This window comes from Drosophila ananassae, chromosome XR (genome assembly GCF_017639315.1).
Source record: "Drosophila ananassae strain 14024-0371.13 chromosome XR, ASM1763931v2, whole genome shotgun sequence".
NCBI lineage: Eukaryota > Metazoa > Arthropoda > Insecta > Diptera > Drosophilidae > Drosophila > Drosophila ananassae.
The window spans coordinates 21,682,136-21,815,374 of record NC_057932.1 but is presented as its reverse complement, the minus strand read 5'-3'; the positions used below and the strand labels follow the sequence as shown (position 1 = coordinate 21,815,374).

At 51.9% G+C, this 133,239-nt stretch overlaps 16 protein-coding genes across 27 annotated transcripts in view; 8 read left to right on the top strand and 8 right to left on the bottom strand.

Moving 5' to 3' along the window:
• The window catches only part of LOC6501926, a 2,089-nt gene extending 704 nt beyond the window's left edge, over positions 1–1,385 (top strand). Inside the window, exons 1-2 of the mRNA XM_001966670.3 lie at positions 1–1,078; positions 1,155–1,385. The exon at positions 1–1,078 is cut by the window's left edge and continues 704 nt beyond it. Of these exons, the coding sequence (XP_001966706.1) occupies positions 94–1,078; positions 1,155–1,219 (1,050 nt within the window). The 5' untranslated portion in view covers positions 1–93 and the 3' untranslated portion in view covers positions 1,220–1,385. The remainder of the gene's footprint in view (positions 1,079–1,154) is intronic.
• A 134-nt stretch (positions 1,386–1,519) lies between these two features.
• On the top strand, positions 1,520–2,160 carry LOC6501927. The gene is made up of 2 exons (XM_001966671.4): positions 1,520–1,938; positions 2,006–2,160. Exons 1-2 carry the CDS (start codon positions 1,726–1,728, stop codon positions 2,015–2,017), a joined length of 225 nt encoding a protein of 74 aa, XP_001966707.1. The 5' UTR covers positions 1,520–1,725; the 3' UTR covers positions 2,018–2,160.
• Positions 2,161–2,820: 660 nt separating this feature from the next.
• On the top strand, positions 2,821–4,051 carry LOC6501929. Its single transcript, XM_001966672.4, has 2 exons — positions 2,821–3,714; positions 3,867–4,051. Exons 1-2 carry the CDS (start codon positions 3,492–3,494, stop codon positions 3,881–3,883), a joined length of 240 nt encoding a protein of 79 aa, XP_001966708.1. The 5' UTR covers positions 2,821–3,491; the 3' UTR covers positions 3,884–4,051.
• Positions 4,052–5,399: 1,348 nt separating this feature from the next.
• On the top strand, positions 5,400–5,966 carry LOC116655116. Its single transcript, XM_032452313.2, has one exon. The coding sequence runs from the start codon at positions 5,556–5,558 to the stop codon at positions 5,772–5,774; it is 219 nt and encodes a 72-aa protein (XP_032308204.1). The 5' UTR covers positions 5,400–5,555; the 3' UTR covers positions 5,775–5,966.
• Positions 5,967–13,599: 7,633 nt separating this feature from the next.
• On the top strand, positions 13,600–15,290 carry LOC6501931 (serine protease easter). The gene is made up of 3 exons (XM_001966674.4): positions 13,600–13,898; positions 13,959–14,107; positions 14,187–15,290. Exons 1-3 carry the CDS (start codon positions 13,841–13,843, stop codon positions 15,207–15,209), a joined length of 1,230 nt encoding a protein of 409 aa, XP_001966710.1. The 5' UTR covers positions 13,600–13,840; the 3' UTR covers positions 15,210–15,290.
• Positions 15,291–21,231: 5,941 nt separating this feature from the next.
• Positions 21,232–64,040, bottom strand: LOC6501898 (carbonic anhydrase-related protein 10). The gene is made up of 9 exons (XM_001966675.3): positions 63,727–64,040; positions 56,724–57,041; positions 38,285–38,335; positions 34,854–34,990; positions 32,432–32,644; positions 24,897–24,992; positions 24,613–24,834; positions 22,511–22,694; positions 21,232–22,438 (listed from the first exon to the last, which is right to left on the bottom strand). Exons 2-9 carry the CDS (start codon positions 56,779–56,781, stop codon positions 22,416–22,418), a joined length of 984 nt encoding a protein of 327 aa, XP_001966711.2. The 5' UTR covers positions 56,782–57,041; positions 63,727–64,040; the 3' UTR covers positions 21,232–22,415.
• An 11,023-nt stretch (positions 64,041–75,063) lies between these two features.
• LOC6501896 lies at positions 75,064–89,991 on the bottom strand. Of its 5 annotated transcripts, none has more exons than XM_014904163.3 (10): positions 89,429–89,991; positions 85,013–85,179; positions 83,985–84,949; positions 82,912–83,924; positions 81,721–82,242; positions 81,352–81,459; positions 80,238–80,492; positions 80,027–80,164; positions 78,858–79,964; positions 75,064–78,746 (listed from the first exon to the last, which is right to left on the bottom strand). In XM_014904163.3, exons 3-10 carry the CDS (start codon positions 84,624–84,626, stop codon positions 78,686–78,688), a joined length of 3,846 nt encoding a protein of 1,281 aa, XP_014759649.1. In that variant the 5' UTR covers positions 84,627–84,949; positions 85,013–85,179; positions 89,429–89,991; the 3' UTR covers positions 75,064–78,685. The 5 variants fall into 5 exon arrangements, with proteins under 5 accessions (XP_014759649.1, XP_014759648.1, XP_001966712.2 ...); XM_014904162.3 differs by having other exon boundaries at positions 76,798–78,746; positions 80,027–80,179; positions 89,429–89,990; XM_001966676.4 differs by lacking the exon at positions 89,429–89,991 and adding an exon at positions 89,202–89,401 and having other exon boundaries at positions 76,798–78,746; positions 80,027–80,179.
• Positions 89,992–90,574: 583 nt separating this feature from the next.
• Positions 90,575–95,914, bottom strand: LOC6501895. The gene is made up of 12 exons (XM_001966678.4): positions 95,384–95,914; positions 95,263–95,312; positions 95,000–95,195; positions 93,912–94,938; positions 93,489–93,835; positions 93,357–93,428; positions 93,021–93,304; positions 92,792–92,972; positions 92,472–92,732; positions 91,958–92,416; positions 91,721–91,897; positions 90,575–91,654 (listed from the first exon to the last, which is right to left on the bottom strand). Exons 1-12 carry the CDS (start codon positions 95,417–95,419, stop codon positions 91,502–91,504), a joined length of 3,243 nt encoding a protein of 1,080 aa, XP_001966714.1. The 5' UTR covers positions 95,420–95,914; the 3' UTR covers positions 90,575–91,501.
• Positions 95,915–96,068: 154 nt separating this feature from the next.
• LOC6501894 (serine/threonine-protein kinase S6KL) lies at positions 96,069–110,212 on the bottom strand. 4 transcript variants are annotated; one of them, XM_001966679.4, is made up of 8 exons: positions 109,671–110,212; positions 108,668–108,792; positions 108,265–108,605; positions 108,110–108,208; positions 107,889–108,047; positions 105,859–105,947; positions 96,351–96,656; positions 96,069–96,288 (listed from the first exon to the last, which is right to left on the bottom strand). In XM_001966679.4, exons 1-8 carry the CDS (start codon positions 109,869–109,871, stop codon positions 96,181–96,183), a joined length of 1,428 nt encoding a protein of 475 aa, XP_001966715.1. In that variant the 5' UTR covers positions 109,872–110,212; the 3' UTR covers positions 96,069–96,180. The 4 variants fall into 4 exon arrangements, with proteins under 4 accessions (XP_001966715.1, XP_032308305.1, XP_014759647.1 ...); XM_032452414.2 differs by having other exon boundaries at positions 96,351–96,626; XM_014904161.3 differs by having other exon boundaries at positions 108,668–108,789.
• On the top strand, positions 102,469–105,551 carry LOC6501932 (protein bangles and beads). Its single transcript, XM_001966680.4, has 2 exons — positions 102,469–102,820; positions 103,732–105,551. The coding sequence occupies exon 2, from the start codon at positions 103,733–103,735 to the stop codon at positions 105,023–105,025; it is 1,293 nt and encodes a 430-aa protein (XP_001966716.2). The 5' UTR covers positions 102,469–102,820; position 103,732; the 3' UTR covers positions 105,026–105,551.
• LOC26514226 (autophagy-related protein 101) lies at positions 106,136–107,890 on the bottom strand. Its single transcript, XM_014904217.2, has one exon. It carries the CDS (start codon positions 107,593–107,595, stop codon positions 106,939–106,941), a length of 657 nt encoding a protein of 218 aa, XP_014759703.1. The 5' UTR covers positions 107,596–107,890; the 3' UTR covers positions 106,136–106,938.
• Positions 110,213–110,401: 189 nt separating the features above from the next.
• Positions 110,402–113,648, top strand: LOC6501933 (histone H3.3A). 3 transcript variants are annotated; one of them, XM_001966681.4, is made up of 3 exons: positions 110,402–110,569; positions 112,332–112,624; positions 112,687–113,648. In XM_001966681.4, the coding sequence occupies exons 2-3, from the start codon at positions 112,343–112,345 to the stop codon at positions 112,813–112,815; spliced, it is 411 nt and encodes a 136-aa protein (XP_001966717.1). In that variant the 5' UTR covers positions 110,402–110,569; positions 112,332–112,342; the 3' UTR covers positions 112,816–113,648. The 3 variants fall into 3 exon arrangements, with proteins under 3 accessions (XP_001966717.1, XP_032308306.1, XP_032308307.1); XM_032452415.2 differs by having other exon boundaries at positions 110,411–110,512; XM_032452416.2 differs by lacking the exon at positions 110,402–110,569 and adding an exon at positions 112,108–112,236.
• A 969-nt stretch (positions 113,649–114,617) lies between these two features.
• LOC6501893 (basic proline-rich protein) lies at positions 114,618–117,207 on the bottom strand. The gene has a single exon (XM_001966682.4). The coding sequence runs from the start codon at positions 117,082–117,084 to the stop codon at positions 114,850–114,852; it is 2,235 nt and encodes a 744-aa protein (XP_001966718.1). The 5' UTR covers positions 117,085–117,207; the 3' UTR covers positions 114,618–114,849.
• Positions 117,208–117,277: 70 nt separating this feature from the next.
• On the top strand, positions 117,278–123,096 carry LOC6501934 (uncharacterized protein CG7065). Of its 3 annotated transcripts, XR_006507733.1 has the most exons (4): positions 117,278–117,558; positions 117,615–119,736; positions 120,859–122,554; positions 122,617–123,096. XR_006507733.1 is itself a non-coding variant. In XM_001966683.4 (3 exons), exons 2-3 carry the CDS (start codon positions 117,687–117,689, stop codon positions 122,454–122,456), a joined length of 3,648 nt encoding a protein of 1,215 aa, XP_001966719.1. In that variant the 5' UTR covers positions 117,278–117,558; positions 117,615–117,686; the 3' UTR covers positions 122,457–123,096. The 3 variants fall into 3 exon arrangements, 2 of the variants coding, with proteins under 2 accessions (XP_001966719.1, XP_044573278.1); XM_001966683.4 differs by having other exon boundaries at positions 120,859–123,096; XM_044717343.1 differs by lacking the exons at positions 120,859–122,554; positions 122,617–123,096 and adding an exon at positions 120,104–120,852.
• On the bottom strand, positions 122,899–124,241 carry LOC6501892 (frataxin homolog, mitochondrial). The gene is made up of 2 exons (XM_001966684.4): positions 123,607–124,241; positions 122,899–123,529 (listed from the first exon to the last, which is right to left on the bottom strand). Exons 1-2 carry the CDS (start codon positions 123,919–123,921, stop codon positions 123,275–123,277), a joined length of 570 nt encoding a protein of 189 aa, XP_001966720.1. The 5' UTR covers positions 123,922–124,241; the 3' UTR covers positions 122,899–123,274.
• Positions 124,242–124,931: 690 nt separating this feature from the next.
• LOC6501891 (chitooligosaccharidolytic beta-N-acetylglucosaminidase) lies at positions 124,932–128,803 on the bottom strand. The gene is made up of 3 exons (XM_001966685.4): positions 127,289–128,803; positions 125,397–126,934; positions 124,932–125,335 (listed from the first exon to the last, which is right to left on the bottom strand). Exons 1-3 carry the CDS (start codon positions 127,417–127,419, stop codon positions 125,154–125,156), a joined length of 1,851 nt encoding a protein of 616 aa, XP_001966721.1. The 5' UTR covers positions 127,420–128,803; the 3' UTR covers positions 124,932–125,153.
• Between the last annotated feature and the right edge of the window lie 4,436 nt (positions 128,804–133,239).

The window sequence follows — 133,239 nt, the reverse complement described above, 5'->3', positions numbered from 1 at the left end:
CAGATCAGAAGAAGGCAGCGGACAGAAGAGCAACAGGTGGAGGGAAGCCGAGACCCAGAATCCTTGCGACTTGCCCCAAAAGATCAGCCCCCAATGTCCCAGTCGGCGGGGGAAGAGGATCAGGAGGACCTCGAGGAGGATCCCCTGGCCAATCTGCTCAGCCTGAAGCTGAGGAAGCCGGCCAGCTGGAACTGGGAGCTGAGCACCTCGAGGAGCTGCAGCAACATCGCCCTGCCTCGCATCCTGCTCTACGACCACGCCGGAAACCTCCTGGTGGACGCCACTGGGCAGCAGGAGGGCACCTACCGCTCTGGGGACTCCCAGCGGCGCCGCAAGCGCTCCGCCACCTCCAACCTGAGTCTGGAGAGTAACTTCCACGGGCTGCGAATAGCGGAGGCCACGCCCACGCCCACCACCACACGCACAGCTACGCCCACGGCCGCACACACGCCGAGTTCGAGTGGCAGAAGTGGGGAGGGGAGAAAGAAGACCCACGGAAGCTGCATCGACTTCAGCACGCATGAGTTGCCCAACTGGGAGCCTTCCTCGAGGAGGTCGAGCTCCTTGCGGAGCGTGCGCTTTCAGGCGGCGGAGGAGCTACCCGCCTACCCCACTCCGCCCTCCACTTCCACGCTCAACTCGTCCAGCTCGGGGCCGAGGGAGAAGAGGCGCTACCGGCGCTCGCACAGCTCCATCCTGGAACGGTTCAGCCTCTCCAAGGGGCGCCAATCCTCTCCGGAGTTCGCCCAGGAGTTGGAGGTGGAGAAGGCTCCGCGATACTTCCTGCGCACCAGCAAGGCCGGCACGCTGGTCATTCGCGAGGAGAGCTTCAGCTCCCAGCGGATGCGCCACCGACGTCGGCGTCCGCCCAAGCACTCCTCCAGCGAGAACATCCTCCAGGAGCGGCAGGACGAGCAGGAGGCTCCAGAGGCGCCGGTTGTGCAGGCCACACTGCGCCAAAGGGGAGTGGAAAGGACGGTGTCCACCTCGGAGGAGGAGGCGGAACAGCAGCCCAGAAGGTCCAGGACAAGACCCAGAAACCAGAGCCATCGCAGTTGCGGCAAGGACGCAGCTCAGGGTAAGTGCCAGGGCCTTCGAGCTCCGTAAACTATCTCCGTATGGACGCCCTTTCTAAACTTTATCGATTCTTCCAGACCTTATAACCGTGGATCCGGATAATTGTGTGTACCGTGCAGCGCCGGGCGCCACAGCACGCTAGAAGAACGCCCAGGAGAGGGTCCTCCCAGGAGACTGGGCACCTTGGCGGAAAGAGAGAGGAGAAGAGGGAATGCGAGCAGTACGAAAAGAGACAGACCAAGAGTTCCTCCCTGTGATGTAAGACGATAGAACCGACACAAATAAAACAAAGAATATAGAAACCATTAGTCTGGGGAAATGTGTACCATGGGTTCGGGGCATACTGATGGGACTTGTCACCATTATGGGTCTTCCATTAGACCCCATTAGATAGGCCAGGAGACAGCAGAATCAATCAGAATACGTACTTCAGAAGGGCAGCCAGAGGTGAGACGTATTCGTCAGCCTGAAGGTAGGCTTTCCGCCCCTCGTCTCTGTTATGGAAGCCAGAGACTGGCGTGGCGTGGCGAGTCCGGAGGCGCGTGGCGGAGTAAACAAGCTAATCTCTTGCGCCCGCTGATAAGCCGAGTCAAAAGACAATCACGAAAGTTTGGGGGCTCAGTGCGATCGAGAGAGCCTTGGAACGAGATGCGGATGCTGTGGCTCCTGCTCCTCCTGCTTCTGGGACCGTCCTGCCGCGGGGCGGGCAAGGTTATCTACTTCAACCAGCTAAACAGGACCCAGTCCACCGAGATGGCTAAGAACCAGACCGACCTGCTGGGGAAGGGGATGCTCTTCGACGTGCGAGGGAATCGGTGCCACCGGGGATTCACGAGGGACCACCACGGGCGCTGCAGAAGGGTGAGTATCTGCCTCTAGTATCTGCCATTGGGACGTCTGTTCATCCCGGATTCTGTTTTCCTTGCAGATTGTTAGATAGCGGCGTTAACTTATTTTAGGATTCGGGTTTATTTTGAGTCTGTGCCGAAAGATTAAAGTGAAAGCCGCCGACGGCTTATGAAGAGAGATAAGACAGCTGATTCCGATTATACAGAAATATAATAAAAAACAAGTTCCCAAGCAGTCGATTTTGCAATTGCGTCTTAATCCGGTGAAGTGACTTTCCGATCCAGACTTGGAACTAGCGGGGAGAACCCCCTGGAAGGTGCGACCTGGAGTTTGGACTTGGGCCTTGCGCTTCGTCACGAAATCGGAGATACGTCACATCACGTGTAGGGGCCCACGTAATTATGATGAAATTTCCGAGTTTCGTGGCGTTGCAGATACTTAGATACCCGGGTACCCAGATACCCAGATACAAGATACAATTCGCAAGACACCAGAGATAAGGGCGGATCGGTGAGTAAGTTGGCTAAAAATACCCACGATCGATGGAGGCTCCTCCCACGAAGCCCCCAACCCTTATGCGATCACATTTTCGGGAAATTTCAGTCGCCGGGCCGATAAGGTCTGCAAATAAATCCGTGACGTCCACTAATTAGAATCAAACGCTCAATGGGGAGTCGCGTGGTAGCCCCGGGAGTCGGTCGCCAGTGATTTGCCAAAAAACACACTCTTTTACTCAGAATTTTGAATGGCTCACTAGCATTATGAAGCTAAAAAGTCCTAGTAGTCGCGGCTCTATCTCCCCGATCGGCTCCAAGTCACCAGATACAAGGGGCGAAAGTGGGCATTATACGTTTCCAGATAAGATAGAAGTATTCGGATACTCGATTCATTCTTGACGACCCATTCGGAGTTTCCACCTATTAATTATGCTTTTGGAATAAGTACTTTGGATTAGGTCGGGTCTCTTGACTCATAGTCCCTGGCATAGATAAACGATCCATTCAATACCTTTTCTCCAGTTCCAGTTCAGTGTTTGTCCAAGGATCAAAAGCTTTCCCAGAATGGTTCAGTGCAGTGGGTTGGGCCACGTCCTACGATAGTGTTTGGGGGGTGCTCTCGTGATGACGCTGTATCCGATGGTCTCAGGAGGTCCGTGCTCAGATATAGATACAAGATACGGGGGAGTCGTGCTCGGCAACTCGGCAACTCGTCAACTCGGTAAATCAGTGCTGGGGAAGACGGAGCACTCAATTACACAGATTGCGAACGGCATGGAGGACAAGGCGGGCAGATAAGATTTCCCCCGGGGCTGGCCGAACAGGGTGCCGTGTGTGGGCTGCCAGGGGGCCGCACAAGGGGCCCCTGGAAAGGGACACCCTGTCGCGCTCTCTTCCCAGAGGTTTATCAGCCGAACGGAAAGACAAGAGGGCGGAGAACACTTAAGAAGTGCTACCCCAAAATCGTATAAAACCAGTTAACTGCCGGCACCGTAGCAAGCCACTTGGTTAGCTCAACTCTCTTTTTTTTGGACGCATATTCGGACGCATATCGTAGATATCGGAGACATGTCGTCGATGCACCAGCTGCTCCTGTACTCGCTCTGCCTCTGGGCCGTGATCGTGTTCTGCGCCCCCGCGCCGGTCGAGACGCGCAGGGTGATCTTCCTCAAGCCGAACGGCATCCACCGCGGCCAGATCCTGGCCACCCACGGGATGGAGAAGCCCTGCCCCCAGTGCCACATGCACGACCACCGGGGCAACTGTCGCCGCATCATCTCCTACAATGCAGGTGGGTCGGGCACCTATGCCACCAGACGCATATCACGTATGCGCATTACGTATACGCCCAGTGCGTCACCGCAATCGCAAGACTACATAGTGTCCGCTTGTGTACCGCTCGAGTCCCCTCTAACGAGTCTCCTCCTCCCCTCTCTATTGCAGATGGCGTCCGCTGCTAGCCCGTGCAGCGAACCGACCTGAAGTGAACGACCCATCATCATCGCCACGAATCTCCTCCCAGCCAACTATTTATTTATGCCATCTATCCGTCTCGCACGCCGCACTATTTAATTAATCGTAATCCGTAATAAAACATCAAATAGCCGCAAGAGCGGCAATTAAGTAAATATTTTTATTTTATTTGATTAACGGCCTGGAATAGCCTGTCCTGGAATTCCATTTAATCTGAATGGAATGGCTCATACGAGCATCGAAAATATTCATCGCAGAGGGATTTTTTCCTTTCGAGTGGATTCGGAAATATTTTATTTATAAATTATAACACTGACTTGACGTAAATACCCATTGCCAGAAACTAATCAGAGTCGTCGACACTGGCAGGTGCTATTTTTTGTATTGTATGTGGCTTGTATTGTTTTGGCCCGGTTATCAGTCCTAATTGGCCTCCACTCTGACTCCACTTTTTTCCCAATAATACAAAAAAAGATACAAACTAATCCGATCCCCGATCTGATATCCAGTCTAGACCCTTCTCTCCGAGCTCCACATGCGTCAGAGCCTCCTCCGAGGCGGTTGCTCCGCCAGACGAGCTGAAAACTTTGGACCTCTACGTCAGCCCATCAGTCAGGGGGCGTGGCCCTTAATCAGGTGGGCGGGCAGCAGGTGATTCGGATTCAATTCGGATTCATCAAACCCCCTTATCGACATGTCAACGGGACCGGCAACGGGAGATAAATGCTGAATGAAATTCAAATTTCGCAACCAGGAGAAAGTATATATAATACCCGATACTACCACTGCATAGTTGGGGGTATAGTGTAGTATTCTAGCAGTTACTCGAGTAGTTACAACATAATGTAGCAATAGTTACAGTATCGTGGCTGTAGCTATAGTTATAACTAGGTGCAGATACAATTGTATAGAACTTATGGAATAAACCTTGTACTGTTATTCATTCACTCTTTTTTTTAACTGCTTGCGGAACCCTTGGAAACCCGGGGCCTGATCGATTTATGGTTCCTCACTGCTTGATTAAGTCTGTGGGTAAACTATATGCTACACCGATTTCTAGAAGCCCAAGTGCCGTAGCATATTTTCGGGCTGCAGTGGGGGATCCAGAAGTGTGAGTCGCGGCAGGTGCGACCCGGAACACCGGATGTTGAAGCGTCATCGGTACGCGGAATGGTAATGGTCAGGGATCCACTCGAACTCGATGAGTGGATCCCGGCCCCACCTCGCCGGGCTAACTCACGGCAGTGGAATTTTACTATAGCCCCCATTTGCGACACAGCACTCTGTGGCTATGGAATGGCACAAAAATAGCTTCCCGCTCTATATCTGTGGCCGATATCTGGAGAGCCCGGGGGAGCAAGACCGCAGACAATATACACATGGGTCTGTAATTATTCGCTTGCGAGTGGCCGAGGGCTATGGCTTTGGGGACACTATCTTATCGGCTGGCAGCGGAATGCCTTTGGGCTTATCTTATCGATTGGCGTCTTGGAATATCGGCGGGCGGCACACCGAGAGCGGGCTCAGTCATAAAAGCCACCCGCAAGCGAAGCCATCGTGCCCGCAATCCGCAGACCGCAATCCGCTCTTAAAAATCCGTACGGAAAAGTTTCCAGCCTGCTTACTGGAGTTTAGTGAACGCCAAAGGAACCCGACAACATGCAAATAAGCCATCTGCTGCTAGCCACCCTCCTGGTCTTCGGCCTGATCCTGGCCCAGACCGAGTCCCGCCGCCTGATCTTCTACAGCCCCCGCAGCCGTCCCCTCACCAGCCAGCTGCTCGTCTCCCGGAAGATGCCCCGGCCCTGTCCGGCCGGCAAGATGCGGGACCACCGGGATCGGTGTCGCCGGGCCGTGATCTTCGGCCGCAGCAACTGAGCCACCACTGGGAACCATTCGCCCCACAATCTCCGCCTACAATTACACACTTTTTTTTGTTAGTCGTAAGCTAATTTATTTTAACACTAGTGCGTCACAATGTGACGGCCCAGTATTTATTACACTATTTATTTTTAACCGCTAACAATGATAAGTAATAAACTAATGTGTCCGTAAAGTTCGAAACCGAAAGAAACCTTACATGTTTGCTTGGTAACGGCAGAAGAATACGACTGTTTGCGAAAGATACACACGGGTTCTCGTACTATCGCGGAAGAATGGCTTCAATCCCAATACTACCCTTTGAAACTCAAGTAGATCGTCTCCATGTGGGTCATAATCGGATGAAGATCTGTTCTGGTGATGATGTCACAGCATCGAGTATAATTACCGTATAGTACTATAACATCAGCGTTACTATTACTACCCGAACCTTTTCTGTGTCATGACCGAACTGCTCTAATCTCCAAAATCCAGATGGGGTGCGATTGGTTCCGCGGACATGCTTGGAAATTGCCGCCGGAAATCAGTGACGTCAGGCAGATATGACGCCTTCGTCTGAGACCTCAAGCGTCAAGCGTCAAGAATGCGAAAGGGAAAACCTTGGCGGGGAAATCCCTCAGGTAGCCCCCGTTTCCAGGTTATCGGATGTCAGGAATTCTGTTTATTTAATGGCGAACCGAGTGGTAGAAAGTGGCTTACCACGTCATTTTCTGGGTGATAATTAGTCCGGGGCTCCTCCTCGATCTCCCCAGGCCCCGTTTCCGACGCCCAGTTTCGAAAACTCCCAGAACTCCCCAAACCTTCCAAACCCCCCAAACCACAAATCAAATGGAACTTCAGCCGGCCTGGCTGGAGGCTGTCAGGCGCGTGACCCGCAAATTGGAAATATGAAAACGGCAAGTGGCAAGGTGGCAAGGACCCTGGTACTCCGGAGCCAGGACAGGTGGAGGTCCTGCTTCGGAAGCCGGATGTTAACGGCCAGTGGCTGCAGTGCAGCAGGATGTGGTATCAACCGGGGTGTCCAGGGCAGAGGAGTTCGGGGCAAAAGCCAAACAAAAGAGGAAATTAAAATATGCAGACCGAAAACCGCGCGTTTTGAATTTTCGCGCGTTTTTTGGGCCACGCTTTTGCATAAATTGCCAGCACCCACACCCACACCCACGCCCACACTCACCTCCTCCCGCCACCCGGCCACGCCCCCCAGATTTTTTAGCATCAACCATCAGCGAAGCAAGGCGAGAGGGTCATGTATCATCAAAATATGCAAATCTCGATTCGGACACTCGCACTCGTCCTGGGGATTCGCATTCGGACTCGGATTCTTGATTCAAAATGTGGTTTATGGATTGTGGCATGGGGGGTGGAGAGGGTAGGGGCTTACGGTTACGGGTTACGGTTGTTTCCTGTGTTTTGCAACAGACCGGTGGCAACAGCAACAGTAAATAAGCTGGGAGGACACTTGCAACACGGCCGAAAGTAGCTGCCCCTGGCCGGCAGGAATTTATGCTTGTGGACTCTGCCGCCCCACTCCGCCCCATTTCACCTCGTCAATCGGCTAATCAGTGGCCTGCCCGGGCGGTAGGGAGTTTCTGCCCGGAACATCCGCAGATCCTGCACCTCGCCCTGAAACAGCCACTACAATTAACCTCTAGGGGTGTCAAGTAACTTTATGTTTCACCAACCCAGTAGTTCGAATTGAATTCGGGCCCTGCTCCCACATATTCTTGTGCATATTTTCGAGAATCCTTCAGGGTCCTTTTGGCTCGGCGGGGTCACCTAGGGTTAAAGCACCAGCGACCAGGGGCATGTGGCAAAACGATTTATGCGCTGCCAGATAGGAATCGATTGAACTGTGTCGGCGGGAGGCAGGACGAGCCGAAGGACATGGGCCGAGGACGAGGGCGAGGACGAGGGCGAGGGCGAGTGGCAGAGGCGCGGAGCCAGTGGGCGGCGAGTGTTTAGATTGAATGTAAACTGCACTTATGACAATGAACAAGTGACCCCGGGTACCCGGATACCCGGGCACCCCAGCCCGAACCCGACCTGCCACGCCCTGCTGTAAGTGCCGTGGGGCAGAAGGCAAGCACGGAAATGCTGAGACCAGGATTCCAGAACAGTGAGTGTCCTGGCCAAGGACTCTCTCATAAAGGGCTGAAAGTACGCATCTTTTGGATATTTGGAATATCTAAATTCCATCTGTGAACTGGAAAGTGTTTCGCGGAAAGCCAGAAGTGGACTTTTGTGGCAATGTTGCCCACTGTAGTGCAGCTCCATCCTACCATGCCCACGGGGATCCTGATCCTAGCGAGAATCGAGGGGCATTCAGTGGCGGGAGTGTGCAGTCCATGGCCGAGGCAATTTCTATTCCTTTTTATGATTTATGGCGTTGAAATATTAGTTTTGCTTATTTCCCACAGACCCCCCTTGACCTGCCTGCTTGCCACATGCCACCTCCCTGGTTCACTGGTTCCCTGGTTCCCTGGGGCAGGTGGCAAGGAGCAGGAGCAGTTGCAACGTCTGAGGTGCATAGCTCATTTTGTGAGCTGCAGCAGGTGAGCGTTTATAATAATCGATGGGGGTCTGAGGGGGGCTTGTCTTGAGGCAGCTGAACTTGCCACATACCCCTCCTGAAGCCGCCCCACCCCCTGCCCTGCCCCGCCCGCAGTGAGAGATAAAATTGTTTCGATCAGACTGCGTTGCCATCTCCCGCAATTGATGCAGAAATCCTTTGTGTCTGTGTGGGTATCCTGCCGTGTCCTGGCAGGATGTGTGTGTGCTGGGAGGGTGCTGGGTGCTCGGGTTGAATGTGTTAATAAATTGCCACTTGCAGCTATTTTGCAGCCATGGCAAATTGGCTTTTATGCAATTGGCAAACGCCTCGATGCCACAAAGTATTCAAAAGCCAAGTACCCTGTGTCTTTTCTCCCTCTCCTGGTCTCCTCGTCTCCTCCTGTCTCTCTCGCAGGATGCCTGGCATTCGATTATCGCTTTTAAGGGGCTAGTCATCCTTATCCTCGTCCTTGTCTCGTCTGCAGTGGAGTTATGGGAGAAGTCCTCGTATTTGGTCTAAAGTCGGCCAATTAGCAAGAGCCGCTTTCTGGGCTTTCTTTCCGGGGGGTTCCTGGTTGTTATGCAGCTAACATATTCGTTTCCTCGCACCTCGCAATACGAGGTCCTTAAGGATGAGCTCCTGCGTGTCAAGTGCCAATGGGCTGATGTGTTTATTTGCCCTTCCAAGTACCGAACGACGGCGATAATCGATGCGTGTGACAATTAGGTCCTGGCACAAAGACCTCCGCCTCCCACCTTCCGCCTGCCGCCACCTGCCCACACCCTCCTCCTCGGGTAAGCAGGAGAAGATCTCTCCTCTCCGCAACACCCACACCCCTCGTGGGAGAAAGCTCAAAAGTCCCCTGAGGGCGAAAATCGAACAATGCCTTTCGCCTGATCGCGTTGAAAATGAAATTTAATTTTATGACTCATTATTTTACGCACGCACCTCGCACATAATTCTTGCTACAGCCCAACCCCTTCCACCTGCCCCCTTCCACCTACGCCCCTGACATACGCACTCGAAGAAAAAACTGGGGCATAAATATCGTTTTTTTTTCGGCCAGGGAAGGGAGGAGGTCCTTAAATGAGCTCCGTGAGACATTTTCCGTTCCGCCTCGATTGTCAACAACCCGACGGGCTCGAAGAAAGGAAAACACCTTCCCCCCTCTGAGGACCTCCCAAGGACCTTGCCCCAACCACCCCGAACGCTTTTTTCTCCTTGTTTATTCGGCTTATTTATTTCGCTTTGGCTGCTGCCGTTTTATGCACACTTTCACTTTTACTTTCGCCGACAATTGTCCTTTTCGAGCTGGTATTTGTGGCTCCTTTGTGCGTCATGCAGGTGGAGTCCTTACGCCCCATGCCCCATGCCTCATACCCGGCCCCCCTCGGAATCAGCGGGGAGCCGTGTCTATTTAAATCGAAGCGAAATCAATTTCGGGACTTGCGTTTTATGCACAAGGCACACATAAAATTCGCGCATGAGGAGCGGGTGAGCCCCTTTCCGCACCCCCGCCCACAGAAAGCCCCCTTCGCCCCTCTCATGTGTGCAGACAAGGCCCGGAGTGGTTTCAGTGGCGGATGCATTCACATCCGAGCACATTGTTGACAATTGAAATGTTTTCCATCGTGTGGCAGGGGCAGGCTCCTGTTTGGGGAGGCAGAGGCGTGCCTTCACAGGGGTGCTCACAGGGGGACTTCCAAGACTCCAGATGGGGGAAACAGCCCCCGTTCGGGACGCCCTTCTCCGGTCCCTTCGAATGTGAAAAAATAATCGCATTTCCGATTTGTGATTAGCGTGCGATAAACATTCGCCGTCGTCGTCCTTTGTGCGTTTTGGGCTTTATGTGCCGCCGATTTCCCCGCGAACGGCTATATCCCTGGCGACCTTTGCCCCATTTAGCCCCCCTCCAGCCGTTCCACCATGCAACTGCTTATTCTCATGCTCATTCGAACATAAATATTACACGCTGATTTCCAGTGAATTGAAAACTTTTATTTATTTACTTTTCGCGCACTTCTTAATGCCCGTATGCCCTCGCAAGGGGCGTTCGAACATTCTGAGCCACAATACCTCTTCCCAAATCCTCTTTTTCCACAGAAATTTGAATTTGCAACTTTTCGCGCCCAAAGGGACTTTAAGCCCGGACTGTATGACCGTCCAGTCGGAAAACTCCCCACGCTCGGCCGAACTCTCCACTCTCAGCGGCGCTCTCCACTCTCAGCTGCGCTCTCCGCTCTCGGCCACTCTCCACCTGCCGCTCGCCAAGATCAGTTCCTTCGTTCGCTCGTCTGCAGTTTTCCTTAAATCGCTCCTAAAATCCTTTTAAAATCGCTTCCAAATCAGCTTGAAGTAAGATATCCCAAGGCTACAGCCGGATATTCGCGAGTGAGTGTTCGTGTGTGTGGTGCTTTTCAAAGTAAAGTGAGGAAAGGACAAAATTCCAATAAGAATAGTCAGTGCGGGTGAAAGTGCTAGCTAAGAAGTGATTTAAAAGATATCTATCTGAGATATTATCTATCTAAGATAGTTCTTGAAGTTTTCGCGTCTTTCTCTCCTGTCCGCGTAAGCGCGTCACTTTTTCCGTCCTCTTTTCGTCCTTCTTCCGCGTACTCGCGTTCGTGGTCGCGGTCGCGGTCGCGTTCGCGTGTGTGAGGGTGTGTGTGTGAGCTGGAGGATGGAGGATCCCCAGTACAGTTGGACCGGACAGTAACTGTGACATTAGTAGCGGTGAATGCGTGTAAATATGGATGAGGAAGGATGGCCGAGGATCGTGGTACAGTTGCACGTGAGTTGCTTTTCGTCTCTCTTGTCCTTCGAACTTGTTGCTTAACCCTCTTGTGACTCCTCTTGTAATGTTTGATCTTATTTTCGATTTGTTTATCGCTTAACCCTTGGGTGTCCTTGAATGGGTAAGAAGTTGGCCTTTTTTGCCCGTACATCCACACTGATCGGTGAAAGCCTTTAGACTATTAGCAATAAGACTTACAATCCTCTTAATTGAATATTAAAATAATGTCATATTAAATCATTTCTGATTTGTTTTAAGTGGGCAGTTTATTTAGAATAAGATCTCACAATCGGAGGCAAGAGCATGTGAGCCTCGCCGTCCTGATAGCCTTGACTTCCTCGCTGGCTTTATTCGTTCTTGCTTTTTGTTTGATTTCTTTTTTGTTTATGCGGCGATAAAAGTGCTTCCTCCTTGCGCCACCACCCTACCCCCCAAAATGACGACTTGAATTTTCAATAAAACTTTTCTAGGTGGAGTTCCGGGGCAGTGGGCTGCGCTGGCGGAGGCGGAGGCGCCCCAGCCGGGAAGTGGGGCATTTTTGAATGGTTATTCATAAGCACGCCGCCCGGTCATGAATCAATGCAGAAAGTGCGAAGTCCAAGTGCGAAGGGGTACCGGGCGGGCGGTAGGGGGCCCAGGGTGTCCCCGACAAGTGACAGTCATTGTAGCAGAAATTATTCCAACGAAATGTTATCAGTTCTCTCTTGAACTTTGGCCCTAGTAACTAACTAACTAGTCGTGGGTGCGTGAGCGTGGGGAGAATTGTGGGAGAGCTCTTACCACTTTCGAATAAGCAAACAAATAAATAAATAATTCAGTTGTTCGAGGGATATGGTACTTCTTGGGGATTGGTTGGGCAGATTTTACAAGGTTTTCAGGAGCAGAGGCCCATTATCCTTCGACTTGTGCCCCGAAAGGAAGTCCGCGTGTCACGCTGCCATCGCTGCTCCGCCCCGGGACAGTTCGTGTTGCTGACGGAGGCGGCAACATTATCGCTGGCAACATTATTCATTATCGTTGGCCAGAAGCCCCTCCGACACCGCCCCCGCCCCGCCCCGCCCCGCCCCGCCCCAGCCCCCGGCCATTTCAAGTCGGTGACATTGCAACAGATACTTCTGCTCTGCCTCAAGTTTGGACTGTGGCACCCCGCCCTGCTGCAGCAGCAGCACCCGTCCCGCGTCCTAGCGGCCCCCTTTTGAAGTCACAGCTCTGGACAAAGTTTGCGTGCGGTGGACAAAAAAAGGAATAATAAAGGGCCAGGAACACAGGACAGTGAACAGGAAAGAAAAGCCAACCCGCACAGGCGCATGTCAGCTGCGGTCGACGTCGCAGCCGCCGTCGCAGTCGCAGTCGCAGTCGGCGCGGGCGTTGCAGTTAGGGCAGAAAAACTTCCGTTCCGAGTTGTGCCCTGGAAATTGGCAACTCCACTCAAGCGGAAGGATTTCTGGACCCTCGGAGGCCAATGAAACGATTCTCTAAACAACCAGGACCATAAATATGAATGATACAGTCGATGAGCCCGGCCCGCCCCCAGCTCCGCTGGCCAGGAGCCCGACTGCCGAATCCCAATCCCAAAAAACGAAATCCCCGCAGCCGCATCCTTTTTAGAAGGTATCAGAAATCAGTTTCATATTTTTAAGTGACCGGTGCAGCTGCAACATTTCGAGTTTTCGCATTTCGTGTGCGGACATATCGCCGCCCCCTGCCTGCCACCCCTCTCCGCCCCCTGGCAGGACCTAAGGGCAAGACGGATTTTCGAAGCTGGCCCAGTTGAGCCTTGAATATTTTACATTTATGCAAAGGCAGCACCAAAAACTGTGCTCTAAACGGCCAGGAACAAGCGGGGCAAGAGGGGCGCCGCCACGCCCCCCGGGCGAAGTGTTGCAACTTTGTGCTGCCTGCTGGCTTGCTGTGACAGCCTCAGCCCCTTTAAGAGCCACCGCCTCTTCAGTTTGAATTTCTGTGGTGGAGACTGCAGAGACTAGCAACCACAACATCGACACGTCGCAGGCCGGGCTGGGTATTCTGTTGATTGGCGACGGGTTTTGCATCGGCACCGGGGTTTCTCCGGCCCTTCTGGGGCACGTCACACCTGGAAAAGCCTCAGAAGGTTCTGCCCAGCGCCACCTGGCGTGCTTCGACCCGCTCTGGAGCTCCGTTCCCTGCCTTCCCCCAGAGACTGGCGCCGCTCTGGAAGTGACTTTCTCGATCCGATGCAATCTCACATCTGATAACTGCAGCAGTGCGAGCTGGGGAGATTAAATGGCAAGCCAGTCGAGGCGCTAGTTAGTTGGAGCTGCTAGGCGCAGTCACGTCACGGCTTCTGGTTTATTTTCGTTTTCAACTGGAAGAACGACTGGAAGCGCAACGGGTTTTCCCTCGGCGCTCAATTCATCCAATCGATCGATACTCGCCGGCTAATCAATGCAAGTGCCAGTGCCAGTGCAAAAATCAGAAAACAGAAAACAAAAACGCATCGAAATATAAAAACACACAACAGAATCAAGTGGAAAAGCCAAGCTCCACGCTCGAGACTCGATCCGAGATCTGAGATCTGAGATCTGAGGGTCGCGTTCTGAGGCCGACGATCGGCAGCGATCAGTTGATTGCAGCCATCGGGGAAGACAGCCTCGCCGGAGTCTATCGCTTCTGATCCGCGGGTCCACACAGAGCACAAACAGAGAAGAATCGGAGAAACGGACAACGGAGAACCGGAGAATGCTGGTAGTGCTCTTTCATCTTCTCCTGGCCCTTCTGGGGGCCCAGGCCCAGCTGAGTAGGTTGCCTCGCTAATATTCATAGACAAATCTCATTTCAACGGCCCGACACCCCACAGAGGCCCTGATGCACTTCGGCAACTGCAATTCGGCGGAGTACGGCCGGGGGACCTGCATCGAGAAGGCCGACTGCGACTTCTATGCCGTGGACAAGCTCACTGACTTCGCCAGCAAGCGCCAGTGCTTCTCCCGCCAGCGTCCCGACCTGGTAAGTGTTCGGGGAGCTCCCGGAAGCTAGAAGCCGGAAGTGGAAACTCTCTAACCTGAAACCCCTTTCTACGGACCAGGTCTGCTGTCCCCGCGAGACGAACTTGATCCCCATTCTCGGCGCACGAATCTTCAACGAGACCAGCTCCGGCGTAAACACCACAGCGACGCTCGCAACCCCCACCCCGCGCACCCTGCTGAAGCTGCTGCCCCGGACCCCGCCCCCGCCGCCATCGGGAGCGGATACGCTGCCGACACATCCGTACTGCGGCACCTCGTTCGCGTCCCGCGTCATTGGAGGCAACAACACGGAGTTGTTCGAGTTCCCCTGGACCACGCTGCTGGAGTACACGCTGCCGGGCGGTGTGAAGGAATTCTCCTGCGGAGCGGCCTTCATCGCGCAGCGCTGGCTGGTGACGGCCGCCCACTGCGTCCACCCCAAGTACACGGGCGGCCAGAAGATCCTCACGGCAGCCCGGCTGGGGGAATGGGACAAGGACACGGACCCGGACTGCGTCACCCACTTGAGCGGGAAGCGCGAGTGCGCTCCGCCCCACATCCGCGTGCCCATAGACCTCATCCGGCCGCACGCCGACTTCTCGACAGAGACCCTGGCCAACGACATCGCCCTGCTCCGCCTCTCCAGGCCCGTGGACTGGCTGCGCCACGTGGATCGCCACGTGGAGCCCGTGTGCCTGCCCCCGAGGAACCTGCAGCAGGAGCCTCCGGTGGGCGCCGCCGCCGACGTCTCCGGCTGGGGCAAGACGGAGAAGAGCGACTCTAGCTCGATCAAGCGCAAGGCCATGCTGTTCATACAGGCGCAGGCCCAGTGCCGCGAGGCCTTCGAGAAGGAGGGGTTCCTGGTGGGCGACAGGCAGATCTGCGCCGGCGGCGCCATCGGGGTGGACTCGTGCAGCGGTGACTCGGGCGGACCGCTGACCGTCGAGGCGGACACCCCCCAAGGCCACCGCTTCGTCTACCTGGCCGGGGTGGTATCCTTTGGACGCAGCAGGTGCGGCGAGTCGGAGTTCTCCGGGGTGTACACCCGGGTCAGCAGATATGTGTCCTGGATCCAGGACACCATCAACGCGAACCGCGGATAGTCGCCCGCCGGACGGGGCATAATTTTTTTTTCTATTTTATTGAAATGTAACTGAACCACATAATTATAGTTCTTGAAAGGATACCTGATGGCGCCTGGGGCCGAAGGACACCTGGTCGCGGGAGAAGTGGGGGCTGGGAGGCACTGAATTATTACCGAATGGTACCGAAGAGGAGCGCCCAGCTGGCGCTTCCCAGGAACCCCTCCGCCATTATATAAGTGCAGACAGACTTGGTAAGCCGATCCAAGTGCATCCGTGAGTTTGGCTTTTCCGGAAAGTTTTCCGGCTTGCAACTCGCGCCATTCGATTCGATTCGATTCTGTGGCGCCTTTTTTGCGAATCGGAATTGAAAATGCAGCAGTCCTGGATCCGTGCGGGGCTCGGTTTGTTTTCGATGCAAACTAGGCGGCTAGATGGATGGGTGGGGTCCTGTTCCCACCCCTCCCCCTCTTTTTTCCACGTGTAATCCGATTGGGGGCGAGGAAAGTGAAACGTCTGGGAACGTCATCATCAAGCGGGGATTGCCGATTCTTTCGACTTTGTGTTTGCCCATGAAATTGAAAACAGCCGCAAATTAGAGGACGAGGCCGAGGAGGGAGAGAAATAATCGATAGTTCGGCGAGCGGAGGCCGATGACCGGACAGGAGCCGGCGTGTCCGGCGAGTCCTGCCGGGATTTCCATTAAAGCCAAGACTTAGGTCTCCAGGACTCTCGCAGGAGGCTTCGCAATCCCAGGACACGGCGTTTGTTTAACAAATTTGCTGCCGCTGTTGCTGGCCATTAACACTGCCTGCCGGAGATATATCCGCCGTATACGTGTCCGTGTTTGTGCCCGTGGCCAGGGGCGGGGCGGAGGCGGGGCGGTGGCGGGGGCGGGGGCTGGAAGCTGCGCACCAGAGGCAGGATATCCGGAATTTATTTCGCTCCCCCCCCCCCAACCCGGCCCGACTCAGTCCTCGGCCTCGCTTTTTTATGCAGCGGCCTCCGCACCCCCCCCTCCGCAACATATGCCGGCAAATTCAAATGGGAAATGAGAGAGATTTTTATCGCATCGCCCCATAACGCATAAACTCGGCCAACACGAAAATCCATTTTATCATCTTATTATTATATTTATTTATTTTTCGCTCGCTGCTCTCTTTGTCATCGCTTTTGTATTCGTTTTGTTAAGGGGGAGGGGTTCAGAGGGAGGAGGATGAGGAGGGGGAGGAGGAGGAGGAGTGGGCGGGCGACAAAGCAAACTATTAAATAAAATGCTGTTTGGCCTGCTCGTCGCTTTTGATTACAGGACACGGCCCATTAGAGGTCCTGGCCGCGCGGGTGGATGCATTCCGCGTTCAGCGGATCTGGCACCTGGAGATCCTGGATCCTGGCAGTACAGTGGACACTTCTCGAAGGAAAACTCCTCCAGGGTATCGAGGGACTCATCATCTTCTCCGGGCGGGCTTTAATTTGTTCCCCTTGCGACGGCGGCGCAGGTTATTGTTGCTCGGTGGGCGTGGCGGAAATTAGTTTTTTTCGCTCCGCTCTCAAGGACCCACATCCTTGGGCTTTTGTCATTAAAGCGGCGAGGTGAGAGCTTTCGGAAATAAGTAATTGTTGTGCTGTTACAGGTAATTTCCTCCAGGGCCCGGATTACCCCCATTGACGGAGAGGAAACGCGACGACACCTCGTCCCACACCCAGATATATATTTTTATATTTTCGTATATTTGTTGTCCTCATATACATACATATATTATTATTAGTTTCGGGTTCGGTTTAGTGTAGTTATGTATATATAGTGGGGCCTGCAATCTTTATACACATGTCTGTCCATATAATCGGGGAGGGGCTTCCAGCTGACATCGCGGCCCAGAAGGACCTGCCAGGGGCCAGGGGCCAGTGGCCAGGGGCACCCCCTTCTACACTACACACTTGGTGTTGCTTCTGCTTCCTTTCGCTACTTAACCTTTAAACATACAAAGCATTTAGTTGGGCTCACTATGTGATGGATAATAATCGTATATACCGCAGTACGCTATATGGGTTCGTATGTCACTATATATAGGGTTATTTTATTCTGTTTCTCGGTGGAGTTCCTCGAAGTCTAGAGCTCGAGAAGGCTGCTCCAAAAAAAATACTTAACGCTCATACCATGCTGTGTAACGATGTCTACGCCGCTAAACGAACTCTATAACTATATATACTTTAATGGGTTTAAACCGTATGTAGTTGCAGTGGATACCTCCTAGCTTGATGGAGTGGTTGACCCAATATTTATTTGTTTTGTCCGGCCCGGGTCCGGGGCTGGCGGTGTGTATGTCTCGATGCGATTCGGGTTTAGTTTCGGTTTTGGCTCTGGTTTATTTCTGGGCTTATGTGCAAACAAGAAATCAGCGCAATTTGCCGAACAATCAGCGAATTGTGAGCACCGAGGCTCCAGCTCCAGCTCCAGCTAGGGCTCCGGCTCCGGCTCTCGGCCAAATGTGTTTGTGCGAATTAAACAATTTCTGGCAAATTGAAATCCAAAAATTTGCGGCCCAGCTCCTTCCTACCTTTGCCTTTGCTACTCCATTATTTATTTATGTGTGAAATGGAAGCCAAGCCGCTCTGACCATTTTTGATCCAGCGCGAGGGCGGCGCACACTGAGGAAAACTCTGGGAAATCTATTCTGGGAAAGCAAGAGAACTGGTTCCAAACAGTAGGTATGGTAGGTTTTGAGGCAACTGTCCCTTCCACGCCTGGCCTGTTTTTCAGCAGTGCTGGGCAAATATTTGATTTGGCAATCAGTCGCAAATACAACATATTTGCCGCAAAGGGGGCGGGCGGGGGGCGTGGCAGGACCTGTGTCAAATGCACGTCACACACACGAGCATTTCAAAGTGCGAAATGAAAACACGGCGGCGACCGAAACGCGTTACAAAATGTTAATTTGCAGCGACACTGGCGCGGGTCATGGGTTAAGGGGCAGGAAGCAGGGGGCAGGGGCAGGGGCAGAGGCAGGCGTTGGAGGTGGGGGTGCAGGTGAAGCTGTGGCAGGTGCCTCACTTGACCACATGCAGCAGCTTTGTGCTCCACAGGCATTAACAAACAGCAGCGGAGGCAGGGGCAGAAACAACATTTGCAATCAGTCGCCGACCTACAACAGCAACAGCAACGGCATCGCCAGCAGCGGCAATAACTTGATGATGACGATGATGAGAAACCGCTAACACCGACCGAGCTGCAACCAAATGACCAATGAGCCAACCACTGCCCACACACGGAGGGAGCGGCGGGGCGGGCACATTCCATGTGTCAGAGCAGCTTGTGGCTCGTTATGCCGCTTGCCAGTGTTCCGGAGGAGGCCATGCCCGACTGGGAGTGAGCTGGAACTCTGAGGCTGCATGCATTTCGGATAACAGATTCGCATTCCAGAGGCGCCATCCGTGATAATCAGGACTGGGCTATAGAAGAGGCAGGACGATGGTATAGGATCATCAAAAGTGCTTTCGAAAGTGTTTCAAACCATAAACTTGTGTTCTAAAGGCGCCCCTCGAGCCATCCTATGCCACAGAGAGGCCCTTTCAGCTGCACCTCCAGAGGCAGCACAGTTCCAGGGTATCTCCAGTGCCGCAGGAGCTGCCGCGCGCCCAACTGGGCAGTGGCTGCTGTCGGTCGGTCAATGTTGATGCTGATAAGTAGCAAAACATGGGGTCGCCTGTAATTATGCGAGTGTTGCAAGTTAATTGCAATTGTGTGCAACTGACGGTAGCGAGATTAATTAAATTCATCCCATGCACGCCTTCCCCTCGCCCTCGGCTTCCCCCTCTCGCATTCGAACTCCTTCTCCACAGGAATTCCCAGCTGCAGGACACTCTCGTCCTGGCTGCCATCACTCAATGCCAGGACAAGGCAATGGGGACAGTCAATCTGTTTATTTGCTTATCCCCCCAGCCCCCAGCCTCCAGACCAAAGCCACCCCGCCTGTCAGCCCGGTTGGCTGCCATGGACACGCCCACAGACAAGCGGAGGGGGCGGCGCGGTTTAAAGTTCACTAATTTCATGCACACACACATGCCACACTCCATACTCCATACTCCACACTCCACACTCCACAGGACGCGCCGGTCCTGTGTTAGTTAAGTGATTTATTGTCGCAAAATTGTCATTATTAAAAATTAATGATGTCATAATTAAGTGTGTGCGCTGCTGCTTTTATTGTAAAATGATTTACACGGCGGAGCATTAGCTGCTCTGGACATTTAGCTGCGCAAATTTATGAACTGCAAACTGCAAACTGCAAACTGCAAACTGCGGACTGCGAACAGCAAATATGCTCGATTCAATTTCCATAATTTCCATAATTTAATTAGTCGAGTCTGCAGGGCGGGGGCTGGCGCCCAGCCCGAGTGATTTGCATAACCAGTTGCTGGGAGCTGGCTCATCTGCCGGCCGGCCGGACAAGAACGGGATATGGTAATACTTCCAGGAGGGCGGCTGGGCCGAGATCCGAGAAGACGCTATTCCAGCGGAGGTGTGGGGGCAGACAGACCCCCCGGCCCATAAAAAATGAATGGCTCCGAATTTGTCACTCTGCCGAATTGCGAAATTTGCGGAGTGGACGGCCCTGCGGAGCAGCCTCCCTGCCCCAAAAGCCACCAAATGTATTGAAAATAATCACCGAAATGGCCAATAGCCGAAATGGCCGAATGACTGCATGAGCGGGGAAATGAAATGATGTAAAAAGACCGCTCCCCGGACACACTATATGCCATGTGCATAAATCTTGCAGCCTAGCGTTGCACACTTTTTATGGCGGCGATAAAACGCTGCACCCAATGGGGTAAGGAGGGGGTGGAGAGTGGTCAGGGGAAAAGTGCTGAGGCCATCACGATACCCTGTTGCGGGGGAGGGTCGCTTCGGCCCGCAAATAATAAATGAATTAAAAGGCTTAACCCACGCGCTGCTCTCGGCTGGGGTTTTATGGGGTTAATTCCGAGTCCGAATGAGTTGGAAGTCTGCGGTTTTCTGCCATCCTGCCATCGTGACTGCTCCTGCCTTCCCGCTGTCCCGCCGTCCCGCCGTCCCGCCTGCCTGCCAATATGTGTCAGGTTAGCCCTCGTCTGGACCAGTGCAGTGGTCAGTCCGCCCCCTTTCCGGCTGGGAGCCACAAGTGCAGCATAACTTCGTGCACAACTCACCGCAAATCAGTTTGGCCAGAGTTGCCAGCCCGACTGCCCGACTGCCCGCCTGCCCGACTGCCCGCCTGTCCGCCTGCCGGACTTCCCTACTCCGGGCGGGGGCCCAAGCCATTTGATTGATTGAAAGTCAGCCGGAGTTGTTGCCGAGTTTTGTTGCGAAATGCTGATTGACTTTGCCATGCCCCGGTCGGGCTAATTAGGTCGTAAAAGAGCCATCGAGACTGTGAATGGGCCGCTGCTTCATGGCCCCATGGGTTGGAGGAAGAAAAATGGGCTGCCCCGAATTACGGCTGTGGAATAGCTGAGCCATCGAATAGCATCGAATCGAGATGTCTTCTAATCTCGGCCCCCGCCGTTGCAGGGTATCTCCTGGCAGCAGCTGCCGCCAGCCAGCGCCCGCCCCCACAAATAACCAATGCAATGTATTAATTCACGTCATAATTTCCCATTGGCCGACGGCAAATCCCCCGATGCTCAGCCCGGAATACCCGGAAAACAAAACAAAGTGAGCCAGAGCCAGAAACAAAGCCGGCAACAACGCGAAAGCTGGACTGCCACAAAACGAAACAAAGAACACAAAACGAAAAGTTTCCCCTGAATGCGAATGCGAAAATATGCACTGAATAGAGGCAACTGCGGAATGTCAACTTGTGCAAATAATGCAAAAATATTTATACAAATTATTATGTGATTTCCAGGAGGGGGCTTAGCTAGCGGGTCTCGAGCTGGGGCGCCCGTCCAGCCCCAAAAAGTTATGCGGCGCTGGGCCGCGTGGCGTATACGTAATCATTTTCCTTTCGGCCATTAAAAAGTTGATTTTTATGCAGCTCCCCCGCCCTTATTCCCGCCCTTGTGCCCGCCCCCCGAACGCCCAAACCGAAGCTGCACTTTCGTATTTAAACGTGATTTTAAATAACCACAACAGATTTTGTGGTTTCATGTTGCATTTGCGTTCGATAAGGGACAGCCTGACGGTCCCGGGTGGGTTGCCACTCGCCCCGCCTGTCCTGGCTATCCTGGCTGTCCCGGCTGTCCTGGCTGCCCTGCTTGTCCTGCTTGTCTGGGCTGTCCTGGTTGAGCCGGCTTGATAAGGTCCTCCCCGGGAGGATGTGGCCGGGGGCGTGGCTCACTGCGATGGCAACTGCGGTCAAGTGCATTTAAAATGCAAAATGCACGCATTTGCGGCAGCCCTGCCTCGCTGTATCTACATCGGGATTATGTGTTAAAAACGCCCGAAATTCATAATTTTGAAATTGCATTTAAATGCTCGGGAGTGCTAAGCCCCGAAGCCTTTTTTTGAGCCAGAAGTCCTTAAAAAGAGCCAGAAACAAGCCATCAATGGTTCATATATCCTCCTCAACACACGCACACCCCAAGCCCCAGCCCAAGCCGTTCTATACACACGATGGGGGGGAATACAAGTAGGTCCTACTCGAAGTCCTGTGTCCCCCGATCCTAGTCCTAGTCTGACTAGGTCGTCGGGTGGGCTCTGCAGCACGGAGTGACTGCAACATCTTTTGATCTTCTTTGTAGCCTAGCTCTCTAACTTTACAGTACTCTAGGTAGTGGGGTTGCGCAATAGATATGCCGGTAGATACTAACTCGCTATGTTCTCGGCACTTACGCTATGCATACACTTAAAAAAACCTTTGACTACAATCAAGGTGTGATTGGATTTGTTTCTAGAGCGTCAGAGGGCTTGACAAAAAAATGCACATTTAATGCTAATTATCGTAATTGTAGTCGCTATAAATACTTTCCTCCTCCTGATCCTCCTCCTCTCTTTGCCTACGAATGGGTGTGTGTGTGTGTACGTGTGAGTGTGTGTCTGTGTCTGTGTCTGTGTTTCCGGTCGCCATGATGGCCACGTCCTCTCCTTCCGCCAGCGACCATTGCCCTTCGTGTCCTTCTCCTCCGTCTTTTATATGTATGGTTAGTGGAAGCTCCTGTTGCACGCCTTACGTCGCTCGCTGCTTACGTCATACGCCCACGGTACATTACGCTGCGTAACGTCACGTCGCGCAGTTACGTAGCTGACTTTTAGTTTTGTTTCCAACTGGTGGCTGCTCGGAGAAAGTAAAGAGAGAAGTTCGCATTTCGGATTATTCAGAGAAAGAGGGTCAGACTCTACGAACCTTTGTAGTACACCTCGCGGTACATGGTGGGGCAGGCGGCCTTGCCGTTCGCCTTCGACGTCTTGAAGTCAATGTTCGTGCGGATGGGCCGGTGCAGCAGCGGCTGGGGCGGCCGGTAGTTGTTGCCCAGGGGCGCCTTAGGGTGGTCGGGGCTGCCCTGCATCAGGCGGCGCAGGGCGTGTAGCTGCAACGAGAGATTTCGGAACTATAGTCCAAGTCCAAGTGACGTCCAAGTCCGCGGGGGCTGTTCGCTCTTCCTCAGTCCACTTCCCTCTCTCTCCCTAGGACCCGCCAAGGACCCGCATCCTTCAGACGCGGAAGTAGATCAACTGCGGCCCAACAATGAGCCAGCAGAGGGATAATCTCAACAGCCCCTCCGAAGGACCTGACGAGCATAATTATAAACCCTCTGCTGCCGAGCATCGATTTCCCGCCGGCTAAAAAATCACGATTGACACAAATCGCAAAACCTAAAAATAAGAGCTCCGGAGCCGGGCCAGAAGTTGCGAAAGGACCTTCCCGGGCTCACGTTCGTGTCTGTATGCAAGGACCACAACAAAAACAAGGACGTCGACACCGACAACGACAACAGCGAGTCAATAACACTTAATCTACTCAATCTGTTTATCAATTGACTTCCGTCAAAATCGCTTTTCACGACAACATGGCCGGGTTGAAGTTGATTGAGGACGGCCGGGGCGGGCCGGGGCGAGAGGAGGCTGCGGGGGAGGACTGGGTGTGCCCGCTCAAGTGTAAATTAATCCCCCCATGTGTGTGTCCTGTCCCGACGGCCCGAAAGTATGCAACACTAAATGGCACTCAAGGCATTAAAGCCCTTCTCGGAATGGATTGTGGTCGCTCGCTTATTGAGAGGTCCTTTAAAGTTACAGTTACAGTTGGGGGGAGAATTATTTAATCCCATAACCCAGGGTCGCCCATAATCTAGCCACTAATCTTAATCCCTCAGTCCTGCCTACTAGACTGTAATTTAATTCGGCAGCCGTGACTTTGCAGCAGTGCATTATCCTCGCCTTTAACCCCTTCCGACGTACGTTAATGGGTTAATTGCAATTTCTGCTCGCACAGCTTCCTTCCAGCTCTTCCTTTTGCCTTTTTGACCGCGCCCCCCTCCCCCTCACTCTCCCCCGCCCACTCCGATGGTGTTACTTTAATTTGGGAAATTATGTTTTGCCAGCAAGGTGCAGTGTCTGTCTGTCCCTGTCCCTGTCCCCGTCCCTGTCAGTGTCCTTTTCGCTTGCTCCTGCTCCAGCTCCTCTTCCTGCTGCTGCTCCTTCTCTGTCTCTTTCTCTTTCTCTTTCTCCGTGTGCAGCCACTAAATTACATCGCAGGAGCACGAGCAGCGGCCGAAGCAGGAGCAGGAGCGTGGAGAAAAGTGGAGTCCTCCACGGCTGCCACAAGTTGTAATCATGTGCCCATGGGTGCCATTGAGCTTGTTGAAGTTTTTATGAGTCTGGCGACTGCAGTGTGTGCTTTTGCTTGTGTCTTTCTCTTTCTGCCACTGCCGCTGCCACTGCACCGCTCCCTCTCGTGTGCCACGTTTACATTGTTTACACGTATGCCGCTGGCCACCATTCAGCCCTGCCACTGCTAGTGCCACTGCCCCCGCCCCTTATGGCGTCTTTATTACAGCGCTGCACTTAATAAACATTTGTGTTAAATTTTTTCCCTCCATTGCTAGCTCTCTTGCCCCAGCCCCCGCCCCCGCCCCAGCCCCTCGTCCGCATCCTTTCGGCCCGCCCCATCTGTATGTGCGCTCCTTTGAGTTATGGACACTATCCACTTTGTTGCTCCTCCAGCAGCGCAACTTAATTTAAAACTTAAATGAAATTAGCTAATAAAACAGACAGGACAACAGACAGTGCGTTTGCGAAGGACGACGACGCTGTCCAGAGGCAGGAGCAGGACAGCGGAGTACTGTATACTAATTAACAAACATTAAGGTGGTCATCACTCAAAAGCTTGTCCTTTTTTGGGAAGCGGGCACTTTGGGAATTTGGCTTCAAGAGAAAGTCGTCCCCAAAGTTTTTCCTTCTCGTCCGCACTTCCATCTCAAGAACAGGAGGGATGGCTTTGGAACTCACCTGTTGCTTGGTGATGTAGATGGGCTTGTTCAGGACCACCCAGGTGACTGTCTCGTGGCAGGCCGGGGCCGTGGTGGAGCCGTCGTAGGTCATGTAGTGGTCCGTGTCCGGGAGCAGGCCCCGGATGGAGAGCCGTTTCACGAAGGCCTCGTCGCCCCCGTACCGGATCCGCTCCAGCTGATCGGTGAGCATGCGCAGCTCCGGGTTGGAGAGGTCGCCCAGCTGTAACGGTGAGAGGGTAGGTTAAAGGTCACCTCAGACGGCGATCTCTTCGAGGGACTCACCTGCAGGAGAATGGAGACGCCGACGATGCCCTGGGCGCGATTAAGGGCATCTGAGAAGTTGGCGTACAGCTGGGAGTTGTAGCCGAATATTTGTATCTGCCGGAAAAATAGGAGGGAGAGGTGCTCAGTGAAAGGATGACATCGTCCTGCCCTTTGTGTGTGTGTGTGTTTTGTGGACAAACTTTATTGTTGCTCAATTTAAGCCGAAACGCATACAAAGTGCGGTGACAGGCCACCCACGGAGGGCGGACGGTGGAGGGTTGAGGGAGGAGGGTGGAGGGCGAGCCGGCCGCCTTGTTTCGCATAAATTGCCCCAAAAATAATCCCAACTATCAACAAAGTGCACACACAAATGCAAATACGAGTGCAGCCACACAGACACTAATGCACGTGGGCAGGACCGGCAGGACTGGCTGGGACAGGAGGAGCGAGGGCCGGGAAGATCGGCCAGCAGAAACAGCAAATATTTTGCTTTTAGCCAAGACTCCACCGGGGCCAAGACGGGGACGGTGCGGCTAAGCCCTTCCGATGTCCATCTCTCCCCCGTCCCGCCCCGACGCCCCTCCACACCCACATGTGCCTTGCCACTTGTGTTGCACGTCAACACAGCAAAACGCCTACAGGAAGCCGGAGGAAGGGGCGCTGGAGGGCGGAAAGGAGAGAGCAGAACGGAGAAAGGAGAAAGGAGCAGGCGACACCACAAAATGAATCCATAAACAAAGGCGCCTGGCGAGGGTCGCTCTCAGAGTTATCGTTGGTGGCTATCGGATCTGGGAACTCGATAAAGTACTCCCAGGTGGTTTTCGATCAGGCTTCCGGTTTAAACACCATAGCCTAATCATTCCTTTTTCCCAAATACTTAAATATTTAAGCAGCTTAACCCCTTTGTTTATTTCTGGTTTTAGGCCAGGTACTTCGCTCTATTTATCGAATATTCATGGCGAATTTATCGAGCGGCCTCCCTGCAAATATTTGTGAGCTGGTGTAACATGTGTACACGGATTTCGGGGGGATTGCGGCCAGGGATATGTTTGTTTCTCCGTGCGACTATGGTGTGGGTGAGTGTGGGTGTGCGAGGGCGAGTGTGAGTGTGAGTGTGAGTGTGAGTGTGTCGGTTTGAGTGCGTGAGTGTACTCACACCACTGCGAGTGCACTCGCCGGCCGACCAGGCTCAGACGCACGGAGCGGAAGGAAATGCTGCAGACAGCAGTGAAAATAATAATAATAAGAGCAGAGAGTACACAGCACACAGATGCAGTGTGTGAAGGGGGCGTGGCCGTAGGCACTGGCCAGTTAATAGCTGTCCATGGCCAGCCCCCACTTCCCACTCGCCCTCCCACCCGGGAAAGAGGGATGCCGTGCATTTAAATATTAAAAACTACGTTCTGCAATTTTAATGTGTGCGCAGAATGGCAAATAAAAATTAAATTAAATTAAAATTTTCCCAAAAACACCCTTGCCAGCCGCTTGGCGAAATTTCAATTGCCGAGGGCGGGGCTGGGGGCTGGGGGCTGTGGCAGCCACTCGGCAACTCGGCAAATATAACTAAAAACTTTCGATGCACAAATGAAGAACTCACACAAGATACAGTCGGAGGCAGAGGCGAACGTGTTCGGGGGAGGACTCCCCGATCTTGCCGAGGTGCTGTGCTTTCGGAACGCACTGTTTCCGGTATCTCTTCTGGAATTTCTGGATGGAAATAAAATTTTGACGAGACTGTGTGGCAGCGAAGACTGTGGCCGAAGGGAGAAAGCGATTTCGGGGCGTTAACTGCCTGGCCGAAATGTAAATGGGAAAACTGGGAAAACTACTAGGGAGGCGGGAAAGCGGGAAAGCGGGTAACTGGGGGAGCAGCTAGAGCCACACAGCTACGCCACTTGAGCAGCAGATGGCGCCACTGAGCTGCCAGTTTCCGGTAGTTTTTGTTGGGTAATTAAAAATTTGTTTGGGCGGAGAAACAAAACACACAAAACTTGGATGGCTGGGATAGAAGTTCGGCTCAGCTATTGATTCAAAACGAACTGCTCTGGGAGGCTCTGGGGCTTATGCGCAAATTAAAGTGGCAAGTCGGGGGCGGAGTGCTAGCTGCAATATTATACTCCGAGTGACGGATGGCTCACGTCGGACAAGTCTCTTTAATGCCCGTCGCCTTGCGTCCTCGCCGCTCGCACCTGAGGTGTTTGCTGTGCAAATACGACAACAGCATTTTACAATATTCGACCGCAAACTAAAATGTCGTACTTCCGTTTCATTAAACAGCCAAAGCCCCTCTGGCGAAGCAAGCAAACACACGACAGCAACAATAACGACAGCAGCAACCACTCCCGATACAAGGAGAGCACAACAACACGTAGTGTAAGTACCAGCAAATAGCCGGACAACAGGCCGCCTGATACGTAAAGAGCCCGGGCCTAAGCGGTTTCGCTCCCCACTGCCGCTTCTTTCTGTCCTCATTCCCACTCCCCCGGTCTGTTTGTTTGAACAAAGCAAGCTCCTGGCATATTTCTTGCCCCACACACACACTCTGCCGCAAACGCGAGCAAACAAACACACACGCAGAGCAAAGGCAACTTAATCAGATCAATTACACATGTTTTCACTGCATGGATTCCACATCCACATCCACATGCACAGACATAGAGCCCGGACTCAGGCCTAGAAGAGGTCCGGACTCCGTACTCCGTAGTCCGTAGTACGATGTCCGTAGAACACTCCTCCAAGCCCGCACTCTGCTGTCCGCAAGCCCACCACCCCACCCAACACAGTCTACACTGGGAAAGTGCGGAATTTCTGCTTCAGCAGTCGAGAGGAGAAACAGGTCAAGGGTCGGCCTTTCTCCCGACTTGATGCATTCCGCCGTTAATCAGCCCACTGATTCCGATCGCACTCCCCCTTTCTCCCAGTGCACTGGAGTGCTGAGCCCAACGAGCTGACAACGGGAGACAGAAGCAGCAAACACACCAGCTGCTGAAACTTTGCCTGGCCAGCAGTCCGGGATAGGATAGTGTTCCCTGCCCGCACAGTCCTGCCACCAGCAGGCGCCCCTGCCCAGTCAACAAGCCGAGCGGAACAGTGGGCCGAATCAGCAGAATACAGGCTAGAGTTCTACGACCAGTAAGTCTACAGAGATACTCATTCAACTAGATCCTTAGAAACGACTTTCTTGGGTCCCTCTTCCAACACTGCCCACTGTGCCCTTAGAGTGTAGCGATTTGCTGTGGAGTCGGTTTCTGCTCGGGCGGGAGGACGGAGCGGAAGGAGTGGTGTATCCTTCTTGGCCCTTCAGCCGGTTGACTTGGCTTTCGTGCTCTGCTGGCCAGCCACGATAATATTGGCCATGGCCAGAAGCCGGTTTAGGCTGGGAACACGGCCTCATGTCAACACTTTGCCGCCTGTGTCTGCCTCCTGCTCCTGCTCCGGCTCCGGCTACTGCTACTGCTACTGCCGCTCCTGCTGTTCCGTATCCTTTGGTCTGTGTCAATTTTCTAGACAAATGAAGCAAATTAGCCTAACAACGCACTGGGGACGATGTCCAACACGCACACACATCCATCCAGTTGCCCAGCCAGGCTGCCAGCCGGCCAGGCAGGACTATGCAAAGGCGTAGGAAGCTTAGATCGCTCCATTTCTGGCCACAGTTTGTCATTGTCCTTTTACAGCCACGTCCCCACTTGTGCACTTCTCCCGGCAGCACTCTCGGCTAATTATCCGCAACACTATTTGCATCAGCAAACCGAAAGATGGCCAGCTCCGAAGATTGAAAAGTGCGTGGCTGTGGAAAGGGATACCGTGCTATTCCGGCTATTGAGCTTTAATCCAGAAATCGGGCAACTTTAAGCATCAGCCAGTCAGTGGCTTCGGCACCTGGCGACCTCCTGACTCGCCCTAATCCAATGAGCAACTTCGCCAAACTCATTACCCGCCCACCGAAATTCACTTAGCCCTTTAACGACTTAGTGGCGTTTAAAAACGCCAGCGGATGGGAGGATGCCGGGCGGAATTAACGCGCTTTAATCGCTGGTTGGTCTTTAAACGGATTTAACCAGGGGGACAGGCACAGGGAGTGGGACGGAGACTGGGACTGGGACTGGGACTGGAACTGGGACAGGACAAAGGGGTTGCGAAGGCCTAAGGGGGTGGCCGGGACGAGGCTGTTTTGAGGGGTTGCTGAAATTACAGCACGACCTCATTAGCAGCAAATATTTTGGCGTTGTGCTCGTTTGTGTTCAGTCACTCGATGTCGCCCACCCATCCCCCATCCCCCACCCCCTTTCCACTCTCACGCCTCTCCCTCGCCCCCCCCTACCTATCCGTCTCCTTTGTTTGTGTTTGTGTGCAGCGCGCAGATAGAGATATAGATACATTTGTATATTTAAGTACTCGATGGTTGGAGCGCAAATTAATGGTTAAGCCATCGCTTCGCCATTGCGATGGCTGGTTGGGTCGGTCGTTTGGGTTGTCCGTGGTTGGCAACCGCAAAATGAGGTGGCCAGGCGGGTGGGATTGGGGCAACCAGTGGCGGACAGGTGAAAGCAGGGGAGCAGTCAGAGGTGGGCGCCCAGCGCAGTCACAAGTCGGCGAAGCAGCACCGCTCGATAGTTCGGATCACGACCCCATCCCCGATTCATCGCCGCAAGCAACGGTGATTAAATTCTCGCCACAAGGCAAGTGCTAAACTACCGCGGCCCAAAACAAATCAAACTCAAAACCAGACAGCCGTGCATTGGAAATAGAAACAACGCACTTGCAGCGCCACGCCACGTCTCTGGCTCCAGTCCGGAAAGGCCCACCAATTTGCCACCTGCCACTGACTGCGGCGGCGACAGCCTCTGTGGCATCCAATGACAACGGGGCTGCCGAAATCCAAGACTGTGCTGCAATCTTGTGCGGATTTCAAGGGGATTAATTAAAATTGCCAATTACGAATTCATTAAGGCAGATCAAATTCTGGGGCGCGGCCATTAGGGCGGCTTCTGTTACGGCCGGAATGGGTGCGGAATGTGCTTAACATTGTCCGGACTCTCGACTGCGGCCTCCGGACTTCGTACTCCGGACTCCAGAGACCGTGCTCAGTTCATCCGTGAAATAGGCCTGGGCAGCGGCAAATTATTATTCCAAGGGGTGTCGGGACGAGCTCTATTGGCAACTTACACGCCATCCAATCCCGCAGTCTGAAAAGTATCTTTTAATGAGAAACAAACTTGCCACTGCAACTTCATCAGCGTCAACGTCGCGCTGCTGCTCCATTTGAGTCAAAACTCGTTAAGAAGTGCTGCTTGTTCCCGAAAACGCATTCCGTTTCTTGCTTTCTGGCTGCGATTGCCTGTCACTCCTGGGGATGCAAATCGAGAAAGCGACTGGCAGCCTGATTCGTTTTAAATCACCCGGACACTGAGAGAAAAAGTCGGGCTGCCGGCGGGCGGGGAGGGCGCCGGAGTAATTTAACCAAAATACACGATGGCTTACATTACCCGTCATCGTTTATCATCGGCTCATCGCCGAGGGGGGGAGGGTGGGCTCTAATTAATTTGCGCTGACATTGGTGGCCCCGCGTGGGAGCAGGGGCTGCACGGGGCGTCCTCCGACTGCTGACATGCAACAGATTTATAACGTTATTGCAGCTGCAACTGCAACGGCAGCTGCCGCCCGTTGTGGCAGCTTTTTGCGTGTGGCAGATGCGGCTCACTTCTGACTCTTGATTGCCTGGCGGAGCCTGGCAGAGCTTGCAGAGAATGGCAGAGAGGAAAAGGGACGAGACAAAAGCGCCACACGATGCAAATGGAAATGAAAACTGTGTCGCACATCACTCAGGCCAACTCAACTCCAGTCAACTCAACTCGACTCCACTCGAGTCAAGTGGCCGAGGAGCAGACAGCCCCACGACAGGATTAGCCCCTCGGGACAAAGGGGAGAATGCTCTTTTCTTTCCTTCTTTTCTCCGAGTGAAAGGTCCTTAAAGCGGGGCTTGGCTTAGGGAGCTTACCACTGTGGACACTGTGGCAGAAGAAAACTGTGCAGTATTTATGAAAATCCAAAATCATTAACCAACCGAGCACGGCAATAATTGGCCGGCGTTTCTGTCCCGATCCCGGTGAGTGAGTTCGCCGAACAAGGAGGCAATAAATAAGCAACCGACACAAACAGAACAGCCGTCCTTTGTCTAATGCCAGAGTCCTCGGGGGTCCTTCTGTGCCCTCTTAAAACGCGGAGCTGCGCGTATTTACATATTTTTAATAACGGGCTCGCAAATCAACTGGAGCGAGCTTCTGTGTGTGAACTTGACATCAAAATGAACAGAACACAGCGCCCGAAAGGTTAAATCATATTTGACAAACAGCAGGCAGGTGCGGCGGGGGGTGGCGGGAACACGCATGTGTACATTCCTGGAAGCACGGATGCGGGGCGGAAGGCCCGGGGAGGGACGTGCCGACAAGGTGTCTGAACGAGTCGCAACAACGCCTGCCATATGACACATAAATATGGCCTGCCTCCAGACTCCAGACTCCAGCCCAGCCCCCAGACTCCAGACTCCAGACTCCTACCCAGCCCCAGCTCCAGCCCCGAAAACAATGTGCAAATAAAACAATACAAAATCATCAGCCGGCAGCAGGTCTCCCAAGTCGGGCCAGAGCGCTCTCCCAAATCATTCACGACTGTAGTAGTAAGAGGTGTTGTTCCAGTCGGAAAGATGCGGAAATCGCGGAGAAATCATTCAGAATTTAAAAGCGAGTGGGGCACATGTCGAAAATATTTGCCAGCGAAACTAAGCCCAAGAATAGGCAACAATGGAGGCACAGGGCGCAGGCTAGCTCCGTCTTATTTTTACTCTCGCCGAGTCCGGAGAAGTGTGAATGATGTGCCCGGGGGACCAGTGCGGGAGAGGAGGTAGGCAGTGGCGGGGGCGGAGGCAAATCAAAGCTCCAGACAAGTGGGGCGAGTTTCCAACATGTTGAACCTGCTCCAAGTCAAAAGCGTTGATGATAACGTTGAGGACACCAGACAAAGGATCCGGAGGCAGGGACGATGACGGGTGTGGGACGGACAGGAAGAGGGGGGCCGAGACGAAGACGAAGGACTCTTGACTTTTTTGACTTTGTTATTTATTTTATTTTCTTCTTAGGAGCCTCGGAGTCTCCGCCCCCGTCTCCGGCCCATTTTTGTGTTTTTTGTCAGCGACAAATCGACATTTGCTGCATTAAATGCTGATCAAATACACTTCCGCTCGTTTATCTGGGTAAATATTTGAACGGACCAGGGGCGTCCGGCGGAGGGGGCCTAACAAGCTTACAATGCCAGGAGGAAAGAATACCAGAGTGCCGGGATGGCTGTGAAATGACGCAAGAAAGTTGAAAAACTCCGACGACTCGCACACAATTGAATTGTTAAAGAGGGAAATCTGTTGACAGGCAACCGAGATTCCGCACCGAAATAGAATCGAACAAAGTGTCAGAAGAGGGTCCCAAACCCACACCCACGCTCGAATACACCCCCCACCCCTGCACCATAAAGAAATGGAGAGTGACACCACTCCTTACCTCCGCCGGGAAAGTGTACCCCTCGACGCTGTGCTCCGATCCGAATTGGTCGTTGAGTCCGTAGTGCATGTGGATTTCGTGGAACCGGTAGCGGTATGAGAGCGGCCCGCCCGAGATGTTCACCGGGGTCTGCATTCCGTCGTAGTTGGCGACCGTGTCGTTTCCAGCCGTGAAGATGACGCTGTGGCCCGTGTTGGTTATTAATCCGGATATCTGAAGCGGGATAGAGAAGTTAAAGTTTTATCAAGAGAATGAGAACAAGGAGATGGGAATCAAGAGCCCAAAAGAAGACCCAAATTAGATCCTGTGGGGTATCTTCGCCAATTTCCCTCCGATCCTTGAGCGAAGTACCTTTAATGAATCGTACTTCAATTCTGAATAATTCTGCATCAAAACCTGGCAATTCATTTTTGGATCCCATTTTTGTAAATTTTTCTGGGGGAACCCCTATGACAATGTGGGGAAATCATGGGAATGCCCATTAGGGGCCCCTGCGAGGGCTGTATCTTCGCCAATTTCCCTCCGATCCTTGAGTGAAGTACCTTAAATGAATCGTACTTCAATTCTGAATAATTCTGCATCAAAACCTGGCAATACATTTTTGGATCCCATTTTTGTAAATTTTTCTGGGGGAACCCCTATGACGATGTGGGGAACTCATGGGAAGGCCCATAAGGGGTCCCTGCGACGGCTGTATCTTCGCCTATTTCCCTCCGATCCTTGAGTGAAGTACCTTAAATGAATCGTACTTCAATTCTGAATAATTCTGCATCAAAACCTGGCAATACATTTTTGGATCCCATTTTTGTAAATTTTTCTGGGGGAACCCCTATGACGATGTGGGGAACTCATGGGAAGGCCCATAAGGGGTCCCTGCGACGGCTGTATCTTCGCCTATTTCCCTCCGATCCTTGAGTGAAGTACCTTAAATGAATCGTACTTCAATTCTGAATAATTCTGCATCAAAACCTGGCAACACATTTTTGGATCCCATTTTTGTAAATTTTTCTGGGGGAACCCCTATGACAATGTGGGGAACTCATGGGAAGGCCCATAAGGGGTCCCTGCGAGGGCTGTATCTTCGCCAATTTCCCTCCGATCCTTGAGCGAAGTACCTTAAATGAATCGTACTCCAATTCTGAATAATTCTGCATCAAAACCTGGCAACACATTTTTGGATCCCATTTTTGTAAATTTTTCTGGGGGAACCCCTATGACAATGTGGGGAACTCATGGGAAGGTCCAAAAGGGGTCCCTGTGAGGGCTGTATCTTCGCCAATTTCCCTCCGATCCTTGAGCGAAGTACCTTAAATGAATCGTACTTCAATTCTGAATAATTCTGCATCAAAACCTGGCAATACATTTTTGGATCCCATTTTTGTAAATTTTTCTGGGGGAACCCCTATGACAATGTGGGGAACTCATGGGAAGGCCCATAAGGGGTCCCTGCGAGGGCTGTATCTTCGCCAATTTCCCTCCGATCCTTGAGCGAAGTACCTTAAATGAATCGTACTCCAATTCTGAATAATTCTGCATCAAAACCTGGCAACACATTTTTGGATCCCATTTTTGTAAATTTTTCTGGGGGAACCCCTATGACAATGTGGGGAACTCATGGGAAGGCCCATAAGGGGTCCCTGCGAGGGCTGTATCTTCGCCAATTTCCCTTCGATCCTTGAGCGAAGTACCTTAAATGAATCGTACTTCAATTCTGAATAATTCTGCATCAAAACCTGGCAACACATTTTTGGATCCCATTTTTGTAAATTTTTCTGGGGGAACCCCTATGACAATGTGGGGAACTCATGGGAAGGTCCAAAAGGGGTCCCTGTGAGGGCTGTATCTTCGCCAATTTCCCTCCGATCCTTGAGCGAAGTACCTTAAATGAATCGTACTTCAATTCTGAATAATTCTGCATCAAAACCTGGCAATACATTTTTGGATCCCATTTTTGTAAATTTTTCTGGGGGAACCCCTATGACGATGTGGGGAACTCATGGGAAGGCCCATAAGGGGTCCCTGCGACGGCTGTATCTTCGCCAATTTCCCTCCGATCCTTGAGCGAAGTACCTTAAATGAATCGTACTTTAATTCTGAATAATTCTGCATCAAAACCTGGCAACACATTTTTGGATCCCATTTTTGTAAATTTTTCTGGGGGAACCCCTATGACAATGTGGGGAACTCATGGGAAGGTCCAAAAGGGGTCCCTGTGAGGGCTGTATCTTCGCCAATTTCCCTCCGATCCTTGAGCGAAGTACCTTAAATGAATCGTACTCCAATTCTGAATAATTCTGCATCAAAACCTGGCAACACATTTTTGGATCCCATTTTTGTAAATTTTTCTGGGGGAACCAAGGAGAGAACTTGAAGATCCCACGGGAAGGCAAAGTATTTCAGTTGCCTAGTGTTTTATACTCACTCTGTGCTTGTCAATGTGCATGGGCCGCAAATTAGGGTCGAAGAGGAGACGCTGAGGCTCGAGATTCACCGGGGACTGGCGGCGACCCTTGTTGCAGAGTGACCACTCCGGATTGATGAGGCCCCAGAAGGCGGGTCCTGCAAATAGAGAGGAGCGGGGAAAGAGTTTTATTAGAAAAGGAGGTTTGGGGCATTCCAAATCGATGCCAGAAAGGGTGCCAAAAAGATTTATGAACTGTTTCCAAAGTTTCCGCTTGCGGTGCGGGGTGGTTGCTACAAAAACTTGCCACAAATTGCATAATGGGCAGAAGGGCGAGGGGTCAGGAGGGCTGGGGCCAGAGCCATTGCAATATTTGTCTGGGCATCTGCATAGGTGTTGGCCTGCGTTGGTTTAGTTCTTTGGTTTTGTGTCTGTTTGATTCTAGCCACATGACTCGCCCCTTCCCTCTTCCTGGCGGCAGGACCATCCCTTTCCCTTGAATGCTTTAATTTCGTGCGGCTGACGCTCTCCACCTCCCTCCGGGCCCCTTTTTCTGGCTGTCCTGGGCCAACAGTAAAATTGCAGGTTTATCTTTGCTCCTGCCTGTCGTTGGCTGTGTCTGCCGACGCTCCTCGCTCCTCGCACCGCGCTCCTTCTCCAGCCGGCTTTAGCTTTTGGCCAACTTTATCTGGCCTGGCAGCTTAATTTATGGCAATATGAAATCAAGCTGAGCTGCCCCCAAAAACAATAGGCAATGTTTCTTATGGCCCGTTGCAAGCTGGAAGGCTGTTCCCTTTTGCCAGTTTGTTGTCATTTTAGTTGAATTGTTATGGCCAAGTTGGCTCTTCAAACTGTTTCAGTTCCATTGTTTTGTTTGGCTTCACTCCATTGCATTTAATCTGGGCTCTGGTATCTGGTAGCTGGTATCGTGTAGCCTTGCTTTTTTCTTAGCAAGATGATGCTTTCAAAAGTTTTGGGCTTATTTCATTACTTGATTGCTTAATTAATTTGTTCCGCTTCGAGTCCTTATTAGTTACTCGGACAGTTCTGATGGCATTTCTTACATTATTAATTGTTCATTTAGAGTCCATCCCGGGGTTGATCGCCCCTACCTGGGCGAAGGCTAAAGCCCCATTATTCAAAACCTCTTGTGGCTGCTCCGTCAGTCTCTTCGTAATCCCATTTATGGCACCCACCACCCTGCTATCCTGCCACCCGGCCACCCCCGCGGAGGCTATAAAAATGGCTCGGCTGCAGTCGCATTGCGTATACGAGGCGTGGCACGGAGGGGCGTGGCCAGTGGCGGAATGTCTGGGAATCAACACGTTCGCTGCTTTGGCCGCAATCAGGAGCTTCAATCAGAGATATGCCACGTACTCGCGTTTAAGCGATTGTTGACCTCAACGACGCCATCGCATTAGCCAAAAAAACACGTTAAAAGGAAAGCTGAAGGAGAAGCGGATAAAAATAAAGGATGCAGAAGTCGGCAGGCAGACGGGGCCGGCGGGAGAAATAATCCTGAAAGTGGGACGTTGCTGGGAAGCAGCAGATGAGCCGGCAGGGACGAGCCCGTGAATGGGAAAAGCAATTAGCAGCAGGTGCAGCTCCTTAAAGGTCCTTCCTCGGAACCCTCTCAATTTTTACTTTTTAGTCACTTTGAAGTCTTGATTAGACTGGAATTTATCGTGGGCACACGCGTGTCACGCGGCCATCTCCAGTGGCGAAGAGTGGGGGCTCTGCGGCGCACTGGAGGGCAGCAGGTCCTCCTCCAGATATCCGGACCCGGGTGCGGATGTTGCAACATCGAGTCTATTAAATTGCGGTTGCCTTCCACGCGGAGTCGAGTCAATGAGGCAATTGCGAAACGATTTTAGCAGCCATTAACAACATTAGTGGCTTGGCTGGCTTGGCTGGCTCTGCTGGCTGAGTCGAAGGATCTCGGGGGGCCGTGGGTGGCCCGGTGGAGGCATGCAGCACGCTTCGTTTGATTCCGCTCGGGCCGCCTTTATTTGGCTCTTTGGCAGTGCAAATCACGTTAAACAAGAGCACGTTGCACGTTGCAGGGGAAAAAACACTGCAGCTCCAGCTGGGGCTCAGTATCCTTAGTCCTGTTAGTCCCTGCCCTGGCAGAGTGCTTGCAGCCTCGCAGCTTCCGGCATGAGAGGAATGCTTATGCAAATTTATTTATGCCAAAGGAGACACCGAGTGCCTCGCCTCGTCTCGGATTTCGGTTGCAATTTGTTTACAACACGTGTTACAGGACACTCCTGGGACTAGTGTCTGCACTGAGCGAAAAGCAGCAGCCACTCCGGCTATCAGCTGACGGTATTTCGGGCTCGAATTCGCCGAACCAATTAATTAGAGCAATAAGCCCTTCGCTGGCGTGGTATCCGCGCTTTCTTTCTCCGAAATAGACGCATTTATTTCGGTTTTTTTCCGAGTATTCCCCGTTCGCCGGAATCCAATTCAAAATTCAAAGCACTCGGACTTATTTATGCATTTGTCTTGTGCAAATGGCGCCGCCGCTGTCTCTCTAATAAGATTAAGAAAGATGCTTCCAGAGGAGCCGGAGGAGGAGCCGGGCAGGGTCCCAACAGGGAGGCACGGCGCCAGGAGAAAGGAGCCCGGAGGCAGGGCCTAGGAGCTGCGAGATGGGAGCTGGAACGCTTATCGGCTGCCTGCTGTCCTGTCTGGACATAATCTCCGAAGACCTTTGCCCCGATTCCGCCGCCACTAGTGACACATGGTAAACTGTTCCCCATTTCGGGTCCGCCATTCTCCCCATCTCTCGCCGTTTCCCCGGCGCTTTCTCCGGCCAAGTCGCCGAGGACTCTCTCCTTTCCGTCTGCAGCGCTGCTTATCACGTTTCAGCGCCAGACAATGGCGAAAAAAGGAAAGTCGTCAGGCTTTCCGCCTCTCCTTCTGCCCCTGCCCTCGCCCTCGACCACTTTGTCTGCCCCTCCATTTGACAGCTGCAAATCGGCTTCGTTTCTGCTTTCCGCTTCTCTCCGGCAGTCTCCCCCGGGCTTCACCTGGCCATGCACTCCACGCGTGCAACTCCAGTCGCTGGGAAAATCGTTTTACGCCGGCAACAAAAATGCACGGCCATGGCCAGGTGGGAAGCCGTCTGGGCCCCAGCCCCAGCCCAAGCCCAAGCCCCAGCCCTTGCCCTTGCCCCTGCCCCCTTACCACGCCGCTCTGCCACTTTCACACACAACTTTGTTGCTTTAGCGACGCGTGCTGCTCGTTGCCTGAAAATTGTACTTTCCGCTTCCGTCCGTGGTTATTGTTGAGCTTTGATTAAAATTTACTTTGTTGTTGGTATTTATGAAACTTAAGCGGGGGCGGATGGAATGCAATGGGATGGGATGTGATGGGATGGTATGGAAGGGGGAGAGCAAGAGGGAAATCCTGGGCGAGCTCCGAAAAATCCGAAAAGGCAAAGGACTCACCTGAGATGCCATCGTATGTCCACCAATCCTCCCAGCTGACGGCGAGCAGAACTGCAAAGAGAGAGCGGGGAAGGGCCAGTGAGTGGAAAGTATTTGTAAACAAAGATGCGACTGGGACAGTCGCTGCAAAAAGAGGCTTACATACGTGTTATACGAGGGCATTACCATTAAACTCATTTGTGTCGAACTTTAAACTATGTATGTATTAAATTGCATGCCATTATGCGAATGGGCACTGGCGGCGCTTTTTTCCTCGTTTAATCCGCCTTGCTTCAAATGTGGCCATTTTAATCAGTTTTTTGTGCGGCTGGCGCCATAATGGAATATATTCTGTCCGCCGTAAGCCTAATTTCACATTTCATTCATCGCTTCACAATCAATGATGCCAGCCAGCTCCTAATGGGACAAATGCTTCCAAAGCCTGCACTGAAAACTATAAACGCTTCCCCTGTAAGCTCCCTAAAAAGAGCTCTGGCGGGCTCTGCATTCCTAACCCCGAGCCCAAAGCCCAAGCCCCAGCCCCAGCCCTTCGGGTCCTGCACTTTGTTAAAATGATTTTTGCTTACTTGCCTTTTAATTTTTTCGTGTCCGAGTTGGTTTCCCCCTTTTTGTTCGCTGGCTCGTTTTTGTTTTGCTGCTCGCTGCTCTGCTCCGCTCTGCTCTGCTGTGTCCTGTTTTTCCTTTTCGCCCACCCCGTAAATTCACTTCCGTCACTTGTTAACTTTAACATTCATCGACACTTTTTGCCTTTTGGCCTTTCCACCGCCCATCCTTCCAGCCCACCATCCCTGCCAGACCCACCAGCCCTACCACCTCACAGCCCACAGCCCACAGCCCACAGCCCTGTTGCCGCCTTTTTTCTGGCTCGGGGGGAATGCAGCTAAAACACTTTGTTATTTTGACAGCCGACAAAAAAGCGGGCCAATGCCTTTTGGCGAGAACCTGCACTCCTTCTTTCCTTCCGCGACTCGAATCAAAGTCAAGAAATGTTGAGTCATTAAAACGCGTTCCAGCCCCGCCGGATCCTTTGGCCTTTGGTCCCCAGTCTCCAGCCCTCTGCACCCAGTCCGCAGTCCTCGGTCGCTGGTCCTTCAAGCTTAGAATCCTCACCAAGTGCAGCGCGAAATGCAGTGCAGTTTCCGGCAAACGGCAAACAGTAAACAGCTAACAGCAAAAACCACAACGAACCGCAGTTTCGCTTCACTTGTAGTGACTTTGACTCAGTCGAGGGCTGCCGTGAATTCCAAAAATATTTAAATTAAAAATTGACACTAGCTAACAAGTAAAAAGTCCCCAACCAACAACCTATGCTGAGGCCCGCAGTACTCTGCACTTTCCCCCGTTCGAACGCCTTCCTTAACAAAACAGGACAACAGAATCAGGACAAAAACCTTGAAAACTGCGGGCCGAGGCGGTGAAAGGAAGGCAGCCCATCAAGGAGCGAGGAGGAACAACAATAATAATAATAATAACGCAAAGTCATGGGCAATGATTGAAATTAATGGATTTGTAAATGCTCAGCGTCATTCTCGGCTCTTAACCCTTTGGGGGGGCAGGGGGAGACAGATGGGCCGCAGGACGAGCTGGGTGGCCCGCTCGGGCTGCTCCCTCGAAATATTTCCACCGCGGCTCAGTCCAGAGCACTTGGTGTTTGGTTTCATCGTGCGTTGAAAATTCATTGGTTTTTAGCTGAAAACCTAGCCTCCATGGCCATCGACAGTGACTCCCCCAGATGACCCCCCCCCAGATAAAAAACTATGCCAAAACGCACTTAAATATTAATATTTTTCCATAAAATCCAAAAGCTTTTTCTCTCTCTATTTCCCTTTAAAACATTACACATTATTTCCATTTATTTCGCCGCTCCCCTCGCCGCCTTTTCACCGGGTTTTTGTTCATTGAATTCTATTTATAAATTTGCACCTGACTGCACGACCCCCTGCCCCTCCCAGGGCACCTGAACTCTCCACCTGGTCCTCCTCGCTCGCAATCATAAAAGGCAACAAAATGTTGAACAAATTTTTATGGCTGCACAAAGCAACAGAGTGACAAAGAAGGCGAGAGGGCAGGGCGAGAAGTCAGCCATCCGACATGCACTGAGAGAAAAAGTGGGGCAGCTCCTCCGCCCGAGCGAAGCTATTCCGAGAGGGTCCTTGGTTTCAGGGCTTCCAGGTCTGGCAGTTTTTTGTCAGTGCTCCCGATACCATAGCAGCACAGCCGCTTGTACTCTCCCCGCCCCCGCAACCGCCGACGCCACCGCCACCGCCCCCTCCTCCCCGCCTGCGGTCGTCGCTTTTGTGGCTGCCTCAAATCCCTCCGCCTCCGGCCGCCCCTGCATTTTCTCTCAGTGTGCGGGGCCACTGTCGCGCCTTTCAGTATTAATTACAAATGAAATTTTCTTATCATTTCTGTTGCCGTTGACAACTTTCTGTCTGCCGGTCCAGACCCGTCTGGGTCATTTCCTCTCCCCTGGGAGTCCAGGCGGTCCTGCGAGTCCTGGGATTCCTGTGAGTCCTGCCAGCTCTAACTGGCCCTCTACTTTAGGGCCAATAAGCAAAAATAGTTGCTGCTAATTGTTGTTTGCCGTTTATGGTTATGGCCAATGCGTGCTAATTGTCGTCCTGCCATCGTCCTTCGCTCCTTTCTTCGGGCTTTTCAATTTCGATGCCGGGTTTTATTTTTTCGCCGACTTCTATTGGGGGACGGGGGGACGGACAATTTATGGCAGCACTTTGGTCCGGCTCAATTTAATTTGGCCCGAATACTCTAGGTCCTGGGCCCGGAGCGGGGATCCTTGCCCGTCCGATCTTTGCCAGGTCGGGATTTCGTTGCCTACTTATCGGGGCGAGCGCTGCAGCCCTTGTGGGTGGCAGGGGCCGTACTTCAGGGATATGATTAGGTCCTCCCGGCACCAGCCCCCAACACTTGGACCGACGACTTGGGAACACCCTCGGCTGTCGGCCAGAGTATCAGAGTGTTCGATCCTTCGGGGAATCCCCAATTTGCGGAGTCCCTTTCTTTGTGTTCGCCTGCCATTTGCTATTTGACTATTTTGTTGTTTTTTGTTTGCTATTTGTTTGCTGTCGCCGTCGCTTGTCTATTTAAAAGGCACGTAAACATGGCCGACTTCTGGCGCGCCCAAAACAACAACAACAAGAAGAACGAAAACAAAAACATCACTGAAATCAAAAGGACTTGCTGGCAGGAGTGGGCGGGGGGAAAAGGATTGACGTGCGCATTTTAGTCACGCTGTCGCGGGTTTTTGCCTTTTTGCCATTTTAGCTGATTGTTTTTGTTGTGTAGTCGGAAGTACATATGTATTACACACACAGTTGTATACAAGCAGCATGTGTGGGGGACACCAGGACATCAGGACACCAGGACACCAGGACATCAGGACATCGGGACATCAGCGGCTTTGCCTGGCGGGTAACTTAATATTTTGTTGATGTTTGCCCAACTTGATTATATCTATCACTATCATAATACAGCTCCACCCGGTCCCGGCAGTCCTTTGACGACCTGCAGCTCCGCCATATGCAAATTTTCCAGGAGCCGCAGACAAGCCCTCCCAGCACAGATTGCCGAGAACCGATATGGGCCCGAAACTGAATAATGTGGGCTGCGGGGGAGTGGATTTATTATCATGTATGTGTGTGGGGTCGGGCACTTAATGAAACTGACAATGTAAACACGGGTTTTCGGCTGGATGATCTCCGGGCCGGCCCAGGCCGAGGCTCTCCGAGGTCCTGTCCCGAGACCCTGTACCAGAACTAGATCTCGCCCGAAATAAATAATTAATGACGTAATCGCCTATGGTAATCCAATAGCGCAGTGGCGCAGGACTTCTGGCCCCAGATAGGAGCTCTGGATCTGGATAGTCAACAGAAATGCCATTTCCTTTTAATAGACTTTGTTCGGAGTCCGCCATCCACTGCTAATTCATTTGATTTTTATTGGCCCTGGCCGGCGAGGGGGCGGGGAGCCGCGTGGGGAGTGGGCTGGGAGGGGGCAGAGTAATATGCAAATAGCCCAAGGCGTGTTCATTGAAATCGGGGCGAAGTGTAGGCGAAGGGGAGGTGGCAGATCTAAGGAACATGGCGGGATTCCGTTTTAAAAGCGCAAGCAAGTGAAAGCTTTCAATCAATGTCGCTCGCTCGTCAGGCACCCGCACTCGCACTCGCTCTCGCACCCGCTGACCCCCTCCCCGAGACGCCCCTGAATACTGCTGCCGGCCCATCCCCCCTTTGACTTACACGCCTCTGTTTTTGTGGCCAGCTTCGGCTTTTAATTTCTATCGCTACGATTTCATTTTTTAGTTCCGTTCGGTTTGGTTTGGCTTGGCTTGGCCCGGTTCGAGTAACCATTTCCATTTTCCCTCCACTCCACTCCAGTCCACTCCACTCCTGGAGCTCCCCTCACCGCCTGGCGACGCCCCCTTTTTACCCTTCTATGGAGCCACACCTCGTTCTTTGATTTTTATTAAGTTTTGTCGACTCGGTTTCTGCTTTCGTGTGTCAGATTGTCCGTTCGTCCGCTGTCCGCTTTCCCGTATCCTGTCCGCGGCCACGCCCTGGCCCAGCCACTCCCTTTGCCCTTCGCTCGGCTAATGGTAAATGCCATTTCAATTACGTACACAGTACTAAAATTTTATGCGGCCAGTCGACCGGCCAGTGGCTTCTTCCCGAGCCAGTCTTTCGTCTTTGGTCGATATGTTTTTGCTTTTGCTTTGTCGATTTCCATTTGCGCTTTAAGTGCATTTGCACAATCAACAAACAGGGCCAGGAGGTGGGCCCCGGGCAGGAGGCAGGATAGAGGACATGTATAGGATATGGCATACGGGTGTGGCCATAATCAAACATCAATCCGACGCTATAAAGGCACTTTTTCCCACCGCCTCCATGCATCTCTTCTGTTCTGTTTGAACAGAAACTGAGTAGATAGCCCCGCAGTAGATAGCCAGAGTAGGTAGGGATAGTAGTGTCTGATGGGGATACCTGGATCTGGATCTGGATGTATGTTACTTGTTGCGAAGGCGTTTGGTTCCCGGCCGGTAGCTTTAAGTATCCAAATCTAATTTCAGAGCCAGTCAGCGTCCCCAGAATGCATTTCTGATATAGTTTCACCCGCAGTTACTACAAATTAAAGCATTATTTTCGAGTTTCGGGCCAGGTAGCGCACATAGAGCTCGCTTTCGGGGTGCTCTGCGAGATGCCCCATTTCCCACTCCGAAGTGGCACCTGAACTATGCACCTGTGTGTGTCGGTAACAAATGGCACGCAAAACACCTGTCAAAAAAACGGGGGAAGTGCCAGAAAAAATCCGACAAACTTTGTAAGCTCATTTTGTTACCCGTTCGTGTTGCTGTTATTGCCTCTATTTGTTGTTGTTGTTGTTGTTGTTGTTGTTGTTTTTGTTATTGTTTCTTTTGTTTTTGTTTTTATTTTTGTTTCTCTATTTGTCACTATTCCAACTGCCAATAGGCGTGTCAGAAAGTCAACGGCGACGACAGCGCCAAAAAAAGCCCCGAAACACGAAAAGAAACCGGGAGGCGAACTGGCTCTCTGGGCAGAAGGCGAGGGGGCTGATACCCTAGAAAGTCGGCGTTTTCCAGGCCATTGCAGTGGGTTTCAGGAGCGACGAAAGCGAGATTAGTGGAACACCAGGCAGGGATACTTCCCGCTGGAGCTCCCTATTGGAGCATACCCTGTAAAGGGCATCCCTGCGGGGAGCCGACTAAGCCAAATTGTGTGTGGCTGAGCTCCGCACTCAGGTGGCCCATGCATTTTTCACCGCCGCTCCGACCTTCGGGTCTGCCGCCACCCAGAGTGGCAGAACTGCAGAGAGAACCGCAGTCACTTTGGCTTTGCATTTTTTGTGAGCTCGGTGAGCTTGGCTTTTGGAAAGCCGGAGAAAGTTTCGGTCGAGGGCGGGAGCGGGAGCGGGGGGAGTTCGTGAGGGTGGGGGCTGAGTCGTGCATTAGGCAACAGGTGGAAGGGCTTAGTCCGCACTGATCTGCTCATTTCTCGATTCGCACTCCGCTCCACCTCCTCTGGCGCGCAACGAGAAAGAGACTTTCATTTGTAATACCCACAAATGAAGGCAACCACCCGAGAGCTGAGGCAGGACCCACTTCAAACGAATGGGAGTGCAGTTGGAACAAAAAAGATGAAGCTTCCACTTAAATATTAGCAAAAGTTTTTCTGTCGTCGCCGGAGAAAGGCGGGGAGAAAGACGGTGCCCCGGGCTCGAGCGTAAATTTTCCTCTGACACTGATTTGTTGCCTTTGGCTGAAGAGCAGGAAAACTGCCAGGTGAAAGAAAGGCAATACACGCAAAGAAACAACACTGAGCTGCAAATCTAATCTTTAGTTACTTTAGTCACTGCACCTATCGCTTTTCTATACGCACTCGCGATTAAAAAGTAATGCAATCTGCAACCACATAGGCGCGTTCGTAGCTAGCATGAGTGGCTGTCCCTCAACCTGAAGGTTAGTTGCCAACTTGAAGGGGTTCTAGGCCAGCAAAATGTTTCCAGTGCCTGAAAAAGAGCTGCACAACTGACTGACATTGCTTGTTTACTTCCGAGAGCAGGAACTCCAGGCTCCCGAGCCCCCGTCCCGAGCACCACTTCTCTTGGCTGGCTTTGCACTTAAACTTTGGCAAGTTACTGCTGCAAGTTGCTGTTGCTGCTGCCGTTGCACTCATTATTGTCAAGTTGCCTGTTACACATTCTCCTCATTTGGGCTACAGGGGAGACACAGACACAGACACAGACACAGCCACGGACACAAGCCAAGCCCACCACCACCACACACTGAAAAGTGCCACAATGGAAATCCTTGCTAAAATGGAACTTGCCTCCTGCCAGGCAGCCTAAAAATGTTGCTCCATGTTTCGGTGGGGAGCTGAGCGGAGCGGTCAACTGGGAACTCGGAACTGGGAACTGGCAACTGCATCCCTGCATGGATACGAATTCCCCCTAATCTGGCGATGTGGACCCTGGCAGGTGTCTAATCCCGGGGAGAAGTCCCGGAACCCCCGGGGGAGGCCACTCAAATTGCTCCTGCCAAATGGCCAGCAAAGAGCAAACAGTGAAAAGTTAAGCGAGCCCATTTCTGGTGTCATTTTACCTCGGCACGGACCACCTCCACCTCCTCCGCCTCCGCCTCCACCTCCCACTCGCAATCCCATTCTCGTCCAAGCCAACAACCAGCTCAGCCAACCGTTTCGAGGAGTTATAATGATGTTGCTCCACTGTCTCCGGCTTCACTTGCAGCTGCCGCTGAGTGACCGGATGACCGCAACGTCCAAAGCATCCACGGCAAGTGCAAGGGTTGTCGGGGCGGTGGGGCTGCTCCCGGTTGTGGTTGCCCAGGAGATTTCGTTTCAGAGGCTCCTCTAAAGCGATTCGAGCTCAAATATTCAAAACAGCAAGGATACAGCAGAGGCTCGAACCTACCTCTTTCCAATCTAGAGATTTGAAACTGCGACGAAAGCGAAAACGAGAACCCCCCAAAGGGCCCATTGGCCTGTCGACGATATGAAGTAGCGGACAGGCGGACAAGTGGTCGGCGGACAGGCGAACAAGCGGACAGGCCAACGGACAGACAGGTGGACAGATGGACGGAGCTACGGTGGAAGAGCACAGCAGCCAAGTGACGGCGCAGTTAATTAGTCTAAGTGGAAACGGGAGCACAAACTTTAAGCACTTGCCGCCCCTCGCTGCTGCCCCTTCAATTGCTACTTTCACTTGCTGCACCTCTTCTGTTTTCCGCTTCTGCCTTCTCCTTTATTGCCTTCTTCCTCCAGTTCCGTGCGGCCCTTCTTCCGCCGCTGCCAAGTTGCAATTCACTTTTCGGCTGCGGCCATTTAAAATGGGCGAGAGGCAAGTTGGCGCTCGGGAGGCCCTCCAGGGTGTCCTCGGGGTATGCGGAGGATCGAAGTTGCCTGGAAGTATACCCCACAGCCCTGAGTCCACTAGGGTATCGCCCATTTTATCCAGGACTCTGCTGCATCCTTTGAATCCTGGCCGGGCAGGCGACCTCACCCAAGAAACATTTTCAAGTGAGCTGCCGACCGCGCGAGTGTGTTTATTTTTATTCATTAGACTCGAATGCAGAACAGAAAGGACTTGGGAGCCACTCTGAATTCATTGCCAGCAGATCCCATTCATTATTGGGTTCCCGGATGCCAAACAAGTTTCTTCCAGTGTCCTGGAACTATTATTCCGCTTTCTGGGCCAGTATTCAAATTGAACTCGTCGCGAACCCCACTCACATCCACTCACTCGATTTGAGGTAATGTTTTCCGAATAAATTTCCACTTTGCACTGCAATTGGATTCCCCCTCGCCCCCCGCCACTCATAATGCACTTATCCTGCCGCAAAAAATGAAAAGAATGCGGACGTACCGGGCCAAGACCAGACCTTGAATATCTCCCGCCGGGACGCCCGCAGAATGTTGGCCAAAACATTTGCAATTCTTTCGAAATCATCATTACGGATGGGTTATGGGATGGGTTGAGAGTGGGTGGTGCTCTGAGGGGAGTGGGTGGATGGAGCGCGGGTGGTGGGTGGTGGGTGGTGCAGGGCAGAAGTGGTGCAAAGTTTCCCGCAGTGCCGGCGAAGAACACACATTCTTCATTAGCCGCGTGGCACATTTTTCTCTGAGGTTTCTGCGAAAGTATGCCACTTTCAAAGGTCCTTGCAGGTTCATGCATGTGTGTGTTAGTGAGTATGGGAGTAAGTTTGTGTGCGTGGGTGTAGGTGTGGGTATGGGTGTGGGTGTGTGGAAGGCCATGATAAATGAGCCATTGGCATTTATTTTCGTTTCAGTTTCATTTCATTTGGGTTCTCGTTCTCTCCCACGAAATCGATGTCTGCTGATTTTTCAGCCAGCCTTCCAGCCAGCCAGCCAGCCTTCCAGCCAGCCAGCCAGTCAGACCTCTGAAAATTACATTTTCAGGGAAAACCCCTCGGAAAGGGCTCTGCTAGTTCATCTAAGCGCACACAGGTGGCGCTAATGTGACTGAAGCACCTTGATTTGTTGCCGAGCCGAGGAAATTATGCCAATTTTTTACCCACATTTGCGAGCCTTTGATTGTGTGTTTTGCTCCGCTTTTTGTCGGGACCTGGGCCTGTGCCTGGGCCACGACCTTGTGGCTTATTTATTTAGCAAGTTGGCGATATAGTGGGCGGGGCAGGAGGCGAGGCCCCAAGTATCCATTGATTTTCCTAAAGTGCAAACTTAACACTAAAAACCGTGCCAATTTAATATTGGTGCGGTGGATAAATAATTCATTTCGAGCCGCTCCCCCCTCTGGAAATAGTTTCGCATTCATTTGGGGATATGTGCCTGGCCTGGAAGGGGCATGTCATCACTTTTTATCTGCATTTATAGCTAAGCCAGCGAAATGTGGATCCAGAGCAGAGACCCAAGTCCGAGTCTGAATCCGAATCCGAATCGGAATCGGAATCAGAATCAAAATCGAAATGGGAGACACCAAAGAAGTAGACACTTGGAAATCAAATCGCATTGCTATTAAATTTGACCAGCCAAGCATACCTTGGCCAGGACTGCCAGGACTCTGCTCGAAAGTGGCCAATGACGATGACGTTGGCACGTCCACACCCCAGAAACGGCCTGAGAGCCGGGGCAGGGGGCTAGCCAGACCGACTGGAAGTTGGCCCAAAAGAGCGCCGAGACTGAAGGGGTGGGAGCTGGGGGTTGAGGCTATGGCTGGCCAGAAACCCTTTTCGCCAGTCGATGCTTCAATTTTACACATGTTTTGCATGCGAATCTCTTTGGCAAACAAACACGGCAAAACTCTCTACTTTTGACTTGTTCGTGCCGGAAGTTGAAAATTTTCTCAAGCAAATTTTTTGGGCATTTTTACAAAACGTACTTGGGCCAATTTTATTAGCCAGCCAGCAAGTCAGCCAGTCAGCCAGCCATCCAGCCTGTCTTTTTGGGGCCACACGCAAGGCGAAAGCTAGGAAAAGCAAAGCTGGAAGCCGAAAGCCGAGTCGAAAAGTTGTAATTTTAATTTAGCTACCAACTGGCTCAAAGACACTCCACCCCTTCTATATACTTTATATACACGTTCCATCAAAGGAGGTCCAAGGCGCCGAAAACCACAAAGTTACATGTCACGCGTGCCACTGCACCTGCAACTCTGCACTCTGCCACTGCCACTGTTTCGCATTAGGCAGCCAAATTAAATAAACGATTTTAATTTGCATTTGGGCTTGGGCTTCGTTTATGCTTGCCTCGGGGGAAATTAATTTCAAGGAATCCCAGGAAAATAGGAAAGATAAGCCTTTGATAAGCACGTTTACGACCCATTAAGAGTGGCTCGCCAGGACATAGGAGAGCATATTCCCAGGAATGACGAATGACGCTTAAAGGGTTCATTTTTCAGGTTCGAGAATAGTCTGGAATATTCGCACATGCCATCCGGAGGCTCCCTCTAAGCTGAAGATGCTTGGAAGCCGAGCCAAGTTTTTACCCAGCAACTCGTTGGTACTTCTCCAATGCGTTTTCCCCTTTTCGGGAGCTGTCAGTCCGGCCCGGACTGCTCCCGCCCCGACCCGATCCTCGTCCCGGGCTTGCTGCTCAATAATTTGATGGGTTCGCAAAATCAAAGCGAGCCCTTGGCTGATCCCCTTTGAGTGATTTGCCTGCTCGCCGCACGGACGTTTTGAAATGGAGCAGGAAACGGGCGAGCAGAAAGGATTGGCAGGACTCTCGCCGGACGAGCCGGAGTCGAGGGCCGTTGGGAGGGGACAGGCAGGAGGGAGGAGCTCAGCCGGCCGGCAATTAAGTCACAAATCGTTTTTGTTTCCACATACAAACGAATAATTAATGGCCAAGTCGGTGCTCGGCTGCCTCTGCCACTGCAACTGCAGCCGACTCGGAGGGGGGGCACTCAATAATTGAATCGGTTAATAATGCAGCATAATGCTGCATAAATTATGGCCCTAACAAAACGTAATTGGCCCGAAAGCGAAAATGGAAACCGAAAATTAAACTGAGAACGAAAATGAACTGGCATGAGCCATCAAAGTGAGATAAACCCCTGGCGATGCCAGGGGCGGCGCTACCAAGGCCCGAAGGGGTGGCTTTGGCTCCCCAGACCCCCGAATAAATGCAACATTCGAACGCATCAGTCGCATTGTTTAACCAGCTTCTCGTATTTATTCCGATATCTGCCGTTTTTGAATTATTCTTCTCATGGTATACATATACTTCCCATAAATTATGGCCAAATAGCTCCGCAAACTGATTTAAATTAGTCAAGGCTTCCACGGCGCAGCCATGTTTTTACGGCCAACACTCTTGTTTAATGCTCAGCTTAAATGGCTCTAAATTCCGACGAAGTGCGTCCCCCGGCCCGGCTTGGCTTCGTGTTTGACCTGCTAGAACTTGGCCAGAAGCACCCCCCTGCCACACGACCTCCTGCCCTCCGACCTCTGACCCTCTCATGTTTCCATTCGAGAGCCATTGTAACGTGTCAAAGTCATTCACCTACACACGCTCGCACTCACACCCCGGGCTGACACTTTAGGTCTTGGCCCAGCAGTTATGGATTGCATTTTATTGCAACTTGGTGGACTGTTTTCAGGACAGGTCAGGAGCGGAGTGAAGACCGGATGGGCAGCAGCTCTCCATCTCCATCTCCATCTCCATCTGCACTGCTCTGCCACCTGCAGACCTATTTTCCTGGCCACCACTTCGCATGGGGATGCAGGCGACTGCAACGAGAGAAGTGGGAATCGCTGGGGCGCCAGCTGGGCCCCCGGGCAAGGTCAAGGGGTGGCCGGGAGGGCGTGGCAGTTGCCCATCGGAGCGTGGCACGCGTGTATGTGTGTGTGTGTGCGTGTAAGCGCATTGTCAGGTTAATCACTCGTTTTGTTGGCAATTACTGTTATAACCCCAACGAGAAAACTGCGACAACAATAAGCCGAAGAGCTGCTGGGTGCAGGGGGCTGGGGGCGTGGCAGTTAAGACCACTTGACCTTTTGTTGCCAGCGGCGAATATCAATGAGTCCATTATGTATGAATGTCAATGATTATGGCCGCCTGACATGACACAGCCGTGGGGCTGTGAATGGGAATTTCGGATGCGGGCTTCGGATAATGCCAAATGTTGAATGGGCGACAAAAATTCCGTGAAGACAGAGACTACGGAGAAGACACCTCGGAGTCGAGAAGCCAGAGACGGGGCGGGGCGGACGGGGACGCCGATAAGGGAGCTCCCCAAATGGCAGTTGACAGCGTTTGGCATTTTGGCATTTTGGCACCCCGGACGGGCGACGGGCGGCGGGAGGACAAAGGACGAGGGACAATAACAGCATCCATTTTGCGTTACCTGGACGGCCCATTAGACCCCCTGGGAGAGTCAGAGGGCAGAAGGGCGGTTTGGCCACATCATAAAATTTTAGCAGCACGCACAGGCCGCCACAGATTCCTTCTTCGGGACATGAATCGAAGGCGGTGCACAATCAGTCAGGAATCGTATTCAGGGCCTTGTTTACTCTAAACTCTGAAGGCACACCTCTCATAATCCCCCTAAAAAACCCAATTCCAATCAGGGGTCCTGAAGAACCTCCTTCTGGTCCTTCTGCGAAGGATGTATTGGAGGGGAGGAGACTGTCTCCAGTATTTTGTTATGATTATTGTTATGACGGTTGTCGAGCTTCCCCCTTGCCCGTCTCTTGCTCCTTGTTTTGGCCCTCAATTGCCTTTTTGTGGCCCGGCCGTGAGTTGAAAAATGTGTAGGCAGCTTTTAGGGGCACACACACACGCCGCATGCCTCATGCCTCATGCTACATGCCACACCCACGCCACACACACATCGCACAACAGGTGTCCTGGGCGAAATGTTATCAATGGCAAATTAAGCGTAAAATGCTGTCGCACTTTAAAAGGCAAATTAGCCTGCTCTGCCCGAAGGCGGCCGAGGCAAATGAGGCGTGAATAATGCACCATGTGTGTGAGTACGGTGGGTGTGTGTGTGTGGGTGAAATATTGGGCTTTCCCGGGATCATTTATTAGCCAAGTTCCCCATCGCCTCCCCATCGCACTTTCTCTTTTTCTGTGTCTCCATCGATGGGGCGTAGGAGAATTATGCAGCCCCCGGCGCCGCCGCCCCTGGCCTGCCATTGTTGCCATGCCATTGTTCCAGCCATTGGGAACAATTAAACGGGCTTAGAACTCAACTGGAAGCGCCCGCCCCCTGCTCCGGACTCACAAACTGCCAATTGCAGCTGCCATTTAATAAAATTTAAACGTCAAAGCGGCATCGGGCCAATTATTTGTGACCGCACTGGACCCGAATCGGGGGCTGTGGGTGTAGGGGTGGTGAGCAGGGGAGCGGGGACAAAAAGGAGGAGAAATCAGGATATGAGCGAAAAAAAGCATAAAAGTCCGGCGAAAGAAAGCAAAACAATGAAGCGTCCTGGCGGGCCTTTGTCTCTGCGATTCCTTTATTTCACCCAAATGCCAAACGCCAAATGCCCAACGAGAAGTTGACGGCTTCGCTGTCTCGCTGTGGCGTAGAAGGTCCTGGGAAGGAGTCCTGGCCGAGGAGGAGCTGAAAAGGCCACAGAGTCGGGCCATTGTGCAAATTAAAACTGCACTTGATTATTTCTCCTGCTAATTTTCATTGTTCAGTCCGCGAAAGCTGAAAAAACTGACAGAAAAGAGAAAGAGTCTGGCGGAGGAAAATAAAAAGGATAACAAGTGGCCACCCAGTGGAGACTGGGTAGAGGCAATCCCTCAGTGGGAGGCAAACGTGGCTGATAAGAAGTTACTCATTAGTCGTTAGCACGGAGTGTCGCCAAGGAGCTAACATTCTATATTTGGGACAAATACTCTGGACCAGGGGGCTTCTAAAGGGTCAACCTACTCCAGGGGGGGCTCTTCTCAGATGATTCGCCACTTATTTTTAAATAAAACCCGAATATCCTGCGGACCTGGCCGAAACACAAAAAGCTGGCACTGGCGCGCTTTTCATTAGCGCGCGAGGCGTGGCAACTTAAGCGATGCCGGGACGGGGTGAAGGGCCATCTTGAAAGGTTGTTTTCTCTTTCAATTCTGGCCACAAATTGAAAGCAAAATGCCAGCGATGATGCTGCTGATGATGATGACCGGGCCAGGACCAGGACCAGGACCAGGACCAGGCAAGGGGACACTGGCAGAAAATAAAAACAAAGACAGCAACGGCAGCGCCAGCAGAGAGGCAATGGCAACAAGGACAACAACGACTTTTGGCAACATTGAAACAAAAGGGCGTAGAGTAGAGGGGGCGTGGCGACAGGGAATAGGGACGCCGGGTGGTCTGGGGGGTCGGAAGAGGAAGGAGAGATCGAAAGACAGCAGAAACAGATTGAAATCAGTTTGAAAGCAAGCGAAGCGGAAAAATGCATGACCCCGTCGTTGTTGGAGGCCAAAAACCGGATGACCAGATGAGAGGGATGGCTGGCAGGCAGGGAGCGTCGGGGGCGGCGGAGGAAGGACCACCGAGGACTACAGTTGGCCATGGTTAAGTGCTGGAAATTATGTTACGCTCGTCGGCCATTGTTTTATGTCTCCATTCGAGGATTATTGGTCATGCATGAGAAGTCACACCACTTCAGGGCCTCCGCCCCCTGCCCCAGGACTTCGGGGCTTCACGACTCATTCAGGACACTTCCTTGATGCCCCGCCCCCCATCCCCGATTGACTTAATGAATAAACAATCCGTAGAATCAGGAGGCATGGATTCAATTGAGGCTTTTTGGGCAGAAAAAGGCAGAGTTGCACGCTTCCACGACTCGGAGTGTTAAGAGCCGCTTGCAGTCGGCCCAGGATTTCGCTCAGTGCACGACCGCTTTGCAATCATTTTTCCATCTGCCATTTTGCTGCCAGGATCCACAGACACACTCACACACTCGCTCGGATTTTAAAATCCAACCCAGAACCAAAATCTCAACTAAGACCAAGCAGCACAAAAACAGCAGCAACAACTGCGGGAGTGAATAACAAACATCCTGGGCAGCAGAACTACGACGGCAACAACACCAAGTACATCCATGCGAAAATAGCTAAAGAAAAAGTATAATTTCCATTTCAAATTGAATTTTCATTTGCACAAAAGCAGAATTGAGAAAAAGCAGCAGCAGCAGGAGCAGGAGCAGGAGCAGCAGCAGCCTGTGCTTCCCATATATCTGTATTTTGCGGACGTCGTACAACGTATATCCTATCCCCCAGTATCGGAAGAATACGGAGTGGCTTAAGAGCCAGACCCCAGACCGGCTAAATATTTTCGGTGGCAGGAGCTGGGCGGTGGGGGCTGGGCAAAAGCGAAAATCAATGTCCTAACGCGGCCAGTTTAATGTTTTCGGGATTACAGCCTGCCGGCGGTCTGCAGGACTTCTTGCCCCCTCCCCCCGCCATCCCTACAGCACATGCATATCCACACACACACACACACACAGAGACACTCGACGTGCACCAACTTAATTTAGCATTAACACAGACACACCTCACACACCCGGCGAAGGGAGGATGTTGTTCTGGCCATTGCTCGGGCGCCAACAAACTTTGGCCTTCCTGCCTTTCAGCCTCCCGCCCCTGTCCCTGCTCCTGCACTCTCCTGTTTCGTTAGCTACGTGCCACATTACGTAGCCGACCTGTGCGCCAGACAAAAAACAAAGGGCGAAGCCAAGCAGGAGCAGCTAAGCCGCCCAGCAAAAAACCGATCAAATATTTTCGTCTGTGTAATTAATAGAAGTAAAAAGAGCTTCGACGGGTGCTGGCAGCGGACAGACTCATAACTCGCTTCAAATTCTGCCCAAAACACGCCCGGCTTGAGGCGCCAGGACTTGAGCAATGTGATTATACACATTCCTGCCGGAGTGCGAAAGTTCTTAAAGCGCCATTTGCATTTTGCAGGCGGCCCTACAGCCTCGAAACGCACTGTGGCGGCCCTCCTCGGTTTCGGCTGGCACATTCTGGAATTTTGTTTATTTCCGACACGAACCGACAGCGGCAGCTGTGACCCAGCCGAGAATCATTTCTGATTTCTGAAATTGTTCTTTCAATTTCGCGTTGCCGTTTGATGGGGCACGGTGGTGGGGGACGGGGAGGGGAGTTGGCAATGAAATTGCCCAATGAAGGGGATTACTTAGTGCACTTCGCTGAGCGAGAATTAATTTATTAAGCCTGTGGAGTGGATGCTCCTTCTCGAGACTGCCGGAGCCCATCCCAGCCTGTCTGGCTGCACTCTTTTGATTTCCCACACGTGCCCCCACACGGGTCTGGCGGGGGCGGAGAGGGAGGACCAGGCCTGAGAAGGGAGGTGGACGGGGCGGGGCGGGGCACAGGGCAAGGTGCCTCCAGGTTGCAAGCTGCACCTGCAACTGTCCCAACGCTCACGGCTGATTTATCGCCCATGAAATTTATGTTTAGTTTAATCGAATGGGGCAAACAAAAATTGTGCAGAGCGGGCGGCCTGCTTATCGCTGCCCAAAAAGAAGTCCTGTCCCGCCGCCCCTCGCCGCCCCTCGCCGCCCCTGGCCGCTTCGCGAAAGTTTACTTAAGCAGAGGCGGAGGCGCAGTGCGAAATTAAGCAGCAGGAACCAGGAACCAAACCACTCCGGCCAGGGCCACAGACGTAGACCCAGCCGGAGCCGAGGGGGGCGGCTCTCCGGAGTGGACACTAACCTCTCACTGACTCCCGCTCCAGTTACATATTTGTTATTAAATTTTTAGCTCCGCAATTTATAAAAAGGATAATTTCCAGCAGGACTTAGGAGGGGCGCACGCCCCTGGCATGTCAGCCCCGCCGGCTAGGGGTCTTATTTCTCGAGCCAGGACCTGCTCGGGCTCCTCGGACTCCTTCTTCTTGCTGCAACGCTTACTGCTGCAACTCGCAGACGCAACTATTGCAGAATTTCAACGTGAATTTATTGCACGAACATTTCTTTTTCTCAGCTAGCAGCTAGCAGCTCGCAGTTGCTATTTTCTTATTTTCCTATTTTAGCTTTTGCATTTTTTCGTCTTCCTCATCTCCGTGATATTTTAGTTCTCCCATATTTTTTATTTTGTTTGTTTTCCTTTTTGGCCGTGCAGTTGGGCCTTCCCCCCCTAGTTTCGTGCCTCCGACGTTCCGACGTGTTTTCGGCTCGGCGCTGAATTTTCCTGCGGCCGCCGGCTATGTATGTCCCTCCGCACACCACGTCCACCCGAACACACGTAGTATATCCTGTCTGTGGCTTTAAGCCCGGGCTGCAGCTCCAGCTCCAGCTCCAGCGGCCCCTGGGAGCCAACATTTAGCAGTTGCAACTTTTATGAGCCTCGGTTTTCGGCCGTCTGTAGGTCATGTTAAATCGAAAGCCACAGTTGCCAGGAATAAACGTCAAGCTTCTGGGAGCCCTCAATTAATTCCTGAAATTTTGCACTATTTCGTGAAAGCGGAGCGGTCTCCGCACTCATATTCAGACGGGAGATAGTTTAATATTCAATCAACAGCTTCCGTGCGCCCGCCCCTATTTAATTTGAAATTTGATCAAATTCGAGGCGTCTTGGTTTTTTGTGCGGAACCACAAACTTTCGGCATCCATTTGCATCTATCGATCTGAGCTCCATTCGATTCGGCCGCAATGCAAATGAGGTATGGAATGCTCGGAAGTTGGCCTAAGTAGCCCCCGATTAATGTGCAAAGTTTTCGGCCACTTGCATCCGTTTTGTAGTAATTTCGGGCCACGCAGCCCTGCTCCTTCGGCCTCCCCTCCGCCGACAGCTGCAGCTGCGATTTATTTATTTATTCTGCTGCTCATTATCCCGGGGTGGCTCCGTAATTAATGTTGAATTTACAGTGACAGATCTGTGGCTCTGATAAGAGCCACAGTGCCGCCTGCTCGCAGGACCCGAGAGGACTCGAGAGGAGCACTGGAGGGAACTAGAAGCAAGGAGGTGGGGCCTCCGAACACTTACCATTGAGGGGCTTCAGGACTAGGGACTAGTACAACAGTTCACCCACGATACCCGGTACTTCTGCCAGCTATGACTGAAGGAAGAACCTGAACTCTATTCTCTGCTGTTTGGCCAACTTTGCGTGGTGCAACGTGCCGTGTTGCAGGCTGCAGGTTGCAAGTTATGCAAGCGCGTGTCAGGCTGATGTGAAAATTTGCATATCGCATATCGTTGACACGGTTGACACTGACCCCAAATGGAGAGGGGGTCCTATCCGCTAGTCCGGATGGAATTATTCAATTTTTGACTAGATCAAAGCTGGGCGCTGACAGGTCACAGGTCAGAGGCAACATGGGAAACAAGTAGCGCGGCAAGAGGTCACGGGCCAGAGGTCGCGCAGGTGGCACGCACGGGCCAATATTAATTCCATGGTGGGCAGGTCTCGATGGCGAAGCGCTATGGGGGGTTTTAGGACTCACCTTGCATCCGGGCCAGGAGCAGGAGCAGCGTGCAGCAGAGGGCCTGCAGCAGCTCCATATTTCATAAGCGCTGAGTTATTCTCCGGCACTCGGACTCCTCCGGGCTCCTTCGACTGGGGCTCCTTCTACGGCGAAACTTGGCCCGTAACTTACTGCCACTGTCAGAGCCACCGACTGCCACCGTTCAATGCCCGCTTTTCCGCCTTCAGCTGCTCCGCTCGTCCAGGACTCTCCGGCGCCTCCCTCCGTCTGTGCGATCGTCGAACAAAGCGAAACTTAAAGGGCGAACGGCATTCTGCTTAATTGCTCCGGCAAGTACTGCAAAGAAAGGCAGAAATGAGTGAAGGGTGTGCTGACTGTGGGGTGGGGGTGCCCCAGGGGTGCTGGTTCTTAAATTAATTGGGAGCACTATTTGGCGGCTATTTGGGGGCAGTCCTACAGCCAGGCGATATCCTAAATCAAAAATGAACTATGTTCTCGGGCCTGGTACTTCGATTCTCGATTGTTTCTCCTCCGACAAGCTCAGATCCCACGACCATGTCCAAGACGCCCTGGGAGGACGTCCTCTACAGGGTATGCGGCCAGCACTTGTATTAGCCGGGAGGGGGTGGGGCGCGCTCTTCTGGGGCATTACGTCAGAGATGGAATGCACTCGCTGCAAATGTTATTAACAAACACAATGCCATAAATACGGGGCGCACACACACACTCCCCCCGAAGGGCCAGAGAGTGGAAGGACACGGCGGAACAAGTACAACAATGCCACGGTGGCCACGGCTGAGTGACCTTTCTGGTCGTCAAGTAATCGCATTCGCAACGGTAGCCCCGACAACTTCGCATTTTTATGGCAACAAACGTCAGCCATAAACATTTTTATAACGCTGCAAGAAGCGACCGTAGCGAGGGGGCGTGGCTGGAGGTCGGTGGACGGAGGGCGGAGGACGGAGGACGGAGGGCGGAGGGTGTGGCGGCAAAGAAAACGCATAAACCACAAGCAAAATGAATTGTGTTTTCACTTTTTGTAATTAGCCTGCACTAAAGTGCTCCGAGTGCGAGGGAGGCGGCCTCTTCAGGCGAGTTCCGAGAGTGGCGCACTCCCTGCCCACCAAGGACTCCCGGCAGAGTCCTTGCCCGTGTCCGGATTCCTTCGGCCGGCAATCTAAATCATGATAAATACACTCGCAAGGTGGAGCCGAACAGCAAGCACTGCAAACTTAATCAAGGAGAACTTTGCAGCTGCTAATCGAAATGCGGAAAGCATTTGAAAAAGAAAAAGTAGGAGAAGGGAGTTCAACTGGAAACCGGAGTGGAAACTAACATATGCATAGGTCCAGGGAAGGTGCTCGCCGTATTAAAATAAATATACTTCCGGGCAGGCCTGGCCAACAACCTGGCCCAAATTGTCAATTTGCAAGCTCGAGGAGTCAGAAAACGAACTTGAAACCCGTCCCAAAGCCATTGCCTCCGGCAGGACCTTGACTGGCCCGAAAACAATGCCGTCGATGGCACGGCAGGACTCCGAATTGAGCAATTTTCCTCGGTCCAGTCCAGGCCAGGCCAGGCCAGTGTTTCGGTCAAGTCCGCTTTAAGTTATTTGTATTCAAAATATTCATTTCGTGCCGGCCACGTCCCAGGGCCCAGAGTTGCGACAATTTGTAAACTAGGCCTGAATAAAACATGAAAATGGAAAACACAACGACTCTGGCAGCGGGACATGTGACTCCGCCGCTCCGCCCGACTCGCTCGGACAAAACTGCACGGTTACATAAACAGGATAATAAGGCACTTAACATGCACTCGTCGCTGTTGTCCACCACACACACCCACTCCCACCCACGCCCCAACATCGAGCTGGCGGAATGGGGCGAAAAAATCCTTTAGACGGAGCAGTACACTGGGAGATGGGCGGGCAGTCGGCCAGTAGAGAAGCCCAATAGATGAATGAGCCAGGCCCAGAACCACGCTCCGGTTTCTCTCAGTGCAGCAAATGGCGAATGCTGAATGCCTGGAATGCCTGAAATGGCTTCGTTGTAGGCGTAACAATAAGGAGAGCAAAGCAGCAACCAACAAACAACAAAGCAAAGGCGGGAGAGGCAGCAGCAGTCGCCGCCACTTATGTCAGAGCAAATCAAGCGTTACACTTCCCCCTGCCCCTCACCCTGCCCCTGCCCCTGCTCCTGGCCCGGCGCCACCTCGAACCCACCACTCACTCCTGGAGCTTTTAGACATTTTGCCTTAATTTACGTTTTATGTCATGTCATGAGCGTAATTGAAAATTTCCCCAGCTCGCCAGGATCCTGCCGGAGGACGCGTTCATTACGCCTGCATGTGGGCTCCGAGTTCATACCCGATCGAAGCTAATGAAGCCATCGGTGGGCCGGAGGAGTCCTATAGTCCTGGCGGGCGCCACCCCGAGCAGACAATCTGCGAAAATTGGCCAAATTACATGAGTAAACAAGAAATTAAATTGTAAACATATTTCTGGAGGAGTTCGCACGGGCACCTCGCACGGACAGGACTCGAAGGAGACGGGATGCTAGTTTGCAAATTGATTCAACTTTATTTTTTAATTGTTTCCCCAAACTGGAGGACTTGCTACACATGGCTGCCTCAATTCCATTTGATCGTTTCTTTTTGAAACTTTGCTGACACTTGACAGAAGGCAGGACTCGGCCGGCTGCAGTAGGCCTTCTGCTGCCAGTGTCTCTCAATTAACTTGAAAACTTCCTGCAGGCTAGGAGGTTGCAGGCGGCAGGTGGAAGGCGGAAGGCGGCAGAGCAGGAAAAAGGATACAACAATAGACAGCAGATTATGCAATTCGAATGCAGCCTTATCTCGTATTTCAGGCGTTTGTCACACAGTTTACATATTTGGCACACATTTTATTTGAAATTTTAATAAGTTCGCTCGCTCAGGATATCTGCAAGTCTGAGCCGGCAGTCGGCAGTCGGCATTCCGCATTTCGCATTTATTCCGTAAATTATTGAGATGTTTTCTGAGGACTTTAATATGCGTCTTTATTCGGCTTTAAAGCAGACATGTCCACAAAGACGGCTTAATTGGAGCTTGCCACTCAAGCTTAAAGGGAGTGTTGTTGCTGCGGAGCTGATGCAGTTTCAAAACAGTATTAGTCTCCAGGCAGGACCTTTCAGCCGCCCGACAATGAGATCACTCTACTGTTTTTATAAATTGTTTGTTGGATTTGCATTTGCCGACAATTATCTATTTTTAATCCGGCAAACAAAAGGCAGAGTTATTGCAGTGCTGCTGCGTTGTTAAATTCGATGTCTGTGACAGGGCGGCCCTTGATGGGAACAGGATGGGAGTTAATCCCGAAAGGACGCCAGGCTACTGGGTCCTGTGTCCCGAGTCCCATGTCCGATTAGCCCAAGGCGGACGATCTGCCGCCACACAAATCATTCGCAGCCCGTTGGATCCTTAATTTGCTTTAAATAAATTTTATTGGTATTGCAATGCAGCTGGGCAGAGCAGTACCCTGGTCCTGGTCCGGGGCCTTGTTCTGGACCATGTCCTGTGCCAGGAGCTACAAACTAAATGACATTTATTGTCAGACCGGGGGAAGTCAGACCGTTAACCGAAAATGTCTTTTCATATTTTTCATGCACCATTTCAGCGCCGCGCTGGCTGGCATTTTGTGCGTTGCATTTCCATACAAAGCCACGTGGTACGTGGATATGTGTTTTACTTATGCGTATTTATTTATTGACCAGGTCCAGGACTCAGGGCCCTTCGCCTTCCCTACCCCATGCCGCCACTCGAGTCGCCATTCCCATTCCCACTCCCATTCCCACTCCCATTCCCAGTGCCATTCGCATCCAGATCCCAACCAGTTGCCACAAGAATATTGCAATGGCAATGGCTGACAAATTTATTTCGTTTGGCCGCCGGCGGTTTTTCTTTCCGCCCTTTGTTCTTTTCATTTTTGCAATGTGTCGGACCCTGCCATGCATATTAAAATGTTCAAAAACACACTCGCAACAGCCACACACACCGCACACACGGCTGCCCGGCCATTTACTGTTGCATATTCATTATTGAAAAGTTTTTCAGCTGCCCCCACCGCCGCGCCGCCTACAACTCATAACAAAAATGATAAGCAAATGTTTTAAGCCCGCCCCGAATGCATCGCGGTTCCTTGGGGGATCGAACAAGTGCTCTATTTCATTTGCTTCCAAACCTCGCGAATTAATTCCGAGTCCGAATTAATTTATTTTGGAATTAGTCGGCCGGAAGTGGGCTGGTGGGTAGTTCCTGGGGGGAGGAGGCAACCAATCGATTGATTAATTTTCATCTTTCGTTAACTGTTTCTGCACGACACTCGCCCCAATACCATGGGGCAAGTACCGGGTTTCGTATAGCCCTCCCTTCGGCCCTTGTCGCTCCACTTCCAAGGCTCTGTAGCGAGCCCTTTCCGGGCCTCCAAAAACCTAATCCCACTACCGTACAGTTGGCAGATCTCGGGCTTTGGCCGACTAATTACTTTTCCGCCTGCAGCCTCAAAAGTTCGCCCCCGGCCAAGTTGATCAAACTAATTTGTTGGCTTCCCAACTTTCGGCTGCCGGGGAGGGATCTTGCCACACAATAAATCCGCAACAATCTGGGCCGCAATCTCTAGTTGAACTTGGCCAGGACACTCAAGGGTGGACAGCAAGGACACTGGGGTGTCGTGCGGCATTACGACTTTTTCGGCGTAACAGTAACAGTTGCGTGCGGCATTACGGGAATTCCTAGAGCTACGTAAACATAAACGGCTGCTAATTGAAATATTAACACCTAAACGGATGAGGACTATGACGATGACGACGCCGCATGCCACATGCCACCCCGCCACACACACACACTCACTCCGAGTCGCCACAACATGTCGGGCCAATCACTGCGAGTGTGAGTGTGTGCAATTAAACAAAATGCGCATAACAATTGGCTAACCACGATATGCGACCTCAAAAACATAAACAACCGCAAATGTTGCGTCATGAACACGCAAATGGCCAAAAAGAGGACAAAGTGCCCGAAACGCGGCAAGGGCGAGGGCGAGGGCGAGGGCGAGGGCGCGGCAAGGTGCAAGTTCACGTTAAACCATAAATACATACGCATTAATAGTGTTTGGACTGTAATAGCGCCCCATGTGCCGGGCCACACTTTATTCCGTTTGTGCAAATAATTAGTTGTGGCCCTTTAAAGGCAAACACTGCTTCTACCAGCTCTTTTTCCCATATTCCTGGCCAGGACAGATCTCTGCCAGGACCCTGTCAGTTAGCTGCGAGCGGAGAGTCAAATCACTTTAGGGAAAATATTATTCCTATTCCCTGGCACAAGTTAGGCGGATGCCTTGTTTAAAAAACATGGCCGCATTCGTTTTCCTCGATTCCAAGGCTTAAAATCACAGAGCCAAGGAGCAGATGGCCACTAGGATCTGGATCTGGATCTGCATCCGAATCCGAATCTGAATGCATGCTGATTGCCGACGAGGAACAAAAAATAGCAAGGAAATCAGACAGTCCCCTCCACATATGCACTCCAATTTATGAAAATGCTTTTTATTAATTTCGTTTTGATTCCGTTTGGCTATTTTGCCAATGTGAGATGTGAGATTCCAGGGGCGGGCGTAGGGAGTGGAAGGAAAACTCGGAAAAAATGGCAAATAAATTGTCAGCTTGATTTTATTGTTGATGGCGGCGGCGCCGTTCGGGGAAATTGCTGGCAAATATTTGTGCAATTTTTTGTTTCCCCATTACCGCGGTGCATGCCCGAAATTGTGTCCGGCCGGGGCGAGAGGCTCAAAAATTGGCCATTTGATTGATGAAAATTTGATGAAATATATTTACAATAAATACGGGAATAAAGAGCCCGTCCGTCCGATCCGTTCCGTTCTGTTGCGATAACAGCTTCCCGTCCCGCGCCGACTAATCCGCGGCAATTAAACCATTATTTCCAATTTAGCCCAGGGAATACGCACACGAGTATGGAGGCCCACTCCCCAGGCACTCTTTTGTGTTTTATTGCGGAATTTATGAATCGGCTCTCAATTAAACATTGTATGCAACTAATTCAGCAATCAATCGCGGCTTGTGCACAAATGCCAGAGTTTGAGGAACAACTATTTCAAATTTCTACCCGAAGGGTCTTTGTATTAATTTGCACAAAACAATTTACAAATACAATCACTCTGTCCCACTGCGGGAAAGGAAACACAAGCACATCACTCTCCCAGGCAAGGAGTATCCTGTTCTTAGACCCAGCCAAGGATATCAGCTTGCTTCGGGAATCAACTCCTTCACTTCATTAAGCTCGTTACTTCCTGATATAGCCTGGGATATTTTTATCGCTGCCACTAAATATTAAACGGTTCCACTTAAAAACACATTCTAAGGAGCCTAAGGAGCGAAATCTTATCCCCGTCGGTGGAAAATTAGCGCGCGAATCTGTCGAAGCTGGCAGCTTCCATTCCGGCCTGACAGAACGTTCGAATGCACTTCCGTTTCCGGCACTCGAAGCTGGCATTTGAAATGCAATCGAGGAACGATTAGTCAACAAGCGCGGCCACAAAAAGGGCTTTGTCTTCTGCTTTCGATGTTTGGCTTTCAGTCTGGTCGCTGATTTGTTTCGCGCTTGGCAGCCAAACTTCGCAGTCTGAATTCGCACTAAACGTTCCGGGGGCGGCAAGTTGGCTAATGAAAATTACCAGGCAACACCGTGTTGCTGGCTGGCTGCGATGTGAGCCTTTTGATTATAATGAGCGCAAATTACGTTGATTTGGGGCCTTTGACTTTTCGCTCTGGTGCCGGAGACCTGCGGTTGCTACTTGTTTGTTTGGCTGCCAAACTCCAGAAAGGCAAACATATCTTTCGGCGCTTGTGTTTGGGCTTTGGACTCTGATCTGGATTGGTTTCTGTCTGCCGTGTGCCGAGTACTGTGGCTGTGTGCTGTGTGCGGGGGCCCTCATTAGTTGCCCGAGGAATTTCATTGGCTTTACCTTTACCTTTTAATTTGATTAATTCGGCCGCCCGACTGATTGCCTGACTTCTTGGGAATAGACTTTGGCGGGTTTCTGACACGCAACAAAAACAAAAAAAATTCAGTGTTTTCGGGAGATCGATGGGAGCACCGAACTCTACGGGGTACTTGAAAGTTTCACTCTGTTTGGGTGTCAGATGGGAAAGGATCGGCTTGGGCGCACGGCTTGTTCGGAGTGGCTGACGACTTCCCGCGAATGCTGTTCGATGTTGAAAAGGACGACCTGCCAGCTCAAGTCGAACCGCACGTGTTGACGCTTCAAACAAAACTGTTGCGCTGCGGACTGGCTCAGTGCTGCCGTGCGAGTCCTTCGAGTGACAGGACCTCGGCTGTGCCGACGCGGCCCGAGCGCCTCTCGGCTCCCTTCGGCTGTTTTCACGTCTGCCGTTGGCTGTGGGCCATCCTGGCGGCCCGTGGCGCCGCTTCCTGTTTGCGAAACTGGCCACTGGCGCCTGCGCCCCGTCGGCGAAACTGCTGCCGAACGTCCTGGCGAATGCCCTGCCGATGGTTCTGCCAGCAGTCGCGGGGACTCGGGTCGTGGCGGCCGAAGGATGTCCGGCGCGCCACAGCCTGATTCGCAGGACTCACCGTGTGGTGAGTTCTGAGGACCCGCCGGTTCCAATAGCTTTGTTTACGTTTTGTGTTTACATTCCAGGACGAACTGGAAACACGTGGCAGCTCCTTGGGGCTTATCCCGCCGCTGAATGAGTTGAAGAGATGCGTTTCTCAGGAACTCCTGAACCCAAAGAAGAGTTTAAATGTCAGATCGTGAAGACCTAGACATCCTACGTCTAACTATTTTAGTCTAAGGATCTAAAAATTAAAATTCTAACTATTTTCATTAATCAGAGCTCCTTCACGCTGTCTTCCTAGTTTGTTTCAATTGAAAATGGTGAGAAAGTGTTGGAATCATTCTTTCAGCTTTGCCAGGTTCTCAGATTTTGTTTTTTTAAAGAGCCGCAGGTCCTATGCTGGCTGCCCTGGTCCTGGCTCTCGTCCTGTCTGCATTTTGTGCGCATTTTTCCATCTGATTTGACATTTGTGCTAGGTAAACACAAGAATGCCAGCAACTTTTAATAAGACCGAGGAAATGGACTGTTTTGAGCACGGGCCGGACACAGGGGCAGGGCGGGCCGGGCCGGGCCGGGGAGGTGTCGAGTGCCGAGATTCTGGCCAGTCTTCTCCAGAGCCGGCATTCAGAAAACAGACTGCGACTGTGCCTGGGCTGAAGACTGGAGAGTGGAGAGTGCAGAGTGAAGAGTGAAGAGTGTGTGTGCTTTGGCTCTTTTGAGCAATTTAGTTTGCTGCCATTTGCCACAAATGAAATTCGCTTTTTTGGGCCGCCACGGCGTATGCGTCATGTGTTTGCACTGCACTTGTTTCTGACCAAAGCGGGGGCGATTTATTCGCCGAGGGTAGGGGGCAAGTGGAGCTGCCAGGAGGCAGGCGGCAAGTGGCAGGAGGCAGAAGCCAGACCAGTTTTGAAGAACTTCCCTCTTAGTTTCGGCCACAAAGTGAGCCAAAAAAGTAGTTCCAATCGAACGAATGCCCCTAACTAGCTTTTTGTTTATTTGCCTGCCTCAATTTAATTAAATTTTCAGCCCGGTCCGCTCATGTTCTTGTCTGGCACGAATATTCAAGCAATTAATTGGCGCAGGAACACAATACTAATAATAGAGAAATCGGGCGGCTGACTGATTTTCGCCAGCCAGCCAAGTAAGTAATTTTAATTAATTTCCGGACGCCGCCAAAGCTAATAGCAACAGCAACAGCAATTGCAATTGCAATTGCAACTGCAATAGCAATAGCAATCGCAATCGGATTCAATGCGAAATCAAGTCAAAAGCCCAATCAGCTTCTATGGATGTGTGTTTGCAGGCCCTTTGAAAAGGTGCGATGGTCTACTTATGGACCACGGAATACCCCAACTAATGCGGAAGACAGAGCTTCCGGAGGGATCCATCACTCCCCGAACAGCCTGCTACCCTGGACAGGAACTAGCACACGTGAGAAAAACAGGAGAGCCGGGAAACGGCCTTCAGCCTCACATGTCCAAAAGTTCTTTATTACCTTCCTAGCTGGATTATTAAAATTTCATCGAATTACGTGCGAATAATACCAAATTGCCCTTGGCACTTTCTACGTCGTCCTGCGTCTTCGGACCGCTTCTGTTGCTTCTTTTTGGCCAGGTTCTCTCCCTCCTCTCCACTGCCGGCCGGCGTACAATTAACTTTAGCAGCCACTGTAACCAAGAAATCAGAGAACAGGAGACGAAAAACAAAAGCCATCTATTTTTTATACGCCATTCGGCAGGAGCTGGCATTTCGGCATTTCGGCATTCCGGCCCGGCTCTTTGGCATTTATTTTTCGCTCCCGAAAGCGCTCATGTGGACGTATAGAAAAATACGTATGGGAAAAAAGACAGAATCCAGGAAGAATATAGAAATTTCGGAACATTTGTGCAACTTCAATGTTGATGATGAGTGCGCTGCTGCTGCTGCTACTGCTGCTACTGTGCTGCTACTGCTGCTGCCCCACAATAAAGCAAAACTTTTTTGATTACTTTATGCTAACGGCAGCTGCGTCGCGCTCACATTTAGTTTTTGGCTTTGGCCGCAAAGTAATTGCAGGACCCACACTGCGAGAAATGGGGGGCGGCCCCTGACAGATGTCGGCACAGGGTGCAGGGTCTATTGCGGAAGGACTTCGGGGCGCCACATATTGACACCATTCCGGGGCGGCCGGAAGCTGCCACTTACGTGAGGAGTTGGGCACTCTCAGGGTATTCATACTGTTTATTACTGAGATGTCCTGGAGCTTCAATTAATGGAGCCAGGAAGAGCGTTTCATTAGCGTTCTACCGCCAAATTTAGATCCGAAGCCGAATCCTTTCGCTGGGCGAATAAAAACAAGGACGACGGCCCGCCTGGAAGGACATGCACTACTCATACGACATGCCGTCGTTAGGAAGAAATTAAATTTACAAAGTCAGGTCAGTGACAGCTGCCCGGGAATCACCGACAGCTTCGCCAGGCAGCAGGATGTTCTGCCTCTCCCGCAGACAGGTCAGCCAGGATCGGACAGGAGGAGGACGCAGGGATGGCAGGAAGAACCAAGGAGTCGGAGTGGCGGTCCAGTTGCCACAGTTGATTGGTTAGCACTAAGCGAAAAATTTGCCGGCCATAAATGTCGGTTTCGGGCAGTTTGGCTATCCCTAGCCCCTGCCCCTGCCCCTGCCCTGCCGCCTCGACAGGATGTTCCTATTTGCCATATCCTTCGCTTCCTTGAGGAAGCCTCCCCATCCTAGTCTCGCCAAAAAATTTACATGCGCTGAAATTTTTAGCTGTTGCCCTTTTTCTGTCTTCCCTTTTTTTCCCGCCGCTGGTCATTGCCTGGGAAATGCCCCCAGATCCTTGCCGCTCCGCCCCTTGCGGGCCACCACTTCGAGGATGCATATATCTGGATGTATACTTTTTAAGCTGTAGATATATCAGGGAACACCGAGAACAATCTGGTCGGATTCTTGGACTTTCCGACTTGGTTTGGGCCACAGAGCAGAGTCCCAAGGGACGAATTGGGGCAGCGCTTATTTTTAATCTATTTAAATTTAATTTAGCTTGAACGGCGGTCCTCCATTTTTTTTTCAAAGTGACGTTCCCGCTCGTATGTGCGGCACGTAGCCATATGTATGTAATGTTAACTTGGCTGCTCAAAAATGTTCAGAGTCGGCCAAAAGTTTCGGCAGCTTCCCTGCTAGCCCAGCCCCAGCCCCAGCCATCCCCACCACCCCTTTCACACTCGCCCCGTCTCCGCCACTGCCTGCATATGTGCGCCGGTTAAGTGGTTTTTGTGGCTGAAAAGCAGAAAACTCATTAAAGTTTATTTCCAACACAAACAACAGCAACAGCGCAGGGCGGGAGCTGGGAAAGCGGTGCGAGGGGCCGGTGCTTGCACTTTATGGGGGCGGGCAGGGGAACGGGGGAGGCTGGGGAGAGCGCCGGGCAAACTTCGGTCAAAAATTAAGACATATGCTGAGGCTGGGGCTGAAACTGAAACTGAAACAGAACAGTGGCGAACTTCACAGTCTTCGGCCATATCTACACCGTTATACATGTCCCAGGCTTGGGGCCGCCCCTCCCCCAGGACGCCCAGGGCCCGCACACCTCCCCTGCAATTGACATGCACTCTGCGGGCCGGGCCGGGCCGGGGGTGGATCACTGCCACTTTTGCTGCGGTTTTTTGGCCCCAAAACTTTGGCAACTGCAGCGAAGGGGTTAGCGGACGGACGGAACAACCAAACTCCCATCGAGCTTACCACAAGGGTCAATTTGCTCAATTCCGCATCTCGTTCATAAGGGCCTCGGGCCAGGGCGCCGTTGTTTGCAATTTTTAATTTTGAAGTATTTTGAATCTTTGAGAGCGACTCAAGCGACTCACACGGTACTCGCGCAGTCCGTACGATTCCCATGGAAGAGAGGCCTCGACGCTCGTCCATCGTCTCTAATTAAACCTTTAAGTAATAAATGGTCGTCATTGTTGCGTTCGTGGCAGCCCAAGGACAATAAACAAGACAATGTGTTGCTTTCGCCCAGCATGGTCTCTGACTTTGGTCAGTTGTTCTCTTTAAGTCGTGTCTGTTGCTCCTGCCGCCCAAATTGAACAATCTGTTGACAACTATTGGCCACAAAATCTTTGTTAATTGCCTTTTTGTCTCCGGCCCGGAGGCCCGCCAGCTTCTTGGGAGTGTGTAACTAATGGACCGCCCACCGCCTGCTAATTACTCCTGCGCCCCTCCTGCCCCTGCAGTGATATGAAATTAATATAATCGGCTGGTCTTTAAACAGCAATTGGACTCTGAGCCTTTTAATTACACTTCCGGAGCAGCCCAGGAAGTGAGCAAAAAACAAACACGAGGCACAAGTGTTTGCAATCAATAACTGGTTATGGATTAGAATAAATACTATTCCAACATGGCGAGCAGAAACTATTCCGGCTCGGAGGACCAACAGTTGGGAGGAGGACAGGCTTGGTCCTCTTGTCCGGCAGACTGGGCTGTCAAACGGGATTGCGCCTCAAAGTCTCTTATCGGAGATCAAAGTTCAATTGAAACCCGAAACAAAGTGAGAAAGAAATGCGAAACCCGGCCCATAAATACCCAGGCGGAGAGCGGCGCAGGAGGAGGCGGAGGCTCTGGAAATAGAAACATCGCTGGAAGAAAACAATCTAATTTAAAGTTTACAAGTTACTCCAACTCGTAGAGGGGGCGGAAAAAAGTGGCAGAACGAGAAAAGGACCGGAAACGACTTGCAACATGCAATTTGTTATCTCAAGTATGCAAAATTATGAAAGTTTATTTAAAAGTTATGCCACGACGGCCGCTCTTTTGGCTGGAAAGCCAGGAAAGCCAGCCAACCGAGCAGGATAATAATTGTGGCGCCGCCAGTAGACACTGATACTTTCCCACACACACACGCGCACACCCATTGGGGCAGGGCGAGACAGGGCCTGGGGGGAGAGGAGCTCTAGATGGGGGCTCTCCTCCTCGCTCGCATTATTCAAGTTAGCGGCGACAATTTATTAGTTTTACAATACAACTTGGCAAATTGGCATATAAATCTTGGGCCTCGCGAGGCTACTTCTGCAGTCCTTAAATGATCCCTTCAAGGACCTGCACTTATCCTTCCGGCAGGGCGTGCAAGTACTGCACGTGAACTGGTTCGCTCTTCGAGGTGGAGGCATCCTTTTGGAGCCATTTGTGGGATAGGCGCCTGGCCGAACCCTGCGAAGGGGGACTATAGTGGGACTGGACAGCTTAACAAGTCTAAGTGGGCATCCTTCTGTCGATAATTATCGATAGAAGGCAAGGAGGAAAGCCCATTAATCGAGCCACAAATCGAGCCGCACAATAGCTTCTATTCACTCCAGCTGCGATCCCCTTTCAGTGTGTGGAAAATAATCAAATAAGCCCACAACGATTGTGTTTTTAAAACGTTGTCCTTATGAGTGTCTGAATGTCCTGATTGGGGCAATCATTGTTATTTGTTCGTTTTGAGTCCACCCTAATGTGGAGGCGACATCAGACGACGGCGGCAGCTTGCGCTTTATGATTTAATAACGTTGCAAGGGTGTGCGACCCCTTTTCCACTTTTTCCACTTTTTCCCTGCTCCACTTGTCCCTCGCCCGTCCCTCCTCTGCCCTCCTCCCCTCTTGCAGCTACCCCCGCACATTATCAACAACAACGGTGTCGTTCCCCGTCTGCCGTTCGCCGGTCGCCGGCTGGGGAAGTTGTTTCCATCTTGGGCCTCATATTATCTGGCTCTGGTGCATGTCATCGCTGCGAAAAGTTGTCACCCGACCCCCCCGCCTCCGTCTCCGGCTGCCCCGTCTCTGGCCATGCGCCCTGCAACACGAGTCTTTGCAACGCCGCCGCCCCAATCCCAGTGTGTCATCCTACTGTTGTCCTTGTCGTCGTCGGTCCATATTAAATTGTGTTAAAACACTTGCGCCATGCATGTCACACAGCACATACCCACGCTGCCACGCCACCCGCCGACGCCTGTGTCCTGCCCCTGGCCCTGCCCCTGCCCCAGCCACCTGCCACCCCCTCTTGTGCAATGGCGCGTGTTTTGCCATGTAACTCGTTTTGTCTCCTTGCTCGTTTCTCCTTTTTCAACTATCCTTTTTGGGCGAGGTAGCTTTTTTATGCCCGCTTCATTTCCGGAAAATTAAAACGCATACGGTGCCACAAGACGAACAGTCTGTTAGATGGCTGAGGAATAAAAATAAATAGAGGGCCGCATACCCAGTGCTACACACACAGGACAAGTGAGTGGTGCGGCGAACCCTAATTTCGGCAGGGCAGTATTTTTTGGTTACTCTGCCGCCGCATTTTTCTCTGGAGTCACATAATTTCTGGTTCAGTTTCGCTAGTTTCCAATTTATTTATTTTCCAGGGGATTTGCACTCCGCACTCCGCACCATCACCATTCCCATCATCATCATCGTCGTAATCAACACCAACATCATCACAATGGGGTGTCTTCTGTTGGCTTTCGGACTTTTTGTGCTTTTTATTTGTTTGCACCTCGCTCGCTCGCCTCATAATTAAAAGCTGCACCATGAATTTTTCAATAACAGCCATAAATCAAGCATATGGAAGCCGAGGGAGTTGGCCATAAATTACTTTACAGCCGCGCACACGGCCAGAAGGGGGCGGGCCGACGCCATCGATGACCCAGTCGGGCATGAAAAGCCCCACTTGGCTCCTTATTAGTAATGCCTGAGATCGCCCGGCGACAGTGGCGGTGAATGAAATGCCACAGCCGGAGGAGTGTGTGCGAAAACTTAAAGGAATCAGGAAGTCAGACCACGGAGGCGTAGATCAAAGAGCCCCCCAACTCGATACTTAAAGAGTCCAGACTCAATTTCCGCTGCTGCACTTTCCTATTTAAAATGATCGAGTTACTGTTGTTCCAAGCCAAATTGCATTGCTGCCATTATGCTGCCCTTTGCCCCTGCCTGTGCTCTGCCACTTTTAATTATGGCTCCTAACACAACCTCTGTGGGCGACGAAGCCCAGGATCGGACGAACGTACATACCATATGCGCATATATGTATATGGGAGTGGGCATGACTATAGATTGCGGCTGCCTTATTTGCCGAGAGCCCTCCTCACACAGGTTGCATATGTATAACAGGAAATTAAAAATATTTGCTGCATTTGGGCGGCTCTCCCGCGCCCGGCTCTCCTTGTTCGCGAGAGTGTGTGTGTGAGTGCGAAAGTGTGCAAGTCGTTGCCTACTTTTTGGCATCCTCCTGGCCTTTTGTCTGCTCACTTGTTGGCTAGGTTTTGTTTGCCTGTTTGCTTTGTTTTCCACATGGACCACATTATTATGATGTCTCTTCTCTTTTCGCCTGAATGGAGTGCATCGCACATAAGGGAGGCCGCCTGCTACTGTTTGGGGCATCTGTGCTGGTGTGAGTGTTGAAGTCCTAGGGATGGTCGCACTTCAAAGGACACGGGCTTGGGTCTAGCTCGCATTTCAGGCAGGACTCCAGTCCACACGAACTGGTGTCCCATCATTTCTAGGCGATACCTCGTGCCGTGTCCCACTGCCATCTCTAGTGGCATGCACGTTTCGCACGGGGTCGCCCGACAACGTCAGCTTCGCGATTTTTCATCAAAGTCATGGCGGGCAAAAGTTGGCAAGAAGCTGCCCCATTGTTGCCTCTGACACTGACACCGGAAATGAACACATTTTCCGGTGCCATCCGAGGCGCGTGTGTGAGCGTGTGTTTGCACACAGCACACAGGACAGAGCACATACTCGCACCCGGACTCACACTGGAGGCCACAGGGAGAAAGATTGAAAGTCGCTTAATGTATTGTTTCCCAGCTTTCGGATTTCGGGGGGAATTCTTGCAAGCCGCTTCTGATCCTTCGGATCTCCAGAGAGACAGCAAATGAGAGAGTATACTGCTCGTCCTGTGTCCTGGCGAATTTAATTACTCGACAGGTGCTTGAAGAGTCCTGGCTGCAGTCGTTCCGAGGGTTTAACAGAAGAAATGAATGTGGCTCAGTGCAACCCAGGGGCTCAGGGACTCACTCTTTGGGATAAACTCTGGGAAAATGCTCTGTTTCGACAGCCAAAAGAATTCCAAGGCTGAGACTTTTAAGTTTGAAGTCCGATTGCTATCCAAATCATGTGCTCACATACCCAGCTGCACAACACGGCTGATACTCAATGTCCAACAGTGCGTATACGTAACTTGCGTCTTTACATTAAGTATACGCCATGTGGGACTCGTGGAACTACCGACCTGTTCGACCTGCTACAAAAAATAAATTACCATTACGGTTACCCCTCCGATGACGGGGTAACTATAGGGTATCATAGTGTCTATCCGCCCGACTGAAGCCCTCGAAAGCGATTATTTTCCATATCCTTGCGCTCTCTTCATTGTCCTTCCTCATTTTGTCGTGATGGCCCCTTAATTAGCTGTTAAAACGTTTCGGCATCTACCGAAACAATTACACGCTTTATTTCCACGAGCGGCACGTTTTACCTTGGCTGCAACCAGTGGCCACGCCCCAGTGTCCTGCGACTCCTGTCTGCCTGCATCTGGCTGCCTCCTGTCTCCTGCCTCCTGCCAGGGGGCTCTAATCCAGGACTCGAATCATTTTACGCTGTCGCCGCATGTGGGCATTAACTTAAATGCCGGCGATGGCGACGATGATAGTGGAAGAGTGGGGGCTCGGGGACATCCGGGGGACGTGATTACGATGATAAGGTCCTAGGCATCGGGTCCTGTTCCGCCTGCTCCTGCGGTCCTGCGTTCCTGCGTTCCTGCGCCCGAAAGCGGCACAATCTGCTGATTTATATTATTGTCACGTTTATGACCAGATTGGGATTGAAATTGAGAAGCCCCGGCTCCAGTCCTAGCCCCGGCCGGCGCCTGACACCCGGTGAGGAAGGAGCGGGCATGTTGAGATTCCGCTTACGGTGCATTGCACTTTTTACAAGCAATTAAAGCCCGGGCCCTCCTCGGCGAAGGGGCCTGGGGAATAGAAGAAATGTAGAAATGTGCCAGCGAAATGTCTGGAGGCAGCTGTAAATGAATAATGAATGCAATTCAGCGAAAAATATATTCAATTCAATTTCGATGCGTCACTCGAACGCCGCTCGTCGCTTATTAATTTATGACAGTCATTTTTAACGCTTTGCTGCCCACGTTGCCCCTGCAAGTGACAGTTGATTTCGACTCTGGCTCGGCCCCGCCCCGTCCACGCCCCTCTAACAGCAGTGCCCCTTTCAGGGCCGCTGCCTCTTGCCCCTGCCCCCGCCCCTGCCCCCGCCCCTGCCCCAGCCCTCTTGCCCCTGCCACGGTGGCATGCGTCAAATATTTCAGAGCCATTTTTCAATTGAATTGAATGAATTTCTGAAATGAGTGCATGAATGCTGGAAGATGTGCAGGACAAGAAAAATCCACGCGCTTGTGTATTTTTCAGTCGTCCGGGTAGATTAGCTGTGGGATGGAGGATGGAGGATGGCATTACAGATATCTCCATCCTAGAACAGGTGGCTGTCTAATTACCTGATTATGTCCAGTAGAACCACTATTTTCTGGAGGCTCTTCTATAGTTGTGTGCTTCAGGTCCATTGACTGCTTCAAAGGATATACGATTTCCAGGAGCTGCAGAAAGGGTGTGTCAATGTTCCGCACTCCGAAACGATCCACCCATGCAACTTGTTCTAGTCGGAAATGATTTGTGTTCGGCCTCTTTGTTGACGGACCTCGAGGGCGGAATGGCCCATTTGGCCTGGCTTAGAGTGGCCATATTTCACGCTCCTCTGATGGGCCTTGTCAACGTTCGCCCCTCCCCCTCAGCCCTGTTATGGGCGCCCCCTCCCTGGACTACCAAATCCACGGACATGGACACGGACAAGGGTATTACGCTTTAATTAAGTACAGGCCAACTGCAATTGCATTTCGTGGCTACCGCTCTTGAGCTAATAAAACATTCAAAATATTTTGTCGGCTCGTTTCTTGGCCGGGGGCGTGTGTAATTTTGCACATTTCATATGAAAAGTTGCGGGGCCCACGCAGGAAACTTTTGCAGCCAGCCAGAACGGCAAACAGCTCCTTGGCACAGTGGGTGTTGGATGGAAATAATCAGACACTTTCTGGGGATGCCTGAAGATGTATGAGGCTTTTTTACTTCCTTCATCTCGGGAAAAGGCTCGTCTAAAACACCCTTGAACTGGAGTGCTGGATCCCCTGACCCACCCACGGTGCCCAAGAAAAGTTTCTTTCCGCCAAAGATTACCAGAAACCAGAGGCCCGGGCGGGGGTAGTGTGTGTGTGGCACACGAGGGGGCTTCCAGGGACGTGCGTGTTTCTGGCGGCGCATGTTTGGCAATGCGGTAAACCAAATTATGTGCTTAGTAACTTGCCACTGCAACCGAAGTCGGTGCAACCACTGAGGCGCCCTCCCCCTGCCGATCCTTTGTGTACTTGATGCAGCTGCATTTGCACAGCAGCTCCTCCAGCCCCGACCACTGTGCCACCCCGCCTTTGAAAGGATTCACTGCTTACACTTGGCCGATTTTTGCTGCCACTGTTTGGCCTCTTTGCACAGGTGTTCCTCGTGGCAACTTTGCCGTCACGGCGGCATGGTGGCGTGGTGGCGTGGTGGCAGCAGAGTGAAAAACTTTTGCCCCAAAGGAGGAGCCTTCAAGCATCCTTTAAAGAGCTCCCGCCCACTTGCGAGCCACAAAGACAGTAGAGACGCAGGACGCTTACATTTTTCTCACTTGAATATTTATTGTACTTCATTTAAATCATTTTGTATTTGAATTTTTACATATTTTTCACTTTTTTTGTTTTGTTTTTAATTTTATCAGCATAATTCAATAATATATATTTGTTTTTGTATAGTATAATAATTATATAACACGTTTTTCTGCACTGTGCAAATAATTTGTCCATCAACTCTATTAAGTTTGCGTTCCATTTGGTTTTTGCGTGATGGAGTGTTGATATTCAATTTTCATTAATTTCTTAGTACAGTCTACATTAAATTGTTTTACATTTGATTTAGTTTACCGACTAACTCTGCTGTATATTCTTTAGGGGTTTCTCAAAATATTTCATGTTTTAAACACTTTTGTTTTCCTCGCTTTTAATATTATATAAGCTGTATACACTCATATGTGCCGGTATGTCCTGGTGCGTATATATGCGCGCCGCACACATACACACCCACATACACTTGTATATCTCAACTTTACATATATATATGTATATACAGTATATATATGTATATATACGTAGGTATATTCGGATTTCAACTTATGCTTATACTTTCATTTCAATGGCATAATAAATAGACAAACAATGATTTATTCTGCTGTAATTTGGTTGTAAGTACTAAATTTGCTATAACAATCAGTAAATATACTTAGTCATATATACCATATATATATATATGAATATATGTATATATTATATATCCCTTCGCCCTCATACTCCTCCATACTTCATACACATATTGAACGAGTGTATGTACCCTCCTACATGCATGGGAACAACGCCGTCGAGGCTGCACTTCTCACAACTGTGTATCCATAACCCAGATATATGACATATATATGTGACGTTCACTAAAAGCTCTGGAAACTTATTTATAAGCATATTGTTTTGCGCATTTCCGTTATCTAATCAGTGATGTGAGCACCGATTGCACAGAAATTAAAGTAAATATTTGTAGGGCAAAGCTACGTTCACGTCGGATGTGAAGTAGTACGTACTTATGTAATTCATTCAAGTTTCACACAAGTGCTTTTGAATCGTCTCTCATTTAATTGTGTTGTTTATCAAAATGGCGCTGTGGCGGCTTCCCGTGTCGGATATTCTCTTGTGGCTTGTGGCGTTTCGCTATTGATACCCGGTACTCCGAAGGCTTCCAAATAGTCATACAAAATCAGAACTTGACTCGATCGCTGGCCTCAAAGTCAAAAACTTTGTTCGAAGGGGGGAGCACAAACACTCCCACAAATAAAGCTACTCTATTTTGAGCACCGGGCAAGGATCCTGACAGCCGCTTATATTGTTATTTATTTTAAATTATTGTTTATGTAAATACATACCACCATAAATATGTATGGATTACTTATTATAAGCAATTTTAAAGATATACACCATCTACTATTCAAAACAATCGGAACTTTTTCTTGTGGTTTTCGGCTTTGGTTTTGGTTTTGGTTTTGGTTTTGTTTTTAAAGTAATTCATATCTTGCCTGTACTTAAATGGTTTCCTTTTATTTGTTGTAAACTCTTATTAAACTATTTTGGTTTGGCATATTTGACTTACAACAACTTGTAATACAAAAAAGTAAATGTACATAAAAAAACAACAACAATACAATTTTTCATCCGCATTTTCTACAACTCTCACTTGGTGTTGTTCTAAAAGCTGCTATTATATTTGACAACAATTTTGAACCATTGCTGCTGCTGCTGATGATTTTGTATTTTTTTTTTTTTTTTTGTTTTTTTTTTTAATATTTTTTATATTTTTATTTGTTTTTTAACTCTTTAATTGCTCGGCTCGCATAAAGCAAAGTTAACGGTGGTTTCATGTACACATTTTGTACGCACGCCCCTCAACATGGCACATCCTTCTTGCTCCTAGCTCCTAGCTCCTCGCTCATAGCTCCTGACTCCTCGCTATTCGCTCCTCGCTCTCCTAATACTCTATGCAACATCCAAAACTCGATCTCACTTTGATTCGCTAAGATTTTGCATTGAATGTAACGTTTGTAAACTTCTTATGTTTGGTTTTGCTTGACTTGTTAGAGCTTTAGTTAATTGAAATAGTTGAAAATGTATTTGTTTTAGCGTAGAAAGCACAAAGGTTAGCTCAGATATCTCATACAAAGACTTTGCCTAGCAGCAAACACTGGGTTGACAGTAAGTATAGCTAATTCATATGCACAATGAAAATAGAAATGTACTTAGAGCTTAATAGTATTTGTTTTCGTTAATTTAGCGTTTCATTCGATTCATATAAAGGTATTAGTCGCGAACAACCAGGATTTCAATTTAATTTGATTTGCTTCATCGTAAACGTTTATTGTTAACATGTTTCGATCGATCAGTGCATCGAATGGAACAGTATTTGATCTTGAGAGTCGGCCGTTAATACCGAGGTCTGTGGTGGTGCTCTGCCACATTTCTCTTTGGGATATATAACTTTCATTAGCTTATTTTACACAGCATAGCTCGATTCCTGTGATTGTTTTTTGGCGGGCAGCTAAATACACATAGTTTTTGGTAAAAAGGAGTTGGGAAAAGTATGCACAGCATCTATTATTGGAGTAGGAAGAAAGTATTTGCGCAAGTCAGTTTTCGCTTGGAAAGATGATCGGATATCGCCTCGTATTCAAACGACGATAGGTAGGAGATATGGGCTAGAGTTTTCAGTTTTCCTGTCCTGCTCTGGGTGAGCATGCGTCCTCATCCTCATCCTCAACCTCATCCTCATCCAAATTAATGAAAATACTCTGTATTTGAGAAAACGGTTCCATTGCAATGCACGTTTATATTTGGGGCTCGTGAGAATTTCAAGTACATATGAAATGAAACAGCTTTCTTTCAACTCAACTGTGAGGGCACATTGTGTCCTCTAAACTGAATCAAAACTCCTTGCGCAGAAACTTTGGATTGTGATTGGGGCAAGAGCCAACATAAAACTGGTGTAATTACTCGGGGATTCAACAAATTGTTTATCTAGATTCTAGACAGATCACATGGATCGTGTTGGTGGCTCCTATGACCCCATTCTATTATCTTGTTGTGACTTTCGATTTAAAATAAAACTGCATATTGGTATACCTCAGGTATTGTTGCCGATTCTAAGTCCTCTCGTTTAACTTTGCCATTATTTGGTTATTCATTAACTCGGTATGGTTTGGTTTTGTTTTTGGGCTGGGGGTTGGGTTTGGCGCTTTCCACTGATCAGAAAGACGCTTCTGCGGCAACTCGAACACTCATTATTAGTTTTAGTTCCACATCCGATTCGATTAACGCCTAATTAGGCCGTTTAAGCCAACTTGTAACGTACGTTTGTAAATAAGTATGCACATCTGCAGATAAAGTATTTCGTTTTGTTTGTTTAGTTTCTTGGTATTTGTTTTAATGTATATATTGAAATTTCAGCAATAAACCACTCCCCGTCCATCTGGCTCGTATTTTTTTCCTCTCATTCGCAAGAAATATGAATACCCTCAATTATCCAAGCACACCTGCCTTGCAACTTGCAACCTACAACTCGCAACTCGCCCTACCCGAGCCCTATTTTTTGTGCGGCTTCCTTTTCAGCAACTTGTTGACCACTGTCTTGAACAGATTCGATTTTATTCATAAGTACCCCAGAGTGGCGTAGGTTTTCACGAAGGTTCCGTCATTGGCGCTCACGTTTCTGTGGAAGAGTGGATAGGATTAGAAGAAAGCTCTACTGCGCGATGGAATATATATGTGTATAGGCATGTTCCACGGCCTGAAACAGGCCTATACCACCTTGACTACTAACTCATCTTCCCAGGGGCACACGGCGTTGTGGTCTGCTGCCTCCATGCTGCTGCCACCGGCCTTCTCCTTGTCCTTATCCTTGTCGTCCTGAGAACTGAGCTTCTTGCCCTCGGAGTTTCGTTTCTTGCGACGCTTGCGCGCCTCTTCGTTGCTGGAGGTGGGCGTGGCAGCGGCTGTGACCAGGGTAACGGGCTCGGGATCAGGATAGGGCTCGCACAGCTCGTCGTCCACCGTGTCCACATCCAGCTCGGCCAGGGGCGCCAGGGAGGGGGCGGGAGTGGGCGCCGGCGGGATGTAGCCCAGCTGCAGGTCGGTGTCTATGCTCTCGTAGTCGTCGACCACGTCCTTGGGGTCGCTGCCGAACTGAAGGCCCTCCTGGTACTCGTCGGTGGTGGGCGAGAGCTCCTCCAGCACACCCCTCGGTTCGGACTCCTCCTCCTGGCCCAGTTTCTCCTCGGCAGCCGGCTCGTCCTGCACTTCAACGGGATCCTCGGTGGTAGTGGTAATGGTAGTGCTGCTAGTAGTGGTGGCAAGGGTTTTTTTGGCGTCATCTGTGCTAAGGACCTCCAGGTCCAGCTCCAGCACCTTGATGATTGGCGGACTGCCCCGCTCCGAATGGAACCCCCTGGCCTCAATTAGCTCAATCTGCACCTCCTTGACCAGACTCATTGGAGCTTCGGCCAGTTGTTGCTGTAACTGTGGGCTTGTGGAGGCCTCCACTTGGCGACGCGGCTCGACAGGATCAGGCGCTCCTGGCGGTAGGGGCGGGGGCGTGACCTTGGTGACGAGCGGCGGGGTTTGTGCGGGTGTGGGCGCCATCACCACGGGCAGCTCCGAGGTGGAGCTCTCGCTGTTCCGCTCACAGAGCGACATATTGCTGAGCTCGTCCTCCAGCTCCACATCCACATCGGAGCCGGAATGCGGATCCTTGACGATGGCACCGCTGCCGAATCCGGAGCCGCCACTGTGGGCCTGCAAGGGAGCGAAGCTTCCCGAGGAGCTGGTGGCCACCACCCCTGGGCCTGGGGCGGAAGGTCCCTCCGGGTTGCCCACAGTTGGGGAGGATGTGGTCGTCGGAGTGCGTCCCAGCTGGTAGTCCGAAGTGTGACTGCAATTGGAAGCAAAATTAGGGAAATCGGTCTTTCAAAACAATCGCCTTTCAGTCCTCACCTGGGCGTGAAGGAGACGGAGGCCCGACGCTGTTCCGGGAAGTTGGGAATCAAACGCTTTACGCTCGACTCGCCACTGTCCACTGTGTTTTGGTGGCGGATGCCCAGGTTCCGCTGCATCCGGTCGTTTACGTCGCTGCTGTCGGAGGAAGTGCTGGAGATGAAATGGGACTACAGGAATCAGGTCTTTGGGAGGATCCGGACCCAGTTACCTGGTCAACCGCAAGGGCTGAGCGGTGGTGGAAATCGACATCTTTGACGAGGATCCTGGGCCCGCCTGTTCTGCCTTTTCCACTGGGGCAGGATTGTCTAGGTCCCAGGGGCACACCGATAGCTTCACCTGGGCAGGAGCCACGGGAGCTGCGGCTGCAGGCTCGTCCCAGGGACACACCGCGCTGCTGCTGGCCAGGGAGGAGGTGGTGGCGTCCTTCGGCTCCAGGACGGTGGACTTCGTCTTGGGCGTTTCTCTGCCGGGGCAATACACACAAATTTCAGGGGATTATAGCATACTTCAGAGGACTCTCTTCTCGTACACTTAGACAGTGGTGGAAAAGGATGGCTAGTGTTTAATGTCAAGACTCACACATATGCTTATGTACATTGGTAACAGACAAAGAGAAAGAGAAAGAGAAAGAGAAAGAGTAAGACACAGAGAGAGGGATAGAGAGGTGGTAGGAGCGCAAAGCATCATAAACAAAAGCCTTTTGGCCATTTTCTTTTTTCAGTACAGAACACACAACAACAACAGTAAACATTCGAGCATTAGAACGATCGAAACCATTCTTCACAGTTAGGGAACAACAAAGAAACAGGACTTGGCGGTGGAAGTAGTGGGGGAGTAGTAGACTCGGAAAATAGATGGAGGTTAAAGCCCGCGAGGTGGGAGAGGATCCCCGCAAAGAACTCTAAGCTCTACTCAAAAAACTGGTTAGGATTCGTCCACTCAGAGGGTTAAGCGGACAAACGGACAAGCTTAAAGAATTAAGGATATACAATCTTGATCTTCCACGATCCAATCAAGATAAAGAGTTAATGCGGAGTGTGATCACTGAACAGAACTCTTCATCTCGAGGCGGATTCAATCCATAGTCATTCCAGTTAAAAAGACTAATAAGCTCAAGGCCCATCCCGACAAAGGGCCAAGAGTAAGTACAGGAGGTCTGGGGTCAGGGTTGGGGTTCAGGGCAGGGTCTAGGGCACAGATGGAACGGTAACAAAATTAGGAGAAAACTAGTATTACGGTAATAAGTTGTTTGGAAAAATTGTAGCATTTGAGGAGTACAAGTGGTAGGCGATTGGTAGAACAAAGCAAAATGGAGTTCTTACGGAAGTGGCTGTAAACTACTTTCGCGATTTCCGTAAGCCGCATATATCCCAACATCCATGACCGCCATGTGGCGATGGGGCATATCGCCTCGATAAACTGTATCGCTACTGCGGTGCGTGTGACGTATGGTGTGACATGGTACATGGTATAATCAATTTAGTATCAGTTCTTCAAGTTTGCTTTCAAGTAACAACCAAGGATCAAATCATGACTCCAAACATTATATTCTTTATTTAATCAAGCAACTGAAAAGGGCGAACCAAAAAGAAAGGCTCCCTCGAAAATAATAAGAGTTCCAAACACACTCATATTATACGGACCCTCTGGAGTCTGGAGGCTGCTCCTTCCCTGCCAGTCCAAAAACTTACCTGAAGGGGATCTCGCTGAGATTGCTCTGCGAATGGGAGTGTGGCACCTTGGAGCCCGCGTCCTTGTTCACCCCGATCACGGCCAGCTCGTGGGCGGAGCCCGTCAGGCTCCGGTCGCTACCACGCCGCCTGGCGAGGCTTCCCGGCGGCGGAGCCTGCATCATGGAGCTCCCAGATCCCGAAGCTCCTCCCACGCCGCCTGCCCCGCTTCCCTTAGCTGCGTCACCGAGATTCGGCTGACTGGAAAGGGCAGCTGTCATCTTTTTCTTGGCGCCACTAACGCCGCCGAAATTGAAGAAGCGCTTCTTGTACGAGGGCTGGATGCCTGTGTCCAGGAGGCGCTTGTAGTGCTCCGAGCGGATAAACCGCGGATAGCAGTCCTTCTTCAGGAGCAGCATGTAGATGTGCTCCGAGGCCGAGTCGAAAGTGAAGCGAGAGGGGTTCTTCAGGCCGCGCAGGACACTCTCCATAGTCTTTCCATCGATATTTATTTCGCAAGGGGCTCCAGGCTTCAGGAATTCCCTAAAATAATTGTTTAAAATGCAAATTAAAATACAAATGAAACAAGGTTTTCCTCAAGGATAGTATATTAGGATATAATAAACCATTAAAGGAAAATTTAAAAAAAATGGATCCAAAAATTGTTTCCCAGGTTTTGATGCAGAATGGTGCAGAATTTTACTACGAACCGTTTAAGATACTCCGCTCAATGATCCGAAGTATATTGGCCAAGATATGGCCTTCGTTCTGGACCAGAAGGGCCTCCCATGGGGTCCACCACTTTTTGAAGGGGTACCCCTTAGAAAATTTACAAAAAATGGATCCAAAAATTGTTTCTCAGATTTTGATGCAGAATGGTGGAGAATTGAACTACGAATCTTTTAAGATATTCCGCTCAAGAATCAGAGAGATATTGGCCAAGATATGGCCTTCGTTCTGGACCAGAAGGGCGACCCATGGGGTTCACCACTTTTTGAAGGGGTACCCCTGAAAAATTTCAAAAAAATGGATCCCAAAATTTTTTCTTAGGTTTTGATGCAGAATGGTGGAGAATTTTACTACGAATCTTTTAACGTTTTCCGCGCAATGATCCGAGGGATATTGGTCAAGATATGGTGGTGGAATCCGATATGAATGGTACTGGCCAGGATATACAGCTCCTTGATTGTTTTTAAGGACAAATTAACTTACTCGTAAATTTCGTTGACCTTCCGGGCCACCTGGGAGTGGGCGGACCTCCGAAGCCGGTTGACGGCGATCCAAAACCGGATGTTCTCGTGGGAGTACTCCTTCTCGAGGAAGCTCGTGAACTCCTGGAGGCCCGTGGGATCTGACACGAGCTCCTCGATGGAAATGGCCCAGCGCTTGACCCGCTTCTCCGTGGGCACCTCCACGAAGGTGTTGTTCAGCTGCCAAAAGGCAATATCTTCGGTAACCCAGGGATTGGAGGGCAGGGCCGGCTGGAGGAAGAAGTCGTACTCTGTGAAGGTCTCCGAGTATCCGACCAGCGACTCGCAGGCCTGGGACATCTTCATGCGCGTCCGGTTGAGGGACTTGCCCAGGTAGTCGACGTCCCGCTGCAGGTCCTCGACAGTCTTTTTCTTATTGGGCTTCAGGCCCTGGCGGTCCCGCGAAGGCACTGGACAGGGTTCCAGGGGCGTGAACTGGCCCGGGGGTGGACGGTGGACGCGCCAGTAAGCCCGCTCTTGGGAGTCGCCGACGATCTTGTCCCCCTTCTTGCGCTCCTTGGCCAGCCGGACCTGCTCCTCGGCCTGCATCGAGATGAAGTCCCACTTGCCTTTGAGGTTCTTGTGTAGCGAGGCAAGGGCCTCCGCCTCGTAGTCCTCGAGAGCGTGGCGCTGCTTGTTGCGCAGGGAGCGCTTGGCCAGGTAAATGGCGTACTCGACGTTGTCGGGGGCCTTGTGCTGCCAGGGCCAGTAGTAGGGCGTCTGGAAGCGGTACAGGGAGGAGTCGTCCTTCACGGTCAACGTCTTTGAATCGTTCACCGGGAAGAAGTAGCCGTGCAGGCACAGCTGGTTGGCGATGTTGAGGGCCTCGGACTCCTCGATCTGCAGCCTGTCCATCAGCCACTCGATCAGGTCGTAGCCCATGAAGGCGTAGGGTATGGAAGTCAGAAACATTTTCTGCTGCCGCACTGGAACACCGTGCTCCTGATCCTGCATCTCTCGCACCAGCATTTCCATCTGAAACGAAAGCGAATCGGATATCCAATATATATACATTGGAGGACCAACAAAACTCACCTTATCGAAGGCCATGGGTCGCGATAGCTTCTCTATGGCTTGCTGCTGGGTGGCGCCGGCACTGCCCCCGGAGCCCAGCAGTCCGCTGCCACTGCCCGCAACGGAAGCAGGTCCTATGCCAGATATGGATCCGTGATGCGGGGCGGCATTCGGTGCCGTCACTGCCGCAGGCTGAGGCTTCTGGTGGGGATGCTGGTGGTGCTGCAAGTGGTGGTGACCCACGGAACTGCCGCTGAAGGCAGTGGCCGCCTGGGTCGTGGCGGAGATGGCCGTGGCAGTGGAGGCCAGGGCCGGACTGGTGCTGTTCGCATTGCCGCTGCTGCCGCTCGTAGCCAGAACGGAGCCGGCAACCGGAGCACCCGTGGTGGGTGCAGCGGCCGGATTGTTGTTACCGGCGGCGGAGGGTGAGAACTGCTGCATCGCCTGGATCACGGCATGGGGCTGGAGGCTCAGACTGGTTGGCTTGACGCAGACTGGGGTCTGCGTGCTGGGGGTGGGAGAGGGGGTGGGTATAAGAGTGCCTGCGGATGCTGTTGTGGGTGCGGGTACGGAGGTCACCACCACAGGGATCAGGGCAGTTGACTGATTGCGGAGCACCAGCTGCCGATCCCTATCCGGCGGCACTCCGCCGGGAGGTTCCATGGCCGCGACTGTGCGCCGTTTTGGCACTTTCCTGCCCTCCGGTTCCTGCTCCTGCGCTCCTTCTGTGTCTCCTCCTCTTGCTGGGTGTCAGCTGGCTGTTGACCACACAAAAAGTCACTCCGGGTCCTGCGACCGGAAGTGTGCGGTGTTTTCGTGTCGGTTTTACGTGCTCTTCCGCGCTGTGGGTTTTGTTCGTTTCATGGTTCTGTTTATCTTTCACTTTCGCCTTTCTTCTCTCGACTCCTGCGTGAGCGTGCTTCGACAGTATATCCTTGTGTGCAGTTATCCGAATTCCATCATGTCCTTGTGTATGGAAATATTTGCTGTGGGCGGATTAAGCGCATTAAGTGCTGGAAATCGAGTGCAGAGGTCTAGAAGGAACTTACAATGTTTCATGATTCGCTCAGCTTCGGTGTCCTTGCCCCCCAAGGCCCGTCTCTAGCCAGTTTTGGTTGAATCCTGCGCCGGTGGGCTGCAGATTCTTGTGCGTAAGGTATAGTTTATTCGTCTGGCCGTGAGGTGGCTCTACATTTCAGAGTCCCTTGGTTTCAATCTGGAAAACAGGAAACACAAAAATAGGCATCAGTCTCAAAATAAAGGATAAAGGAGGGCAGCTACTGAAGTCACAGTCTGGGGCGGAGCGCGATTTATGTCGTTGTCTGTATGAGCCATTCGCCTTGTTTGTGCGTGCCTGCGCGGGCTTATGTAACGCACGCACTTGCCCACGTCCCACGTCCCACATCCCACAGCCCACGGCCGAGGACTTCGATCGAGTCCTGGGGACCTGCGTGTGCCCCCTGGAACGCTGGCCCCTCGAGTTCAATGCCATCAGGGCTGTCTTTCGGGTGTTTAAAGCCATTTGGAGCACTTGTCGCTGGGAAGTCCTGCTGCCGCAGTCCCGTGCCCCGTGCCCCGTGCCCCGTGCCCCGTGCCCCGTGCCCCGTGCCCCGTGCCCCGTGCCCCGTGCCCAAAGCCAATCAAAGTTGGAGGTTTATTTATCACCTCTAATCAGAAATGGAGCAGGCCGACGCGGCGTGCCTGTTCGAGTGAAATACTACTAGGGAGATAATGGGGGCCCGCAGGAACATATATCATACGAACGTATTTAGTTGCCTCAGCTGCCTAGCGTGCATGGGTTGGATCACTGGGTGCGAGTACACACGTTTTGAGGCCCAACAGACGCACTTCCTGGGCTAAAATGCGAACTTCCAGCTAATTGGAAGGGGCTATCGAGTTGCACAAGATGCGCCCTTCGTTGCATAGCCTCCGTGGCTTGCCACTCAAAGGGCAGAGGACCAGGGGCACACAACTAATAATCAATCGAGGGAAGAACTTCGCCAGCCAGACTATAAATACACTTGAAACTTCGTGGATAGTTATAGAGGATTATAGAGGCACGCATTCAGAGAGTTTCTTTCCTTGCGACTCGAAGCCTTGCAGGTCGCGGCAGACTAGTCACAGTTCCACTTTCACTTCGAGGCACCCCACACAGAATGGCGACTTGGCCAGTCCCGAATCAAAGAGCACTGCCAGTCGCTCTTTCCGAGCAGAGCGGCTCGGCGAAGGCGGTGGCGGTGCGGGGGCGGTGCGGGGGGGACTTTTAATTAATTTGTTTGACTTTTGATTTGGTTACAAATTTAACATCGTTACGGTCGAAAAGTGTCGAACTTGTTTACGTTCTATACAGTGACGGACTACATTATGCTCGCCTCCCAGCCCTTTTGAGGCCGTCCCTCCTCCACTCTTTCTCTCTTCCAGTCCTCGGAGTCCTCGGAGCATTTCTCTTTTACTTTCTCTCACTTTCTCCTTCGCCCTCGCCCTCGCCCGCGCCCTGGCCCTCGCCCGCTCTCAGGCCGCCCTCTGTAAATGTGACTTTTGTCGTGCAGTTGTCGTTGGCGTCGTTACTGGGCCGGAAGTTGGTTTGAAACTGTTGGCAAATGAGTTTCCGTTTGCGAGGGACGCTTCCTGCCTTCCTGCCTTCCTGCCGTTGCTGTAGTTTCGGCCCTTGTTGGTGTTGCTGCCTCCGAGTTCTGTGCCGCCCTTTTCTGGTTTTTATTTATTTGCAATTACACACTCGCACAGTTGGCAGAACTTTATTAATTTGCCACTCTGTATTTGTCTATACGGATTTCCAATGGTCCCTTCGACTTCTGCTCGCTGTATACACAATGTATAATTATTATTTGCTGGCAACTCTTGTATTAGTCTTGACCCTTTTCCACTGTTTATCCCTTCCAGCCGTCTCGTCTCGTCTCGTCTCGTCTCGGCGACCTCCTGTGTTTGCCTTGGCCTTCCTTTGGAAATTTGGCAATTAAACTTTTATTTAAGTTTATGCAAAATATGAAACTGGCCAGAACCAATAAACGAAGGCCATCAGGGGAGGCTGTGGGCCCTGGCTCGTGGGGAGGAATGATTTCCTGATTACAGTCTTGATCCTTCGGACTTAAAACTCCCACGCGTATGGGTGATTAGTGCCTGGCATTGTCCTCCATGGTTTTGGGAAAACTACCTGGTCCAACTAAAAGCCAGAAGTAGTTCTAATCGCCGCCCTCATCCTTTCTGCCAGCTCGCAAGTACCTCCTCCGTAAGCCTCCTAGGGAGCGGGCGCTGAGGCGGCGTTTACCCAACTTTCGCTCTTTCGGCAGGGACCCAGCTCGTGAAGAGGACTTGGCCCGGTGGCCGTGAACCAGCGTACCACGTAGTGGTACGTGGCATGTGGGCGTTGGAAGGCGGGTCTTATCTTCGCATTGATATTGATTACCATCCCAGTACCATCCCACCGCCAGGACAGTGCGGAACAAAACAGTGGAGCGCACGGTGCAGTGAGCACGGCGCAGTTGATTTAGATGCGATTACAGGCATGGCTGTGGCACGGCTCTCGAGTTGCCATAAGCCGTAAGCCATGAGCGGAGGGGCTTTGTTAATGGATTACTGCTACTGCAAGATGCACCATTGTTTACGTTCTTTGACGGCTTAATCTGCCCACACGCTCCTTTGATCAAGGCCACAAGAGCACGGGCCCATCTTAATCTTTAAAGTGCACCCACACAGTGGCGCAAGGGCGAGGATGAGAGGAGGGGCTTTAATGCCCAGGCGGTGGTTCTTTCCGTACGGCTTTGATCTGCACGCCCCACCCCCCCGATCGAGCTCCGGCGGAGCAATTACGTCGCAATTGAAATCAAAATTGCGAATACGCAGTACAGTGGCCCTCGCATAATACTCCTAACTAGGTTCTAATTGACTTAAAACTTGCGGCACCACACTGCGTATGAGTGATGAGTGCTGGTTCGGGGTATCACTCATACGCAGCGTGTGACAAGGCAACTTTTTTGAATCAACCAGAGAGTGCACTTTTCTGAATGAAGTGCGCACATGGCGTATGAGTAATGCCAGCTTTCGCAGGCATGCTGCAAAGGTCCTCGGCTCTGCTTCGTGCTTTCGACTGCATTGTCCCTGTCAGCGGACCCCGAAAGCACACACTAGGAGGCCTCACTGTGCCGCCAGTGGACCGAAAAACAAAAAATGAAAGTCACCCCGCCCGCTGCCCGCTGCCCGCCGCACGGACCTCTGCCCGACTAATACACGGGCACATTACAAGCTAATAAACTAAAACGGTACAGTGTCAGCCTAGGACTGTCTGTGTCTGTGTCTGTGTCTGTGTCTGTGTCTGTGTCTGTATGCGTGTGGGTGTGGGTGGATGGGTGGCAGGGCGTGTGTGTGTAAGCTCACACACACACACATGCAGGCAGCGGGCGGAGAGAGAGAGCCGGAGCAACAAAAAGCTTTAATAGGCGCAGTAGATAGCCTGCCACGGGGTTCTCTCCTCTTTTTCGGTTTCTACAACAACAGCCGCACGGGGAGGAGGGGGAAAAGTGGCTGGCCAAAAAGTAGAAAAGTTTGGCCCCGAAATGCGCAAAACATTTTCTTTTTCCTCTTGGCCCGACAGCACAGTACATACATATGTATGTGCTTTTTGGAGTTTTTGAAGGAGACGAGGGACGAGGACCTTGTGTCCTTTGGCCATCATCGTGTTGTTTTTGGCCCTCCCTCAGCCCCTCAGCCCCTCAGTGCCTTAGTGCCTTAGTGCCTTAGTGCCTTGGTCCCCCACTGTCCCACTCCCGCCACTCATCCCACGCTGATTTCTGGGGTAGCTGCAGCATTCAGACTTCTCGGACCAACCAGTTGCCGTGAATTTGGTTCGGCCGCAATCTATAAACAAATCCACAAATACACATTTTCGTAATTTCGTACAATCGTGTGTATACATCCAGTGGGCATTGGCAATGGCAATTAAATATTTACGTCCACGAGCAGCTGGTTCGCAACTTCTCCCGGAACTGGGGCTCTCCGCGCCGCTCCTCTCCGGCCACCATATTGTGTGTTTGTGTGCACACACACACACACACACACACACACCCGGACGTCGGAGGTCGTGTATGGAGTGCATATGTAGTGTACAGTGTGTGTACACTGTACATGTGTGCGCCAATGCCTGGGTCAATTGAAAACGAAAAGCGAAAAACGATAAACGGAAGGCGAACCACTCTTGGCCATGGCTCTGGGCTGGCTGCGTACTTGGCTGGCACATTTTCACAACTTTTCCACTCTGTTTGCCACACACAAACAGTCGCGGATCTGCTCCTTTTCGCAAACAGCCTCCTGGCCAGGCTCACGCAAAAACTCTCAACAATTTCACTGTCAATGTTAACATAACTAACGGCACTCTGGCACTGCCACTGCCACTGCCACTGCCACCGCCACTGGGCCACTCTTGGCACACACAACCGAATGCTTTTTGCTACCTTATTGCGCTCCCTTTCCCTCGCTCATCTGGCTGTGGCGCTTCTCAGTGCGTTGCCTGCTCCGTCTCCTTCTCCTTCGGGGACTCTCGCGATTCTCCAAAAAAAGGGCCAAAATCTCAGAAGAAAATTTGTTTCCACGTATTCCTTTTCAATGCACAGCACAGGTCACTCTCGCAAAAAAAAAAATGGAAAGAAACACACACACACACACAGACACAAGTAGGAGGAAAATGGCACTAGAAGTCACTTTTCCGGGGCAGCTTTCGATTTTCGTTTGGATAATTATTGATTTGCGCGACTTTGAAAACTCAGCCTAGGGTCCTCCGTCACTCCTGCCTGCTCTTATTATGCTTCCATGTTGCTCTTGGGCTTGGGGCTCCTTGAAAACACCGTCGCACGCAAGGACGTGCGCCGCACACGATACTTTGAGCCAGTGTCCGCGTGTAGGAAAATGGAAAATGGATTTTCCCTGCTGGCACTTTTTTCTGGCGCTGCTGGAGAGAGCGCTGCTGACGCCGCGACAACGACAGCGAGAGCGGGGCGAGCGAGTGGCCGAAGTGAGAGAGCTTTCCGAGCGGAACTGCATGGGAAGCAGGGCAGCCATCTTGGCCTTTTCCGCTGTTGGCCAAAAACGGCCAGAAACTAACTGTTTATTGTTACTGTTCCGTTGGTAGCACACTTTCAGCCAAGTTTATCCGTTAACTGTACGGAGTTAAGCTTTTCGCTTAAGGTAGTGCCGTTAAAGCTTATGAAAATCTCCCGTTAGTTGATGCCATTTACTGTTAGCCGTTTTTAGAGTCCTGTCCTGGCCAGCAAAGCTCAACCACCCCTCGGCGAGCGATTAGCGGAATCTTTTATAAGCCACTGACGTTATCGAGTCCAGTACTCGTTGCTGGGAAACTTTTGACTCTGCGCCTTTCTCGACTTTCTCCGCCCACGCGCGCCCAATATTCCGCATGATTTCTCGCCCCCGCCCTGGCCAGCCCCTCCTCCCACGGCCAGGGCTTATCCGCGAACGTACAGAAGTGTGTATCCCATCGCTGCAGTTTCGGATGCGAAAGGGACAGCTGATGGGACAATGGCCGATGGCCGATGGCGGATGGGAGGCCCCGTGGGAGTGCCAGATGGAACAGAAAGACTCGAGAGTTGTTTTAAAAAGACAACAAGAAATGTATTGAATTAGTACAGTAATATATAGTATATACACGTAATATTTTGTACATATATATAATTTCTTTAATTTTATACTGTTTCAAATCGAATGAAAAAATACGAATACGAATCGCTCCTCCCGAGACACCTTCGCTCATGCCCTCGCACTAGCTCATAACGTCGTACATATTAGGTTAAATACGTTAAGAAACGTGTGTGGTTTGCTGTTCGAGTTGCAGTTGCATTTTCGCTTGTTTTCCGTGTGCTCCAAAATACACAAATTAGTTTATAATGTATAGTGTAAATTTTTTGGCCTATTTCCCAATACAAAACTACATAACTGTCAGATCTCAGATTTCAGATTTCAGATTTCAGATTTCAGATTTGGAAATGATTAGATTCTACCTACCAATCAGACTACATTGTACAAAATATCAAATCGTGTCGAGCGAGGGGACTGGCTCCTCCATGTTACTTCCTGCCTCTCCTAGGCTCTGGCCTCGTTAAATTGTTAAGTTTCGTCGCTTTCCTATATACTATCTTAGACGCAAACATGCAGGGGGATGGGAATTGGGATGGGGAGGGGGCAGGTTGCAGGTTGCAGGTTGCAGGTTGCAGGCTGCAGGGACTGCATCTTCGCAAATAGATCCATTGGTTTGGGGGCAAGTGGGATGCACTCCGTAAATCCTATGTAGCTACTAGTGAATCAAACAAAACCCACTAAAGTCGGGTCGTGTTTGCTAAACTCTCGATTCCGATTTCGTATCCGAGTCCTGTTGCTGATCCTACTGCATCTCCTGCATCCTCTCATTGACTACCAAACAATTCCATTCGGGGATTCCTGGATTTCCTGGTTAGCGAAGTCTTCTAGAATTATCACAAGAAGTTGGCATTCGTGAGTTCCGTGGCGCTTTGCCGGCGTCACATGTAGGAGGGCGATGACTTGCGGGACCGCGATCGGGGCTTCGATGGACTCTTCAGGCTGTGGCGGGAGCTGCTCCGGGGCTTGAAGCCGCGGTCATTCCACGGCTCGGAGACCCTGCCGAACCAGTGTATCAGATCCATCACCTCGAGCTGAAGCAAAAACAGCAAACTTTCAGTATTTTTTAGAGAAGTATAGAGGGCGAGAGGCTGTCCCACCTGAAGCGTCTGGGGCAATTCCTTGAATATCTCACACTTGGTCAGCTGGGCGTGCTGCGAGAGGAAGGAGAGACACTTGGACTTCAGAGCGGTGGCCATGTAGCGGTCCGCGATGCCCAGCAGACAGACCACGGAGTCCTCGTCAATCAGGGAGTAGAGGGTGCTTTCGCACAGTTCCTGAAAGCAAAACAAAACAATCAGAAACTTGGAAGAGAGGAGGAGCTCTATGGAGCAGACCTTCAGGTCGTCGATGGAGTAGCGATCCGCCAGAAGCATAAGCTCGCAAACCTGCTCCGCCCCCACTGTCCGGTCGATGGGGGCTCCGTACAGGTACAGAAGCAGCCGCCGGAAGATCACGGGCGAGGTGTCGGTGATGACAACCTTCCGGTTGATGGACTCCTGCATGCCGGACATCAGGGCCTTCTTGAACCACTCGCAGCGCGCAGCCACAATGACCCGGTGGGCCTTGAAGCTGTGCACCTGCAGGGCGCAAGGAGCAGGGGCGGCGGTGGCCTCTGGGTCCTGCTTGGCATCTCCTTCGCCCGAGGAAAGTACCTGGTGGGGCGCGGGGGTGTAGGTGTGCACCTCGAACTCCATGTCAGCCAGCTGGGTGGAGTGCAGGAGGCGCAGGGCGTTCTTGGAGAGGTTGCTGTTGGCCGCGATGGGCGGCTCGCAGAGATGCCGGATGAGGTTGAGCTGGAAGGGATGGATGGAGTCACAAATTCGCCAGAGAAGTGACGCAGAAGCTCACCTTGATGCTCTTGTAGTCGTAATACTGCTTCCGCTCCACATACAGGGTGTCCTTCGCGGGACTGATCTCTTGGTTGAGGTTGTTCTCGTGGTCGGCCACCTGGCCGCCCTTCATCTCGCTCATAAGGCTGCTGGACTCGTCCAGGAGGCCCAGCTCGACGACGGCCTGGGTGAACTCCTGCTTGCGGACCAGCAGGCAGATCTGGGTGATGGCGTCCCGCAGGGCGGCCTTGTGGTCCAGCAGCTTGGCAATGACCCCGTTCTGTGTGGACGGTACAGGGATGAGCCGAGGTCTTTAAGGAAGTGGTTACCGAATCTTACTATCTGACTGGTGGCCAGCTTGAAGCAGAACTTGAACTCCTTCCATCCCAGCTTGTCGTCCAGGCGGTCCGACAGGTTCTCCACGATGAATATGTAGGCGGGTATGTCCACAATGAGCTGCTCTAGGTTCTGGTTAATCGTGCTGCTCTTGCTCAAGAAGTCCATCTCGCAGAAGGTGCTCCTGGGAACGGAAGAAGACAGATTATGGGCTACTGGCAGGGCAACTCACTTCTTATCCTTGATTATCTCCAAAGCGGCCACGATCCGTCCGTAAATGTCGCGCATCTTCCGCACCTCGTACATGTAGAGCACGAACTTCAGGTCGTTCTCCGCCGAGCTGAGGCGCTGCTTCTCCGCGAGATTGTCGTAGAGCGTAAGGCCCACGGGGGCGCCGCGACGAGGACGTGGGGACGGATCCCCGCCGCCGCCGTCGGCGAATTGGAGCTGCATGACAATGGCGTCGTCCACCTGCTGCTGCTGCAGCGGTAGGTCCAAGTGGGAGCATTTGAGGTCCTGCAGTTGAAAAGCTGTAGCGTGGAGCCCCTAGAGCTGCCGGATGACTCACCTTGCACATGATTTCCAGTGAATTTTTGATTTCCTCTATCACAGCGGTCAGTACAAATAAGGTTGATTCGATCTGCGGCGGAAGAGATCCGGAATTAATATCAAAAGGGTTACATCTCAGAGAAATACTTGCTTCAGGTACTAGATAGGTCACCAGCTCGGCCTTCTCGTCCACGCTCAGGCCCACAAAGACCCCGAGCACGTTCCGCAGCAGCTGCTGGATCTGCGACATAAAGATCGGGATGCGGGTGCGGATGTACTTGACGATCTCGTTCTTCTGGTAGCGGGTCATGTGCGTGGCGTCGGTGATGAAGATGTTGCAGAACTGGAGGACCTTGGCGCAGCCTATGGCGCACTCCCTCAGGGCGTCCTGGAAGGTGGCGTACAGCTGGGCCGGCTCGTGGGTGATGTTGACTGGGTCGATGCACTGGATGACCCGGTTCAGGATGCCGTGCAGATCCATGGTTACATTGACCACAACTGAAAGGAGGTGAAGATGATGGGTTACTCCAGGGTCACACTCTCAGGATATTGGGGGCATTCAGAGGACACTTACACTTCTTGAGCCGCATCAGCCTCAGGTACTTGCGCGTCGGCTCCACCAGCTTGGTGAGCGAGGGCTGGGTCTCAGCGAAGCTGATCAGCTTCTCGCACACGTCCTCGTCCAGGTCCGGCAGGAGAGACTCCGTGTATAGCCAGTGCAGGATGGGGCCCAGCAGGAACGTGGGCAGGTTGCAGAGCACGCCCACGGGGGTCAGTGGCGAGGAGGGCGGCGTGTCCATCGAGCTGGGGAACGGGGAGGGGCTACGGGCGCGATATGGCGACAGCGGTGGTCTTCGGATACCGCAGACTGTGAGGCCGCCGGCAGAGGCAGACCCGGGAGCAAGCAGGGGCGTCAATGTGGGCGTTGGTGTGGGCTGGAGCACGAGGTCCTGACAAAAGTTGAAGATGTTCTTGCAGTGCGCCTGCGAGGTCTCCAGATGCGAGTCCGAGTGCGATGTGGGCGGCAACCGAAAGAGACCGCCGGGGCTTGCCTCCAGACCCAGCAGTCCCGCCCGAGGCACTGCCTCCGCTACCTCGGCGTTCCCATTGCTCAGGCATGTGAAGCTGCTGCTGAACTGGTGCGCCCGCTGGGCTCCGGCCAGGGTCTGGAAGTCGCACGGGGGCTGCAGGTAGATGGGTGACAGATTCAGGCGTGGCATCGACTTCTGCTGCTCCTCCCCGTCGCCGGAGGAGGCTGGGGCCACGGAAATGCGAATGGGGTTGGGCGTGTTTGGTCCGCTGTGGCAGGATCTCGGGGCGGAGCGCCCAGACGCGACCGCGGCGGCGGAGGAAGGGGCACTGTTCACGCACATGCTGCAGTCGAAGCCGTTCAGCCGGAGAATGGAGGCATGCAGGGCGTAGTCCATTCCGCCGGAGCTCTTCACTACCACGTCGCTGAAGTAGGACTCCTGCAGGGCCTCCCCGAAGCTGAGCTGCTTCTCCTGGCCGGCGGCCTGTCCGTCCTGCAGGCGCTTGCACTCCACAGCATACCAGTTTTCGCAGCTGAGCACCAGGGTGTCCGTGGGGGTGAGGGTGTTTGTCTGTGGGGAGTGAGAGTAGGGTTAGTGGGGTCAAAGGTCAAGGCAGGCGCCGCAAACTCACGCTAAACTCGATGCTGTGGCCGGCAAAGGCGCCGAAGACCAGGCGCGGATTAGTCTCGTGGACATCGAAGGTCTCGCAGCTGAAAAGGACACTCGCCGACTCGCAGAAGGGGCCGCAGTCCTTGGACTCGGGCAAGGGGCTGACCAGGTCGTTGTACCAGGTGATATCGCTGGTGTCGTCCAGCCGGAACTTGATGCTGCGTGAGAGTACAAATTTCGTTAGGATCCTTTAATCCGTTAGAGCACAACCCTTTCAATACTCACCCCTCCAGGCCGGACAGCTCCCGCTTTCCCTCGAAGGTGCAGCAAACAATCTGAATGGGAGCAGAGAAAACGGAGGGAGATCTAGGAGGGAACGGGTACTAGGCCTAGGCCAAAGACTCACCTCCCATGTGCCCAGGTACGTGTGCACCAGCGCCATCCTGTCCTGTCCCGAAGCCGTTTTTCTGTTGCCTAATCCTGCTGCATGCCACCACCATGCGTGTGCGCGTGCCTGTGGATGTGCCTGTGCCTTTGCCTGTGCCTGTGCCTGTGCACCTGGGAACTGCAGTGGGATGCGCCCGTTATGGCACTTTCCCCAAGCACTGTCCCACTTGCGAGGAGCCTACTCGGAAGCCAAATCGGATCCTTACCCCGTTTTTCTCCGAGTTGTCCTCCTGTCCTGGTGGCTCTAACGCTTTTTGTTGGCCACCATTGCCGTCCTCTGCATGTATGTATTTGTTGTAAGGAGTTTTTGTAACTGCGCTGCCGCTGTTGCTGCCTGTGCCACGGTCTCTGTATTTGGCTCGCTGGGCGAGTGGCGAGACCCTCTCTTGCGAGACTCTCTCGCTTCTAGCCACACGTCGCTCGCTCGCGGGCTCCTCTGCTCTACGCTCTGTTCGTTTCTCGCCAGGAACAAAAGGAGCAGCTGACAAAGCGTCGGAAAAGCTTCGCGCGAAAGCCCGCCCACGCTGAAATCCTGGCGAAAAGCTGGCACAGCTGCTGGAAAGCTCTCGTTCTGACGTAAGTTGGAATACACTCGCGAAAAGCCCAGCCCCCTTCCGGCCCAATAAAAGTCAAAACCAGACATGTAAAATAAGGAATCGGCTATCGGAAAACTTCCTAACCACCTTTAATGACGCAAAAATACACTGTAAAAATACTCTGTTCATGCAATTACCCAAAATGTGGGCTGCTTTGGAGCTAAAAGTTGTGGAATGCTTTGATGGCACTTTCGTTCGCTGCCTGATCGAGCGGGACGTCCTCGTAGACCCGGATGCCGTCCCTGGCGATGATCTCCCGGGGCGAGAGCTGCCACAAATGGAATTCATTATTCGGAAAGGGCGTAACAACTAAGTAGATCTAGGACTCACGCTGAGGAGGTGCTTGGAGGTCACCTTGTAGCCCTTGAAGAGAGCAATCCTTTGAAGCGCCATCACACTCCGTATCCTCTGGCGCGGCTCAACGGCAAGCAGCTGCCGGATCACGTCCCGGCCCTCGTGGCTGAGACTGCGCACCGCCTGCGGCAGGAAGTCCTCCTCGCTCTCGTCCTCGATGTCCTGCAGACAGCCGTTGATCTGGGCGATGGACGGAGCGTTAGACAGTCCGTCCTCGGAGCCCGGCTCGGTCGCCGCATTTCCCCGCCGCCACTGCAGGATAAAATGCCTTATATTGGGGCACTGAAATGTCGGATAAATCAGTTCACAATTTTATTTAGTGCAGGGCTCCCAGACCCCAAGAGCCCAAGAGCCCCAGAGCGCTCCATGTTTATTTGTTCAGATAGTATTGGGTCGGTGGTGAGACACCTCTATTGGGTCTGTTTGCTAGCTAAAAAAAACAATTAGCATCCAATCTGAGCACAAACCAAACAAACAACCCGAGCGATGCTGACGACGGCGCTCTGAATCATGTCTGTGGCAACCAAGCGGAGCACTTCCCAGCGCCAGGCACGCAAATTTCGCAATAAACATTTCCACGACGCTATTGACGCATTCAATTCGGCCATGCCCTTGCCAGAGCCAGATTGGAGTGCGGTTCTTGCCATCCTACCACGCTCCCAATGCGCCGCTTAGTTGATCACTCGTGAGGTATTCGAAAACAATGAATATTCATGGCTGTGTAAGCTTAATTGCTCCCCAGTGTTCCTATAAAGAAACTGCGCACTCTGCATATAGACTAGATCTGCCGGCCAAACTCCCTCCAGAGCTGAGCTCAGGTATGGAGGGTTTTGGGTGCTTCTGCAAGGGGGGATCACCGACCACGGACTACGGACAGATGCACATGAGTTACGGAAGATTGGAATGTGGACGCCATGCCATTCCAATTTGGATGCGTCTTAGATCGGCTCGGCGTGGAGCAGCTCGGAGAGCGCGGCTCCACGAGCGCTAATGCATGCAAATTGAATTCAATTAGCGGCCAACAGACTACTTTTAAAATAGAAATAGACAATTTTGCTGTGCGCTGCCGCTGGGGCTGACGGGCCTTTATTATGTGAACATTATATGGGCACGTAGTGAGATTCTAGTTGTGGCTTTTCCCGCGGTAGGCAGGCACTCTCACTTGCCGAGTACTTGTGTTCCAGAGCCGCGACGGCCGGGGTCGACCGAGCAATACCCAGTGCCCTCCAGGTCCCGAGCGGGGGCTACACGATGTCGAGTACTTCGAGTCGTCGAGCAAAATGCACGCAAATCTAATTTGGCGCAGCCAATTGTCATGTAAGAGCCACTTACTGACACTGACTAGCGGCTAATTACAGTAGCTGCTCTTGAATATCCGCTGGGGTTATGCATTCGAATGGGGGGGGAGGGGGGCTGTGGCGAGTCCGAGCAATGCACGCACTTGAACTTAACCGGGCGCTAGTGCAGCCTGCAGGGGACCGTCTCGTGGGTGAAGGTGAGACTGGGAGATTCAGGAAAAGGCTATGCCAGGCCTTGGAGCGGGAGGAATGCGATCGCTTCCCAGAATCAGTTCCCAGAACTGTCGCTTTCACTCGGCGTGGTCGGCAATCGGTGCCTGGGGGAAATGTCACTGGCCAGAGCAGGTGACTCATGTGGTTAGAATCCATCCACGATTCAAGGTCTTCCGAGTGGCTATCGAGTAGCTCCCAATACTGAGCCAGATACCACACCATCTCTCCGGCCTTTGGCCGGCTCGAATCGGCTTGGCCGCTAATGCCGAGGGATTTCGAAAGGTTTGACCTGCATTTGGAGCACAAATTAAGCTTAATCAATGCGACAGCGACAGCGACTGCCGACCGCCGAGTGACAAGCAGACAAACGACAAGCTGACAAAGTGAAACAGTTTTGTGGTTTGTGCTTAGAAAAAATTAAATTAAATCACCGACGAGAGCGCCGAGCTAATGATCGGTTGTAGTGCCGGTACCAGGGGGTAACAGAGGTACTGGAGCAGCCAGAGGCGCCAGGAGGGGAGGATGGATGGATGAATGGATGGTTGGATGGATGGATGGATGGGCACCACCTTCCTGGTTCGTTGATTCAAAAACTAGTTGCGAAATGACACATGAGAGCGCTCCAATGATTCCGATTCTACTGCTGGTTCTGTTTCTGATTCTGATTCTGATTCTGACTCTGTGTCTGTTTCTGTCTCTGCTTCTGTGTCTGATGCCGATTCCAATTCTGATTCCCTGATGCCCCATGGCTGGCGTTATTGTTATTATTATCATCTGGGCATTTGTCACTTTTTATCGCATGCTAATTGTAATTGCCGGCACGTGAGTGGCTGTCAGTCAGATTCGCATTTGTTCCGACTCGATTTGAGAAGCCTCCGTCCACCGTTCTCTGTCCTCCCTCAAGAACCAGCTCCACCTCTCCCACCATGGGCCATGGCCCAGTCACGGACATCTAGGGACTGGCGTATTGCCGGATTGACGAATTGCCAAATTGGAAGACAGGCAACTGTCGCCACAGGTCATCAACCATCAACGTTGGCCAATTTTCGCCGCAGTGATTATTATTTTTGTGTATTTCCTAGAATTAATGTCCAGCGAGTAAATTGTCTTAATCTCCGCGACAACGACTTCCAGTGCTTTGCGGAATACCTCATAGCTTATGGCTTATGGCCAGTATCTAGTATCTTGTAGCTTGTATCTTGCACAGTCAGCCGACAAAAAATCAAAGAATCAACAAGCACAGCAGCTCAGCGAAAACGGAAAACAATCTGCAAGATTTCAAAAGTCTATGTTTTTACGAGGAGACGGAGAAGAACTCTACTCTGCTCAGAGACTGCCCGACAGGAAGCCGTGAAAAATAGCCAAACAACAATACTGCATGGTCTTGGGGCATTTATTTATACTTTTGCATTTTTTGCCAGCCAACTGCATCTATTAGCTCCACAGCTCTGCAAGGGCCAATTCAATTACAGTCATTAAAATGCGTGCCTACTTTAATTACAAACTTCAAAACACAGAAAAGGGAAGTCGTCCCCCAAGAGCCCCAAGAGGGAAAACTTCTTCCACGGGCTTGTCTCATGTCCCCCCTGTCCACTGTCCACTGTCCCCTGTTGCCAGTTTCCTGTCTCCTATCCACTCGACACTGTCCACTGTCATCGTCCAACCAGGTTTAGGTCCAGCTCCAGACCAAACCAAAGCTAAAGCCCAAGAAGAAGCCAAAGCCAAAGCCAAACCAGACCCTGGCCAGGCCAGGCGTATTATGCGACAATGACCTCTTTTCCGTGCTTAGGACATTCAAGGCCAATAACAAAGAGTTATGTATCCATGAGATACAAAGGCAAGACTAGTTTCGCCGATCAAGCAGCTAGCAGTCTAGCAGCAGCAGTCCCGGCAGCCATCTTCAGGTGCACGCAGAGAAACAATAATTGGTAGTAGACGGAAGGCCAACAGCCACGGGCAGCTGAGTCACATCTGATGTAAAGGAACTAAGCTGAGCCCCAAACCTTTCTCTCAGTGCACTAAGCACTACAGAGGGCTGCAGAGCTCTATGCTGCACTGGCATGTGGCAGCCAAGGAGAACACTTTGCAACAAAGTGCTCCGCGAATAAAGTGCATCCCGGGCAGGGCAGGAGGTGTCGGCCCAAGACTTCTGCCGGCCAATAATGATAATGGTAATGGTAATGACGGACCTCGCCGGGTATTGCCGATGATAATGGCGCGTTTTGTTGGCCACTGCCGTGGCCAGGAGGACACTGTGTGCCTATGTGGGAATGTGCGAATCAACGTCCATGATTGCAACGCAGTATCCCCATCCCAGTCCACGCGAGTCCTGCTCCTGGACCCCCGCCTGGCCCGGACATATTTATTGCCTCGCAGATCCCAGAACGCAGACTCCCGAGCTCTTCGGAGCAAGCAAATATTTATGCAAGGCAAGAGCATAAAAATGTCGCAAAGAATCTAGGCAGGCACTTTGGAACACCTACTAGGCAGGTACCAGGCACTCGAGCGCCTGCGTCGCACCCGGTTTCGGGTTATAAATAAACAAATGCTCCGTCGGTCTCTGGGAGCGTTCACTGTACTGTACCCTGAACACTGATAGAATCAGCCGCCATCCCACTTGCCATGAACAAGACTTGAAGCACAAATCACAAAGCACAAATGGCTAAATGGCTTGCCCAACCGTTTATCCGTGGAAATCATTGAGCAACTTGATAAATAATAATAATTGCAATTATGCATGATTTTTCTAAAATGCAAATATTTATGAGATTATGAGATTTGAGCTTAGTTTTCTGTTTTCAGTTTTCAGTTTGAGGCTGGCGGTTTGTTGTTTTCGTGACGGGGCAGTCGAGAAAAACGGCGCCGACCTTCAAAAGCCGCTAATGAGCGGTCGGCAGCAAAGGTTTTCAGTTTTCAGTTTTCAGTTTTCGGGTTCTAGGAATTTGCATAGAGCTCTGGATAGATTCTGGACCTGGGTTACAAGATCCTGCTACAGGTAATCTCCTACGCAGGCCGAGGTTAGCAGGCAGGTAGTCCCTAACCCCGGGTCGTAAAACGAAAAACCCAAGACCCGATGACCGACAGATGGTCCGGTCTGGCCGTGTTACCATGCGACTATCTCGTCGGACTATCTCCGTCATTAGCTTATCGTGCCCGTTCTGGAGACAGAACTATAACTAGCGTAAGATCCGAATTAGAGTCTGATGTGTCTTTTGTGGCGTTTCCAAATCCAATCAGAGCACGTTTAACTCGAGACCCCCGTCGCAGCCAGAACTTTTCCGCCAAACGATTGTCTGACCTTAGAGAGGCGGGAGACGTCGTCGCATCTTCGACACAAAGTACCTGTATCTGTGTATCCCCAGATACAAGGCACAAGTATCTGTACCTGTGTATCTGTGTCTGTATACTCGGGCCGTCTTTCAGGCAAGGCCTTTGTGTCCCCGCTATGAGGTTGCTCAATTTTCGGCTTCGATTTGGATTTTGTAAGCTGTGGCAAATTGGACGAGCGTGGAACTTTCCACACCAGCACCCATCTATCCGTCTATCGATCCATGCCCCCTCCCACAGGGTCTATAAAAAGAATCCCCCAGCTCCCGAGGCCCGAGGGGCATTTATCATTCTAAGATAATCAACGATCGAACCTGCGATCCGAGCCAAGTCGCTTCGATTATGTTAATGATGTTCCCCGTCTCCCATGTGGATGCACCTCCTGCGCTACCAAAGTTCTAGTAGATAGCAGCAGGTCTTCCCTGCCCCTACCACCTACCACCTACCACCTACCACCTACCATCTACCAACTACCATCTACCATCGCGACCATCTACCATCCTCCAATACCAATTCCGATACCAATACCGGTTTCTGCTCCCCAGCTCCTGCCAAGCCAATTCCTTGCCAAAACCACAATTAAGCATTTTGCTTTGGCCCTCTCGCCACACTTAGAAAAACCAGCAGTAAGGACTTTCGGAATTGTTTCCAAGAGATTGGAAGCGAAGCGAAGACCTTTTCTGGCCGTGTGCTCTGCCTGATTGCTGATATTATCGTCCCCCGGCAGGGCATAGTCTGCATTTGAAAATCGTGCCTGGCTTTGATCGCGATCCTGGTTTAAAAATAGCCGGAGTCCTCCCGGTGGAGCACCTCCCAGAGCTCCTCCTGCTGCTCCCCCCGCCAGGAGAAGTCTTACAAATTGCATTCGCTTTAAAAATAGACAACGCCGCCGCCGCCGTCTGTCTATTTATGGAGAAAGGGCTACGTCGGCGGCTTAGAGTGACTAAAAATATCCTGCTACCCGCTGGATCGATCCTGCAGAGCTCCAAGTGCGGCATGGACTCCAGCCCTCACGTACGCCGCTCCATGTACAGAAGGGACATCCAAGCCGCAGCCGACCTCCAGGCCAAAACCAAAACCAAAACCAAAACCAAGACCAAGAGCCGAAAGCCCAAGCAGAGCAGCTCAGCGACATGGTACCGCTCTGCCCGCTTCCTGCTGCCCTCGGCCGACGGCTGGCTGCCGCGCCAGCTGCGGCGCCGACTGCGGCAGCGGCCGAGGCAGCGCCGTCCGACGTTCGTCATCCGGCGACTGTATAAAAACGGGCCGCGCCGCTGCCAGCCACTCAAAGTGCTTCTTGAAACTGACCGGACCGGTGAGAACGCAGCGCACCGCAGCGGATTAAGAACCTCACAGATACTCAGATCCTCAGATCCTCAGATCTTCAGATCCCTCAGATACATATCTTTTTTTTGGACATCTTTTTTTTTGTGCGTGTGTTGCAGGGCCGCGAACCCCGAAAACCTCCAAAAAAGAACCACAAAACGAACTCGTCCGCCAACAAACGAATCCAAGAGTCTCGTATCTGTGAGATAGTGCCAAACTCGAAAGAGATTTTTGAAACCCAGTCTTGCAGTTCGCCGCCAGACAACGCTACTTCGACCCGAGGTGAGTAGAAAAGGCAGAGTTGTTGCCGAAAGGTCAGAGGCTGCACCTGCACCTCCGCCAGCACCTGTGTTCTGCTGTATCTGCCTCCACAGATACATCCCGGGACGCGATGCAAGGTGGCAGTTGCAACACCTCAAAAGTGCCTTGTCGCTTGGGGTTTCGGTTCTTCTACGGCCAAGCCGCCTGTTCGTTTCGCTGCAAAGTTCATATCTGCCAGAGACAATCTTTCCGCAAATTGCACTCCTCTGCACTGGAAACGAATTTAGTTCCCAGGAGAACGCTGAGCTTGAAGATATTAGCTTTAGAGCAAGTATTTAAATTCGCAGTGTTCTATTCAAAGAAGATTCAGACCATTTCTTCCACTTCAAGCTGATTAAAATTTTGATGGGCCACTAAAGCGGAGTGCCCGAAGAGGATCTCAAAATGGTTAATTAAATTCAGTGCGGATTCCGTTAGATTGTCTGGCCTAATGGCTCGGTGGCCTGATGGCTGTTTGGCCATAAAACCATCGAATTGATTAGCATTAGGAAATGAGCAGGTGGCTTAAAAGAAGACCGATTTGCAAGTCACCGATCCGATCCGATCCGACCCGACCCGCGCTTATCCAATTGATCTGCATTTGAATAGAGCCGCAAGCTTATCGCGCCGAGATCTCGGCAGCCTCAGCGTGGGTTATCGGACTCGGCCCGCGAAGAACCGGGGGCATGGCATCATTTGGACGCACCAGTAGTCCCTGTCCCAGTGCCAAGGTCCACGATCTCCGCCGTAATTCAATTGTAATTTTCCGCTTTTTCCTCAAATCTGGCTTAATTGAATTACAAAAGCGGAGGCATTTGAACGAAACCGAGCTCTTTGTTTGGTAATTGCTAATTTGGAACCTCCTCTTCCGTTTCCCGACTCCCAATTTCCAGGATGAAGTGCCAACTGCTTTTCGTGGCCGCCGTGTGCCTGGTCTCCGTGTGGGGCCTGCCTGTGCCGGACGAGGAAGTGGCCATCCAGCCCGACGGTGGCTCAAAGGCCGAGCTCCTGGGCAAGACCGTCCAGACCAATCCCATCGAGCCAGCTCCCGCCAAGCCAGAACCGGAGAAGGTTCCTGAACCGAAGAGTGCCCCAGCTCCCGCTGCCGCCGCCGCTCCCGCTCCTGTCGCCACTCCGACTTCTGCCCCGGCCGCTGCCGCTCCTGAGGTCACCGCTGATCTGAAGTCCAGCGCTCCGGACGTAGAAACCGCCCCGGCCATTCCCGAGAAGAAGATCCTGCCCGAGGAGACCAAGACCGTTGAGGAGCCCAAGGCCCAGCCTCAGGAGATCCCCGCCGAGACCGAGAAAAAGCAGGAGAAGTCCGCCCGCACGGAGTCCGAGGTGGAGGAGCCCAAGGCCATTCCCCTGGTGGAGAGCCCCGTTGCCAACGTAGAGGTCCAGAAGCAGGTCGTCGACGAGGAGACCAAGTCCCTGGAAGTGCCTACTCCCGCCGAGAAGGAAGCCACACCTGCCGAGCAGCCCGCCCGCCAGGAGCGCATCAACGAGATTGAACAGAAGGAGGCTGCCAAGAAGGAAGAGGCTGCTCCGGAGTCCGCTTCTGCCGCCCCGGCTGCCCCTGCCGCTCCCGCTGCGCCTTCCGCCCCCGTTGCCCCCGCCGAGCCCATCGCCAAGTCAGAGTCCAACATTCAGGTGATCGCTCCTGCCCAGCCCGAGACCAAGTCCGCTCCCGCCGTTTCGCCAGGCGCCCAGATCGCCCAGGCCAAGTCCGCAGCTGCCCCCGCAGCCGCCGCCGCCCCAGCACCCGCCCCCGAGCCGGCCCAGCCCGTGGAGCAGCAGAAGAACACCGAGTCCGCCGCCGAGCCCTCGCCTGTGCTGAAAACCAACCCCGAGCAAGAGACGGAGGCGGTGAAGGAGCAGCCCTCTGCTGAGGTTGAGCAGACCAAGACCCTGCCGGAGAAGAAGGAGGAGAAGGTAGAGGCTGCCCCTGCACCTGAGGCCAAAAAAATCGATGAGGCACCCGCTGCTCCAGAGCCCGTGGCCGAGTCTGCCCCGGCTCCAGCTCCTACTCCAGCTTCAGCTCCTGCTCCAGCTCCAGCAGCCGAGCCCGCCGTGCCCTCGGAGCCAAAGAAGTCCTCAAACGAGAAGGCAGAGAAGTCCGAGTCGAAGAACGAGGAGTCGTCCGAGTCCAAGGAGTCGGAGGAGAGCAGCGAATCCAAGGAGGACTAAGGAGGAGGACCTAGGGAGTAAGAGAGCTTTACCCAATCCACGCCCGACGAATCCCCAGGACCACTTAAGCTTACGAACGTAGTTAGTGGTATGCTTACAATTAGCTGTAAAAACAAAATCACGCAAGGACGCAAAACCGTAAGGATCAGCAAGGATCTGGAGCAGATTCAATAGCAATAGCAATAGAAACCACCACAACAAACAGGACAACCGCTAAGATGGCATAAAGTTATACTTATAATTTTAATTTAATTAATGTAATTTTTTAATTAAATTTTAGTCATTGCAAGAGACCGACCTGTCACCTGTCACCACATCCACCACACCCACAAGACTCCTCCTGCTCCACACACCGCCAACCGAACACGCACCCGACCCCCCACACACTTTTTTTTTGTATTTTTGAGTTCTAAAATAATGACACCTACATTTAAATATACCGATAGTGTTATAACGTATATATGCGCAAAAGTATATATGATTTTATATAGACTGAGAAAATTCTTAAATAAAAAGCGAAAAACTAGAGACTGTCTTTGGCGGGCAGCGAAAGCCGGAGCTGAAGGCAAAGTGCACTATGCTGGTAGGCCGGCGGCTAAATTATATGGTGCGATGTTGATCGGGGGGTAAACCAGTTACAAGTACGTTCAAATCCAATTAGCCCCGGTATTGAATTACTGAGATCTTAGCCCTCCAAGTCGGACGACTGCTACGGCTAGGTATTAGGGGGCTCGCGAGCAATACTCACAGTTCTAAGAGCTAATCGAGGGACTGCAGTGCAGTATGGCCGTTAGAAAAGCGGCAGGGGGGTTAGTCCGCCGGCTGTAGCTTACCTTCTGCGTCAGCATCTGACAGGCAATAACGCCCAAGGCCCACCAGTCCACTGCATGGCCGTAGGGTTCGCCGCACAGAATCTCCGGGGCTGCAACGAAACGAGAAGGCGGAGAACGTTTTACCCACTACCCGTAGTCGCAAACAAAGAACAAATATCAGAGGAGATCGAATCTAGGTCCAAACGGCACTAGCGTTGGATATTAGTAGGGGGAGGAGAGCTCCAGGCGGGCACACGGACGGACGGACAGTCCCAATCTCAACGAGCGGTCGAACAAGTGTGCTTCAAGGGATTTATTCTGCTTAGATTGAGTTACAATAGTAGTTAGGTTTTAAAGTACATTTATCGATTAGGTTTATAGCTGGACATACATACAAACATGGATTTACAACGTACACATCTATAGATACAGATACACATACATATTTGATCTCTACGGGTGCGCAGAGCCGCCACTATCTCTTTAGTCACTACAAGTACAATCACAATCTTTTATACATACGTCTCCGTCCGTCGCCTCAGATCCCTCCAGACCTCAACACTCCCTCCTCTCTGCATGCGCTACACACATATATTTCCGATTTCTCATTTATTTACACTGGCTTTACGAATAACACGTTATACACATATATGCTAATGTATCTGTACGGCGTCTGCCGCGCCGTGCCGCCGCTCTACCGGCGGATCAGAGCTCCTGTTTGAAACGTTTGCATGCTGATTTGGTGGGGAACGTTATTCGCTAGCGGTGCTTTCTAGGATCTGCAGCCGCCCAAAGCACTTCTTTCTTACAAAGCACTAGTTCCATCTCCCTCTCGCCGACTCTGTCCCGCTCACTTTCGGGCAGCCCCGTCCGAGAGCGCCCCCTACATCCTACGTACCACTAAGTGTTCGGAAAGCCCAACGCTCCGGGAAGCGGGCTTCCCCTATAGTTACTCAAGTTAATAAACCGGCAGGCAAATAAATATTACCCTAGCATTAGAACATTTAACACGAAAAATGGAAAACCTAAAAGAATATCTAAAACACGAATAGCCATTAAAGGTAGAGCCGAGGTATCCGTTTCCGATCCTTCGCCAGCCCGTCACATCGCGAGCGTCTCCTTGATCATCTTCTTCATGGCATTGCCCATGGACGGTGCCGCCGAGCCGGAAGTGGAGTAGTCGAACTTGAACAGGTACGGCTGGACGTCCGGGAAGGAGGTGTCGAAGATCAGGTCGAGCTCGCTCTGGCTGGGCGTCTTGGGCACGTAGTCGTGCCGGTTCATCAGCTCCGTGATATAGATTACCTTCTCCGAGAGCAGGTCCGAGACGTTCTCCCGGCACAGCTGGCGCTCGTCCTCGTTCTCGTGCTTGATCAGGTCCAGGTGCACGGTCCAGACCTCCCACGGAATCGACTCCTGGGCGAACGGCCAGCGGGTCTTCTTCTTCTGGAAGAACTCCAGGCTGATCTGGCCGGAGCCGCAGCTCTCGTTGGAGCGCAGCTTCTCGCTAAACGAGTTGATGGCCCGCTTGACCTTGTGGGTGAGGCTGTCGGAGGTGCAACAGACGTAGGTGAAGTCGATGAAGTTGCAGTCCACGTCCGTGTAGCCGACCGTGCCGATGGAGTACTGGGCGTCGCCGGTGTACATGTACTTGCCCAGGCAGCGATGGAAGAGGACGGTGTGGAAGATGGTGGCCACCGCCTCGTCCACCTGGCGACCCTCCATGGTCAGATCGAAGACTTGCGAGCGGGCGTTCATGGTGGTGGCAAAGGATACTAGGATTCCACGTAGCAAGTGCGTGTGCGCGTTTATGTACAGTGATCTCAGCGGTCGCCTTTTGATTTCGTGCTCTTAACTTTACTTATTCTCTAGCTAGGACTAGCTAGGACTTTCTATACTGTTTGTATTCCTACTCCGATCTGTTCCCCTCGATTTCTAAGTTTTAGCTATTGCTTTGGAACGGCGCCTCTTGGTTGGTCAACTCTATTAGTTAAGTAAGCTACTGCTGTTTTTACTGATTTGTTTGGATAAAGTTTGGATTTAGATCGTACCCATGTATTTGAATGTGCCGCACATGGTGCGCGTGTTGGCCCCTAGTTTGAGCCACTTGCTCAGCCCGAAGTCGGTGAGTTTGATGTGAAATTGTTGCGTTAGCAGAATGTTCTCCGGCTTGGCATCCCGGTATATTATCCCGGCGTTGTGAAGGAAGTCTGAGGAAAGCGGCAGGCGGAAATTAAGGATTCCGAGGTCAGCAACTAAAGTCAGGACTCACCCAAAGCTAGGGCGATCTCGGCCACATACAAACGCACTAGATCGATAGAGAAGCGGCCAATTTTTGCGAACAGCTCTCCATTGGGCACATATTCCGAAACTGTGAAATGGATATAATTAGGCAATTGCGTTGTAACAGGGAATGAGGACACATACGGATGTGGAGGTGGTGACGATTCTGCCAAAGATCTATTTGTTTCACAATAAAGGGGTGGTGTCCGCACACCTTCTGAATATCAGCTTCGTCCTTGATCTGGCGCACGCTGTTGTCCTCGATGAGCTTCGACTTCTTGAGGACCTTCAGCGCGTAGTAGAGGCCGGGCTCCTGCTTGCTGGATACCTTGAAGACCACTCCGAAGGATCCCTTGGCCACGAGGTGTTCAATGTGGAACTGGTCGTTGCGACTGGGCTCCTTGAAGTGCGAGTTGAAGATGGAGTTGGTCAGCGGGCGGTGCCAGTGGGTCTTGCTGCGCCTCGATCCGTGCAGGGAGGTCAAGCTGGAACGGATTGGAGGTCAGATCGAGATTCAACTGGAGGATTTGGGGAGAAAGGAGCTTACCTCTTGCGTGTGGTCTTGTTGCGGTTGCGGAAGGAGTTCCTGGCCGCCGAGAAGCTCCAGTTGAGTCGTCGACCACCACTGAGACTGCTCAGACTCCAGGTGGAGAGCTGCTGCTGTTGTCGCTGCTGGAAAAAGGCAGGTAGTTGCAAAAATTTGATTCTGGGAACCGCGGCGGATTAGGTAGTTCGCACCGCTTACCTGCCGGGAAAATCCGGCAAATTAGTGTTTTCTGGGTTTGGGAATTGCTGCAGCTACGAGCTGTGAGCTGGGCAACGTCAGGCGCGATATTGCCTGGATCGGGGAATACTTTGCTGAGTATATATACATGCAAACAAGAGACAAACAGCTGACTACAGTTGACTGTCACTTGCATGATATTGTTTTTGTGGGTGCTGTTGGCCTGCCAGCCCGCCTCCCCTGTCCCACGCCTCTTCGTCAAACTCGTTCCAGACACTATTTTCGTTTTCGACTTCCTCACCCACTTTTTATTGTTTATACAAACTGTATTGTGGTAGTCTTGGGGCCAGCCTAACGCGAAGAGCCAGTTTTCGAGCATTTCCCTGCATGAGGTCACCTGCCCCCCTTCCACCTGCCAACCACCCCGGCCAACTGGATCATCGGATCTTTCCCCACTGGTAGACGCGATAATGCCCGCCCATATGTATACACGAGCATGTGTATATTTTTTGCGCAGCGCCTGAAGCGCTCAATTGGCATGGCCCTGAAATCAGTGCGACGCATGGCACACGAACAGCGGCGCACAGTGTATGGCAGACGGCGAAACGCGGAAGAGCAAACATTAGATGGCCACACGTGCTCCGTTTGGGTGTGGGAAATGGGAATTGGGCACTGGCCACACAGACTGGGACAGATTGGGGTTCAGGGCCATGAAGAAGCGCCCTGTAATGCGTCGTTTGCTGCTGATTCAGCCAAAAGGCGGATAATGACGCAGTATTTATTTATTGTTTTGCGCCAACATCGATAAGCTGCTCGTTATCTTTACCTGGGGATGGGGATGGGGCTGGTTGCGCTCCTCCTCGGCGGCAGCTAACTGCGCATGGGGCACAGACTGAGGGTGAGGATGAGTGTGCCACTGCACCTGGGCAGATGTGGCCTCCCCAGCTGGGTGCTCCTGGGCCTGGTCCGCTGTTGCTGATCCGGCGGCTACTTCTCTGCTAGCTTGTCTTGTTTGCGAGTTGCCCATCAAAAGCGTGCTCCACGCGTGCTAGCCAGGCCTGAATCCAATTCCGCTTTTGAATCCGTGCTTGGTCACTGTTGTTGTTTACGCACACAGGTACGCACTCGCTCACACACACGGGCGCGGGATTGTGCAATCGCAGAGAAAATAAAATGTGATTGAGCGGACTAACATGCAGCACACATGTGTCTGGCCGAGGCTTAAAACAAATATGTTTCAACCGCTAGCTCAATAGCTGCTAATCCTTTTTTGATATTATTACGATTTGCTGTTGTTGTTTTGCTGCTAGGTAGAGCAGACACAAAGTTCTATATCGAGACATCGATAGGATTTTCAGATATCCATCCGATATAAATTAGCACCGCCATCGATGTTTTTAGTTCAATTTTTGTCTAGTATTTATCTGGTATTTATCGTACTTTCGATCGTACAATCGATATTTTAGATCAATTGGTATTATCTGGTATTAATCGACCTTTGCCACATCTTTAACTTTCTAGTGTGGTATTTTCGCATTCAATAATTTCTGGTTTTTATTATACACGCTGCCATCGCAAACATCGATACCTAGTATATCGATATACGCTACAAGCCAATTTCATCTCCAGCTGTAATCTGTATATCATTGCAAAAGAAATCGTAAATAGGTTCGCATTTGTGTTCCCGTCAAAAATTTCGTTTTAATAAAATCTATTGATTAATCGGTGAGTGATTGTTGAAAACAACTCAAAGTGGGAGCAATTGGCACGGGCTGCCGCGAAATTCTATCTAGAACGGCGCTTCATAATATTTTTTGTCCGTCTGCGGCATTGTTTTGGGATTGGGGCTCCGCCGGCCGTCCAGCGGAGCCCTGATTTTGTACACACATACATATATGTGTTTTCACCGACTCTCCGCGGTGGATACACACAAATGCACGAAGACGAGAGCGAGGGGGCTTCGTTTCGTTTTCGCACGACGGATGCAGTGGAGTCTACGGTACACCTTGTGCTTTTGTTGGCGCTGTTTTTTCCAAAATGGCGCCGCAACAACAAATTGTAATGTTGTAGCCACAGAGTGTTGGCTTGTTTTCTGTTTACTTCTCTGCAAAGGTTTCGCGCCAAAAGGATGACTAATCGCACTCTTGCGTGTCTGCGCATATAGTTTTTGGGGGGAAATGGAAATGTAGGCGCTTTTAATTAATTTATTTAACCATTCCCGCCGCTGCTGTGTGTGTATACCAGCGCACACACACACACACGCACATGTCGCCAATCCAAATGCAAATGTTCATGTGTGTGTGTCATGCGCAGTGCATTTGTATTTCTAGTAGCTTCTATTGTGTGCTCCACCTCGCTTTCGGGGTGTCGACTTTCTAACGCCTCCTCGAATTGCATCATTAGCCAGTAATTCCAGAGGCTGTGCATAATCCGCACGCACACGGGCGCAGAAAGAGAAGCGCGAACGCCAAGGTGGGAAAGGTAGAAACAACGACGCAATTAATTAGCCCCTCGTCCCCCCTCTGTTTGTGGCGGAATGTGCTGTAGTGTCGTCTCCCTCCAACTGCTTCTTGTCCGGTTTGTTTATGTTTACTCTTTTGGCGCTCGGTGGCTGGCGGCTCGGTGGCTCACATTTTGGCTGTGTTTCTGGCCTTTGCCCGCCCCTCCGCTGCAGATGGAGTCGATGAGCAAGAAGCAATCGAAACTGCAACTCATTACTTCAAATCTGCTGATTCCGCATAAAACAAATTATACGCACACATCCACAAAAGGCGAAACGCTCAAGAGGCTCGGCACGACATGGGAAAGGCCAGGTCTGGCTTTCGGGGAAACAATAACGAGCCATGTGCGGTCGCGGCGAGGAAAGGACGGGGAGAAAGGAGCACAGCTGCGTCCAACATAATAGGGGCGCCCCAAACAATGGCCAGCTTCTCAGGCCTTCTCCGCAGAGTCGCAGCCACTAGCTTCGATTAGGCCTAGCCTTGTGGTACGGCTAAGTCCCAAGCCAAGCGTTATTGTACTAGCCCGAGGTGTACTGTGTGCACTCGCATACAAAAGCTGAAGTGGCCACTTCACTCAACTCTACTTCTCTCCAATGTGCTGGTACGTGGCCCGCCAAGACACGATTTTTGCGTCCACTTGAGTGGAAGTTTCTCGAGTGCCCTGCGGGTTCCCAGAAGAAAAAGAAAAGGAGGAAATTTGTTGTGACGATGTTCGGAGGCAGCTGTCACGCCAGATTGCTTGCTGCGTTTCAACTCCAACCCTTGTCGGCGCTTTGCGTTTCTGTTACTTTTCGTTTTGGCTCCAAGCCGCTATGCTTCGTCAGTTGGCCGGCAGCGCTTCGGCGCTGCACATCGGTCTTAACTTTGGCTTCCCTCGCCAGGAATTCTCGAGTAACTAGTCCTTGTTGAACATTAGTCCTTGCAATTTATGTCAATATGTTTTTATTATTTGACTAATTCATTTTTCCAATCTTCCAATCTTGCAGCTTGAAAAGAGATGGCCCGTACCAAGCAGACCGCCCGTAAGTCGACCGGAGGAAAGGCTCCGCGTAAGCAGCTGGCCACCAAGGCCGCTCGTAAGTCCGCCCCGTCCACCGGCGGAGTCAAGAAACCCCATCGCTATCGCCCTGGAACCGTGGCTCTCCGTGAGATCCGTCGCTACCAGAAGTCTACTGAGCTGCTCATCCGCAAGCTGCCCTTCCAGCGCTTGGTGCGTGAGATTGCCCAGGACTTCAAGACCGATTTGCGCTTCCAGTCGGCAGCTATCGGTGCTCTCCAGGTGAGAATCCTCGACGCAGCGCCAGTTTGCTTTGGGTACTCATCCCTCTCTGTCATTTGCAGGAAGCTTCGGAGGCGTACTTGGTGGGTCTCTTTGAGGACACCAACTTGTGCGCTATCCACGCCAAGCGCGTGACCATCATGCCGAAGGACATCCAGCTGGCGCGCCGCATTCGTGGCGAACGTGCTTAAGCACCTGGACCAGGCTCCCCATCCCCCTTTCCAGAGCAAGCACGCGCCGTTTGGGTTCGCTTTGTTTACCATCTTCAAACAAAATCCACGCCCTCGGCGCCTCCCAGAACCCAGAAGGAGCAAAAACAATTTGATCAATCTATCATTCATATTTACATGTATACATTTACCATACTTTTGTTAAGAAACTCGACCATCGTCGCGCTCAATACCTGCGAGTCTCGATGTCGAAAAAGCAACAAATGCAAATGCAAATGCAAACAAAAAAACAACAAACCGTAACTATAACATATTCTTAACTTTATTATTATTGCTATTATTATTGTACATTAGTTTTAAGTTTTTTTTTCGCCTGTAGCGGCCAGCTCGTCCCGACGGAGGTGCATCATTCGGGCCTCTTCGCCGTCCGACTTCTGGGTCTTCCCAGGCAGCCCTCGTCGCCTGTTCGCCTGCAACATCCGCCACACCTCTCCAACAACTGTCCGGAGGGCGGGTCGCGGGCGCAGATGCTGCTGGATCGGAAGGCGCCTCCATCCTCGGATCCGTCCGAGGGGACCCAACACCTGGCAGCCTGGAGCCGCGCACCTGAGGCCGCGACCCAACAGACGTCCTCCGGGCGTGGCAAGGCGGACAGGCGGCGAGCGGACTGCCGGCGGACGTGCTCCGGACGCGTGGAGGGCTGCGGAGGGCGCGACCGGCTCTGGGCGAGCGACCCGCCTACTGGCCAACATAAACATCCGAAAATGGTATCCAGCATAACATAACACCGAAGACCGAATTGAGTACACTTTACTTTAAACTGATATAAAAATATATCTATTAGAACACTAGAAGTTAATGCTCCTTTTTTCCTTCTGTTACTGCGAAACAGTTCTTACTCCCAGAACAGAGACACGAAATTCGAGATACACGTTTAGCGAAGGGAAGGGAGTGAGGAGGAGTAGTTGACTAGTAAGTCTAGATTTACGTGCATTTTATACGTTTAGGCGAGCAAACAGAAACAATAGAAGGTACCCCTCCAATTGGCCACCAAGCCGGTGTTCTGGAGAGTATTCCCAAACATAGCACAGAGATCTTAAGTACATATAACCACAGTATATCCCACAATATCGCATATTGTATGTATTAGCTGGAACACGCAAAATATCAATGTCTAACGCATATAAATATATTTGTAAACCGGTGTCGATACCCCTACCCCTGCTGCACATTGGACAGTTGAACTCATTTAAACGCAGAACTAAACCGCTAAATCGAACCCAATCGGGCACCAGTCCAGACTAGACCCATCCAAAATCGGAAAGTAACAGAAATCGGTAACAATCCCAACAGCAATAGCTTCAGTCGAAACATTTGCAGACAAAAATTCACAAAAAATAAACGGCTTTTTCTAGTGAAAAGGCCAAAAAAAAAACAAAATTAAATGTTTAATTTTGCGCCAGAGCGAGAGGGAGCTAAGTAGTTCCCCCAGTCGGAGAGGTGGTGGCGCGGGGTGGGCGGCCTAGCCGAGTGACGGTACAGTTGGCTCCAAAAATCAACGTCATTCGCTCTGTCGACGTGTGCGATTATCTCGCTGCGTGTCGGTGTGAGTGTGCGAGCGAGAGGGCGCGCGTCTGTATGTCTGAGAGTGGGTGGCCCCCCTCCGTCCCCCAGTGGCCTGGTGGGTGGGGGCTCTGGGTGCTAGACGGGATGGACTAGGGGGAATAGGAGCTCGACTTAACCCATTTCGGAATCGGAATCGGGTGCTGTAGCCGCCCTTCGGGTGGGACTCGGAGGCCAAGCCAGGCACCTCCTTCGTTTCGTTACATACAAAAGTTACATTTATTTTATCGTATATGTTTAGCATACAGATCAAGTTATCAAATCATAGCTGGTGAAAAAAAAACATTTAAAACCTAAGCGTGAGAAGCGCGATGCGGAGTGCGGACGCGGATGAGTTGCGGCGGAGTCGGCTATCTTACAACACAGGCGAGAATAGATTGAAGTGTGCATTAAATTAGGCTCTACAGCTAGGAGTCCCTCCGAGGTCGCGATTCAGTCCGCCTCGTGCTTCTCTGCCTCGGGATGCTTGCCAGGAGCCGCCGTCGCCGTCACAGCCCCACTGGGGGCCGGTGCGGCGCCTGGTGTCTCCCCGGAAGGAACGCCACCGACTGGCGGTGGTCCTGCTCCGACTACTGGTCCTGGAGGTGGATAGGGTCCTGCTGCTGCCCCAGGTGCTCCGCCAGGAACGCCAGGCCCTCCTGCAGGCGCTCCTGCGGATCCGGGCGCCCCTGCTCCGCCCGGTGCTCCTGTCGACTCGTGGAGGTGCTGTTGCTGCGGAGGTGGCGGATTGCTGCCGTGTTCCGGCGCGTACGGATGTCCCGGATTGCCGTTGTGCTGCGGCGGCGGAGGACGAGGCGACATGTAGTGAGAGCCAGGAGGAGGTCCGTAGGACTGCTGGTACGGCGAGAACGGGGTGTAATACGGCTGCGGCGTGGGATGGCCTCCGTACTGTGGCTGGTAGTATGGGCGCGAAGGAGCGCCTGGAGGTCCAGGTGGAGGACCATGTGGTGGTCCGCCGTAGTTAGCGTAGCCCGTGTGCGGTGGCGGCGGCAATCCCGGCATTCCCGGCGGAGGCTGGTGCGGCGCCATGTGGGGCGGCATGTGCGGATGTCCTGGCGGGGGCGGGTGGCCCGGATGTGGATGCATCTGAGGCATGCCCGGTGGAGGAGCACTCGCCTGCTGCTGGCCCAAAGGAACCTGCTGCTGCACAGGTGGCGGCGTGGGCGGAGCGCCACCAGACACTCCCGGGGCTGGAATGGGTCCTGCTCCCACCTCCGACGGCGGTGGAGAGTTCGTCGCCTTGTTTGGATTGAGCAGCACCTTGGGAGGCTCCGGCTTTGGAACCGTGTCTGCAGCCGTGGATTGCGGTGGAAGTGCTGCCGCCATTTCCAGCTTTTCCGGCTTGATTGGCGGTGGAGGTACCGACGGTTTCGGCGGCGGCTCAATGTCCATTGGCTCTGGATCCGTCTTGCTCGCAGTCTCATGGTGGTGCACAACTGGAGCGGGCGGAGGATTATGAGGAACACTGGTCGTCGGCATGGGAGTGGGTGTAGGAGTTGGTGCGGGAGATGGCGTCGGCGCAGAAGGCTTCATGACAGGCTGATCCTTAGGCGGGGCAGCAGAAACTTCCGGAGCGGCGGGTGTGGCTCCGGGCTGAGCCGGTTTCCCTGAATCCTCGGGCCTTGCGGCGGGATTCGTGGTGCTGTTGGCATTCGGCTCATCCAGCCGCTGGCGATCCCGCTTTATGTCCTCATACATACGGTGCACCATCTTCTGGAAGGTCTCCTCGTCCACCGCCGGCTTGCAGTGGCGCTTCAACTCCTCCTGGAACGCCTCGCTCGACTCCACCATGCGTTGCTTCTTGGCCTCGAACTTCTCCTCCATCTGCTGCAGCTCAGCCTCGAGCTTCGTCTGGTGCATCGTGAGCGAGCTAACCTGCCGCTTGAGCACCTGCATCCTAGTGGTGGTTACCACGGAGCGCACGTCCGGCACCACAGCCTCTGAGAATATTTCGTTGATGAGCCGGTGGTTCCTTAGGTAGCGAGCATAGGCCATGTGCTTGGCGGTGTAGCCCTCATCCTGGTCGTCCTCGTCCTCCGCCGGCTGGATGTCGATGCGGCGCTCGTGCTGGGATTTGCTACCGCCGCCTCGGGACGGTGTCTCGTGCATGTCAACGTCGGTCTTCACCTTGCTCTTGGCCGACATGTACGCCTGATAGGCCGGCGTCTGGTGGTAGGCCTTCAACGCCTTCTCGTACTCCAGCTTCTCGGCCTCGTACTCGTCAATGAACTCCGTCTTCTCCTCGTCGCCCAGGAGCTTCCACATGGCGCCGATTTTCTTGCCCAGCTCCCACAGCTTCAGCTCCGGGTGCTGAGCCTTAACGCTGTCCCACACGCGTTTCGAGTACCGCATGTATGGCAAAATCGGCTTCTCCGGCGGTTTCGGCGGCTTTGGCAGTCTCGACTCGCTCTGGTTCTTGCTGCTGGAGGACTTGGTTACCTTCTGGGGAGTGAACGCCGGATTCCCGTAGTTGCTGTGAGTGAATATGGGTGTTTGGTCCTTGTTCCGATCGGCAGCGCTACCGCCGCCGGCTGACCTGGACCGGCTGCTGCCGCCTCCACCGCCTCCGGTGTTGCTGCCCCCGCCGACACCCTGGAGAGGATTGGCTGGACCTGAACCAGGGGGCGCACCCACTGCTATCTGCTTATAGTTGCTCGGAAGAGCCATCGCTGGATCGTTTTGTCGAAATCAGATTATTCGCGCGGCACAACAACAAAAATTTTCAGGCCGACGCCATTTTTCTCTGTTCTGCGTCGCTGGTGATGACACTTTGCCTCATAGGTGTGTATGTGTAAAATGTATATCGTTCCGGTTCCACCACTGTGGTATTTAATTGGTCCATCACTAAGGACGCCATCTGGCCACACTTAGAAAAGCCGTCATAGATACAACCAGCAAAGCGAAGAATTTGCTTATTTTTGCAATTTAAACTAGGAAACTGATGAAGGCGGAGACTGTAAGTGTGGATCTGAGATACGAACGCTACAGCATAGTAAGTAATGCCAAAATCGTAGGCGCAATTCGACTTTATAGTGTGCGTGAATTGAAAAAGCAAAAAGATATTACAAGTGAATTGTGTACAAGAAAAGACGCAAGAGAAAAGAAGAAGAAAAACGGAAAATATTAAATTTAAAAAACGAGGTAAGGAGTAAATTTCGATTATTGTCCTCAACTGTTTGGACTGCTTCTTCCCGCAGGTTCTAGAGCGGACATCTTCGATAGATAGCCGGCCATTTTTTTTTTGTAATTTTTTATAAAAGTGTCTCGCCATGAGCTTTTTGCCCGGCGAGCCGTTGCCGCCTGGATACGAGGAGGATGAAGTGGCCAGGCCGGCGATTATCCAAAAGCAGATTGAAAGCTACAGTGGAGGACCCCTTCTGGGGACAGAGTACGCCATTGAACTCCACGAGGTCGGTCAACCGCGTCCCGACTACTACTGCGTCCTGTGCCAAACTTGCAACGACAGCCGCTCCATCTTCGTGCACTGGACCTCGCTGGCGCATCGGGCCAAGTACCTCCAGACGCACTTTCAGAAGGCCTACGACGTGCTCCAGAAACTGAAGCGCATTCCTAACAGTGCCGGCGATCTGGTTATCGCCACCGGGAATCTAGCTCAGCTAATCGAGAAGCACTTTGGGCGGCCGCGTCAGGTGACGACGTCGACCAACGAGGAGTTCCGCCGCCACCGAGACAAAATGTTTAACCAGGTGAGGGACAAGTTCCACTTCGACGAGAGTTCTGGTTCCGATTTTGTGGAGCAGGCCCATGGCGTACTCCGTGAGCTTAAGTCCGACGATCCCAGCATCAAGATCAACCTGAAGATCAACGAGCCCGAGAAGCGCGAGGAAGGCAACATCATCTCCCTGGACGCCATATCCAGTGACGATGAAAGCTTCGGCCCCGGACCTGGCCCCGGAGTGGCTAACGAAACATCAAAAAAGACGCCGGGCAATCGAGGCGCGAACAGCTCGCCTCCGGCTCCAGGCGCCGACAAGTCGAAGCACCTTCAACACCTGCCCACGCCAAAGGAACTGTCCATCCAGGCTAACATGATTGCGCAGGAGCGCTACAAGTGGGAGAAGTTCCGCTGCCTTCTCGAAATCCAGCTGAAAAAGCTTCGCGACGAGACGGAGACCTACGAGTCAAATCCTGAGAAGCATCCGGACTATCCGGACGAGTGGAAGCAGTTCTGGAATAGGCGCTATAAGCAGTTGCAGGAGGAAAAGAAGGTGGATCCCAACCACTACGACTACAAACCGGAGTGGATTGCCTATTGGAAGGACCGCCGCATCGAATTATTCAATATAGCCGTCAACAAGATCAAGAAGGAGCTCAAGGAAAAGTTCAAGCTGGGCGACGACGACGAGGGCAAGACCAAGGAGCTAATGGAGCGCTATAGGATCCGGGTCTCTAGTCCGAGGGATCCCAGTGTTGCCGTCAATCGTCGCAAGCTAGCCCCCAGGAACGCTGGTCGCCCAGCTGGAGGCGGTCCAGCGGGTCCGGCTGCTGTGGAAGCGGTAATAAACATAAGCGATGACGAAGGCTCCCAGCCAGCAAGTCGAAATCGTCCCGCCTATCGCCGAACCGATTCCCGCTCCATATCGCCCAAGCGCGGTGGCGGACGTCGGCCAGCAAGGCGCTCTCGGAGTCGCTCGCCGCGAAGACACTTCAGACGCGGCTCTTCCCGTTCCCGTTCCCGCTCGCGCAGCTTGCGACGGCGGTCGCGCTCTCCCGGCTATCATCGCAGACGCGGGGGCCGGCATTCCAGAGACAGAAGCCTGTCGCCCAGTCCGCGGGAGTACCCAGATCGTCGCAGCTTTGACAGGGAACGCTCTAGTGAGTTCTATCGCGGAGGAGGAGGGGATAGCTACAACCGCCCGCCTCGGAGTTACGACCACATAGAAAGTTTTCGCGTGATGGACTCGCGCGTTTATCCAGAGTACAGTTTGCCAAAGGTCCGATCCAGGTCGCCGTCCACCTCTGCCCCCAAGGACAAGGAGCCGGCGGAGCTCGTAGAAGAAGGACCTCTGACCGTAGTCAGTGTGCTGCGCATGCTGTCCGCTGTGGAGGACCACTTGGGCAGCTTGGGACCAAAGGCACTTAACCTCCTGAGCAAGGCTTTAGCCATGGAAATGGTGCAGCCGAATGCCGCGGACAACCTCCTGCTCAACGAGGACAATTGCGTCTTCCTTGAGACCACCAAAGAGAAGCTGAAGGGCATCCTCATCGCAGAGGTCCTGGACGACCCGCACAAGGTACGCGTGGTCAAGAAACTGATCACAAACATTGCGGCCATCATTTTCCAGGTCAACTCCCGGGGTAAGTGCGCTTTGCTGCTTCATTTGTTAGTTCTAAGTAGCTCTGTCTCGCTCACTTTCGCGCTTCTTAAGACTGTAAGTATTATTTGCGACTCGAGTCTCGAGGCTTTGGCTTGAAATCTCTCCCGGATCTCGTGTCTAAAAGGTTTGGTAGTTAAGACTAGTTGTGTTGCTAAGCTTGTATGTTGTATTTGCGAAGCTTGTTGTGATTTGTTGGTCCGTCCGAGGTAAACAGTGCAAGGCCGGGACGGCCGGCAGCACCTGAAGGGTACATGGGTTCCGGGACACCTCTTTGAAACATCACTTGTATATAGTTCTGCCATCTTATTGAATCTATTACTAATCGCTGAATCGCGCGTCTCTTGTAGCTTTAACATCTCGGATTCTGAGTACAGAATATTGAATGGGCTCTTGGTGTTGGAGGAGAAATCAGTACCATAGAAACTCAATAAATTAATACTGGTTCTCTTTAAGACTCTGCAATGAAGACACGAGTCGATCGTTTTTATTCTTGGGGGTTTGCCACTCGGGCTCTCTACACTTGTCTCAATAACGTGTGTGTTGTTTGCAATGCTCTCTAAATAACTAAAACCTTTATTTTGATTTCTTCGAGTGCCTGTTGAATCAAATCGGTCGTGATCTGATTCCTTTCGTGTTTGTCGCGAACTAGAGGATACATGTGTGAACTCTGTTTATGCAACTTACTTTCCCAATTAGATTTAAGCCTCGAACAATTTCAGCCACACTGCAGCTCACATTCGATTTGAAATGCTACTTCTAAACATTTGGGTATTGGGTGTACCCATGGGGGAGGTTGCTTGTACTTGTACTTGTACTTGCGTGTCTCTCTGTCGCGACTTCTACCGCCTTGCGTCGGAGCTTACGTGCTAGCTTCCTTTTCTGTTGGGTGTGAACAAAGTGTGCCGAGACGAACCGCGTGAGCAGTCGACAGTCCAGGTCCAGCAACCATCTCCACACCATTTCCATAAGTATAAGTATAAATGTAATTTGCGTAGTTTGCAAACCAAAGACTTGCACTTGCCTGATTGCAGCAAAAGCAACCAGAATGCCTAATCTATCCAACTAATTGTATGTTTTTCGAACCGGATTGCCATGCTTTTAGGTCCCAGCGAATCCTCGGACGCAAACGCCAAGGCCGGGAACGAGGCGAAGCCGCTTTCCTCCACCTTTCAGCTGCCCTTCGACCGGAACGTGCTGGCTCCGAAGCTGGCCAGTGCGCTGGTGGTCAAGGGCTACTTCGACGTGACCACCGATGACATGAACAAGCTGCTCCACTTCTTCGGGCTACTGGCAAAGACTGACAAGCAGCGTCGGGAGGTGTACAAGGACACGCTCGACTTCGACGAGGTGCGTGCTAGGCTGGGTTTGTCCAGGGAGTCAAAGTCCGCGAAGGGGACCGGGCCGACGGCCTCAGGCGACTCTGAGTCCACGCCCATTGGCATCGACCTGGACGAACTGATGAAGGAGGTGGAAAACCAGCTGCACAAGGAGTCAGGAGACGCGGGCGCGGGAGGAGCCGGAAAGACGAACGAATCTTCATCGGGCAGCAACGGATTGATGGAGTCCCTGACCGATTCGGACCTGCAGACGCTACTCCAGAACTTCAAGTTCCTATCCAGCGAGGAGCAGGTACATCTGATTGGACATTTGCGGAAACTGGAGGTCCAGGAGCCGACTCGCGTCGAAAGGCTTAGAAAATTCGTGAACCTGGCCGAGCTGAGCGGCGACGGCGAGTCCTGCAGTGACTTCTTGTCGCGTGTTGTTGCTAAGACGGGTGTTGACAAGTCATCGGCATCATCGTCACTGCGAGGAGCTGCCCTGACGGGTGGTGGCTCATCCTCGGGTGCCTCGGCTGCCTCTGCCTCCCTGTCCTCCCTGACAGCGCGGCGTCGCAGCTCGGAGCGGGAGAGCGGAAGCCGGGACCTGGCAAACCTCCCAATCAACAAGCCGAGATCAGTGGGCCGTGGATCACCCTCCTTCGTGATCGATGACGACGAGGACGACGACGATGACGACTACAACTTTGACGATCTAGTGATGAAGGCCTGCGACACCAATGGATCCGCTGGCGGCGGAAGCGGTGGTAACAAGGCTGGAGCCGCCCCGGTCTCTGCGCCCTCGGAATCCTCTACGAATTCGTTGACTTTCAAGCCTGCAGCTCCAAAGATCTCTCTCGCCGACACGGAAACCATTATTGCCAATCTGATGGGCACCCTGAGCAAGGGGACGGGCTCGCAGGGGGGTTCTCTTTCGGGTTCGGGCTCAGGTCTAGGATCGGGAGACCGAGGTGGATCGGTTCGCAACTTCAACATGATGAATCCGCATCAGTCGAGTCAGAGTGTCAACCAGCAGCAGCACCCACATCCACTTCCGCAGCAACAACACCAGCATCAGCAACAGCAACAGCACCAACAGATACAGCATCCACAGTTCGGGAATCCGAACCAAGGCTATCCGACGCAGCAGATGAGCGGGGTACCTGATCCGTATGGAAACCAGCAGGGCTATGGTGGCTACCAGTATGGAGGCGCTAGCGGCATGCAGCCGCAGTTCCCCGGACATACCGGATACGGAGGACCCGGCATAAATCCCTGGGCCAGCAACGATCCCTCGCAGCAGCAGCCCCAGTACAACCCGATGCCCCAGGGCTACATGCAGCAGCAGGCTCACTACAACAACGTGTACGGCGGTCGTCAATAGACCCTCCACGCCACAAACTAGGGATAGTGTTTAGCTTTAGCTCCGAAGTCATCGATGCGAAGGGGTGCCTCCGTGGGCAGCCCGTGCCCGAGAATGCGGTTAGTTGATAAGTGACTAAAAGATACCAGGTCTTTTGCCGGAACAAACTCTTTGTTTTCAGGTTTGGGACGCGGAATAAAAATGGACTCGAAAGAATGTTCACACCTCAATGTTTTTTTCTCGCACGCGGGAGCGCTGTAACCTGAAATTCACAAACTCTTAAACCATTTGAAGTGGACGTGCAAGCATGTATTGTTAGCCTTAAGTGAGTTGCCGCAAAACCACCTTGTTTGATAATAAAGATGAGAAAAAACGCATTTCCGCAGATGATGAGAAACTGCAAACGAGAAACGTTCCCAAAAACCCCTTCCTAGTGTTAACCTTAAAAAGAAATCAAAAGATGTATCTACTTTGTTGTATTTATTATTTCTCAAAAGCTGTACTTGTGGCTTTGAGTTCCCCCGTCACCAGGGGTGGCCTGAAACCCATCCAACTTCGGGACTACGGAGTACATTTGAAATACTTTTGAAGTGTCTGTGTATTAGTTTGCAGCAAAAAATTTTTGTTAAAACTCCAAATAAAATTCGGTGAGCCTAGTCAAGTTGCCAACGTGTTTCTTATTCAGGGGTTGAATGGATTTATTTTTATTTAGTAACACAGTCTCATTGTTTTTGCTTTCTCCATCTCCTTGGAGTCAGCAACACCTTGTTTATTGTTTTAACCAAAATCTAGTCAACCCACATCCCACTTTATCCTGGGGTCGACATTAGACCGGGCGGCTAACTGCAGTACGGTAGGTGGAGGAAGTCAACCGACTGGGCCTTCAATATGGAGGGTATCTCGTGCTGCAGCAGCTCGTGCAGCGACTGGCCATTGTGCTTGTAGACCCACCTGCCCGCCTCCTGACTGCCCACGAAGTCGAACCGCTTCGGACCGCTGGTGGGGGAGCTGAGCCAGATCTGCTTGTTGGGCGTCTGACGGTTGATCACATAGGTGCCGTGCTTGTGGCCCAGGTTCACGGTGAGCACCCCGTCCTGCGAAGAGGAGAGAATCCCATGAAATCAGTACCCCGGAAGTGATGTAATATCGAGCCGTGTGGCAGGCAACTTACGCCGTACGCCACGTCACTGCCGGGCAGGTCCTGTGCGTTCTCAGTGAGCTCCTCGAAGTAGTCGCAGAGTGCGTCCAGCGTTTCCGAACAAACACGTTCGTAGGTGGCACTGTCCAGGCTGGACTCCGCGTCCGCTTGGCTGCCAAAGAGGCGCCGGTGCACCAAGTTTCCGCCACATTCCGGATGAAGCTTTCCATCTGTGGTGCCAAAAGGCTTCCCTTCTCCCGAGACTCCTGTCGACCTTGGCAGGCACCTAACCCTGGTCAAAGTCGCTCCGTGGAGTCGCAACCGAGCGACAAACCGGGCGCTAAACATATCTGTAGTCTGTTTACTTCTATGAAACGCGGGGCGCTGCCAACTTGATGTGAAATGTTGTTAAAGCTTTACTCTTTTCACCGTATTGACAAAAAGCTCAATCGCTTACTGATACGGCAACTCTGCATCCAAATTCAAATCATAACCGGCGGAAAATTTTGGAACCCATACTTCGTAAATTTTCTATAGGGGTACCCCTTCAAAAAATGGTGGACCCCATGGGAGGCCTTCTGGTCCAGAACGAAGGCCATATCTTGGCCACTATCTCTCTGATTCTTGAGCGGAATATCTTAAACGATTCGTAGTAAAATTCTCCATAAATCTGCATCAAAATCTGAGAAACAATTTTTGGATCCATTTTTTGTAAATTTTCTAAGGGGTACCCCTTCAAACAATGGTGGACCCCATGGGAGGCCCTTCTGGTCCAGAACGAAGGCCATATCTTGGCCACTATCTCTCTGATTCTTGAGCGGAATATCTTAAACGATTCGTAGTAAAATTCTCCATAAATCTGCATCAAAATCTGAGAAACAATTTTTGGATCCATTTTTTGTAAATTTTCTAAGGGGTACCCCTTCAAACAATGGTGGACCCCATGGGAGGCCCTTCTGGTCCAGAACGAAGGCCATATCTTGGCCACTATCTCTCTGATTCTTGAGCGGAATATCTTAAACGATTCGTAGTAAAATTCTCCATAAATCTGCATCAAAATCTGAGAAACAATTTTTGGATCCATTTTTTGTAAATTTTCTAAGGGGTACCCCTTCAAACAATGGTGGACCCCATGGGAGGCCCTTCTGGTCCAGAACGAAGGCCATATCTTGGCCACTATCTCTCTGATTCTTGAGCGGAATATCTTAAACGATTCGTAGTAAAATTCTCCATAAATCTGCATCAAAATCTGAGAAACAATTTTTGGATCCATTTTTTGTAAATTTTTCAAGGGGCACCCCTTTAAAAAGTGGTGGACCCCATGAGATGGGGACAGAACGGAGAAAAATTGCGATATATCATTTAGAATTAAACCTTGTGCAGTGTTTAAAAGGAATTATTTAATATTATCCTAGGAGTTATACATTTATTGCACTTTGAACTTCGCGTAAAGCCTTACTCTGTAGGTAATAGCTGATGAATAAAAGAACATAGACTGAAACTTATGTACACAGTGCTGGTGCTGTATCAAAGATAGATCCAGAGGATCAGGATCTGAGATAAGAACAGGCAGTGATTTATTAGAGACACTTTCCCTCGTGTAGAACACACCAGTGGGGAATGACGGCGTCAGCGTGGATTCCTCGTGCCAAGAGCCGTTCCCGGTACCGATAGAATCGCCTTTGGGCCGCAAGTGCCGAGGATTTCGGATTGGACCACAGACGTTCAGCGGCGGCTCCCGCTCGTGGCCAGATTCGGGATTCTGGAACAGATCGAATTCCTATACCATTGAAGAGGAGTAGCTGGAAGTGTAGGGCACTTACCCAGGGAGTTCTGGTCGACGTATTCGCTCCACATGCACACCTCGCCGCCGAGAACCTGGCTCCGGTGCTGTGTCGCGGGCATGCCCGCGGAGTAGACGGCGCGCCAGTTGTAGTAGGAGGTGCTGCCCCAGAAGCCGTGGTCCAGGTACCAGGCGTTTTTCGTGGACAGGATCAGGCGGTAGCCCCGCTGGAGCAATTCCCGATTGAGGGAGTCCTGCGACTCCACCCAGGTCTGAATGATGAACCGCTCCTTGGGCAGGTAGGTCTCAATGTACTTGGGGTCGGTCAGGTGGCTGGACCAGACGATCACCGACTTGGGCTCCTTGATGCCCGGGTACATGCGCTCGGTGATCTCGTCCCAGGCGTTGAGGTTGCGCTGGTGGAACTGGGACCACAATCGCAGGAAGCTCTCCTCGGTGAGGTCGAAGCCCTGGGCGCGCATTCCGTCCCGGATCTCCTTGGTGTTGTTCCAGCAGGGCAGGAAGACCTCATCGCCACCCATGTGCAGCGTCTCTTCGGGCGCGCCCACCTCGGCAATATCCTCGAAGATCTCCTTCAGCACCGCGTACATGTGGTCGTTGAGCGGGTTGAGCTGCCCGCACGGCGGCTGGACACAGAACTTGCGCCACGGTGACTGGTTCAGGCACACGGACATGTTGCCCAGACCGGCGGCCGGGCCCCACTGCCAGCCGTTGCCCGCGTGGGAGGGCCCGTCGATCTCGATCAGGATGCGAATGCCGCGCAGGCGGGCATACTTCACCAGGTTAAGGGCGTCCTGCCGGCTGTACGTCTGCGAGGACGAGTATGCCCCGTAGCGCTGCATCTCCGGCACCCGGGTGATCTCCAGAGGGAAGCTATGTGTGTCCACCACGTGCCAGTGGAGCACGTTCATCTTGCTGGTCGCCATGGCGTCCAGGGTGCTTCGGATAAACTTGAGGGGCACGAAGTTCCGGGACGTGTCCAGGAGCACGCCGCGGTGAGGGAACGCCGGCCGGTCGGTGATGCGAGCGGCGGATGCCATGAGGAGACCGTTGGAGAGGCTGCCGGTGACTAGATTGGTGAGAGTCTCGAAGGCGTGCCTGGCCCCATAGACGGTCGGCGCCTGGATATCAACGAAGGTGGCAGTGTCCGTGGTCCGCACCACCAGGGCGTAGCTCTCGTCGGTGGCCCAGTCCAAGACGAGCGTCTCATTGGCGACGGTGGCCCGCACCAGGATCTGCTTGCTTCCCTCCAGGGTGCAGTTGCGCGTGCACTCCTTTAGCAGGTTGGACACGAACAGGCGATTCGTCTCGCGCAGGAACTGGGTGGCCGCCTCTCCGGGAGCCACTACATGGAAGCGCACCTTCCACGGGTCAAAGCGCACGCGCTCGTTGCCGATGAAGCCGGCCTCCCCGGTGGGCATGGGCCAGATGGAGCCGTACTTGCCGCAGGACAGCCTGCAGTCGCGCTGGCTCTCGAACCGCTCCACGGCGTACTGGAGTCCGGGCGTCAGCTCCGTTTCCGGCGAGCATATGTCCGTCTGGCTGCACAGCCACTTCCTGCAAAAAGATACGCCTCGTTAGAAAGAATGGGGATGGCTCTTTGGCAGAGAGAGGCGGGAGGGAGGTGGATATGCGAATTCCTTGAGAAAATATTCACTCAGTCACGGTGACAGTCACTGCTCCACTCTCGCACCACTGCCCGCGTATCGGATCCGCTTCTCTCCCAATTAGCTCTAGTTGGATGCAAATAATTGCATTTGCCACAAAGTCTGAGAAAGTGCACTGAGAAAAAAATCAGCACTAGAGCTCCTCGGATCACTTTCGGATTGGATTGGAAACTTGTCCTTTGAGGTTTCACTTTTGTGGATCCAGCTGCCCCAGGGGGTGGGGTAGAGGGGTGTGGACACAAACCTGCTGGCGCTGCTGCCGGCTTGTGCGTCGTGGTCGGTGTCGTCCGCCCGCGTCAGCGCAGCCCCCACCGCGAAGCAGACGCAGATCGCGAGGGCGTAGCAGTGATAACGGTTGTAGCCGCTGGAGCGCATCTTCCTTTCTAACTCTCGGGACAGGTGGGCGGCTCGCTTTTATTCCATGCGGCACGCTCGGAAAGCAAATCGGAACTGGCAACTGGCGACTGGAAACTAGCAACTGACAACTGCCAGACGGGAAAGGAAATGAGCAGAGACAATGAGCAGTGAAAAGGCAAAATACTGAACAAGTCACAAGCGAAAACACTGAGCTAGCACTAAAACAAAAACACAAACAGAAACCAAAACCAAAACCAAAACGAAAACGAATGCGACTGCGACTGTGACTGCGAACGCGAATGCGAAGCTCGCAGAGCAGTTGGAAAGCAATTTCACTTGCAGCGTGGTCGCGCTGCAAAGAATTGGAACCGAATGAGCCGAGCCGCATGGCAAATGAAGCCACCAAGCCGAGCTTATCGCCAGAATTGGAGACCGCAGGCCGAAGAGCGGAGAGAGGCTTGTGCCGAGTGAAGAGTGAAGAGCGCAGACCAGAGACCGGAGACCGGAGGCCGGAGCAAGTGGAGCCCGGAGGCAGCAGGGCCAAAGAGCACGAAGAGTGAGAGTCCCCTGGCGGGTGGACTTGCTGACCGAGAGCCAGGGAATGGGGGTGCACTGAAAAAAGAACCTAGCGACTGATGGAGTGCCAACGCACTTGCCCCCATTTCCATAAAAGCGGCCACGCCACCCATTAGCATATCAAAGGTACTCTGGACTTGGCAACTACCCCGCAATTTCTCTCCGTGCAGGCCCCTGGTACTCCCCCTTTCACGCGCAACCACCCGCCTCCCGCTGCGTGGCCCAAATACGGAAATGGTGGGGTGACCGATAAAACAATGAAATATAAAGAAGCGTAGCGACAACTACACTCGAGAGACACCAGCTCTGGACTTCAACTTGGGGGCAAGCAAATCGGGCAATCTGGCGAAGTAGACGAAGACTGGAACACTGTTCCCAAGCTCCTAATCCAGCACCCATGAAGTCTGTTGTCCCTCAGATACAATATCCCGAGACCGCGACTATCTGGCTAGTACAGGGGAGCGCGATATTTAAATTCAATCGGATAAGCAGTACCCTGGTTATACAACTCCCACAGCTTCTATCAGTGCTGGTGGAAAAGGGCGAGTTTTGATAAGAGCGCAGTGTGCTGGAACCCACATTGCTGGATTTGTGCCAACAATTTGAAAACAAATTATGGAAAAAACAATTCTGATATCGTCTGCGCGAGAAGGGTGGGAGAGGGCGGCCGGCCATTGTTGATTATTATTTCATTGTGTTCGGGATCACACATCCATGTAGTGTTACATCCCCGCCCCCACCCGCTCTTTATTAATAATATGTATTATTATGTGGATTCCAATTCCATTTCATTTCCATGGGCGCCTTTTGTGCGCCTTCCAAATGAATTATTATTACGTTCCTGTCCGCATTGTTGTTCTCCCGGAGCATGTGTGTGCTGGTGGGCGGGTGTGGGCGAGTGGGTGTTGAAATCTAAAATTATAATAATTAAAAAACGAACGTAGAGCGATAGGGATGGACACTTGGAAGGCATTTCTCACAAATGGCAAAGCAGAGCTTTCCCTCCCACTTATTGTCCTTTCGAAAAGTGTTTTTTGAGTTCGAAAAGAGAGGTATCCGAATGTACCATCTCTAGCAGTTGGGGAATACAATTTTCTCACATGTGGGCCCTTCAAGGACCCAGGACCTGTAGCCGGAGCATTATTCCGCACTATTATTCTGACGGGCAGATGCTCCAGCACTTCCTCACACTTCAGGACAATGGGGAGCATGCAAGGATTCACGAGTACAGTGGGAGAAATGCCCGGGTCTTATTGTGGGACTCTAATAACTATTAGACTACTTGGGACTATTTGTGGAAAACCATTTTATTTTTTATGTAAGAGGGGGTCTCGGGCTGTCGTAACTGATTATGACTTTGATTACATTGGGGTTGTATGGCCCCCCTCCTTATTGGTCACGCCAGCTACCCCTTTCATTCTGCCATAATTCAGATCAGCATCCGTGTGTCCAGTCCGTCAGACACTGCCCGGGCCCAGTCCTTCATTCAGGCTTCGTCAGTCCGTCAGGCGTCCAAGCCCGAAGCCCCCTAGCCTCCCTACCCCAAGCCCACGCCCACGCCCCGCCCCCGCCTCTGGATGATGCTGCTTAGAACAATGCTAGATTAAAAAACTGTAACAAATTACAAGCAAAACGGCAAATAAATTACACAAAAAACCGAGACCAGAAAATAAAAAGGAAATCAGCATCAGCAGCAGGAAAAACAAAGGCAAACGCAAAAGTTGCAGCCACGAGAAGGGGCGGACTTGAGCAGGGGGCGTGGCTGAGGTCAGCGGCCCACGGGGGTTGTCATATGAATTCCAATGGAGGAGTCCTTGTTGGGGGTTGGCATGTGTGTGGCACGACTGGTTCCTGGGACTAAGACGATGTAACGTTGAAATATTACATTTAAGTCACTTGGACCAAGGAATTTAGAATATATACTAGTTTAGGTACTACTTTTGTAGCTCGTCTGGATGGACTCTCTGGTCCGTACTTCCCATTCCAGTTACTCGGAGAAAAAACAAGAATGTCACTTGGAACTCACTTGGAAGTCGGCCTAAACTTACTTGATTCCTACATAATATATATGATTTCTAATATGAGTGCAGATTTTTTCAACTTATGCGGAAATGTGGTAGGCGGTGAACCCCGGTCATCCATCCATTGTTTGTATAGTCTTATCTCGCACATCGTCTTGTTTTGAGAAATTCTTGTTGCCTGATGTAGTACCCGTTTTCCTATCAGATATATTCCATTGGAAGTTTGGCGTTCGGATCAGTAGTATTCGAAGACCCAGCCCACGCTATGGGGGAACTGGAGTTGCTGTTCAAGGCATACGACTCAGAAACCCGGTTCAGGTCGTATGACTGTGGCATGAAGTATCACACAGTCCATCAAAGCCTTTCTTCCGACTCGTTTTGTTGTCTGCGATGGGCACAGGTGGCTGATTAAACGGTTCCCTCCAGGACTGGCTGGGGTGGTGGTGTCGAGCCGATCGAGTGAGGGCGAGGCCACCCTCCTGCCATAGTGGTTCTTGTTGATGTTTTGCGAAAGTCGAACAATGCAAATTGCATGAATGAATGCCATTTTGCATTTCAATTCAATGCCCGGCCACCCACCACCCTGCCTCCTGAATCGTGTATCCTGTGTCCTGTGTCCTGACCCCTCGCCATGCGTTCAGCCCCCGGAGGCCGCAGCTCCTCTCCTCCGGCCGGTCCGCACCACTGAGACCATGCACTGCATTCTCTTTTTCTTTTGATTAAATCAAATGCATAAAATGTTTTCAATTCAATCCTGGCAAAAACAGGCTGTATCCTGTAAAAGGACAGCGGCGAAAAAAGTTGTGGGCCTCGGAAGGCCGGATGCCCTTTCCGTCTGTTATGGAAGATATTACTGTAGGGGTATTCGATCTGGTGCTCGATAATCAGAGCCCTCTCAATAAGCTCTCTATTTATTAGCCCCCTGGGAAGACACTCCGGCCAGGATAGATCGGGAAGCCCAGGGGATGGAATGCAAAGTTATCGGAACAGTTCCAGACAATGGGAGAGAGAGTGCAGAAAGACGAGAATCGAATGCAGAGTCGCCCAGCTATTCTGTTTTTTATTTTTAATTTGTGCAAAGTTTTTGCCTCTTTTTTGCTTTTTTGCACACACATGTGGTCTTTTTGCCGTTGTTCTGTGCCCCGGCATGTGTGTTTGTGTGTGAATCTGGCTTTTTAATTAATTGCACTAACATCGCCCACAGCCGAGCCGGAGCCACCCTCCCATCCCCTGCGGACGTTTTGTTTTCGCCATCAGCTTGTTTTATCGCTTGGTCTCGTTTTGATTTGATAATCAAACAATTGCTGTTCAAGTTCAAGGCCCTCCGAGTGCTCTTTGGTTCTCGAATCAACTTAGCTGTTTGGTTGACTTATTTTCGATTCCACTCTATATGTTTAGTTGGGCGGGGACGGCTCCGATTTCTAATTCGATTTTGTGGAATCCGCAAGCGATTATATCCGCACAGGTCCCAAAGTCGAAGGTGCGAGCTTCGCATTCGATAGGAATGCGCTGAACAGGGAATCGGATTACGGTTTTGATTCAATTGGAGGTATGACTCTATTGTTTATTGGATTGTGGTGTTCTGATCTATTAGGAAGACCTATCAGCTCCCTAATCCTGAGAACCCGCAGGATTACAACCGTACAGGTCCCAGAGGCGAAAGTGCGAATTGGGATTCTACATCCTCTTTTATCATCGTTGGATGTATGATTCCTTTCTCCATTAGATTGAATCTATTAAGTGATCTAGTAGGAAGACCCATCCAGTCTGAGAACTGATCCAACAGCCAGATCACACTGAAGCTTTCCCTCCACTACTCGGTTTTGAAATTTTTACTAAAATTCAGGGATTTGATTAGAGTTGCGAGACCTGTATTTCTATTTAGAATTTTCTTGTGGCTGCGCCCTTCTATTCCCACTCTGACCCACCACTACCCCTGCCCACCCGCCTGCCTTCCGCTCTGACTCTCATTGGAAGGCGCCAACATAATCAGGATAACAAATGAGATCCTTGTCGACAGTTGTTTGCTGCTTTTGTGTCAGTGGCATCGTCATCATCATCATCATAATGACAATGCAAGGGAGCAGGGATGCAGGGGTTCCCGGGGATCCTGGCTTCCCGGCTGCCAGGGGGGCCGGTGGGGTCGAGGCGGAGGTGGGGCTTCCGGGTGGCTGTCAACGTCTCTCTGCTTTCTGCCTGACGTTCTACATTGTTATTGTTATTATTTTTGCTGCCTTTATGCAATGTTTTGATTAATTTTTGCCGCAGCCATCTTGGCCCGCGCCCCTCTCTCCAGAGCTCCCACCCGCCCACACTTCTAACCCAAAACAGCCGCCCTCCCGCCCCATTCCCGATCTGCGCGCCCCATGGCCCGCCCGCGTGCACTTGCTTGACTGCATTTTCTCGGCTGCTCTGACTTCCATGCACGCGGAGAAAATGCTACCAACTTGTTGCGGACAAGTCCGCAAGAGCCTGATAGTCTGATAGAGCGGACTCTTCAGTCTGACGTCTAGTGGGCTTCCTGTTAGATGCGTTTCTGCCAGTGCCCTGGGGAAGGCGGCGGAGGAGAAGGGAACTCTGGCTGCTCGTGATGATGGGTGCTTGGGGGCCGCGTGGGCTGTGGAGGCGTGGCTGTTTTGTTTAGTAGTTTTATGGTCTCAACTCGCGGTAAACAATGAAAAATTCTGTCGCTGTTCATTGTCTAGAGTCGAAAAACTTGCGGGACAAGAAGAACGACGCAGGAGGCGGCAGGAGTGCGAGGATGGCATCCAGGCTGGCAGGCAGGCAGGCAGGCAGGCTGGGGTAGGGGGAAGCCAAAGGACTAGAGATTGCGATGGGAGACCGAGCGTAGATTTCATAAATCAAGATGCTAGGCACGCCAGAGCCGTCCAAGGATAATGAAAAATTATCAACTCGAAAGCAATCCGGACGAAGACCAAAAGGATTCGGGCCTGCCCCCCAGACCGAGCACTTAATCACATTAAAATGCTGCATCCAGGCTGTGGTCCACTTTTTAGCCAATAAATTTCTGTCCATCGCAACTCAATCAAAATCAGAATGCCTGCAGAATGCAATTTCGTTATTGCACTTTTCCGACTCACTCCGGGGAGCGGGGGGCGGAGGGCGGAGGGCGTGGCAGTTCAATGCAAATGCAATCAATATAATTGATTCAGAGTTTTCTGCGGCGGCCCGCTATTATGTTCCTGCTTCCATTGAGATTGAGACGACCGACAAAAATAGA

What these genes read in the sequence shown, in the direction of transcription:
- LOC6501927 (XM_001966671.4), top strand. Translation starts at nt 1,726, where the DNA reads ATGCGGATGCTGTGGCTCCTGCTCCTCCTGCTTCTGGGACCGTCCTGC.
- LOC6501929 (XM_001966672.4), top strand. Translation starts at nt 3,492, where the DNA reads ATGTCGTCGATGCACCAGCTGCTCCTGTACTCGCTCTGCCTCTGGGCC.
- LOC116655116 (XM_032452313.2), top strand. Translation starts at nt 5,556, where the DNA reads ATGCAAATAAGCCATCTGCTGCTAGCCACCCTCCTGGTCTTCGGCCTG.
- LOC6501931 (XM_001966674.4), top strand. Translation starts at nt 13,841, where the DNA reads ATGCTGGTAGTGCTCTTTCATCTTCTCCTGGCCCTTCTGGGGGCCCAG. An exon ending in GGGGGCCCAGGCCCAGCTGA is followed by an intron (nt 13,899 to 13,958) that starts GTAGGTTGCCTC and finishes GACACCCCACAG; the next exon opens with AGGCCCTGATGCACTTCGGC. An exon ending in CCCGCCAGCGTCCCGACCTG is followed by an intron (nt 14,108 to 14,186) that starts GTAAGTGTTCGG and finishes TCTACGGACCAG; the next exon opens with GTCTGCTGTCCCCGCGAGAC.
- LOC6501898 (XM_001966675.3), bottom strand. Translation starts at nt 56,781, where the DNA reads ATGGAGCTGCTGCAGGCCCTCTGCTGCACGCTGCTCCTGCTCCTGGCC. An exon ending in GACATACGATGGCATCTCAG is followed by an intron (nt 34,991 to 38,284) that starts GTGAGTCCTTTG and finishes CTCTATTTGCAG; the next exon opens with GACCCGCCTTCTGGGGCCTC. An exon ending in CCGCGAGGTGTACTACAAAG is followed by an intron (nt 22,439 to 22,510) that starts GTTCGTAGAGTC and finishes TTCTCCGAGCAG; the next exon opens with CCACCAGTTGGAAACAAAAC.
- LOC6501896 (XM_014904162.3), bottom strand. Translation starts at nt 84,626, where the DNA reads ATGGAACCTCCCGGCGGAGTGCCGCCGGATAGGGATCGGCAGCTGGTG. An exon ending in AGTAGTTTACAGCCACTTCC is followed by an intron (nt 80,493 to 81,351) that starts GTAAGAACTCCA and finishes TTGCCCCGGCAG; the next exon opens with AGAAACGCCCAAGACGAAGT. An exon ending in CAGCCCTTGCGGTTGACCAG is followed by an intron (nt 80,180 to 80,237) that starts GTAACTGGGTCC and finishes TTTCATCTCCAG; the next exon opens with CACTTCCTCCGACAGCAGCG.
- LOC6501895 (XM_001966678.4), bottom strand. Translation starts at nt 95,419, where the DNA reads ATGGCGCTGGTGCACACGTACCTGGGCACATGGGAG. An exon ending in GCTGATGCGGCTCAAGAAGT is followed by an intron (nt 93,836 to 93,911) that starts GTAAGTGTCCTC and finishes ACCTCCTTTCAG; the next exon opens with TTGTGGTCAATGTAACCATG. An exon ending in CACTGGAAATCATGTGCAAG is followed by an intron (nt 93,305 to 93,356) that starts GTGAGTCATCCG and finishes TTTCAACTGCAG; the next exon opens with GACCTCAAATGCTCCCACTT.
- LOC6501932 (XM_001966680.4), top strand. Translation starts at nt 103,733, where the DNA reads ATGAAGTGCCAACTGCTTTTCGTGGCCGCCGTGTGCCTGGTCTCCGTG.
- LOC26514226 (XM_014904217.2), bottom strand. Translation starts at nt 107,595, where the DNA reads ATGAACGCCCGCTCGCAAGTCTTCGATCTGACCATGGAGGGTCGCCAG.
- LOC6501894 (XM_001966679.4), bottom strand. Translation starts at nt 109,871, where the DNA reads ATGGGCAACTCGCAAACAAGACAAGCTAGCAGAGAAGTAGCCGCCGGA. An exon ending in CGGCACATTCAAATACATGG is followed by an intron (nt 105,948 to 107,888) that starts GTACGATCTAAA and finishes GTTTCGTTGCAG; the next exon opens with CCCCGGAGATTCTGTGCGGC. An exon ending in CCTCCAAGCACCTCCTCAGC is followed by an intron (nt 96,289 to 96,350) that starts GTGAGTCCTAGA and finishes CATTTGTGGCAG; the next exon opens with CTCTCGCCCCGGGAGATCAT.
- LOC6501933 (XM_001966681.4), top strand. Translation starts at nt 112,343, where the DNA reads ATGGCCCGTACCAAGCAGACCGCCCGTAAGTCGACCGGAGGAAAGGCT. An exon ending in CAGCTATCGGTGCTCTCCAG is followed by an intron (nt 112,625 to 112,686) that starts GTGAGAATCCTC and finishes TGTCATTTGCAG; the next exon opens with GAAGCTTCGGAGGCGTACTT.
- LOC6501893 (XM_001966682.4), bottom strand. Translation starts at nt 117,084, where the DNA reads ATGGCTCTTCCGAGCAACTATAAGCAGATAGCAGTGGGTGCGCCCCCT.
- LOC6501934 (XM_001966683.4), top strand. Translation starts at nt 117,687, where the DNA reads ATGAGCTTTTTGCCCGGCGAGCCGTTGCCGCCTGGATACGAGGAGGAT. An exon ending in TTTCCAGGTCAACTCCCGGG is followed by an intron (nt 119,737 to 120,858) that starts GTAAGTGCGCTT and finishes CCATGCTTTTAG; the next exon opens with GTCCCAGCGAATCCTCGGAC.
- LOC6501892 (XM_001966684.4), bottom strand. Translation starts at nt 123,921, where the DNA reads ATGTTTAGCGCCCGGTTTGTCGCTCGGTTGCGACTCCACGGAGCGACT. An exon ending in GCAGTGACGTGGCGTACGGC is followed by an intron (nt 123,530 to 123,606) that starts GTAAGTTGCCTG and finishes TCCTCTTCGCAG; the next exon opens with GACGGGGTGCTCACCGTGAA.
- LOC6501891 (XM_001966685.4), bottom strand. Translation starts at nt 127,419, where the DNA reads ATGCGCTCCAGCGGCTACAACCGTTATCACTGCTACGCCCTCGCGATC. An exon ending in GCCGGCAGCAGCGCCAGCAG is followed by an intron (nt 126,935 to 127,288) that starts GTTTGTGTCCAC and finishes ATCTTTTTGCAG; the next exon opens with GAAGTGGCTGTGCAGCCAGA. An exon ending in CGTCGACCAGAACTCCCTGG is followed by an intron (nt 125,336 to 125,396) that starts GTAAGTGCCCTA and finishes GATCTGTTCCAG; the next exon opens with AATCCCGAATCTGGCCACGA.